The sequence below is a fragment of the Leptidea sinapis genome, chromosome 8 (assembly GCF_905404315.1).
Source record: "Leptidea sinapis chromosome 8, ilLepSina1.1, whole genome shotgun sequence".
NCBI lineage: Eukaryota > Metazoa > Arthropoda > Insecta > Lepidoptera > Pieridae > Leptidea > Leptidea sinapis.
The window spans coordinates 13,951,279-14,095,457 of record NC_066272.1 but is presented as its reverse complement, the minus strand read 5'-3'; the positions used below and the strand labels follow the sequence as shown (position 1 = coordinate 14,095,457).

Genomic DNA, 144,179 nt, shown 5'->3' with positions numbered 1-144,179 from the left:
ATAAATGTTAATAAACTTATGTTTTTGTAATTGGACGTAGTTTCTGTAATACGTTCCAAGCCACAAACATAACATTTAAAGGAACATGTGTTTAAAGTTTAATAAATATTAGTGTGTCCCATACATGTGGGTTAGGCTACTAAGTCATGATGTCATTTAAAGACTGACAGTAGGGCTGCCATTTCTTTTCAGTCCGTTAATATGACAATCACATGACCAGTTTTGTGTTATTAACTCAATTTCGACATGATTGCGGTTTGGAACGTTTTTCTCGAATTATGTCTAAATCAGACATTGATAAATGTTACGGTTCATAATTTTTAAATAATTGAAACTGATCAACTATAAGAACAACAGATAATTTCACGCAAGCACAAATGTCTAGCAATATAAGTATTTTATATGAACTAAAACCTTTTTAATAACTTATTTTACTTTTGTTATAGTACTTGTTATAGTATAGTAGATTAAAATAAAGAGGATAATGATCCTTGGTTCTTGTCTGGTTCTGCGAAGGCCACCTGAAATCGTATAATATTATATTAAGCAGGCTAAGTTGTTATATGAAGAATAAAAGGTGGGAAGGGATTTTCTTACGAGTTATTCCCCCCAAGTCAAAGCATTTTATGAACTGTCATAAAGGGGCATTGACAGTTGAGACACCATAACAATTGCCACATGAAGCTATATCAGTATTTAGCTTCCAGGGACGAGTAAAAAAAGAAGGACTCCGCCCCGTGATATTAGCAAGTGAAGCACCTTTATGCTAGTGTGTGTGCGGTTACGGGGGATACCATTTACACATTTTTTTATATCTTAAAAAGTCATACTCATCCGTCGTTGCTTCATGAAAATTGTAATGTTTTTGATAGTTGAACTTTGCGCGGTGCCGATCCAATGACCCTGAACGACAAGACGTTTTATGTGCAAGATGTCTTGTTTCGATACGTGTCTTAAAAGAAGAAGAAAGTCTGCACTAGTTCCTGGAGTATCGAAACGTTTGTGTGAAATTCAATCCACGATAGACGAAGCTTATATATATGCTTAGATGCCTAGCAATAAGCATAGACACGATCTGAATATTGTTTGAATTTTTATCTACGTCAAAGTCAAAATCAAAGTTTTTATTTGCATAAACATGTTAGATTGATATCTTATATCTTTAAATGAGCAATTCTTGTATATATATAATTGGAATCTCGGAATCGGCACCAACGATTTTCATAAAATTTAGTATACAGGGGATTTCGGGGGCGATAAATCGATCTAGCTAGGTTTCAATTTAAAAAAAATTTGTTTTATCCATGTTTTAATGAGAAACAGCTACAATAACATTAGAATACAAAGGTAAATTTCGTCACTATATACAAGACTATAATAGCTCAGATAGGACATTGGGTGATCCGGAAATGAGGAGCCCGGTTCGAATCCAGATGTCCTATTAGTTCTTTTTTTTTTGTTCAAGATTTGTACATTCTTAAAAATCCGAGCAAGGCTCGGTCGTCCGGATATTCTTATATATTTAAACGAGCAATTCTTGTATATAACTTGTATATATATTCTGAATCTCGGAAACGGCTCCAACGGTTTTTATAAAATTTGGTATACAGGAGATTTCGGGGACGATAAATCGATCTAAACGTTTCAATTTCAAAAAATTTAGTTTTATCCGTGTTTTAATGAGAAACAGCTACAGTAACATTAGAATACAAAGGTAAATTTCGCCACTATATAAAAGACAATAATACCTCAGATGGGACATTTGATGAGCCGGAAAACAGAAGACCCCGGTTCGAATCCAGATGTCCTATTAGTTTTATTTTGTTCAAGTTTTGTACATTCTTAAAAATCCGAGCAAGACAAGGTCGTCCGGATATTTACATAAATATTATAAAGTACCCGTTTGCCATATTTATAACGTGCAAATTTTACAAAATACATTATTCTATATTAATTTTATACTTATTACATACATACATACATATTATATTATAAGTAGCAGTATTATTTATTATTATATGATATTATAAAAAAAACTTTCTAGTGAATATAAGCAGTTTTTATTAAGGCGCTATAGTCCTAAAAAGTAACATTTTTAAAAATCTACTTAAAATACTTCTACAAATACTACGGTTCCAATTTTTTGACATGTTTATCTTCATTTCTTTATCTAAATTATCGCTGTTTCGAAAACACGATTACGAAAAAAAATCTCGATAGTATTTGTTGAAATATATAGGTAAATTTAAGTCGGAAAGTACTAAAAAAAATTTACGTAATATTATTTTGAATATTATGCCACGCGGGATTTTTGTATATATGTACTTTAGGGAAGTTAGATAAATCCAAGATGACCGCCGCACAAAATTATGATTTCAGCAATATGGATATCGTGTCCGAGGTTCTCGAGGGTGCAGATAACGATTTTGTGATCATGTTTGAAATCAAAGATGGCCGCCGCACAAAATTATGATTTCAGCAATATGGATATCGTGTCCGAGGTTCTCGAGGGTGCAGAGAACGATTGTGTGATCATCTTGCCATGTCATCTTGGATTTCAAAAATGATCCCAAATTAGTTCTCTGCACCTTCGAGAATCTCGGATACGATATCCATAATGTTGAAATCATATTTTTGCGCGTAATATAACATTTCTCTCATACGTCGATAAAAAGATTTACTTCAAAAATGCATAAAAAATATTATCACTGTAATTCCGTACTCTAGCACAACTGTAACTTTTAAAAAATATTACGCGGTCCTTCTGGGTCGGCGGTCGTTGACCCGCATCGCTCGGTTCGTTCTCAGCCATGCCCGACGCCCGTGTCCATGCGTACCTATCGAATCTAACGTTCGCGCAATTTTTACCTAAAGTGTTGGGAAAACCTCGCCTTAAAGTATATTTTCAATTTAGATGATAAATTACTATTTTCATTGGTATTGGTTTACTTAGTAGGTAAAGTGTTTGTTTGTTTTACAATCCTTAAATCAGCATTAAGGTCAAGAAAAATATTTGTTTTTTGTTTCTTTAGAGTAGTTCCTAGTATTACGTACGTAGTACTAGTGTTTTTATTCAAAACAGTATTCAAAATCACTTATTGAACGTCAAAAACTGTTACTTATTCAAAATAGACTCATCGCCCAATAAAAGACTTACTAACTCGACTTAACCGAGTAGTAGGCATAACAAGTTTATGTTTGTTGATCGTGTTAACATTATGATTGTCACAGTTTCTAGCAAATTCCTCAATGTGCTTAACATTATCAAGTATTCAGACTATGATTTAACAAGACTAATTAATTTATTTATTTGGAATAATACCAGATCTCTGCTTCACTCAGAAAATATTTGAGGAACTTGTATTTCAGGCTTTCTGATTTACTCTGTGTTCTAGTGGTTGTATTTTGGCTGACTTACGACTGATTTCTACATTAAATCGTAATAATAAATTGTGCGATCTAAAATTAAAATGTTAATCGATTTAACCGAAAAATGGATTTTTTTGGGATACTTATTACATTTTTCAATCTATCTGTAGATTGACTTCTTTGTATGAACGTGTCAGATGGGTTTTTCTATAGTTGATATATATCTAGATAGACTGTGACAGCTGTGAACACATCGAAAAAAAGCAAACGCATGCACAATAAAATAAAGTGTCTTACAAAACCTGGAGTGTCTTTTGTCATGTCTTTGTGGGTTTGTCAAGTTGATTTAGTTTAGTTTATTTTTGTCAAGGTTGATGCATCCAATATACGATAATTTATATTTATACAGTTTATTCTTTATTACATTTTATGAAATAATTTATATAATTTACTATTTATATACGGGATGAAGCATCTTACAAACTTATTGTAATGTACATATTACAGCCTTTGTAAAATACTCTATTGCCGTTGAGTTTCTGGTATGTTCGTCTCACGAGCTCAACTTAATGCGAACGTATGGTTATAATAATTTAGTAATAGAAAATAAAAATTTAAAGTAACAATTCAAAAGCAATTTAGACTAATTGAATAAAGTTAATATCACTTTGACTTTGAAAGGGGTATCAGTGAACGGTCTAGGTGAAGTATATAAACAAAAATTATTAATTAATTCAATAAAATAATATATTAGCGGAAAATCTTAAACTGAATTATTTAAAATGTAGTATATTTTGTATTCAACAGCGGACCGTTTTCAAATCGTTATTATATTTATATTTATATTTATAGCTCCCAGACAGCTATTAACATAATGAATAATAAAATAATAGCTCCACTGTGGACCCATAGCTACAATTGGCTATATAGACAATAATATTAAATGGAATTCATTATAATAAAACTGTAGTGCATTATTGTTCACTATAAAATTGCGAGACATTTTGTTGGTAATATCAGTATAATTTATCAAGAGTTTTATCCAAAAGTATTTTTTAAAAGAGAATTCTTCTGCACTGTGGAAACCATATTATTACATTTAAAACCATCGAAAACGATGCAGCTTAAGAAAAATTACTGCACCTTCTGAAAGTTTTTTTTTTTATAAAAATAAGGCGCGAGACGAGCAGGACGCTCAGCTGATGGTAATTGATACGCCCTACCCATTACAATGCAATGCCGATCAGGATTCTTGAGAAACCCAAAAATTCTGAGCGGTACTACAATTGCGCTCGTCACCTTGAGACATAAGATGTTAAGTCTCATTAGCCCAGTAATTTCACTAGCTACGGCGCCCTTCAGTTCGAAACACAGTAATTTTTATACAATACTTGCTTCACGGCAGAAATAGGCGCCGTTGTGGTACCGATAATCTAGCCGGCTTCCTGTGCAAGTGACCCAGGCAATTGGTTTAGGGATGTATTTGAAAGGGGTCAGACCGGGTACAAGAATAAGCTTACATGATAGGATTGATGCGAGTGGAAAGAGGTGGGGCAGTATGTCAGGGTCGTGGCAAATAAGGGTCCAAGTAGGGTTCTTAAGGCTGGGGACCGAGCCAATGGCCTTGAGGAATCAAGCGGTGCTAGGTTACCTCACCATAGATTTAATTCAGAACTTGAAGCATTTTTAATACATTTCAAACATAATTCAATTTTCTTTACAAAAATAACAAAACTATGTCATGTCAAATAGGAATATAGGCATATATTGGTGTACAATTATTAAATTTTCGAACAATCATTAACTAGATTAAATGTACATTAGTATGGCTCCGACTGTAAAAGTTAGGGGTATTTTGGTGATTTTTTGCTCTGTCTATAAAAAATTTAAATGTTAAGAAAAAATGAATTTTCTTCTCATATTCTGTAGATATATAATTATTTTTTGTAAATATATAAGCTTTATAAATTTATATTAAACTGCCAAGAAATGGTTTCAAACTATGCGCTATTTTTGCGTTTTCATGGGATAGCATTAATTAGCCTTAATCTCTACCTCGAACTCGAAGGTTCAGGCGTGACTTAATTATTTATGTAAAGGCACAGACACGTTTAGCTCGTCACATCGCAACTTTGATGAGGTAACTTAATCCCAAGTTTCTTGAAACGAAGGTGCAGAAGGAAATAGTGTGGATAAACAAATAGTTGTCAAGTTTGAGTGTGAAATGAGATAAAAACTTTTTAAGTTGTAACTTTTATTACGTCGCCTCTAATTTTTTCGTCCATACATCGTAAGTTGCATTACAACCGGCTGCGGAGTAGGGGTGAAGTTCAATAATTAATTTCGACTACTGCTTCCGAGTTAAGTTGTCTGAGTAGTCTAAGCCACCAGATTTAAGTTATGGTTTTCCGAGAGGGAGCGTGGGTTCGAACAAAAGTTTTTTTGAATATTAAGGATAGGGACCGAGCCAACGACCTTGAGGATTCGAGCGGAGCTAGGTGAACTCTCCCGTACAAGATCCCTATAGTTTTCATTCGGAATTACAATATTCTTAAAAAAACTAACAAAAAAATGTCATTTTAAATAGTATTGGTGTACAATTAATAAATTTTCGTACAATTTTTATATAGATTGAATGATTAGCATGGCTCCAACCAGTTACGGATTAAGCTTACGCGAGGCCCGTAGCAAATTATTTCAATGAGCCCTTGGTATATATACTGGAAATAGTCAGTTACCGAGTGTCTGACGTGGGTTGTCTTAGTAGGAAAAGTTGTAACGTTTTTGACACATCAAGAAATTCAATATTTTAATAAGTTTCTCTCAAAAAATTATGCTCAGACAGAGATGAGTCGGACATGCGGACCCCTTTTGCGCGGGGCCCGTAACAATTGCTACACTTGCTATATGGCTAATCCGGCACTGGCTCCAACTGTAAAAGTTAGGTGTATTTTGGTGACTTGTCTATAAATAATTATCTAAATCTAATTCTGTCTATAAAAATTAGAAATGTAATGAAAAAATGAATTTTTTTCTCATATTCTGTAGATATATATAATTATTTTTTGTAAATCTATAAGCATTATATAAACCGTGCGCTATTTTGGCGATTTCTTGGGATAGCAACCATAAGTATGATATTAATATGTTGTGAAAAAATTACACGCGTCATTGTTTCATAAAACCACAGAATTGCTTTTTTAGGTACAATTATCTAGCCTCATACTAACTTTACCCTGTACTATGGGTGTCAGGCAAGGATATATTTAATTATATCTATCTATATTAACAAATGGAGAGCTGGTTTTTTCCTTCGGTTATACTGCGAAAACTACTGAACAAACCGGAATAATACTTATACCATGAGGTGTAGAATCTTTCGGAGAAGGTTTTTTAATTTACGGTGATAACTTATCCAGAACCTTTATTTTTTTTATTTCCTCCTTAGTCGTTCAGTCTTGACAGAGTGGTCGTGGTTGCATGATGAGACTGTAGGTACACACAATACGTATCTGTGGTGGATGATGTAGCCCTAGCAATGCGCCTCCACTTGCCACGATCTTCAGCATTACGGGAACATTGGACTATGGTGGTTTGTGTAGCAGCCTTTATCAGGTGTGTCCAACGCGTAGATGACCGACCTCGTGACCGCTTGCCTTCCACTCGTCCTTGGACGATGAGTCGTTTCATGGAGTTTTGTTTTCGTGTGTTTTTTTATTTAGAAGTACCTACATGTTCGTAATTCAAATAATTCAGTTAATGTCATTAATATACAATGAGCAATGGCAAAACAATCATTTGCCGGTTTGCCACTTGTAATATATATACAGAGTGTCCCAAAGTTATGGGACATGAAGGGAAATTACCTTAAATATCGAAGATAGGCTATTTTACTGAATGAAGGCTTTATGTTATTTTGTAAAAGTTAGTAATTCTGCATTCAAAGATTTTCTAAAAATTACTTGCCTCGTTTGGGAATCGAACCGACTTAAATGTAAAAAAAAACACCCCTACTCTTATGATGTCAATCAAAAGAATGGCCAAAAACTAATAACTCTTCTTAAGTAACATAGTATTTTAAAAGAAAGCAACAACGTAAAATGAATATTTTTCTACTTGGATTTGTACGAATGGACCGATTAGATGGCCGGCCAGATCCCCGGACCTTACACCATTAGATTTCTTCTTTTGGGGATACGTGAAAGATATGCTATACAAAAAGCGATACGAGAACGTGGGCGAGTCGAGTAGATCTTCGATATTTATGGTACTTTCCCATCATCTCCCATAACTTTGGGACAGCCTGTATATATGTTAAGTATACATCTACTGGTATTTCGAACCCGGGACACGTAGCTCCATTGATGTATTCACTAAAGACAGAGTGCTGTTGATAGTGCATTATTAAAATCTCAGATCATCTTTATACCAGTGGGAGGCTCCTTTACACAGGATGTGGGATAGATTATGGGTACAACAAAGGCGCCTATTTCTGCCGTGAAGCAGTAATGTGTAAACACAACTGTGTTTCGGTCTGAAGGACGCCGTAGCTAGTGAAATTGGACAGCAGGACGTTCAGCTGATGGTAATTGATACGCCCTACTCATTACAATGCAGTGCCGCTCAAGATTCTTGGAAAACCCAAAAATTTCCGTGCGGCACTACTATTGCGTTCGTCACCTTGAGACATAAGATGTTCAGTCTCATTTACCCAGTAATTTCAATAGCTACGGTGCCCTTCAGACCGAAACACAGTAATGTTTAGACATTACTGCTTCACGGTAGAAATAGGCGCCGCTGTGGTACCCATAATCTAGCCGGCTTCCTGTACAAAGGACACTCCCAGTGGTAAGTAGTTTCTAAACCTTTTTGCACGAGGAGCCTTCTTTTCGCTACGTGACCAACTCAATTGCCACTACCAGCATGCTATACGTTTAACGCATCTACGTCTTGGTTTTTTATCTTCTCTATGTATTCGTATCTTGGTACATAGTGCTAATGAAATTACCATTCATGATTTCACTATTTATTTCTTATATACTAACTAAATTACTATGTCGTAGTCTTCCAACGCATACATTACTATCTGCAGCTAATGTAGGTTTGACAACGAAATAATATTTATTTTAAATTAGGAAAACATACCTATTTATATTATAGAAAAAACTGAGCTATTGAAAAAACTAAGGTAACTAGCTTATAAGATGTCCTTATGCTTGGTAGGTGCACTTTTAGGTAAAGAAGTCAACCCCAATGTCGTCAGAAGAGGTAAGAGTCATGCGATAGAAACAGAGGCAACTTCTAGGTGAATAAAAAAGAAGGTAAGTAGCGGTGTGCGATCTGAATTACACCTTATTGTATGACCACAAGCGTCTCTATTTCTTTAATTGATTTTGCGGAGTGAGACTTCCGTACTTGTACTATTACATATTCTGTGGTTTTAGTACGAAGTTTAAGTAAATTTGTACGAAGAATTATTCTTCCGTACACGCACATTTAAATTTCCAATTAAGATTACAATCAGGCACCCAACAAGAGAAAATATTTGCTCTTCCTTCGTCGCCCTAAATTGTTATTCTGTGCGGTACAAATTAACATACCTAATTCACGTCATCCATTTCGGTTTCAACAATGTTGAATAGGTACATTAATTAGGTACTTTATTTCGAAAGAATTATAAAAATGGTAACACGCATAGTTTTATAAGATAGTGTGTGTGACAGCTGTGAAAACATTTAAAAATATTGAGGTTGAGAGGTAACCACTAGGGGCACTTTCACTAGGGGCTTATCAACAATTAATGCGGGTACTAGACTCATTGAGCACATCTTTGACGCCTCGGAAGAGTCACATTGGGCATTTTTTGTGATTTGTCAAAAGCATTTGACTGCGTCCACCATGAAACTTTACTCCTAAAACTAAAGCATTATAGAGTGAAAAATAGAGCCCTAAATCTGTTAAAATCATATTTAAGCGAAAGAGTTCAGATAGTCGATGTAAATGGCAAACGGTCTTCGGGTAAACCTGTGGAAATAGGTGTTCCACAGGGTTCTATTCTCGGTCCTTTCTTGTTTCTTATATATATTACCAATCTACCGTTTGTGGTAGATAATAGCCATGAGATTGTATTGTTTGCTGATGATACTTCACTTATTTTTAAAGTGAAGCGACGACTCTCAAAGATAGTGCGTTGGTTTGAGACGAATAATCTGCACATAAACAGTAAAAAAACAAAGTGTTTACGGTTCATTACAACAAACACATCGGAGGTACAAACCAACGTACTTATAAATGACCAGAGATTGGAACTTGTGGACACTACGGTCTTCTTGGGTATTACGTTAGATAAAAAGCTTCAGTGGGGTCCACATATTACCCATCTAGCAGATAGACTCAGCTCTGCGGCATATGCAGTTAGAAAAATTAGAGAGTACACGAATGTTGCGACCGCTAGATTAGAGTACTTTAGTTATTTTCACAGCATCATGACGTACGGTATATTAATATGGGGTTATGCTGCTGACATTGATATAGTGTTTGCACTGCAAAAGGGAGCTGTTCGTGCTATATATCAGCTTGGTTATAGACAGTCTCTCAAAGAAAAATTTAAAGAAATAAATATTATGACTGTTCATTGTCAGTACATTTATGAAAATTTAATATATGTTCACAAAAATCGTCACCTTTTTGCTCTTAATAGTAATTTTCATTATTATAACACTAGAAATAAGGGATTGCTTGTAACTAATTCTAGTAGGCTTCATAAGATACATAATAGCTTTAAGGGTAAATGTATACACTGCTACAATATCTAGTAGTATAAGAAATGACATCAAAAAGAATTCTAAAGGAATCAATTTTGGGAAAATAAATGCCTTTTATGGCTTTATGCCTTTTAACCTCTGTTTAGAGAAATGCTGCGTGCATTAACTATTAATGCCCTAGCGACTAAGTATAAGACGTATAAGCGATCTAAGGTTTATGTTTAACAATTACAAAAACGGAATTTTGTAATTGTATTATATCAAATCATGTGACTATTTTTAAAAACTTTTTTTATTTGGATTCGTTCGAAAAAACTGAGCGGCACTGCATTGTAATTATGGTAATTACTCATCACGTCACTTTTCTCACAGATAAAAGGCTTTTTTGTGATATTTTAAATTAGTTGAACAATTAAATATCTGTAATATTTTTCACAAGTTTTTGTTTATGATTAAACAGGTCAAGTCGTTTGTTATGGCTATTATTTTGCGAGCGATAAAAAATTACTGATGTTAAAATATTTTGAAACACAATATTTCGCTGGCTGGTCACTTAATGACCCAGCTGAAAGCCAAATTTTGATTCTAGATCATTTGGAAGTGGGTTAGGGTTTACAAATCGATCATTAACGGCATTAATTTTCAATAACCTATCTATTCTTAGTTCAACTTACTAGAGGTAAGACAAATCTATCCTTTTACGATTACTTAGGTACATTTCAATAACCTATCGACATAGAGCATTGGACTAGGGGCCGTTTTCAATAAAGTATCCTAGTTGCGGATATATGCTATCACCGTTTAGTGACAAGATCCTATCTATCCATAGTTATGCCATGTTATATAGTTACCTATGTCATATTATAGTTATGTCGATCGGTTATTGAAATGTAAGTAACCGTAAAAGGATAGATTTGTCAGCCTCTAGTAAGTTAAACTAAGAATAGATAGGTTATTGAAAACGGCCGCATAACTGTACTGAACATAACTATGTATAGATAAGATCTTGTCATTAAACGGTGACAGCAATGTATCCGTAACTAGAGATACGTTATTGAATGCGGCCGTTAATATATCTAAATTTGTTTGAGTCGCTGTATTTATGAGAATTTGAACTCTGGGCAATTTTGGGATCTCAATGTTAATGAAACATTAACATCCCCAGATAAAAATAATTATGTTAACATTTTAGGCTGGTATGCATTAACTAACTTTAGCAAAAACAAACATGTTAAAGTACCGGTGTTGCACAGTATGACAAATTTTAGATGACGTCATAGCTTTAACTGTAAACCGTAACCGTCCAGTCTTCCCCGGTTAAAGCTATTGTTAATCTAACGATAATTTTGACAATTTGAAAAATACTTTTTATTTCCTAACAAATAATGATTTAAAAAAAATCCACAACAATTCGTAGTCTAGACTCTCTGGACGAACGGAGAGCTCTTGAGGGATCTCCAAAACCTCTTACTACACAAAGGGCACCCAAAATAAGCGACGAAAAACTTTCCGGCCGTACTTGACCTTGTTCTGCTTCGTGGAGCTCTGAGTGCCCTTGACGAAGGTTATCACATATCTATATATTATTAAATAAATAAATAAATAAAATAGCCTTTATTATTACTAGTGACTTAATTTTTTTTTTATAGCTTGCAGATTGCCAATTTCTTTTCTACTTACTTCACACTTCCTTTATACAGGGTGGCGCAATAGAACGTGCATATTGCATCATCTTTTTTCGCGGGGTAGAAAGTGCGCGGGCGGGGGGAGTCTGCATTGTTGGGTAGGCGGGCTCATGGAGTTTTAGTCACTATGAAACACTTCGACGGGAAGCGTCACGCATATTGCGTGCGCGCATTCATTTTACGAGAACTCTCGTTCATACATCGTTACTAGGCGTTTATATTGTTCTGAAAATGGACTACGGCAAATTAGTGAAGCTCCGAGTGCTAATTTAATTAAAATATGGGTACAGCGTTTTGAAGAGACTGGTTCAACGTTTAAACCACAAGCAAAAGGTCGTCCAAGAACATCTAGGATCGACGACAATATTGAGAGAGTTATGCAGTCTGTACGAGGAGATCCACAAATGTCTACTCGCAAGAGATCGTCTGTCTTACACTTATCGAGACAAAGTTTGCAACGAATTTTAAACTTGGATCTTAAACTGCATCCTTACAAGCTGCAGTTAACACAAGAATTGAAAGAGTCTGACTTCGGAGCAAGGCTCGCATTTGCTAATGAAATGCTTAATCGATCTTCCAATTTTGACAATATCCTTTTCTCAGATCAGGCCCACTTCCATATCAATGGGTTCGTAAACCGTCAAAATTGTCGTTACTGGAACAGTGAGAATCCCAAACTCAAGCACCAGAAACCACTGCATAGTCCTAAAGTGACAGTATGGGCAGCAATCTCTGGTAGAGGAATAATTGGACCGTTTTTCTTTGAAAATGCGCGGGGGCAAAACGTCACTGTTAATACCGAACGCTATGTTGCGATGTTGGAAGGTTTTTTGGCTCCTGACTTTTTTTTGTGGGGATACCTCAAGAACAAGGTCTACAGCAATAATCCGAAAAACATCGATCAGCTCAAGAAGAATATCCGTGGTGAAATGGCAGCAATTACACCAGCATTACTGAAGAAAGTTTTCAATAACTTCCGTTTGCAATTGGAGGAGTGTCTTTAGGATTTAGACGATGCTATTTAAAAAAAAATAAACTTCAGTTATTTCTTAATAATACCTCAGTTTTATATTAACTATACCTTTTCTATTTATTTCTTAATCAATATTTTAAATATGCACGTTCTATTGCGTCACCCTGTATTTTGTATAGTTCACACTGTAGTTTTATAAATTATAGCCCATGTGTTATTCTGGTGTGTAAGCTATATTATTGTAAAGTTTCATCAAAATCTATTCAGTCGTTTTTGCTTTTTTTTTTATGGAATAGGAGGACAAACGAGCGTACGGGTCACCTGGTGTTAAGTGATCACCGCCGCCCACATTCTCTTGCAACACCAGAGGAATCACAAGAGCGTTGCCGGCCTTTAAGGAAGGTGTACACGCTTTTTTTGAAGGTACCCATGTCGTATCGTCCCGGAAACACCGCACAAGGAAGGTCATTCCACAGCTTTATAGTACGAGGGAGAAAGCTTCTAGAAAACCGCACTGTGGAGGACCGCCACACATCCAGAAGGTGGGGATGATATCCTAACTTGTGGCGTGTCGTGCGATGGTGAAATTCGGCGGCAGGAATCAGGTTAAACAGCTCTTCGGAACACTCCCCGTGATAAATGCGGTAGAAGAGTCCCCGACAATTCGAGCTGCTCTACGTTGCACGCGGTCAAATGGATCGAGCAGATACTGGGGTGCACCAGACCAGAGATGACAGCAATACTCCATGTGTGGCCGGACCTGCGCTTTGTAGAGCGCTAGAATGTGGGCCTGCTTGAAGTATTGCCGTGCTCTATTGATGACGCCCAGCTTTGCTTTAAGGAAGTTGAAACATACATGCATACATCCATACATCCAGACATACAGACATTCATATTTACAATATTAGTAGGACTAGTAGGATTGTATTATGTTTGTAATAAATAAAAAATGCTTCTAATTTCGAATTAAAACTATGGCAATCTTGTACGGGAGAGGTAACCTAGCTCCGCTCGATTCATCAAGGTCATTGGCTCTGTCCCCGGCCTTAACTATATGATGCCTTAGATATCCTAAACCAATATTTCCCACACAATTTATTAGTTTAGTTACTTCGCATGAATAATAAATACCCTCATAAATGCTATAATAAAACGATCTATTAGATTCTTTTACAAAATGGGACGATGACACAGAAGTACTTCCAAAAATAGATTGAGAGACATGATCGAGTACCGTGATAAGCAATTACTGTATAAACGAAAAACGTTTAATGTCATAGTGACTTAGAAAAAATAGTCGTATGGATGATGAAAGCGTAAATTAAGATATTTTTAGAAGATTTTTAGTATTTCACTAAAATAAGAATAATAACGTAACAGACACACATTAATTAGATTGTTATTGAGGGTAAGCGAGATACACTTACTATAGGGATGCTCAAACGGTCGATTGCGATCGAGAAAAAAGTCCGATCTAATTCTTCATAGATTTTGTTTTAGCTGAATGAATAAAAGTAAATTTAACTAAAATCGGTAATTACGTACCATCTTATGAAAAGTATGCTCAGAACATGCAGTGTCATGCTGATTTTTTTTTAATATAAGAGGGGGCAAACGGGCAAGAGGCTTATGTGATGGAGAGAAGTGAGGCAACCACCCATGGACCTCCGCAACAACAGGTGTGTCAAGAAATGCGTTGCCGGCCTTTAAGGTGGGTATGCTTTTTTCTTGAAGGTCGTTACGGGTGACTACAAAATAGGATACACGTCGTGTAAAGAATTGGTCCGATTACGCCGCAAACAACGGTTTCACACGAAACGATATAACAATAAAAAGTTGCCCAACTAAAAATTTAATGCAAATTCGAAAGTTCAGACTTCAGTTGTAATTAATATTTTACAAGAAATTAAATAATAGTAGTAAGAGTTATATCTGGAAAAAAAACCGTTTATGAATTAATATAATTGGAATGTTTGGGCCTAATCAGAAGATTTTTCTAGATATAAAAAACACTTCCCGACCATATGATCTATTTGAAATACTGCAGTCCTATACATAGCATAGAGCTTAATATTCAAAAAGCTAGTCGAAGTAATAAACTTTAAAAGGTTTCAAACTTTTATTGAACACATCCCTTGTCACTATGATTTTGTTGAAAGTCAGACGTTTCAAATAGCAAGCTATTTTGCAGTTGATCAACTAAAATCGCTTCATGTCAACACGTCAAAGCGTCAATAGCTTCGCGTCACTAAGAGTCGCGCTCCGTCGCTCACTAAGGGAAACGGGTAAGTAGTAGAGTATTAAAATTCCTTACTTACATGAAACTTTTGTGTGACGGCAACTTTGTTCAAGAAAGGCTGTACGTTCGATGTCTTAATATTTTAACCGACTTCAAAAAAGGAGGAGGTTCTCAATTCGCCGGTATTTTTTTATGTTTGTTACCTCAAAACTTTCGACTGGGTGATTTTGATAATTCTTTTGTTATTTGAAAGCTGTTGCTTTCCGAGTGTAATTTTGTCCAGATCTGACAGTGGAATCCATGAGAAAAACATAGAAGTCTTAAATTTTGCTATAGATACGTATAGCAAAGTGGATGATAAATTTACGAATAACTCAATATCGTGCCAACCGACTTCGATGAATCTTTATTTATTGGAAAGCATATACTTTAAAATAGTTTGGTGAGAGTTTGCTTTGGTTCTGATTACGGAATCCATGACAAAGTAACGGAACACTGTCTGTAATCAAATTGCAAAGTACTTACGTTCATTGCTGCAATGAAAAATTTTGTATATTTACACATATTTAGACAAATTTTTAGTTAGTGTACTTCAAATTCACTAAAAATCATAAAATAAAAAAAAATTAACAAAAAAAAACCGCCTTCAAAAACACTATTCCAAAACAATAGTATTTTTATACAATCTAATTAATTAATCTTAATCTAGTTACGATTATTGAAATTTTTGGAGTCGCTTCACGGCAGAAATAGGCACTACAACGGTGCCTATTTCTGCCGTGAAGCAGTAATGAGTAAGCATTACTGTGTTTCGGTCCGAAGGGCGCCGCGGTCGTAGCTAGTGAAATTCAAATTCAAATATTTTTATTCAAAATAGGATTTAAAATCACTTATTGAACGTCAAAAACTACCACCCATTCAAAAGAGACTGCCTCAGACCTGAGAAGATTGGGCAAATGAGAGATCTTATGTCTAAAGGTGAGGAGCGCAATTGTAGTGCCGCTCAGAATATTTGGGCTTTTCAAGAATCCTGAACAGCACTGTATTGTAATGGGCGGGGCCTATCAATTACCATCATCTGAACGTCCTGCTCGACTCATCCCGTATTTTCATAAAAAAAAATTACGCCGGGTACTCCATAACCCATTTCTATCTAAGTAATTTGTTAATACATGATGTTAATATTTTTAATTAATTACAAGAAACATATATATAATATTAATGAACAAATATTTGGAATATACAAAACCACAAATCATTCTCGGATTATTATTTCAGTCTCGAACATACAATATGAAATTGAGACAATGTTGATGTGCAAATCTATTATATTTGATGGGGAATGGAGATAATGGCCTACGGAGATATTTTAACTTTTTTCATTACAAATAAACTCACATTGTGCAAGTCAACCACTGCAATTCTGTTATCTTTAACAGCCCATTCCAATTATTGTTACAAAGCACAAAGACGGTGTTGGAAAATTATTCCTCAGCAACCACAATAGGTACAGACCCCCATAATATATCGTTGGAATGTTCTTGAACGATGAGGAAAGCTTAATTTCTAGGAGGTCGTGATGAAAAGGTATTCAGGTTCAAGGTAGGCCGGCACATTCTAGGGCTCTACAAAGCGCAGGTCTGGCCACAGATGCAGCATTGCTGACATTTCTGGTCTGGCGCACCCCAGTATCAGCTCGATCCATTTGACCACATGCAACGCAGAGCAGCTCGGATTGTCGGGGACTCAGAGCTCTCTGAACGGCTCAATCACTTGGCGTTGCATAAAGACATCGCTTCATTGTGTGTCTTCTACCATATTTATCACGGGGAGTGTTCCGAAGAGCTGTTTCAATTGATTTCTGCCGCCGAATTCCACCTTCGCACGACACGCCACGAATTAAGATACCATCCCCACCATCTGGATGTGTGGCGTGCCTCCACAGTGCGGTTTTCAAGAAGCTTTCTTCCTAGTCGTACGATACGACATGGGTACCTTCAAAAAAAGCGCGTACACCTTCCTTAAAGGCCCGCAACGCTCCTGTGATTCATCTGGTGTTCTAAGAGAATGTGGGCGGCGGTGATTTATCCTCCTTTTCCATAAAAAAAGCTCCTTATTAAGCGATGCATGGCAATATATACATTTGGAAGCCTATTATTAGCTCGAACGAATTATGTTTGTTAATTATTTTAATGTATGTAAAACCAGCTGTTGGCTTTCTTAAAAATATTAAATAAATAAAAATAAAATAAATAAATATTTATCTAAATAAGTGCACAACAATAATTATGTTATTCTTCATTAAAAACACTTAATACTTTATTTAACTAATATTAAGGGAAATTATTGAAAGGAGTGTAATTCTATCTCGGTGTAGATACTCATTAAAAATTATTAAACTCTCAGATGTCTGAAACGGCACAAGTAGAAGTTTAATAATTATTAAAGTTCTTAGGTAACCACGTACACTTGAGCAGCTTGTAATATAACATAAGTTTTGTTTAGTTTGCTCTACTCCTATATCTTAATATAAATTACTTCGATTTCCTGATTGATATAACAATACTTAGTCATTGACCAAGATTACTATCCGGTTACTTAGGCTTAAATTAAGCACTTTTGAATCGCCACATATTTCTTTTAAAATTCTGAATTTACCATATGTTCGAAAAAAGTAGAGCTCGTGAAAAGAACATATAAGAAACTCCCCGTTTTCACTCCCGTTCTCAACAAATATATGAATCTTATTTCGAGGAAGATTGCTCTGGCACCTACTATTGGTATAGTTAAAGCTCATCGACGTGAATTTCAGTTTTACACAAATCCCGCGGGAATTATTGATTTTTCCGGGTTAAAATGTAGCCTATGTCCTTTCCCAAACTTTAGTCTATCGCTGTAATAAATTTCATCAAAATCGGTTCAGTAGCCCTGGCGTAAAACTGTAACAAATAAACTTACATTCACATTAATAATATTAGTAGGGATTTATAGGTGAAGTCAGATGAAATACAAAGTAACTCAAATTATATTACACAAATGTGTGTAACTTAACAAAACCTCTTGCAAGACACGCATACCGTTGAAACTCATACCCGTAGTATATATATTTTTTTATATTTAAATAAAGCAAGCACTAGACATTGTTGTATGATATCCATTGTTTTGTGACCTATTTCAGACTGGAGTGGTCCAATTAGGTGCTACTTCAACTTCGCTGTAGAGTAGAACAACAATGGACATAATATAAAGATAATGGAAATATTTCATTTATTATAATATAACATTAATTTAGAATGGTTGCGATAAAAACAGTGATGTTATTTATGTTCACATATTTATACATCGTGATACCCCAGGGAAGCACGTTATTAAACAGAAAAGCCTACGTACCTATTTTACCTAATAACTGTCTACTTTAATAGATTTTCTATTTTTCATTCATAAATGTTAGACAGAGTGTATTTCTCCAATTGCCCAACGGTTGCCGAGATGGAGCGGCGTGTTGGATTGGTTTCCGCTTTAATAACACCGACGATGTTGTGAAATGCCATTATCCATATCCCACACAAGCCATATCCCGACGAGCGAGCTTGAGTATTGAGCAAGGCGGAGAACACTTTGAGCCTTCTGTAAATTTGACATTTATTATGAAAAAGTAAGTGTTCGTTTAGGTTGTTTCGTTGGGTTAGGTCTTTTAAAATTTTTGTCGTTACGCGAATTTGGTGGAAATGTAGGTACATTCTGCGATGTTTATTCTTTAATTTTACTGAAATAGGGGTTGCACATCAGAGAAAAAAAAAATTTTTTGGGCTATGTTAAACAGCGTTACTTGTGAACGTTCTCGTTATAAGGTCCCATTAAACCTTCTTTCGGCTTCACGGGTACTTTTGTAACACTGTGTATATTTAAATATACTTCCCTAGTGCTTATTACTGTAGGTATTCTGATAAATACCTACCATAGGTTGACTATTTTCAATTTTAAAAAAATGAGCGAAGGTTTTCTAATAAAACAATTTTTAAAGGATTAAAACGCGTGTAATTGTTGCACATACACTGGTCTGCAAAAGTATCACACTTTTCAAAATATTTTTTTTTCTTCTATAGAAGGTAGAGATTTAAGATTAAAAACGTTTTGTTGCAAATTTTATTGGCTTTAATTCTTAGAAACTAAAATTATACATTAGTAACATTTTTAACTTAAAAAAGATAAAACAATGAAAATAGACATTTTTAGTTTAGTGTAAAAAAATTCAACTAAAATGTATTACATGTTACATTATTTAATTTTTAATAACTGGTATTGCCTCCTCGAGCTCTGATTACAGCTTCGAGCCGGTTTGGCATACTGAACACTAGGTTTCGGAGCCGATGTTGGGGAATATTCTCCCATTCTTCTACCAGGGCCTGCTTTAGTGCCCTGAGGGTAGTAGGTGGCGGTCTGCGATTTCTGACTAGCCTTCCAAGCTCATCCCAGGCGTGTTCAATCGGGTTGAGATCAGGACCTTTTGATGGCCAAGCCATCACGCTGATACCGACCTCTTGTACGATATGAGCCGTGTGTGGCCGGGCATTATCATGCATCAGCATCGATCCATCACCCATATTTGCTAAATACGACCCTGCATACTCATTGAGAATCTCTTGAGCATATCTTTGCCCAGTGAGGGTGCCATTTTCTATGGCTACTAGCTCTGTGCCACCTTCTTAAGATATGCCAGCGCATACATGTACACAGCCTCCACCGTATTGGACTCTTTCTGAGATGCAGGCTTGAAGGTATCGCTCACCAGGTTGCCTGTAAACACTTCGCCTTCCATCAGAAGTGTAAAGGGAGAATCGAGACTCATCTGCAAACTAAATTCTTAACCATTCTTCTTCATCCCACTGCATGTGTTCACGGGCGTATCGCAGTCTCGCTACTCGATGCTGTCTCTCGAGTTTTGGGCCACTCGCTGGTCTTCGGGGTTTCAAATTTGCTTCAGCAAGTCTTCTTCTCACTGTACTAATGTAGTCCCTCCGGGTCTGAAGTAGCTGTTGCTGGACTTCAACTGCATTTTGGTGGCGATTTCTTAACACAGTGGAAATAATATAAAGATCTTCTCAGGCACTGTTACACCTGGGTCTACCATTACAAGGTCTCCTCAGATGGTGTCCAGTCTCTTCGTACCTTCGCTTTACCTTCTAGACCGTTCGTACCGTCACACCCACCATTCTTGCAGTGCGACGCATACTGATGCTTAGTTCCAGAAAAGCCATGATCCTAGCACATTCTTCAACTGAAAGAGGCATGATAAATAAATGTTATGTGCTTTTTAGCATAAATTTTTAAAACAAGTCCCATCGATCTTGAAAAATATTTAAAACAGAAAGAAAAATGTGAATGGTATAATTGTAATTTGGAAACGTCCACTTTGAAAAAGGAATGGTTTTGTTTTTGAAGTTTTTTTTCAGCCAATTCTTAAAATAATGTTACCAACTATAAAGTTTTTATGTACAAAATTAAATTCTCTTTGGAGTCCTTTTTATTTCGAAAGTATATCTTGTGAACTTAAAACGTTATCCCAATTTTAAAAGTGTGGTACTTACTTTTGAAGGCCAGTGTAGTATAAAACGAAGGTGATATTATTTTTCACATATAAACCAATGAGTTTGGATTAAACTAAGATGCCTTTTGCAGATGCGAGACACGTGTTGAATTTGTTTAAGCAGAGTTTTATTAACCCGCTCTTTCGGTCGGTGGTTCAGCGTGGGCCGATTCTTCGCCGGCGGACGCGTATAACTTAACTTACTTTGATTGAGTTGGGATACCAAGATTAGCTGCCCATCACACCCTCCCACCACTTAAGCCGAAGGGTAAGCAGAAAACACGCAAACAAGGTGTTTTTAGACAAGTTTTATTGTGAAAATAGAGCATTTGGAACGATAAGCAATACTTAATACCCTTAAATCTTATTTGTAGGTTGCCAATGCCTGCTGTTACTTATAGTTAATCCAGAGTGATTTTAAACTACTATTTTTCTTAACAGTCTAACAAGTTTTTTCTCGGCTTGATGCATATGTTTAGTACGATACTGAGAAAAGTTATTCTTATACCTTGTACTTATTTTGTGTAGGTACATTTATGCAGATTAGTAATCAATATTATCCTTCTATATAAAAAGGGAGACAAAAACGACATCTGAAACTACCGCCCAATCAGCCTCATGTCTAATATATATAAGATATTTGCCAAGATTATTTTAAAACGGATAGAAGGAACACTAGATGAACATCAACGCATCGAACAGACGGGCTTTCGGAAAAGCTACAAGTATAAAGCCTATCAACGCGAGTACTACATTGCTTTCATCGACTATACCAAAGCTCCTAAAGGAATAAGGAATCGAACAAAATTATATCCGTTTAATAAAAAATGTATATAGTCATAGTACCGCAAGAATCCAGCTAGAAAAGAAAGGTGAACCGAAATTTCGGAGTACAAAAGGGAGTCAGACAAGGAGACCCTCTATCTGAAAAGCTATTCTCAGCGGTTCTCAAAACAATCTTTAGGGACCTTAAATGGGAAAATCTCGGAATCAATGTCGACGGAGCCTCCCTAACACACTTGAGGTTCGCGGACGATAGAGTGTTATTTGCTGAAACACCGGAAAACATACAACAAATGATACATAAATTAGCGGATGAAAGTGAGAAGATAAGCTTAAAGTTAAACCCAGAGAAAACGAAAGTTATATTAGTTATAGCTAAAGGAAAGAAATCAACTACATATACATCTAGGAAAGAGGTCAAGAGAAATGTAGCAAAATTGTGACACGATGATTCCCTAGAGAAGGGAAAAAGAAAAGGTGCAGACCACAGAAAAGGTGGGATGATGATATTAGACAAGCAGCAGGAGTTACATGGAATAGAGTTGCCCAAGATAGGCAGGAATGGAAAAGTTTGGAGGAGGCCGATTGGCAAACAGAACTACAAAAAATAGTTAAGTATTAGAATAGAATATATTAAGACTAGTTTAGCAACAAAAATAAATTTGTTATATTCATAGATTTTAGATCATAATACTTTGTAAATAGATACTAAGTTGGTTTGAATAAAGGGCTTCATTATTATTATTATTATTATTATTATTAGTAATCAATAACAAGGATTGTTAGCATCTAAACTGTTTGTGCCTTTTAAAATGTTACATTTTCCACGCAAGAATTTTTTGGAAATATGATAAGGCGCTTCATTATTCTTTGCAAATGTTGATGGACGAGCTGCGACGTTGCCAGAGCTTACACTTGCAATTACTACAGAGTGTCTGTCTCGCTTCGCACCTGTTATGCCCGCGTGCGGTATTATTAGTTTTCACATACCTATCTGATCCAGGTGTTGGCTATGTTACATAGATGACGGGCTGACGGTCGTTAAATGAACTCATATCTCTCCAGGTCGATGGCATTTAGTGTAACCTTAAAATAGCTCCACAGTAATCTTTAAGTAAAATGTGAGTTGCAGAAAATAGGCCGTAATTACGAAAAACCATATCCATACCTATGTGAATTAGAACAGTTATATAGAATATACTGAATCAAATACCTCACTTTGACAAAGGAATTTGTTATTTTTCGTCTTAGGCATAGATAGATGATGTTTTCCAATATATAGTAAAATATGCCATATAGTATAAATACGCGTGATTTAAAATGCAATATTATGTGAAAATATCACAAATAAAACACATAAATTAAGAAAATAATGGATTGAATTAGAATGCCCATTTACCAGTGGGAGACCCCTTTGCTCAGGATGTCGGCTAGATTATGGATACCACAACGGCGCCAATTTCTGCCGTGAAGCAGTAATGTGTAAGCATAACAGTGTTTCGGTTTGAAGGGCGCCGTAGCTAGTGATATTACTGGGCAAATGAGACGTAACATCTTATGTCTCAAGGTGACGAGCGCAGTTGTAGTGCCGCTCAGAATTGTTGGAGTTTTTCAAGAATCCTGAGCGGCACTGCATTGTGATGGGCAGGGCGTATAATTTCCATCAGCTGAACGTCCTGCTAGTTTCGTCCCTTATTTTCCTACCTACTCACGATATGTATTTTATTAATTTGGTGCCGAGTTCCGCCGAGACCACGATTCATGCAATTGGATCGAAATATCGGCACCAAATTGAAAAAAACTATATGTCGTGAGTACCCGTCATAATAATTACAATGTTAAAGTTCCGCGATGATAAAAATTTTACAACACATTTAATCAATTTGGCATGATTGGGCTGACTAGAGGCGTACACACTAACGGCCGTTCCCAATATTCATTTTATCTCTTACTTGAGATAAAAATCGTAAATATCGTTGACTTATCTGTCCCAATAAACTTATCGACGGTAACCCACCTTATCTGTACACGCGGTCTTTCAATGGGACGACATATAGCTTACCAGCGATAGAAGTTTGCATGGAAATTGCAATTCACGCGTCCCAATATAAGGCGATAAGAATGACTTATCGGGTATATTGTACACATATTGTATACAGTAGAAGGTAGTAATTTATCCCTATCACTAGATAGTATATTGGGAACGGCCGTAAGAGGTTTCTAGATCTATTCACTGAAACGTTCGGATCCCTATACCATAGATATGAATGTATAATTCATATCAAATTCAAAATTTTCACTTTAATAATCTTTAATTCGATCTCAGCAACCTCGACAACAATGTCCATTCTGTGGTATTATAGTATATTATGATACAAGTGAGCCAAGTTGTTAATTATACACAAGCTGTGAGTTGCAGCCCGAGCCAGATGGGAGCGTAAATTAGTCGAATGTCTTGTGAGGAAGTTGCTCACAAGTTTCATACACAATTGCAAGGAGAAAACACATATTTACTACACAGCAACACACAGTAAATTATGGGAAATGGCGCGCAATTTTTTTTTATTGCACGCCCAAAATGTAAGGTTGATTACTTATATAGCCATACATCCTACTTCAAAATTATATTTTACGTCATAAAATGCATATTTTTTATAAAAAATTATTATAAATAATTTAATTTAACTGTGTTCCCATCCGTGGGCCGCCGTAGCTAATGAAGTTACGTGGCAAATGAGACTTACAATCTTATGTCACAAGGTGACGAGCGGAATTGCAGTGCCGCTCAGAATTTTCGAGTTATTTAAGAATCCTCAGCAGCACTGCATTGTAATGGGCAAGGCGTGTCAATTACCATCAGCTGAACGTCTTGATCGTCTCGTCCCTTATTTTCATAAAAAAATATAATAATTAATGTATTTCGTCTTAATTATTTGACACATTTATTAATTCCAAAAAAGCAAATGTAAATTTTCAGCACCATTAAACCTCTTTGTTGTTACAATAAAAACTGTATAACCCGGTTAAATTAAAATGCTCTGTTTACTCTCATATAATTTGCAGTTAGGTACTCAAATTCAAATTCAAATATTTTTATTCAAAATAGGATTTATAATCACTTATTGAACGTCAAAATCTACCACCCATTCAAAAGAGACTGCCTCAGACCTGAGAAGAATGGGCGCAAGAAACTCAGCGGGCTTTTTTTTTTATATAAAATATGGATTACAATGTAATATCGTACAATAAACATTTATAATTAAAGAGCGTGAGGGTGTTCGCTTTAAACCCAGTCCGTGGTGTCATTAAGAAAATCACTTTGAATATAAGTGAAGTATCATCCGCAAACAATACCACCTTGTGTTTTTTTTCTACAAGGTTAGGTAGATCAATTATATAATATATATACTAACTTAACTTTATAGGGAAAATTCTATTATGCACTATCGCAATATTATTATGCACGCGTGAAGTATAGTTCAGTTTATTGCCCTAATAACCATGTAATAAGACTCACTTTACGAGCAAGTGTGTTGAAAATACTTTTATGTCGCCCCTATCTTGGGCTTAAACAGGAGCCCAATTTCATTATTTGCAATTCTGAGAACTTTAGAAATGATTGTCTTTTCTTACATAGTTTTCTCATTGTTCTCACATAGCGTGTATAGTTTCTCACTTTATATTTTAATATAGAAAACGAAAGGGGAATATCATCTGAAATTATCATCCAGTGTCCATCCTAATAGCTCTGGGAAACGTGTTGAAATCAATACACCACAAAACAAAAATGTTACCTTATCTACTTAAGTGTAACCACAGATGGATGGGATGAATACTTATGTGTTAACCTAACCTAAAACTATATAGTTACGTTAATTTGATTGTCATGCCCACCGTTTATAGGGAAGATCTTTTAGGTTTTGTTTTTTTTTAATGTAAGTATTGTGTTTGTCCCGATTAATGGCCCAAAGAAAAAAAAGGCTACAAGGCTAAAAAAACTCTAATGGAGGGAAAAAATGGCTCTCAAGGGTTGTGGGAATAACACAAGCTAACATAAATTATAGGAAGTTGGTTGTTCTTCCAAAAAATAATCATCTTTAAATAAAAAAAAATATATTGAAGAAGGCGTCACTTTGCGGAAATCCATAATTATCCAAATGATTTGAGTTTTCTTTAGTGTTAATTCCGCCAATATCTCGAGTCTCGTGCCAGATTTTGGCACCTCAACATGTCCTGAGGATGCCTCGTGTAGAGGCGAAACACGTGTCGAATTGTTTAAAAACAGATATTGGCGGAATTAACACTAAAGAAAACTCAAATCATTTGGATCTTTTAAATTTATTTAGTTACAGACTTCATTCAGATGCTTTGGTTTGTGCAAGAATTTTTCAATCTTTTATTTTCCACTTGGGTTACCATAAATCTTTGAAACTTATACTTATTTATATCTATTAAGCTTCATCATATTATATGTATAGTAAAGTCCTCGAATGGCGACCACTTATCGGGAGTCGCAGTGTTGGTAGGCCCCCCACAAGATGGACCGACGATCTGGTCAAGATCGCCGGATATCGCTGTATACGGATAGTTGGATGAGGGCAGCGCAGGACCGATCGTCATGGAAATCTTTGGGGGAGGCCTTTGTCCAGCAGTGGACGTCTTACGGCTGATGATGATAATGATGATGATTATATTATATTTGCAGCTATCAATTATAAGTTACGCAATCCTTGCTCTTTCTTGAATATTAACTAAATTATTTAGTACTAGCCATTTGAAACTAGAAACGTCAATAAACTTCAGGCACACACAAAGCTTCGTCGCGTCAAAGCTTTGGAAAGTTTAAATTAATCTGCTTTGCTAAATTTGACTACAAAGGTCACAAGATTCACACAAAATGATTAAACTTTATTATTAGATGTTTCGGGAATTTAAACACTGATAAGTGTTTGTTTTCAACCTATCTAAAAAATGGAGGGGGTTTTCAATTCGCGTGTTTGTTTTTTGTGTTTTGTTACCTCAGAATTTTGTATTGTTATTAAACATACAAGCCTTTAGGGGTTTCATTAATTTCCACTCGTTCCTGTCTCTTGCAATTGCAAGAGTAGCATATGTGGTTATAAATTTATAACACCATCATATATAAGTATATATGCAGCCCTATATAACCAGCCCAGCGTAGCTCGACAATCGATGGCATCTTTCAAATATATAATTATTACATACGCTTCGTGTTATTTTACATTGAAAGAATAAAATACTCACGTCAATTTCCACATCAAATTGGTCACCCAGACCCGCTGGTCTGAAAGTCAGCGTGCATCAAGGGTCAGCTCTCAGCCCATTACTCTTTAACTTAGTGATGAACCACATTACAGCAGACCTACAGAAAAAGCCCCCGTGGAACATCTTGTAGGAATATGAGATAGCCCTTATTAGTGAAGACGTGGAGGAGCTGCAGACCACATTAGAACAATAGCGCAGTGCTTTGGAAAATGCTGGACTGAGAGTCAGAAGACTTAAGACTGTGTATATGGACTGTAACTTCTCCAACTCAACACATGGCACCATACAAGTCCCCAATCAAAAGGGTAGAATTCTTTAAATACCTAGAATTCTTTAGATTATCAGTTTATGAATTGATTGATGTTATTTTTTGCCTTGATAAAGACCTATTGGTATAAGGAATGAGCAATTAACAGAAAGTGGATAATTTTCTCGTTGTTTTTTTAGCTCGAATTGGTATCTAATTTAATGACATAACTACTTTTTCTAAAAGTATCAATAAACCTCTTGTTTTTCTTCCATATTTAAATATAAAATCAATAAAGGGTTAGATTTCAGTATTAGATACATTATAAATTTCTTATAATAATGGAACCCATCCAAAAGTATACTCAATGTAATAAAATTTTGGTTTTTTTTAATTTTTGTGAATCAAAGGTTATGTGAAAATTTCTATATATTATATATTTTTATATTAGTTATGTAAAGTAACGAATGAAATCAATGAGATAAATTATTAATAATAATAATACAATGTAAGGATTATTGTAAAGACTTATTAAAATGATATGTAAGTATATATATAATTGTGAATTTATTGGAAAAATAAGGTAAAAAATATCAACAATATTATCGTAGTTTTGCTCCGAGAAATCATCACTTGCTGGTTAATGCTAGACTAATTATTGTGTTACACAGTAAATTAATAACAAATCAGTTGAAATATGTCTAAATAAGGTTGGTGATAGTATCCGATTGCTGGTCAGAACCGAACGTCTGAAGATTGAAATGACCGCTATTTATTACGAGAATTTTAGTCGGTTCACCATAATTTTCGTCAGAAAAACTTAAATTACCGAATTCAGGCAAAATACTGAACTTAAAAGAAAACTTACTAAAAATTAAATGAATTACTTTTTTAAGTGTAGCGTGACGCATACGTAGGTCATTCGATGCGCTTCGATTCTGATCATTTCTCTAGTTTTTATGGATAACATACACTTTTAAGCATAATGCAAAACCTCTGCAGAAAGCCTAAAATAAACAAAAAATTATTGAAATTGTTCTCTTTTCACTTTACCTTATTCTAAAAAACTTTACGTCGCGTTGCTAAAACCAAAAGTGTAAAACAATATTTTCAATGGAGCTATATTGAGTCCAGACAGGAAACCAATATCGTGTTTAGAGCCAAACATAGTTTATACATACCGCTATTGAGTCATTCAATAACTGAATGGTTGTTCTCTCGTATACATTGCATATCTGCACATTGTATTAAACTTTACAATGTACGTTCGGTGTATACTATATTTCAGTTAACTTTATTGTTGTACTTTGTCCTGTATGAAAGTTGTCTTAAACTAAGAAAAACCTGATTGATACTAAGCAAATATTTTTTTTAATGAGAGCATTTTATATGGAAGAATGCATGTTTATAATAACTGATTGGTTCAAAAGTATCATCGCATTTTAGTGTCATTTTATTCGATGACTTTTAGTCATCTTGTAGGAAAAAGTCACAATTTATTATACTATAGTCAAACTAAGCTCTTTTGAATCTTCATTATAAACATTTCATTCAAAGTACTGTATCTACCATATGTTCGAAATAAGTAGAGCTCGTGAGAAGAACATAGAAGAAACTCAACGGCCCCTATTAAATCAGTGAGTATTTTAAAATAGCTATGTAACCTGTAATAGCCTTTTTTTAAGAAAATAAGGGACGAGACGAGCAGGATACGAATCAATTACCATCAGCTGATTTCAGCTGTTACAATGCAGTGCCACTCAGGATTCTTGAAAAATCCAAATACTCTGAGCGGCACGACAATTGCGCTCGTCACCTTGAGACATAAGATGTTGAGTCTCCTTTGCCCAGTAATTTCACTAGCTACTGCACCCTTCAGACCGAAACGCAGATATGTTTACACATTACTGCTTCGAAAGCCTACATAGGAAATTAGTTCGTAAGGTATCGGAATCCAATATATGCATCGTGTTCAAAGTTATTAAGCATTTTTACTATCAATATTTCTTAAAAAAAAGTCACTGTATAAATATGAATTACTGTAATCATCAACCTTTAGAGCTTGAATTCATTGTTTGTTTAAGGATGCTTAGTGAACACGATGGTCGTGATTATTGTGATTTGGCAGTCCTCACTTCATGTTAATCATTGTCTGAAGAATTCTGAATAGCCCGAAACAGGTCTGAAGGTGAAAAAAAAAACAAATTGTGCCTATCAGCTCCGAAGCGTGTCTGGAGTTTACTCTTCAAAAATGATTATCTTAATATATATATAATAGGCAAATGATATAAATGAATTTATCTATTTAATTACATTAATTTGATAAAATATATTTACATAACATTACTTAATTCGGAAATAGTAATATCTTTGTTTAATACTGTGACAATAGGTTTATGATAGCTAAAATACGATACATGAACATCAGAAGTTATGTGAGTTATGAATAGTGAAAACATTGCATCAATGGTTGCACCGCATCTAGTTGTCCCCAGTGTTCTACCCGAAACTAGTTGAGTTCTTCTTTCAAAAATACTACTAACCGCAATCCGTCATTTTAATCAAAATGAACATTGAAATCGCCGGGTCTGAGGAGCGGGGAGCGCTATAAGATCAACTTTTAATAACGTTTGATTTTACTACCCATTTATTTTTCATCCCGTGCGCTACATATAAAACGGTTCTTAAGAAGTAAACTCCAACAAATGAAAAATAGCTGCTATTAAAGATTAAGAGCGCTTTCACACTACGTCTGATAGATCCGTACCTGTGAAAACACGGTCCGAAGTAGTCGTAAAACTATTTCTAACGGTAGACGGAAATAAATCGGATGACAGAAGTCGGATCTAGTGTGTAAACTACTATAGAAATAGTTCTACGACTACTTCGGACCGTGTTTTCACGGATACGGATCGGACTCTTATCGGACGTAGTAGAAAGCGCTCTTTATAATTTGATTCTTTTTGATATGTAACTTCTTTTTGAAATGTAACGCTTTTAATGTCATCAAAACAAGCTATATACAGAATATAGTAAAGCCATATACATTTTATTACAAGTTAGAACATACTGCGAAAAGACTGTTTCCCCAACCTATTATTTCATTAGCAACGCCAAATAGATACTCGTAACTTAAAGTATTGAAAAGAAAGTTATAAATGGCCAACCAACACGGAAATTTTGGAGCGCTTGGTTGTTTGTAGGTAGATACAACGTCGTCATAGTTCATAACAATTACATGAAAATATACTAGTTGTCATAATTTTACATCAGATTCGCGCCGACTAAACGCGTCGCTATATAAACATTTCAATTTACAAGATTTTTTGCTGTAAATAAATAATATGTAATTATTGCTCTAAAATTATTAACTTCTGAAATATAGTCATAATTCAAATTTTAAGTTATTTATTAGCTTTTAAGTCAATACCAAAAATATGAGAGAGCAACCTCAAAAAAAAAAAAAACCCGACCCATTCCTTTGAAAACTTTACAAAATCGTGGGGCAGGTATTATGATCCTGGGGTAGTCTGCAAAAGCTGAGGATGAAAACGTCTTGGAGACGATAAGCCAGTAAACGATATAAAAGGAATAGTTAATAAGGGCTTAACACCGAAGGAAGTAAGTACTTTAACTGACATTGTACACATAAATAATACAAGAATTTCTTAGTATTGGCTTAGTACTTAGTTTTTTCGACGGAATAATCCCTTGTACTTGACATAATAAGTGATGATCTTGTATTTATTGTACTTAGTTAAGTATATTTATATTGCTAACTATACTATACTTAAAAAAATAAATATAAGCTGTACTTATCACTATTTCTTTATAAGTGAAAAAAAAACAATTATATTTATTTATTTTGCCTTTATTTAATGGTTTTATTTTTTATTCAATTATATTCATAACTATAATTAAAAAAATGACTATAAGCTGCCTCTCCAGGAGTCAATAATGTTGGCTACTGAAAACCAGTGCTACATTGGCGCTACGCCAGTGTAGTTTATAAGTTAGGTCAGTGTGGTGACATTCACTGCCGCACAGTAGCCACTTTTTCGTTTTTAGTAATTATATTATTAATTATATTATTTGATTGGTTTTATTTGTAAGTTTGAAGAATTTACTACCCATATTGGTTTGTTATTTAATAATTGTGTGATTTGTTATGAAAAATGGATTCTTATGTATTCGTCATGTTTTTCTGTCTGTCTGTCCATCCATATGTCACAGCTACATTTTTCCGAAACTATAAAAACTATATTGTATTCTGTGAATCACATTAAAATTTCCACCCAAAAACAGAAAAAAATATCAATAAATTTTGGGGGTTACATACTTAGAACTTACAATCAAATTTTTTTTTTCATCAAACACAAACGTGTTATATATATATATAAATATATGATGTACCATGCAAATTTCCATCGAAAATTGGTTTGAACGAGATCTAGTAATATAGTAATTAGTTTTTTTTTTAATAATCGATCAAAGTTACTACAAAAACTTTTATTTTATGTTACTTGCTGCTACGGAACCCTTCATGGGCGATTCCGACTCGCACTTGGCCGCTTTTTTTTATTCAATTCAAGTCTATATTATTTCAATGAAATTGAGGTAGATCTATCAGATTAGTAAACAAAGTACAGATTCCTGTAAATCTTAGCTTAGTGCTTAATGGCTCAGACAGATAAGGAATCCGTTCCGTTCCCCGTTTCACGTTCGTAAACGACGTGATAATGCTATATGGTGGGCTGGGTTTATTCTGTAGCTGGTGTTAATTCGGGAAAAATCTACAGCTTTGAAATATCAAAATAGATTTAGCACATGCATGCAAATGACGTGATTGAATGTTATCGCTGCCACGTTCGCAAGTAGACCCTTAATTATTTATTGAACTTCCTGATTCTGAGTTTCCAAGGTATTATGACTTTGGTAGCTAAAAATTCTTGTCCAAATCTTCTTAAATGGCCAGCAACTTTGATATCTGCTTACCCCTTAACTGGTATCGTGGGAGCCGTCCGGCCAGTTAGCCCGTATGACGTTTTCTTGGTTTTTAAATAAACTAAGCACATTGAGCAACCGCCATTTTAAGTATTCTCATTACGTCTCTATTCGCGGCGAGTGCCGAGCGTTCGGCGCTGTATCATTTACCAGGACCCAGGTATGCACTTGTTGGGGTCTGCGCGGCCCCCTCTATACCAGTAACGTAAGTTTTTTTGCATTGCTTATTTTTAACCCTCTTGCTATGAGTGAAATTACAAGAGAAATTGCATGCACCCACATCGTACGGAGCTTGACATAATGAAGGAAGTTGTGGACGAAGTTTTCCTGAGAACTGCAACACATCGAGACGGTAGGGATTGCATGCACCCACATCATACGGAGCTTATCATAATGAAGGAAGTTATGGACGAAATTTTCTTTGAACTGCAACACAGAGACGGTAGGTATTGCATTTAATATTGTGGAGATTTTGCGAAGTCTAAACGCAACATCAAGATATCCAACCGTTCACAGAATACTTGATTATCGATTACTCAAGCAGCTCTGCGGTTCTTACAGACAAATGATTGGCGCTGGATACTCAGCTACTGGATAATACAAGAACATGGTCATAAGTTGCAAGATTAAACAACCTAGGATTACCCTTACGGCATCGATCTTCTGAGTGACAACAATGATGATCTCTAAATAATTTTCAACCTTAAATGTTTTGGAACATGGGTCAGGAAATAAGGAGGGGCAAGGAAATCGGGATAATGAAATAAATAGACGCAAACATTATATGCGGGTTGCCTACTCAATTCAGGATATTTGACCATTTATTTTACCGCTACTCACCTATAGAGTCCTGACGAAGGAGAGAAAGAAAGACAACATTGACAAATCAAAATAGGCCACTCATTATGTGGCTATCAGGTTATCTCTACGCTAGTATATTTTAAGTAAAAGATACTAACAGTGGGAGGCTCCTTTGCACAGGATGCTGGCTAGATTACGGGAACCACAACGGTGCCTATATCTGCAGTGAAGCAGAAATGTGCAAACGTTACTGTGTTTCGGTCTCAAGGGCGCCGTAGCTAGTGAAATTACTGGGCAAACGAGACTTAACATCTTACGTCTCAAGGTGACGAGCGCAATTGTAGTGCCGCTCAGAATATTTTGCAGAATCCTGAGCGGCACTGCATTGTAATGGGCAGGGCTTATCAATTACCACCATCTGAATGTCCTGCTCGTCTCGTCCCTTATTTTCATTCATAAAAATAATGGGCTGCACTAATCCAAATAATTTAAAGTAAGGTTTATGAGTATAACTTCACTTGATATTTTTTTACAACAATGTTTCGTAATAGGACTAACTTAGTTTAAATTTAACGTTCAAGTTTTTATGAGACAAATACATGGTTTTCTAACGGCCGTTCCCAATATACTATCTACAGATAGAGATAAAATACTACCTTCTACTGTCAGTAATTAACTGTCAAAAATCTGAAGCTGTCCCAATATACCCGATAAGTCATTCTTATCGCCTTATATTGGGACGCGTGAATTGCAATTTCCATACAACTTCTATCGCTGGTAAGCTATACGTCCTCCCATTGACAGACATCGTGTACGGATAAGGTGAGTTACCGTCGATAAGCTTATTGGGACAGAAAAGTCAACGATAGTTACGATTTTTATCTCGAGTAGGCCACAACCGGAGATAGACTGAATATTGGGAACGGCCCTAAAAAGCCCTGATACAACCCTTGATGCCAATAAACTGTCAAAATGAAAAAAACCTTCAACACATTTCTCCACTCATCCGCGCGCCAACACATCCAATATCACGGAGAATTAGCACAATATACAGTGAAAATGGTTGCGAAGATTTCACACGTAAAGTTTAGTCTTAAATCTTTGCTATTTTCTGTTCGGCGAAGGCTTTGTTCCGTACAGCCGGGGAATTCGGGTCACCAAACGAAGTACAGCTATCCATCCCAGTGCCCCGATATGAAACTAACAGCAGTGTATATTTGGCGCTTTCGTGGAACGCTCGTTTCAACGGGGGTTGAAGTCCGCGGTATAACTGCGTACTTTTTTCTAAGTCACATTTTGTTTTACTTTTGGATAATGTTCATTATTTTAAGTGTTAAGAACAATCTTCCGACTTAGTGTACTGAGTTGCTTGTCAAAATTCAAACACGTTAATATTGGTGAGTGAAAATTTTTATTTAATTTAATTTAGATTAACTCAATGATATTTTGGTGGTTTGATTAATATAATGCAATTAACTGTTACAGATAGTGGATATAATTATATAAATTAATAACGCTTGTTGTGTAAAATATGGTACCTTTGTTAAACCCTGTTTATCAGTCTCTAACAGAATTTCATATTGGTCAACCTCATACTTACACAAATAACTTTTTACAATTTCAAATATTTTTTTATTGTATCGTATAGTCGTTAGTATCCTGGACTTAAGGAATTTCTTAAAATTGGAAATACCATAGTTAATCTACGATCCCGTTGAAGTAAAATGAGGCATTCCATATTATTAGAGAAACTAAATAATATGGTGAATTTAAAAATAACAACATGTTTATATGGTCAACACTTTAAAAAATTTTTCAAGTCTTCTTAAAATTTACAGGTTTTTTACCTTGAACATTCAGAAAATGTTGTAATACATTACTCGTATTTAAGTTTTAGCACTGAATTTACTAATTCCTAAGCAACACTTGCAAATTTACTAAGTACAGATTAATTCTTGACAATTAATGAAGATGATTTTTATAACAGAATTTTAATGCTTGGTAAACGCAGTGAACTCATTTGCAAATAAAATACGGGCGGTTTAATTTTTTTCCTCCCTTTAGAAAATACAATACCAAAAGAGGTTTAAATCATTTGAGAATATTACTGGCACATTTATAAAGTGCATAAAAAAGTTTTTTCCAAATTCAAATTAAGGACATAGTCGGACTTTTATAAAAATTGCAGTTAATTCCGTATCGTCGCGGGAATCGTTGATAGTTCGAATTAACTCTAAATCATTTTTAGATATTGATTGTCGGATTGTCCTATTTCTATGTCTATAAAATGGTTGAAAGAACGATAACAGAGAGCAAAATTCGTCGGTGAGTACTGCGAAGGCAAGGGGAACGTATCACAGAAGTTTGGTTTGAAGGAAGTAACTTTTATGGTGGAGGCTCAGTTATGTTTTGGGCAGCTATTAATGTATTGAACCTTACGGAGTTCGTTTCCATAGGAAACGGTATGGTTGAATGAACACCGGTACATATCAGAGTGTCAAAAAAAAAACAAGTCTTAAATCCGTTCTGGCGATGTGGAAGCGTATATTCAAGAGGTAGGGATTCGTCGTTCCGACCTCAATTACATAGAGCACATTTTCGATGTTCTAAAACGAAGAGTAATAGCTAACAACGACTTACTTAGAAAACAACGGACGTTTAAGGGATATAATTGCTGCGCAGTGGGATCGTATTCTACAAGAAACAATTAAGAATAGCATCGATAGCATACCCGGACGAATACAAGCAGTGATTTTAGCAATTTTAGTGAGGGGGCCACACTCGATATTATACTTTTTATTTTTAAACAAACTTAAGTTTCTAGCCTGTTTTTCTATTTAATGAAGATACGCAAGGAGCTGCTTAGACTCTGGGATCATTTTTCATTAATTCCATCGAAATGTAATGACGAAATTGATACAAACTACTTGTTGTATTATGATGATAAAAGCTACTTAGAATTATGAAATAATCTGAAGATGCCAGTGAAATAGGCTACTTACCGAGATGCCTATTTTTTTTTAAATAAAAAAGGGACGATACGAGCAAGGCGTTCAGCTGATGGTAATTGACACACCCTGCCCATTACAATGCAGTGCAGATCAGGATTATTGAAAAACCCAAAAAGTCTGAGCGGCACTACAATTACACTCGTCATTTTGAGACGTAAGATGTTAAGTCTCATTTCCCCAGTAATTTCACTAGCTACGGCGCCCTTCACACCGAAACACAGTTATATTTACACATTACTGCTTCACGGCATAAATATGAGCCGTTGTGGTACCCATAATCTAGCCGGAATCCTGTGCATAAGCACCTCCCATTGGTAAAGCAAAAGAGTGTATATTATGGGTATAAAAGGTATAGGTATTTATAATGTATAAATGTGTATATATACAGTGGTTATTAGCCAATTGTCGTGAAGGGGTGGCAGCTCATTGTATAAATACATACAACGCTGATAACGTGGAGTTGTTTATTAATAAATTACTGTTTTATATTTACTTTGAAATAATCCATATATATGTTGTATAAAGGAACTTATAGAATAATAATTGGAATGATTTGTAAAACGATGAAGCTCTATTTAAAAGAGTGTCAATGAGTTTCTTGCCATTTCTTCTCATTAAAGGCTTAACCTTTTCCGAAGTGGTGATAAATGTAAAAAAAAGAAAACTTTTGACATTCATAAGTGTCATTTCCTTAACCAACATGATTGAAGTGATTTTGGTTTGATTTGAATATAATCAGTGATCGTATTTTGTCTATATCGAGTATTACCTAAATATTCTAAATCACGAAGACACTTTATAATTAATGTTGTAAAGACATTGTTATCTCTCAGAGATCTGTAACATTTTTTTTTAAATTGTTTTGTCTTTCAACGGTATAATATTACCAATTATAAACATAAAAGGAATTGGCTCTTGTAGTAGAGACTGCCGATGAAAGCTGCCAAGTGAAAAATTACAACTTTTAGTATTATTTTTTTTTTTTGTTTTTAAAACTGCTTTTCAATAATATATTAATCAAACAAAAATACTATTTATGCAATACACACATAATATACACATTGAACTTTTCACTAAATCCATTCAATTTCACTTTTAAGATACAATAATGTTGCACAATACGTCAGCTGTATAGCTACAGACATACTGCTATAAGATGCTTTGAGGTGACACGAACTCACCAGATTTCATCCATCCGAAAAGTGTCTAACTATATATATATTTTTAATTATTTTATTATCGCGTGCGTCAGTCATGAGCATGTCGGTGACGCGAATACATAAGATTTTCCGCTACCAAAAAGTGCCCAACGCGGCTAAAGATATTTTCACTTAAAAAAATGAAATTTTAACATGTGGCTAAATTGCCTCCGCGTAGCATGGAAAAAAATCTTACGATGGTAAACCATTAAAGTATGAATCTCCGTTGCCAATGGAGTGCCCCTAAGCTATTTCATTAAATCCACTATCAAAGCTACAATCTGAATACAAAAAAAGAAAGTTTCATTCGTCGCGTGATTTTTGAATCCAATATTGAATAATAACCCAGCCTAGCGAAACTCTCTTTTTTATGAAAATAAGGGACGACACGAGCAGGACGTTCAGCTGATGGTAATTGATGCCCTACCCATTACAATGCAGAACCGCTCAAGATTCCTGAAAAACCCAAAAATTCTGAGGGGCACTACAATTGCGCTCGTCAACTTGAGACATAAGATGTTGAGACGTATTTTCCCAGTAATTTCACTAGCTACGGCGCCCTTCAGACATTACTGCTTCACGGCAGAAATAGGCGCCGTTGTGGTACCCATAATTTATCCGGCTTCCCGTGCAAAGGAGCCTCCCACTCTCTTAGAAAAAAGCGATTGTATGAAACGTGCAGTCATTGATAGATTGACAGATGACGGCTATAGTCGGAGATTGCCGAAATCCACTACGTTTTTTAAACTTAACCGGATTATAATTCGTTGCCATAATATTGTAATTACTATTTCAAACATATGTCAAATAACTGCACGTTTCATACTAAAATAAATTTCAATTTTTACTCAGGCACTTCTTATATGTATTGACATCCTGTTTGAATAACCTTTTAATTTGGGTGCTCTAATTCTGTGGTGGTCAAAGTATTTGCTCACAAAATAAACATTTAGGCATTTTTCGTTCGAACCATTATGTTGTACTAGTAAATATATTAAAACAGTTATTTATTTTTATTAAAATAAAACATCTTAAAAAGGTAAATGGGCATCTTGTTCAGGCATAAAAGGCATTTATTTTCTCAAAATTGATTCCTGTAGAATTCTTTTTGATGTCATTTATACTACTACCGCTTCGGAAACAAATGGCGCTCTGAGAGAGAAGGAGCGGCGCAAGAAACTCTCGCAGCATTCTTTTTTTAGCGCTCTTTTCAATAAAAATATACAATATTGTACAGTCATTTCTATCGCTATAAAATAATCACAATCTAGTCCCAGGCTGTCCGATCAATTAGATATTCAGCAGTGGAGTAATAGGATTTACGACAGAGCCATTTTTTTTATAAAACATTTAAATTAATTTATAGATAATGCCTGAACAGTGGCTGGGACTTTATTGTAGAAGTGTATACATTTACCCTTAAAGCTTTTATGTATCTTATGAAGCCTATTAGAATTAGTTACAAGTAATCCCTTATTCAGACCCTCAAAATCCTTTAATTTGATACACATAGTTTTTTTTTTTAATATAAGAGGGGGCAAACGGAAAAGCGCTCACGTGATGGGGAGAGGTGAGGCAACCGCACATGGAGATTCGCAACAACAGGTGTGTCAAGAAATGCGTTGCCGGCCTTTAAGGTGGGAGTGTGCTTTTTTCTTGAAGGTCCCTAAATCGTATCTGTTCGAGAAAACGGCAGCCGGTAATTGATTCCACAAAGTGGCTGTGCGAGGCAAGAAATTTCTAAGAAAACGCGCGGTTGAGGAATGCTAGACGTCTACGTGGTGCGGGATATGTATGTATATTTCTTAAAAATGTGTTTGCTTTTAATTGTGGAGGAGTGCCATTACAAGCTCACCTTGAGTGCTACAGCCATGTCATGGCTATAACCAAAGATGGCTTCCACTGTTGACCGATAACGTATTTGTTTATGTGAAGCTTACCCTGGATATCAACTTAAGGTCATGCTTGTCATAAAGGTAATGTCATCGAAGCTGAGCCATCACTCAAACTTCAGCTTAACCGATTGACGTTAATAGAATCAAAACACAAATAATTTAGTAAAATTAATTGGCACACTTTCACACAAATTATCTAGCCCCAAATTAGGCATAACCTAGTGCTGACAGACAACGATATATTAAATATAATAAACATACATAAATATGTATAGATATTTGGAGAAAAACATTCATATTCATCATACAAACGTTAGCAATAACAGGATTTGAACTGAGTCGATGTGCATTGAAAAAAAGGTTTCATCAAAATGACTCATTCCTAGACCAAAAGTAACTATTACAAAAAAACTACGTTTAAAAAAACCGACTTCAAAAACTGAAAAGTATCAATTAACTAGAAATTTAATTTAATACACCCTTACCTTTAATATTAATAAAATACTATTATTTGTATGTACTACATATTGATAGCGTTGAAGTCGGTGCCAAGCCAAATGTAAGTACCTACACTCGACACAAATATTAATATTTTATTAATATTAAAGGTAAAGGTTTATTAAATTAATTTTTTAGTTATTTGACACTTTTCAGGTTTTGAAGTCGGTTTTTTTTATTTTTAGTGTAAGTTAATAGTATATAGTCAACCTGAATTAAAACTCGTAAAAAATCCGTACATCAAAAACAATTATATCATCAAGGCAAACATAAATTTTCATAAAATGAAACTTACTGGGCCAAACTATGTAAAATTTTTATGGGACCAAATGGCATCTATTCTGCATCGAACTAAAGAAAAATAAGAAAAAAAGAAAAAAATGTAAATCGGATCATAAATCTCAGAGTAATCGGTGTACATACTTAAAAAAAAATTTTGAAGTCGGCTAACAATTATTTTCACGGAAAAAAATCAAATGACGAAACAAAAATCCTGAGACAGTTTTTCTGTATCTCTACTGGATTTACCCCATACTATCAGTTCCAGTTAAACAAAACACACTGTACATGTGTGATAAAATTAACACATAAAATTGTTATACTCTCTGCAAATACTTTCACAGCCCGCGGTGGTAAATAATAGAAGATATTAAATTTGAAATATTAACCTTTTTGTTGAGAGGGGTGACATTGTTCAATATTCATTATTGACAAAAGCTTCAAGGAAAGTGGATTGAGTGAATTTCAAGTGGCTACACCTATCCAAATAATAAAGAATGAGTATCTCTACAATATTACATTTAAAATATATTTTTATGAAAAAAACATTAGCCCGTTGCGTTTCATGCGCCCGTTCTTCTCAGGTCTGAGGCATACTTTTTCAAATGGGTTTTTGACTTTCAATAAGTGATATCATATTATCCTATTTTGAATAAAAATATTTGAATTTCAAATACATTTAACACCAGATGAACCCAATGCTACAATCGAAAAAGCAAACAATATTTCGTTGAAAATCAATCTAAGTTTGAAATAATAATAAGTTGTTATAATCCTAGTTTTACCAGTAGGAGGCTCCTTTGCACAGGATGCCGGCTAGATTATGGGTAGCATAACGGTACCTATTTCTGCCGTGAAACAATAATATTGTGTAAACATTATGGTGTTTCGGTCTGAAGACCGTTGTTGCTAGTGAAATTACTGGGCAAATGAGACTTAACATCTTAAGGTGACGAGCGCAATTGTAGTGCCGCTCAGAATTTTCGTATCGTGCCTTATTGTCTTAAAAAAGAGATGACACCTTATTTGTGTTAAAATTAGGTCACCGGTCGATTTCAATGGCTTCCAAAAGCTTGCGAGACACAAAGTTCTTATCGCGGGCCAATACCACCTTATCGAACCTAATGTGATGTGAGGCGTTGGGGGTATTCTGTGCAGCTTCCGAGGTGTCAATTCTAACATTTCGGATGTACTCTGAACAAAATTTAATCGTGACCCACTGAATGTCCCTTTCCTACAGTCATAATAAACAAGTTAGTCGAAATTCGCTTGAACTTGAAGTAACCGTTATCATTTTATTAAGATACTGACAGTCCAACAATTGTCATACAATTTACAAGTGGGAGGCTCCTTTGCACAGGATGCCGGCTAGATTATGGGCACCACAACGGCGCTTATTTCTGCCGTGAAGCAGTAATGTGAAAGCGTTATTGTGTTTTGGATTGAAGGGTGCCGTAGCTAGTAAAATTACTGGGCAAATGAATCTAAACATCTTATGTGTCAAGGTGACGAGCGCAGTTGTAGTGCCGCTCAAAATTTTCGGGTTTTTCAAGAACCCTAAGCGGCACTGCATTGTAATGGGCAGGGTGTATCAATTACCATTAGCTGAACGTCCTGCTCGTCTCGTCCCTTATTTTCATAAAAAAAATACAATCTTTTTCATGCAAATAAAATCTGTTTTTATGATTTCAAAAGAATTATCAGTAAGCTGGGTTATAAACTTTGTCGATAGTACATGGTGAGTCTAGTAACTAGTTTTAACTGCCTCCTGTTTCAAAATGTCAATCTTTTGCCGCATTCACATAGAATTTTGTAGCCAGGGCTATCTAGAGGGTCCGATCCTTCAATCGTAGAAGATTAGCAATCTCCGTTAGCGCTCGGATTAGATGAAGGACTTCCAATTGGTCTGAAACTATGGTCTATCCATAGATTGAGACAAGACCTGACCGCGGACTGCGAACCTACTACACTCACCCTGGTGAAGTACTTCCGAATGGTCCGAAACACCGATGAACCATGAGTAAAACCAATTTAAATAAATTAAGTAAATCACATCTTACAAAAGTTTTAATAATTTAATGAACTTAAAAATAAAAATAATGGAATATCTATTAATATGTAACTCAAATTTAGCTTACTGAAGTAAATATCTTGAAGAATTTAATTACTACGAGATTAGCTCCTTGGCTATAAGTCAAGAATTTAACGAACTGAAAGGAGTTTCGTTCAAATAAGTTTTATAGGTCGCAATTATTTCCTTTATTTTAGTTCAAGTAAAACTTTCTTTGTTACACTTTCCGTTTAAAATTAGTAGCTGTGATATGTTCGTCAAGGGCAGTACTGGCACTAGATTTATTTTTAAGGAAAAGAAGGAAATGAGCTTTAATAAGGGTCAACTGATGGTATTTATAGTTGTAACACCAGGAATCACAAGAGCCGATCTTATGATGCGTCAAATTAATGTTCATATAAATTGGAAAATTTATGTGCTACGGGAACAACGGCTGGTCAATGCGTCATTCGTGTACAAGTTGTGCTTGAGGCGCCTGGTTGCAATTACTAATTATTATAGTTATCATACACAATCATGTTTACGAAGCATCCATATCCGCATAACACAAACAGTGAATTCAAGTTCTAATTGACAATACATCCAATATATTATTCATATTTGACAAGGGAGGACAACTCTTGCAATATCATACAAAATAGGCAACATTCACCAAATATAAATGTTACTGCTATAGATAATCATAATATAAAGCTCATAAATATTGTTCACCAGAATATACAAGGTATCTCAAGTAAGGAATTAGAAATTGAACTGTTTTTGAGCTGCTGTAATATAGATATATTATGTATTACAGAACATTGGCGTAAGAGTCATCAGCTCCAGTTTAGTTTTAGAGAACATAAAGTAGTCAGTTCGTTTTGTATAAGTAGGGCAATACATGGAGGTTCCCTAATTATTATTAATAATAGATTAAAATGTAAAAATAGAAGAGATATTGTTAATCTCTCTATAGAACAACTAATTGAGATAGCTTGTATAGAACTAGAGCAATTTATTATTGTAAGTGTATACCGCCCCCCCCCCCCCCCCCCACTGCATCATATGAACAATTCCAACATAGAATGGAGGAGGTAATATCAAAATTTAGCAAAACTAGCAAGTCAATTATAGTGTGTGGAGATTTTAATATAAACTTGCTTGAACCTTCGGCCAATTGTTCTAGCCTTAAAAATTTATTCCAAAGTTTTAATTTGTTTAATGTATTTTGGGAACCTACTAGAATCACTTCTACAACAGCAACCTGTTTAGATAATATTTTTACAGATGTTACTATTACTAGTAAACTCATAATTAATAATCTTCAGTCCGACCATAGTGGGCAACTTATAAAAGTAAATACAAGATTGGACAATGTCAGACCAAAAAAGGTGACTATTATACCAGTTACGCGTAGCCGTCTTGAGAGGTTTAGAAATAATTTGGTAAATACAATACCATTTTCACACTGTGGCGAAACTGCTAATTTTCACTACAACTTAGTCTTCAATTCCTTCTGTGAGGAATTTGACAGGATTTTTACTCCAGTAACGGTGACAGTAAACAACAAACATAGTTTTAATGATTGGGCAACAATGGGTATCCACAAAAGTCGTAAACGCTTGTATGACCTTTATTATGAGAAACATTACAATAATAGTGAAGAATTTAAAATATATGTAAAAAAATACTCCAAGCTCTTTAAAATAGTTTGTCATGAAGCGAAAACACGTTTCATTGCAGATAAAATTAAAAACAGTAATAATAAAATAAAGTAAAAGTGACTTGGAGTGTAATTAACAATGAAACTGGTAGATCGAATTGCCGTAACACCTCTATCTGTTTAAATATTAATAATGGCGTTATAAATTCGGAAATAGAAATTGCAAATGAATTTGATAAATACTTCTCCGAAATCCCGATTGTCACTACCAAATATCTTAACTCTTCGTCAAAAGCACCATATGATATGCTTAAATTACACGTACCAGTATCTTCTACTACTTCTTCTACTTGAAATTTAAGTATGTTACAGGTAGCGATATAATAAAAATCTTCAAATTAATTAACCTAAAAAATACAAAAGACCTATGGGGCCATTCGACTAATATTGTTAAATACATACTTGACATTATGGCACCTGAATTAGCAATAATATTTAATGAATGCATAGATGAGGATGTGTTCCCTGACCTCATGAAATACAGCAAAGTTATACCTTTGTTTAAATCGGGCAGTTCTTTTGACCCTGCTAATTTCAGACCTATTTCAGTGCTGCCTGTTTTTAGTAAAATTTTTGAAAAACTTTTGCTTCAACAGCTACAAATGCATTTTTGTAAATTAATGAACAAAAATCAGTTTGGTTTCACTAGGGGCTTATCAACAATTAATGCGGGTACTAGACTCATTGAGCACATCTTTGACGCCTGGGAAGAGTCACAGGATGCATTGGGCATTTTTTGTGATTTGTCAAAAGCATTTGACTGCGTCCACCATGAAACTTTACTCCTAAAACTAAAGCATTATGGAGTGAAAAATAGAGCCCTAAATCTGTTAAAATCATATTTAAGCGAAAGAGTTCAGATAGTCGATGTAAATGGCAAACGGTCTTCGGGTAAACCTGTGGGAATAGGTGTTCCACAGGGTTCTATTCTCGGTCCTTTCTTGTTTCTTATATATATTAACGATCTACCGTTTGTGGTAGATGATAGCCATGAGGTTGTATTGTTTGCTGATGATACTTCACTTATTTTTAAAGTGAAGCGACGTGCGGATATTGATGACGAGGTAAGCAATGCACTCTCAAAGATAGTGCGTTGGTTTGAGACGAATAATCTGCACTTAAACAGTAAAAAAACAAAGTGTTTACGGTTCATTACACCAAACACAGCGGAGGTACAAACCAACGTACTTATAAATGACCAGAGATTGGAACTTGTGGACACTACGGTCTTCTTGGGTATCACGTTAGATAAGAAGCTTCAGTGGGGTCCACATATTACCCATCTAGCAGATAGACTCAGCTCAGCGGCATATGCAGTTAAAAATTAGAGAGTACACGAATGTTGCGACCGCTAGATTAGTGTACTTTAGTTATTTTCACAGCATCATGACGTACGGTATATTACTATGGGGTCATGCTGCTGACATTGATATAGTGTTTGCACTGCAAAAGAGAGCTGTTCGTGCTATATATCAGCTTGGTTATAGACAGTCTCTCAAAGAAAAATTTAAAGAAATAAATATTATGACTGTTTATTGTCAGTACATTTATGAAAATTTAATATATGTTCACAAAAATCGTCATCTTTTTGCTCTTAATAGTGATTTTCATTATTATAACACTAGAAATAAGGGATTGCTTGTAACTAATTCTAGTAGGCTTCATAAGATACATAATAGCTTTAAGGGTAAATGTATACACTTCTACAATAAAGTCCCAGCCACTGTTCAGGCACTATCTATAAATAAATTTAAATGTTTTATAAAAAAATGGCTCTGTCGTAAATCCTATTACTCCACTGCTGAATATCTAAATGATCGGACAGCCTGGGACTAGATTGTGATTATTTTATAGCGACTGTACAATATTGTATATTTTTATAGAAAAGAGCGCAAAAAAAAGAATGCTGGGAGAGTTTCTTGCGCCGCTTCTTCTCTCTCAGAGCGCCATTTGTTTCCGAAGCGGTAGTAGTATCTAGTTGTATAAGAAATGACATCAAAAAGAATTCTAAAGGAATCAATTTTGAGAAAATAAATGCCTTTCATGCCTTTTCATACACTTATAGACTTTATGAAATATTTAATACGACTTTGAACATAATTCATATTATATTGCACGCAGCACCTTATAAACTAGCTTAGCAAACTTAAAGCAAATGTAAACTTAACTTTTCGACTTTGATTTGATTGATTAATTGATAAGAGAAGCCGTTATGTTTTTTGTATGCTCTTCATGAGCTCTACTTGATCCGAACATATTAGAACATAATAGGTTTATAGGAACCTGGAACATATACGATTTAAAAGCGCCTATTTGAAAAAAGTTTATTTGTCTTTGAAAAAAACCACAAATACATTGATAAGCGCCAGTCTCGGACCACTCGGGAGTACCATTATCACTTATTAAATGCAGCAGTTGACAGTACATGAAACACCTTATCTTTAGGGCTATATTCACCGGGACACCATACAGACACCAGAGTCACGCTGCGTCCGAGATGGTCGCGCCACCACGCGCGTGCGTTTGGTTGAGCCACCAAACGGACACCAGCGGGCCTAGCATGAACTGTTGTTGTAATTCAATTGACGACCTAATATGAACTGCTATGCTATTTCATACCACGACGTCATTAGAGTGATCCAATTTAGGTTGACGTCAAATCAAGTAGGAAATTGAATCGCAAACTGTTTTAGTTCGTTCATTCATTCGTACCATGAGGTAATATTTGCATCTAAACTGCATCGTTTATGTGTCAAAGTTGCTACTTTCTTAGCGGAAAGTGAATCGTTTTGTTAATAACTTTTAAAAATTAGTGAAAACATACATAAAATATAGTGAAAATGAAAAAACGAATTAAGAAAAATGTACTCTCAGGTGCTCCTGTCAAATCAAATATGAATGGACGTGCGTTCATAACTCGTTTTAATCAGTTTAAAACCGTTAAAATCATATCATTATAGGTTTCGAAACGCAACGCACATGGTTCGAATAAGAGAGGCAGACTTATGCAACGACTGTACAGCGCAATCTCTTTCTCACACCACGGACAACAGATAAAGTTCATTTTTCCATAAGCGATTCAGACGCCATTCAGTTATAGGCACTTCATGGAACGAATCTTAGCGATTCAGTTTAGTTACGTAAACTGAACTGCATCGAAATTGAATCGCTGATTAAAAGGTGATGGTAGGCCTTTAGGCGAGTATCTCCCTATATATCTGTATAAATTTTCTTGGTAGTGGCGAGTGGTTGCACCACCATGGTGTCTCAGTGAAATGTAGCCCTTAATCTTCATTTTAATAAAATTTTGTTACAATAACGTTCGCTCCATTCCCACGGTCAGGTATCATTTAAAAAGTCATTTATGTTATTTATGTGGCGAGCGTTTACCACATTAACATCTTTTAACAATTCGTTTGAATTTCGTAACACTTTTATTGAGCTTTTTTTGGGATCACGTTGGAAAAGAAAATACATCGAACTACCCACAAGAAAATACAGCTTAACATGTTTGTTGGCGCCATCTATGTCGTGGAGGTGTGACTTAACCGAACACGGCGTAGCCGCTACCATCTTCGGACTGCACTACGCAACGATTAACGATTAAAATTGCAAGTTATATTTCACTGAGCTTTTGTAGAACCAACTCGCCATTTTTATTGCGCGTTTTAATTAACTATCATTTGTAAATGAGAAATAAACGTAATTTCTGTAAATATTTTAGATATCTTATTCATTGAAGACAACCCCCTAAATATGTGTATATAAGTTATTAATTAGTATATATCTGTATATATGAGGATATGTAGGAAATGAATACTAGTTGATCAAAGAAGCGAACATAACGCTAATGAAGGAATGATCAGGAATAAATAAACATCATACTACATCACAACTAATATTATATATGTGAATGGAAGTTAGTTTGTTGCGCTTTCTACCCCTAAAACACGGAACCGATTTTGATGATATTTAGTATAGAGCTTGGAAAATGACATAGGCTACTATTTTATTGCGAAAAACTAAATTTAGGGGTTGAAATATGGGATCGAAGTTAGCAAGGAAGTTCCTTACTAGCGAAGATGATACCTTAAAACTTTGTATTGAGGCATTTGATAAGAAGTAATTTATAAGTATTTGATCTAGTATTTTCGCAACTTTGACCTACATGGGGATGAAATAGTAGATTAAAGTTCGCAGAAAGTACTATTAAAGAGACTGTCCACAATGACAAGCGATATAATAGAAATTTAAACAAATCAAAAATTCCCCAAACAAGTATGTCATTAGTGTCATCGAACCCTCACCACATGGCAATAAAAATTTATAATCACATTCCAAACGATATTAAAAATAAAGACAAACGTTCCCTATTTAAAAGACATCTTAAAAATTTCTTAGTTTCTAAATGCTTCTACGATTTACCTGAATTTTTTAATTACACTAAGTGTAAGAATTAGTTATAATATGGTCTGTATTTTTAATATCATATGAATGTATAAGACTTATTTATTTTATGTATAACGTTGCTGTGCCCTTGCAGGGCGTCACATATTGTCTACCCATTAATATACCTACCACCCTATTGTAAAATGTGACATGCAATAAAATATTTTGGTTTGATTTGATTTGATTTGATATCCGCTGTATCATAGAAGAGCGCCACTAGCAGCGGAAAGAGCAGTTGTTATGTGTATTATTTGCAAAGTATCCCAAAAAATAAAAAAATCTGCCCAAAGTATTCCACGCGGACAAATTCGCGAGTAAAAGCAAGTTATCTATAATTATACTAATATAATATGGAGAACCGTTTATTTGTTCGGTTATACTGCGAAAACTACTGAACCAATAGGAATAATAATTATAGCTTAAGTTGCAGCGTGTTTTTGAGAAGGTTTTTGTATATGTTATGTTTATGAATACTTTTCCGAAACTTATATTTTTTCGACTTATAAATACTTATATATTCGCAATTCAAATAATTCAGTCAATGACATTTCATTACATATGACAATTCATACAGTGGGAGGCTCCTTTGGACAGGAAGCCGGCTAGATTGATAGATAGACGGCGCCTGTTTCTGCCGCGAGGCAGTAATGTGTAAGCATTACTGTGTTTCGGTCTGGAGAGCGCCGTAGCTAGTGAATTTACTGGTCAAATGAGGCTTAACATCTTATGTCTCAAGGTGACGAGCGCGATTGTAGTGCCGCTCAGAATTTTTGGGTTTATTGAGAATCCTGAGCGGCACTGCATTGTAATGGGCATGGCGTATCAATTACCATCAGCTGAACGTCCTGCTCGTCTCGTACCTTATTATCATGAAAAAAAAAATACAATGAGCGGGCGCGGAGTGCTTAATGTATATGGCAAAACAAAGCAAAGCCAGCTCAGCACTTGTCAAAAATTTTTTGGGAGGTAACTGCTTAAATGTTAATTTCTTCCATAATTTATACGTCTAGATATATATCCTCTTGCTGCTAAACAACCAATGAAGACAGGCCAGATTTATTACTTCAGTGTGGGTGACAAGCTACGTCTCACGTATTACCAGTGGGAGGCTCCTTTGCACAGGATGCTGGCTAGATTATCGCCATATTATTACAACGGCGCCTATTTCTACCGTGAAGCAGTAACATGTAAGTATTATTGTGTGTCGGTCTGAAGGGCACCGTAGCTAATAAAATTACTGGTCAAATGAGGCTTAACATCTTATGTCTCAATGTGACGAGCGCAGTTATAGTGCCGCTCAGAATTTTTTGGGATTTTCGTGAATCCTGAGCGGCACTACATTGTAATGCAGGCATGCAAGGCAGGGCGTATTAAGCACCATCAGCTGAACGTCCTGCTTGTCTCGTCCGTTATTGTCATAAAAAACACTCGCGATTTTCATAAGTGTGGTCACTTTGTGTAAGTGTACGTGCATTGCTCAAAATAGAGGATAACTGTCAACCTCAAGTTTTCACAGTATGTCTAGACGTATAAATGATCAATGGTTAATATTTTTAATAGTCCTCTTAATAATTAAATGATTATTTTAATTGCCACCAATCTGTCAATACGTACAAATTCAAATCAATTAATAATTTTATTGTAAAATTACACAGAGTTAAAATTTGATTTTATAAAGTTTAATACGCTTGTATTTTTTGTTTGCAGAGGTTGCAAAGTTTGTAACAAAAACATACGTTAATACGCAGACGGGATCTGAGTTATATGGGAACGGGATGAAACGGGCAGTTGAAATAATAATGATGGCTCTCTAACAATGTGGAAGGCTTAATGAGGGTAGGGACGGTGGAACCGTTTTAATACATGCCTTGTTATATATTATAAAGATAATACTCACATTAAGCTGAACGGGAGTTTTGATAGAACAATAGGCATGATGGCAATTAAAAATATCATCAACTTGTGGCAGTGACGTGGGGCGGGTCGTTCCATTCCCTATAATATGGAAGCGTTGGTTGGATGTGTCATGCTCATGAACGGGTGCTACTTGTGGCTGGATGATGCTGCTATGTCATGTTTTAAAATTAAAGCTTTTTAATATATTTATAGTTTTATATACCTAGTATTGCCATAAATACTGAAACAATAAAAATCTATTGCAAATAACATTTATGACTTTTACGGTGTTTTACTTTAATACATAAATATAATACAATTAAAAAAATAAAAAAACTTATTCGAAGTGCTCTCCATTGGATTGTATTGCATACAGTCCTTTAAACGTTTAGGCCAGTTATCAATAGAAGCAAGCGCTCTTTCTATGGGAAAATTCATCACTGCCACTCGTACGGATTGTTTTAGGGACTCCAAATTATCATGGCGTTTAGAGCAAGCCATATTCTCTAAAACTGATAAATCATAATCCAGCGGATTAAGATTGGGACTAGACGACGGCCAGTCTTCAGCTCTGATGAAGTCCGAAACGTTCGTTTCCAATCAAGACTGCGTAGACCGAGCATTATGACCCGGCGCTGAGTCTTACTGGAAGGACCATTCTTGGTTATTGAACATGGTGTTGTTAAGGGGCTTCACTACTTTCTCAAGAATGGTATCTTGATACACTTGTGCCGATGTTTTCATACCTTTTTCACAAAAGTATGGCTCAGTCACTCCTTCATAGCTTATATCCCACCAAACCATTACTAAAGTCGGATAGAGCCCACGTTGCACTCTGTCGACTAATTAGGAAACTTCCTTAGAGTTTTGAGCATAAATATGGTCATTTTGTTTGTTAAAATGTTGCTCAGTTGTAAATCCGTATACATTTTTTTCCTGTGTCCTCCCTTTGCGTACCGCTTCAGTACTTGATTTAGTAGTAATTGCATTTGGCTCCATACCTACTTTGTGTAATGCAATCACAGCGATTCGGATCTCTTTATCACCCCACTCCATTTTAATATAGCAAAATATTATACAATGTATTGGCGCCTAAATGAGAAAACTCAATGAACAATCATATAAAAATGACAAATTCCACATTCAAATGTAATATTTTATTTATTTTTGAAACTAGAACTTTCTGATGAGGAGATTTGTTTGATAAAAGTTTTAGAGAGATCTGGCTCCTAAGAATAATTACTTGTGGTGCCTGGATGATCCTATGATGCCCTGCTAGTGTAAATTAAAAGCTATATTAGATCTTAGTTAATTTATACGTCTATACTCTAGATAGAACTTCTTGTTAGGCAACGCATGACACGACGCTAGGTTCTATTCTATTATATTCTTCCAATTGTGGCTTCTTTTGGGGGGCACTATAATTTAGCCAATGTTACATCAGTAGACCACCAAACTTAGATTATATTATTTGATCAGTATTAACGAATTTATAAGAGTAATGATTGGTGCCAAGATTTAATAGTTTCATTTTCTTATCAAACCTACCTGAAAATATATATTCTGTTAGATTATTCCTTCCTTATACAATTTAAACTTGGACATTCTGCAGGAAGTAAATGAGATTAAAGATCTAGGTACTAGTTTGTTGGTAAAGTAATGGAAAAAGTTAACTTGATCATGTCCAAAGAGATGTCGTCAACGCCGTAACCTTGATTTAACGATTGCAATACCTTTCTTTATCTACACCCTTGCTTTAAATCCTCTATTAAAGATTCTGAAACAGTTGGCTTATTACCAACATTAAAACACCCAATGTCGTAATAACCATTACATCATCCAAACGAGTGTTGTAATGTTGTACTGAATTTCATAACAACACTCCTTGGTTTTTTTTCAATCCCTTCATGCACAAAGCGTTTCAACAAACAGCCACATTCTTATTGCTCCAAGCTCGGTACCTGTTTGAATTTCAAAAAAAGAACATTTTCGTTAACGCGCGTTCCACATAACCAGAACATGGCGCGCCGTAAAAAAAAAGTAGGTTATTCGAAACCCCGCCATTTTTCTTGAAAAATGAGCGATTCAAGTTTTGACAGCACACCACCGGATATTTTAATCGCTGCAAAATAACATAATATCCAAGTGAATTTTAATAATTGCACTATACAAAATGTAAATTACTACTAAAATTAATAATTATTTCATTAATACTTAGTTTATTTGTATATAATCAGTAAGGGATGATATTAGGTTACTACTAGGGCTGGCTGTTTTAATGTTAGCAGTAATAATAGTAATAATAATAATTTATTTCTCTTAAAATCATAGTTTACAGCAGCCAGTGGCCGGAGTCACCTTTTAAGCAAATAATGCCTGTACCAGGTGTCTCCGCTCTTCCAATTCAGCAATGTGTTATATTTAACAAAAGTTTTATTGACATGGTGGTGAAATAATAATAAAGTTATGAAATGAATATAAATTTAAAAAGGTTATGAAATGAATATAAATTAACAATTTAAATATTTGGAAAGTTACTTTTGAACACCTTAACAATTACAGCGACAAAGATTTACAATTACGATTTTTAATTCTTATCGAACATGTAAGTCACTTTTTATTATTATAAACATAAATGATAAATATGTGTAACTATGTGTGAGTGTGTGTGTGCGTGCGATACTGTGTGTTTTTGTGAGTGTTGTGTGCGTGTATATATGTTAAGTGCGTGTGGAATATTTTCTGTCTGATCTATGTAAACATTGGATAAGTTATTATACTCTGTACATTATTTAAGTTGTTTAAGTAAAATATCCGTTGCCCCATAGTCGAGAGACTTTAACCACTTCTCTACGATTTTTTTACAATCGTTATATTGTTTTGAGTGGATATGTAGTTTTTTATTTATTTTATTGTAAATTTGAGCTGAGAGACTATTGTATTGTGCGCTAGCAAACTTTGTTTTTGTTCGAGGGACTTTAGTTACGTTAGGTTGCCTCCTACTTTGTTTATTATTTACGAGATATGGACTTCTTTATGTTTTTTGATTAAAACATGTTTCAGAAACAGTTTCCTCACAGAGAGTAAACCGCACTCAAGGTAAAGTTGTTCTGTAGAATATCTGTAACGTTTGAAATACATGGCCTTAATCAATGCTCGTTGCGAGCGCTCAATGTCTAAAAACTTTATTTTTGCAGCACCTCCCCACACTGGAATGCAGTAGGTTAAGATGGATTCAACTAGTGCAGTATATATTCTCTTTAGCAGAGTGTTAGAGGAATCACTATCGTTCTCAGATTTGTCATTCTTTGGGACCACGTACCTCAGCGAGCGAAAAACCCATATTAATTTTCTGACTCTTTCAGCCAGTTGCTCAAAGTGAGGGTACCAGGAGAGCCTCTGATCAAGTATGACTCCTAGATATTTGAAATTATCTACTTTATTGATTTGGGGACAGTTACAGTTATTATGTTTGCTAAGTTTACAGTTATGAACTTTCAGATTAAAGTTGCCATCGGGCTGATTATTATTATAAATACTGAAGCATATATAATTTGTTTTAGAAGTATTTAATGATAGTAAATTAGACTACAGCCAAGCAGATATTTGAGCCATTCCTTTTTCAGCGCTATTTTTTACATCTGCCCAGGTACTTCCAGAAAAGACAACGGCTGTATCATCAGCGTACGAAAAAATTTTAGCATTATCGATTGTAAGATTGCACAGTTCGTTTATATATATTAGGAATAAAGTAGGGCCTAATATGCTGCCCTGAGGTACACCATATGTTACCTCTGTAGCTTCGCTGGAATACTGTTCTAATTTTACTTTTTGTTTTCTTTGAGAAAGATAATCTTTAAAAAGAGTTAAAGGCATACCTCTGATTCCAATATTTTCCAGCTTGTTCACAAGAATAGGGACAGAAACCGTGTCAAAGGCTTTTTTTAAGTCTAGAAATACTGTTATACACTTTGAATTTTGATCAAGATGTTCGGTTACTAATGAAGATAGCGCAGTTACAGCGTCTTCTGTGGATATACCTTTTCTGAATCCAAATTGCGAGGGAGATATTATATTAAATCTGTTAAGAAAGTTAAGAAGGCGAGAATTTATTAGCTTTTCTAAAATTTTAGAAATGCAAGGCAAGATAGATATAGGTCTGTAATTATTAACGTCATTTCTGTCCCCATTCTTGTATACTGGGGTAATAATTGACTGTTTTAAGGAGGAAGGGAAGATTCCCTTACTAAAGCAAAGATTTGCAAGATGGGTTATAATTGGTACAATATCATTCTTTACATACTTTAAATACTTAGTTGGGATCCCATCCCACCCAGGAGCACTGTTCGTTTTAAGACTCTTTAACACAATATCTAAGGTCTAAGTCACAATAGTTAAAGTCTGTTTCAAGAAGTAAGAAAGAGTTTAATTGAGTGACTGTATTATTAATTAGATTATTGAAAATGTGCAATGGCGTAGGATCTATATGTTCTGCAAGTTGCTTACCAATGTCAGCAAAGAACTTGTTTACGAAATTTGCTGATTCATAAGGTGAAGATTTGGTGTTTAGTAACTCTGTGCTCTTAGATTTAGTTTTACTTGAGTATGTGATGTTTTTTATATTTCTCCAGAGTAATTTATAGTTAGCGACAGATTTTGCAATGAGATCTCTTTCGTATTGCCTTTTTAGTTTTTTTATTAAGTTATTTACATAGTTTCTGTATCTACTATATGTTATTTTTAATATTTCGTTATGAGGATCATGTTTTGACTGCATTTGTAATTTATTTCTGTTATTTATACATCTAAGAATACCGGGAGTAATCCACGGCTTAATAATTCGTTTGCTCTTTGGTATTTTTAGTATTACAATATTATTTTTTATAGAATCTGATAATTTTTGCAGTAGCTGCTCACTCAACACATTCGGATCAGTGCAGTTAAATAATTCAAGTAATTAATAATAATAAGTCTTGTAAATAATTTCGAGCCTTTTCATAGTCTATTGTACTTTTTATCTTTTTGGCTCTCATAAAATGTTTAATTTTAGACAGGCATAAAAATGTAGTGTAGTGGTCCGTTGTAGTTGTATGTAATATGGCGATAAAAGCCGAGTTGTTTATTTATTTTTAACATAATATGATCCAAGCATGAATTTTCCCTAGTTCCCAGCGTGTGACCTGGAAGTATCCCATAATCTGAGAGTGTGTTGAGATAATTTACTCTATTCCTGTATTCTTGAGAGAGATCGTTTTTTGGTATAAGATTTATATTCAAGTCTCCGGTAATAACTATGTTGTTTTTTGTTTTAATTTTACTAAGCTGACAGCATAACGAATTTAAAAACGGTTCAATGTTCGATATTGATGGGGAACGATAGATACATAGTAATGAGTTATTTAAAATATCAATTTGTATACAAGACGCATGTGTCAATCTAATCTCCTTTACTTTAGCTTTTATGGATGACTTTATAAAGACGGTAACCCCATCATTTTGATTCAGTTGTTGAGTAGTGAAGTAAGAGTCGTAATTAGGAAGTTGAGGTATGGGCTTGTTAGTACTCAGTCTGCATTCTGTTAAAACAAGTATATCTGGATCAAAATTGAAGTGAGACACAGTTAATAAGAAGTCGTCAAAGTTAGAGTAGATACTTCGTATATTTTGAGAAACAATAGTCAGATCACTCTGCTTCACATTTATGTAGTTACTAAGTTTAATGGGATCACACTCAACAGACCACGCTAGTTCTAAAGTGTCTATTTCTTTTATAGTTTTTAAGGACTCAACCATTATTAAAGGTCATATAAATAATACGTCCTAGAAGCGCGTCTCTATTTTCAAGGGTTACATGCATATAAAATGTACATGTATATAGAAAAATAATATTCATTTTAGAACCTTCCATAAATTCCATAGCAAAGTTGCAGTAGTGCGAGAAAGCTATGAGTGCCTCCAGACAGTACCGATTTACATTGTTGAGTAAAAATAATAAGGCATTTAACTATACAATATGCTAAATAAAAAGCCCGTGTATAAAGACTATCAGTATTTAGTGTAATATAGTATTGAGTGTTAGTTAAGTTGTGTGTAAGTATTAAGGGTGTGTATGTAATGTGGATTGAAAGTAACAAAAGTAACGTATTATAATTTAAGTAAAGTCGAAATAGGTAGCTTAAAAATATTTTAGTAAACTCTATATATAGTCATGTATTACGTAATTGTTGTACTTGAGACTCACATTAATTTAGTTTAGTTCCTTCGCCGGGATAATAATCATAATTATCATCCCGGCGAAGGAATACTTTTCCGAAGTTTGTCCAGCAATATTTATATTTATGTGACAATTTTAAATCTCTAGCTAGAAAATACAGCCTGGCTCCTTTCGGTGTGAGGTTTTCCGATATGAAAATCGGTATATCTGTGTTTGTTTGAAGACCTAGATGTTTTGCACATAGTTTATTGCTTTTGTTTCTGTTGTTATATAATTTAGCCGATTTAATGAGTTCAGTTTTTGTGAAAGTATTAGTAAATTCAACAATCATAGTACTGTTATTTGCCTTTTTATTTTTAATATTTATAATGTCCTTTATTTCGGCTTGTGTAATACTCATATCTAAATTATTAGCCAAATTTTTTACCATCTTTATGAGATGCTGTTTATTTTCAGCCCCTTTGAGAGGCACGTTTTTTATTTCAATATTATTCTTCCTTTCAGTTCTTTGACTCTCTTCAAGCTTGTTTTCTAGAAGAGTGATGTATTCCATGTCCCTTTTGACTTGAGTTTCGAGAGACGCTATGTTTTTTTGGAAGTCTGAATTTTGGTAGCTTAGGAATGTAATACTTTTTTGAATACCTTCGTTTACTTGTTGTATATCCTTCAATGCAGTAAAAAAGGATTTTATTTGTTCATTATTATTTTTTTGTGAGTCGAGAAACAGCTCTTTCATTTCTTTCATCTCATTTTTAATATCCTTCCTTAGATCTAATAGCTCGACATTTAACTCTTCATTTTGATAGTTTTCTCGCTTTCTCTTACTCCAGTTACCCCTGGCACTGACATATGCGAGTGAGGTGGTATCGCTAGCTGCGGAAGCTTGATTCAATTCCGGCACAGAGCTAGACCTTTCAGGCGATCTATGTAGTAGCATGTTTAACTTTTTGTTATAATATAATGATAAGTAATTAAGCAATGAAATATGATTTTCCGAATAAGTAACATATAAATTATGATTATTTTCTTCTTAAAATTATTTAAGTACTATTTTACTCAAATTGGATACGGAATAACTAAGTGATTATTGATAATACAAATTATAATAATATAAACTAACAGAATATCTTCCCAGGAAATGAACCTTTTATCAATATTTTACGATTACGTCTCTTTGCCACAGAATATTTATTAATAAGCTCGAAGTACCTGTATAGATTATGAATAATCCTAACGATGGCACATCGGTACAAAGTTATTTATAGTTTACACTTTTAAAAGTACCCTCCACTGAATACGGCTCACTAGAGTTTTTGTACACAAAACTGAGAAAGTATTTTACAGTAACGTATTATGCACTGTGACTATTGTAACAAAATAACTTCCAAGTGTGTATTCGAATGTATCTCTTTACAAAGTTCAAGTCTTCTTCTTTAATCTTTAATAGTGAGGTATTATTTTGATTGTGCTTTGTGCTAGATCCAATGGAAAATCTGGGTCAACATCAATGAATGTTGAAACAAGGACACCAATCAACGTTTTGAAAACTGAGGTAACATTAATGTAACAATAGTTATAATTTTAAATTTAAATTTTAGCGGAGGCTCACTTTCACATCAATAATGGCGGTAAGGAAGGGGCTAAAAAAGCAGTAAGCTAACTGTTTCAGAATATTTTAGAGGATTCATATTCTGGGTGTAGATAAAGTTTTGTATGCAACTGTTGATAATTAGGTATTAAAACACTCATGTGATACTATTATTATCACCAAACTCGTGTTTTAATACCCCTTATTACACAACAGTTGCATAAATAACTATTAACGTTAACTTCACTGTCACTTACATGACTAAATTCGAAATGATTGACTATCATATGTGATTGATTAAAAAAAAACTACACGTAGAAGAGGGAACTGAGCATCCCCTGTTGTATTCAAAAAATTTGCATTTATAAAATTTGGGTTTTTAAGGTTTGGTAGTAAGAAAGAGTCCCTATGGGCTTAATATTTACGTGTTCTTGCCAAAGAATCCTAAAACGCACGTGGACCCAAATGTTTAACAGGCCACGAGGATGCTGAGATTCCTTAAAAGAAATGCTAAAGGTTTTTTGTCACCTAGGACCAGGATATTATTGTTCAACTCACTGGTAGGTAATAAAATAGAAAATTTCATCAGTAGTTTGAAGTTCCCAATACTCTTGTCATTCTCAGCGTATCGAAAAACTACAGGGGTCATTTATAAGATACTTAGCTTTTAAATCTACCGGCATATCTTATAGGGCAACATTTATTTATTTTATTTATTTAATTAATATGGTTTACACAAATTAATAAAAGAAAATTTTTGATTAACTCAGACATTCATCTCGCTCACAGTACTTCAGGCATTCTTATATAACATATAACCTTCGTTTAAAACACTTTGGTATGACTTCACTTTCCAATCGCCAAAATTATATTCCGCTTTTCAATATATTCTTGATAATGTTCTATGTTCATAAGCACATAGGAATTTGCTAAAAACTGTGACAATCATAATGTTAACACGAGAAATAAACATAAACTTGTTATGCCTACTACTCGGTTAAGTCGAGCTAGTAAATCTTTTATTTGGCGATGTATATGCTTCTACAATATGATCCCAGAAAATGTACAAAACAAATGTGCTACAAATTTGTATGTTTATTAAAGAACATGGTGAACTTTTTAAACCAGCAAAGGACTATTCTATATTAGGATTAAGAGATCCAACTCGCTGTTAAAAATGTTATGTGTATTAGGGTCTTATATATAGGGTCTATAAAAGCTTATTATTATCTATTATGGCTAATAGATAATAATAAGCTTTTATAGTTAGCCAAAAATAATAGTGTTTAAATGTTATTTTGAGAGGTACCTACAAACTAATGTTAATTTTATATTATATTTTTGAAGTAAAGCGAAGTAATGTGTATTAATGACGTATAAATATAAAAATTCCAATATTGACAATCAAATATTTGTATGCCGATATATTGGCGAATTGTTCTGTACATCTATCATTTGTAATTCAAATTCAAATTCAAATATTTTTATTCAAAATAGGATTTATAATCACTTATTGAACGTCAAAATCTACCACCCGTTCAAAAGAGACTGCCTCAGACCTGAGAAGAATGGGCGCAAGAAACTCAGCGGGATTTTTTTTTATATAAAATATGGATTACAATGTAATATCGTACAATAAACATTAATAATTAAAGAGCCTGAGGGTGTTCGCTTTAATCCCAGTCCGTGGTGTCATTAAGAAAATCGTTTATGCTATAATAACCTTTCCCACACAAACGTTATTTAACAATTCTTTTAAATTTCGTAACACATTTGTTTTGTACATTTTCTGGGATCATATTGTAGAAGCATATACATCGCCCAACAAAAGACTTACTAACTCGACCCAACCGAGTAGTAGGCATAACAAGTTTATGTTTGTTCCTCGTGTTAACATTATGAATGTCACAGTTTCTAGAAAATTCCTCAATGTGCTTATGAACATACAAAACATTATCAAAAATGTATTGAGAAGCAACAGTCAAAATGTTTATTTCTTTAAATTTTTCTCTTAATGATTCTTTAGGACCTAGGTTATAAATCGCGCGAATAGCCCTCTGCTGCAGCACAAAGATAGTATTAATATCGGCCGCACTGCCCCATAACAATATACCATAGGACATAATACTATGAAAAAAACTAAAGTATACTAATCTCGCCGTATCTATGTCAGTTAACCGTCTGATTTTCTTAACAGCATATGCTGCAGAACTAAGCCTATTCGCCAATCCTTCAATATGGGGGCCCCACTGCAATTTGGAATCAAGAGTAATGCCAAGAAATATAGCAGATTCCACTGGTTTTACCACCTCTCCATTTAATAAAATATTCGCATCTACATTTTTGACATTTGGCGCGGTGAATTTAATATATTTGGTTTTATGATTATTTAACAATAAGTTATTTAACCATACCGAGAGGAGTCCCAGGAGATCTCCTGCCATTCACCTCGACCCTCTGAATCCTATTATTTAAATATGAGATCAGAAGATCGAGTGCAGATCCTCTTATACCATAGTGGCATAGCTTCCTGACCAGCGTTGAATGTTGAACACAATCAAAAGCCTTAGATAAATCACAGAACATACCAAGTGCATTCTGTGATTCCTCCCAGGCCTCAAAAATATTCCTGATGAGTTCAACACCTGCATCCGAGTCGAGCGTCCCCTAGTAAAGCCAAATTGTTTTATATGAAGTAACTTATAAGTGTTAAAGTGAGTAAGCATTTGGCTTAAAATAATTTTTTCAAAAATTTTACTAAGGGTCGGCAACACCGAAACAGGGCGATAGTTATTCGGGTCAGAAGTGAGTCCCGATTTAAATATTGGTGTAATTTTACTATACTTCAGAAGGTCAGTAAACACGCCATGTTCAATACAGCTATTAAAAACTAGTGCTAGATATGGTGCTATGACGTCAATAACAGAACTTATTATTTTTACAGATATGCCCCATATATCAGCACTTTTTCATTTCTAAGGATCTGAGTTTTAATTATTTCTGCTGGGCTAACAACACTTAATTTGAAATTTTGTTTACATTCCTTAACATTTTCCAAAAGAAGTGACTCGGCAACACTGGTGGAGGAGACAAGGGTCCTTGAGATGGAAACTGGAATGTCAGAAAAAAATTTCTCAAAAGCAGAAGCTACTTCCTGCTCAGAGTGGATTTTTGTATATATGTAATAACTATGTTACCACGAATCATACAAATAAATCATTTCTTTTGCTTACGAAATTTAAAAGAATTCTTAAAAAACGTCAACGGAATGAAGCGAACACCCTCAGGCTCTTTAATTATAAATGTTTATTGTACGATATTACATTGTAATCCATATTTTTATTAAAAAAAAGCCCTCTGAGTTTCTTGCGCTCATTCGTCTCAGGTCTGAGGCAGTCTATTTTGAATGGGTGGTAGTTGTAGTTCAATAAGTGATTTTGAATCCTATTTTGACTAAAAATATTTTAATTTGAATTTGAATACTCGATATTCCATTCTTCAAGCAGCTCATGTCTGGAGATATGCAGCGAACTTCTGAGTGAAATAAACTTCAACAAAACAGGTATCCACGGAATCCCATTTCAAAAATTCTTCATGCACCTCGCAGTAGAACGAATGCCCTGAAATTCTCTCCATTACATAGAATATGTTCCGAGTACAATCGATTCTGTGCGTCTGTTAAAGAAATGAATATCTTTTTCGACTCAAGTTTTAAACTAAAAAACAAACTAACCGCACATCTCTATAATTATTGATAAGTTTGTCTTTATTAGCACTATCAAAAATTTAAATGTATCGTAAAATATAAATTAACATCTAAGGCCAATTATAATGTGAAAGATTATTTGAATGATAAAGATAGTTGACATTAATGTTCTAAATTTTATTAATGAATATTGTTATACTCATTTGAATGCTATTGTAACTTTTGTACTTCATCCTGATTTGCACTAAATAACTTATAAAGTTTTACAGTGAATAAAGATTTTTTGACTTTGACTTTGACTTATCTTGTATTTATACTTATACTAGCCGTTCCCACCCGCTTAGCTGGGCGAAGTTTAAAAGGAAATAAATTAAATTTTGTTCATCTTATTACAAATACAATAAAAAAATAAGTAGCCATAAACCATCTAGGATAAATTTCGCATCGACTGGTGGTAGTCTCATGTCGATACGACCAGTGGTTTAGGCGTGAAAAAGCCTCAAACAACGACCATTTTCATTAAATATATAGAAGATTATCTACCTTTTTTTGTACAAAATAAAAATGGATATATAATATTGTATTAGAATTGATACCGTCTTATAGCAAGATGTACACACCTGCAATTGGCTTGCATACTTTAATTTTTTTTTATTATATAGAATGATTACACTGATTTTTATTGTATGTTAACCTGTTGGCGGGTCAATAAACAAAAAAATTATAATGGACAAACACAGATATTATGTCTTATATAAAATATTGACAAATGGAGTGAAATCTAGAGAGAGGAGGCTTTTCATGGAGGTGGGACGGGATTTCAGGAGGTATAAAATTGTACACGGAAGACTTTATTAAAGGACATAGGTTTATTACTTTAGTGTGTATGACAACTACGTTTTACACTTACGATACGACAGTTACTTGGATTTAGTGTGCGTGTAGTGCTGAAAATATTAATTTCTTTTTCGACAATTTCACAGATTTTAAAATCTTCTAGACGTATAAATTATTTAACTAATTGACTTATAGTTTATATATTATCCCACTGCTGGGCAAAGGGTTTATAACTTATTATTTTTTGTAATTCATTAGCTCGTCTCTCCATCTCGTACTAGGTTCTTTCTCATTTTCTTTTGGCATCTAATGGGTACCAGTTTTTGGTTATACTGTTCCATCTTTCGTTACTCCACATTATTCATTTCTTATTAACAGTGCCTTTGAATCTATGTGGCCGCTGTTATCAATATAACTCTTGTGGTTAATGTATATTTCTGTTTTTAACCTACTTCAAAGAATAGGAGGCTTTCAATTCGATTGGTATTTTTTTACGATCCAATTTACATGATTCTTCAATAGTTTGATGCGTGATGCGGAATTTTTGCCGCGCTCGTCACCCTGAGACATAAGATGACCTTCAGACCGAAACGGAATAATGCTTACACATTACTACTTCACGGCAGAAATAGGCGCCGTTGTGGTACCCATAATCTAGCCGGCATTCTTTGCAAAAGTGCCTCCCACTGGTAAACTTGTAAAGGTTGTCAAAATCAAGCATTGGTATATTTAAGATACATGGGTCCTATCTATTTTTATAAGGTAAAGGTAAAATATCTAACGAACTGGCTCGAATCCTCACTATGGAGATTGTAATTTCTAGTAATGGTAATAATTTGGGTCTTGAAGGAAAGAAAACTAGGCAATTTTCCAAGCTTAGAGCTTTTCGACTTATCGAGGCGAGATAAAGAGATTTTACTTTATAAGGATATAGATATGTATTGGTAGCTTTATTACTATCTGAATAAATCCATAAATTATTATGATAGTCCTTTAATGCAATTTTTTTGTCAAATAATTTGATAAAATAATTCCAGTTCAGTGTGAGTTGTCGAAGTAATTTGTATAATATCAAAATTCTATAAATTAAATGGGTGTGTAACTCGAGGGTAGATAGAAATAACTTGATTGTTAATGTGCCTTCAATATACAGTCTTTATCTTTTGTTCGATTATATTTGTACACAGACCGTTCTATAGAAACATGATTCTACCAAAAATTAAACAATACAGTAGGACATCTTTTTTATGGCAGAAAGAACACACCAGATCACCAGGTGTTAATTCATCACCGCCGCCCACATTCTCTTCAGAGGATTCACCAGAGCGTTGCCGACCCGACCGTATTTTTTTTTATAACTTGATATACTAACAATGTTATTTGGCTCAACAGTAACAAAAATAAACTTCACACCAAAATGTGACGTAAAGGACGAATAAAAGAAACAACCCATTTTGTATAATGAAGAGATGGTGATATCCTTTTACGCGAATTTTATTTCCACATTTGCAAATTTGTTCTCTATTCAAAACCTTTCAATTTACGTCGCTACAAACGATGCTCTTTAAAGATATCGGCTTTCAAATCAAATCAAATCAAAACGTCCATTGAACTCAAAACATTTATTAACAATGGCTTAAGTTCAGTCATACACTTAACTTCATAACAATAAGTAAATAATATCCAAGATAAAATCAAAAAAAAAAAATTTTCTTTTGATTAGACACTTGAAATTTGGTAGGAATATTCCTTTCGCCGAGCAGAGGTCAGCTAAGACGGGGCAGTCTCAGGTCAGTCAGCAAGTTATACGAAATTCCACCTGCAAAAGTTTTTTTATGAACAGAACTACGTTTGTCGGGTCAACTTATATATTTGAAGGATTCCTTTGTAGAATCGTCAGAATTTGTCTCAACGCAATTTGTCCACGCACTCAGGTAAGCCTTCTCTAGAGTATCTCTCTCTTTCTCTCGATGATAGCACGTTGAAACTAACATCAAGTATTAGAAAGATTCGAATGACGAGACGTTCAAGCAAAAATCAAGAAAATCAGCCCACGCCGTTGTTCCCTAGAGTTCCACTGATAAACAAACGTTTACTCGCGCAGTCGAGTTAAACTTTATCACAGTGTAAGTTATAGAGCAGTAGCTAATTTAACTCAGACAGCGATCAGTCTTGGAGTTTTACAGCGTGGCACTCAATTGTTTTGTCTTCCCAAGATTGCTTAGCACCAGTGTAAATTAAAGTTATTTATAAAATTCAAAAATATCTAAGTACAGAACTTCGAATGACATTAGTTGAAGCACTTGTACTATCAAAGCTCAATTACGCAGACGTGGTGTATGGTCCAAGGTTACTGTACAAAACAAAAAAATCCTCCAACGAATGCAAAATCCGTGCGCCCGATTCTGTTGGAATATTCCACCCAGGAAACACATTACTCCATACTTAAAAGACGCCTATATACCTAATATGGAAGGTCGGAAGTGTCTGCATTTAGCAACGTTACTTTTCGGTATCATACATAATAAAACACCTCTTTACTTGTATAGTCAGATCTGCCTAGCAGATATTAGCGGGGTACTGGTAATATCTGCGAGACAGATCTGATTAAAGGCATCATTGCTAGAATAATTTACCGCCACCAATTCGACAATTGTAAAATATACAAAATTTGAGATTCAAATATAAAAAAGTCTATTTTTGATTCATTATTGCAATTATTACTAAATCACTCCTTGCTGGTAGTCAATAACATCAAAATTAGCGTGCCCTCGATTGTCTTATTGCAAAAATATTTCATATTTTAATTTGGAAATATATATATTCCAAATTAAAATATGAAAGCCGATATCTTTAAAGAGCTAACACATCGTTTGTAGCGACGTAAATAGAAAGGTTTTGAATACAGCACAAATTTACAAATGTGGAAATAAAATCCGAATAAAACGATGTCACCATCCTTTGATTATACAAAATGGATTGTTTCTTTTAATTCGTTCTGCGCATCACATTTTGTTTATATATATATATATATAGGTACATATACAGGTGTCCCAAAGTTATGGGACATGAAGGCAAAGTACCTTAAATATCGAAGATAAGCTATTTTAGGCATCTAATCGGTCCATTCGTACCAATCCAAGTAGGAAAACATTAATTTAACGTTGTTCCTTTCTTTTAAAATACTATTTTACTTAAGAAAAGTTATTAGTTTTTGGCCATTCTTCCGATTGGCATCATAAAAGTAGGGGTGTTTTTTTTTACATTTAAGTCGGTTCGATTCCCAGACGAGGCAAGTAATTTTTTGAAAATCTTTGAATGCAGAAGTACTAACTTTTAAAAATAACATAAAGTCTACTTTCAGTAAAATAGCCTATCTTCGATATTTAACGTACTTTCCCTTCATGTCCCATAACTTTGGGACACCCTGTATATATATATATTAAGTATCGATTGTGATTCAGGACTATTTGGCTTTTAGTATGAGAAAACAGCATAGTTGCATATAGCACCGTTCGGGAAGCTCCGTAAAATCTTCTCGTCCCAAATATCACAGTGTCCGAAGAAATAGTATTCAGCCAGTGTGTATTGCCAGTGATGACTTACAGTAGTCAGACGTTGTCGCTAACTATGGGCCTGATGTGAGAGCTCATGGTCGCACAGAGAGCAATGGAGAGAGCTATGCTCGGAGTTTCCCTGCGAGATCGAATCAGAAATGAAGAGATCCGTAGGAGAACCAAAGTCACTGACACAGCCCAAATGATTGCTAACTGAAGTGGCAGTAGGCAGGGTACATAGTTTGACGGACAGATGGCCGGTGGGGCAGAAAAGTCCTGGAATGGCGACCACTTACCGAAGACAGTGTTGGTAGCCCTCCACAAGATAGACCAACGATCTGGTCAAGATAGCCGGAATACGTTGGATGAGTGCAGCGCAAGACCGATCATCATGGAGATCTTTGGGGCAGTGGCCCTTGCAGCAGTGGACGTCTTCCGGTTGATGATGATGAGAAAACATTTGATTGAATTTGACTAACTTCTACTGCTCAGATGTTTTCTCCGATACAATGAAATGATTATCACATAAAACTGAGTCGATATGCATTAAAATGAAGTTTCGTCAAAATAAATCACTTTTATAGCCAACTCGCGCTTGACCAAAAGCCAATAAGTTAAAAACTAGAATACTATGTATATAAAAGTAGAATTCTATAATAAATTTTATACAGCTTAATGAGAAATTAAATGCATAACTTATAAAAAAACCAAGTCTTACAACTTAGTTATTCTACCGTAAAAATTGTGAGATCCATGTCATGTCATGCCAAGTCAGTCAATTTATTTAGTCGAACTTGAGAAGGACACCTTCTGTATTAAGTTATTAGGTGATTAGCTTACCTAACAAAGTCTTATTGTGAAATGAAATGAAATGATTTATTTGTATGAATCGTGGTAACATAGTTGTTAACAATTAATTGGTGTACAGCACAATTCGCCAATATATCGGCATACAAATATTTGATTGTCAATATTGTAATTTTTATATTTATACGTCATTAATACACATTACATGACTCTAATTCAATAATATAATATAAAATAAACATTAGTTTGTATTTACCTCTCAAAAAATTACATTTAATATTATTTTTGGCTAAATAATTCTTTTAAACTATTAAAGCATTTATCTATTAGCCATAATTTTCATTTTTTACGCATTAATGTGACCATATCAATATTAAAAATATTTTATGTTTTAAATTCGCACTAAATGCTAATTCTATTCTAAATTTAAAGCTTTTAAGTCTGCTATAAGTGCCTTAGAATTTTGATTATCGGTCAGTCAGTCAGTGACAAAATCAAGAAACTTAGACTAGTTATAATTCTTAAAGTACTGGTTCAAATTGAATGAAATTTGTTTTACCAACAACGAAGTAATAGAGGATCGAAAATGGCCTGAACTCACAGAACAATTTAAAGAGATACCTATTCTGTGCCTGAACTGCTTCGAGAAAAGGATGGTACGGCCGTGATGCATGTTACGCGTTAAAACTAATCTTAAGATAAACTAAAGATAATCAATATAAAACTAAACCTCACTTGTAGAAATACATGCTGTCGTCTTCGGGAAAGGTTTAGTTCTGAATATCCGGGAAATTCGGGACACTAAACGAAGTGCACCTCCCTCCCCGGTCTGGGATTACAGCCAGTATCCTGTACAGAATTGGCGTTTTGGAATGCTTGTTTCCTGGAGTGCCGAATGCTGTCTTATTTCACTGGTAATACGTTTAATATGGTACCTAAAAATTAATTAAATTAATAAAATATCCCTTGTGTACGTTTATACCGACACTGGCAATCTTAAGGAGACATAGTGAAGAAGGTTGCTTATTGTTTTTAATGTCATATACTTTTATTAAAATAGGATATTAAATCACTTATAGAAAGTCAATAACTGGTAGTTATTACCCATTCGGAAAAATTATGTCTCAGACCTGCGACGAATGGGCGCAACAAACTCAGCGGGCTTCTTTTTTTTTTCATAAAAATATCGTTACTATGTTGTTTTTTTATATTTTTTATTATTTAGTCCACAACCTGACTACACTTGTATGCATTGCAAGGTAGTTAGTATACAAAAATACTGTTTGTCAATTGAGACAGCGTGGATGTGGACGTGGCATGCATGAATAAGTGATACAATAACTACAGCGCAATAAACACGCTTAACAAACAAGCTTGATAAAAACAGTACTTATACTAACAGCCACTAACAAGAATTAAAAAAAAGGTTAGCAAATACTTGCCAACTTATCTACGTACTTAATTTATTTTTTACTCTGGCTATATTGTCACTGAAGATATCTATAGCATCTCTGTAATAATTTGCAAAAAAGTGCATTCTATACAGCGGACTATGATCCCCAAGCTTGGTTCTGGTTGGAGTTTAGGCAAATAGAAAGTCTTGCGATTGTGTAAGCGGCTACAGTAAAAAAATAACGACTCCATGTCATCTTACATAACAGTGTAGCACCAAAACAAGCCGATTAACGTGTAAATTCATAGCCCCACGCACACAACTACAGGCCGATAGGCGGCTATTATGAGAATTGTCATCGTCTGTGACAGAACAGTTTGCGTCTCAATAAAATATTTTAAAAATGCCGTCGTGCGTTGTGAGAATGTATAAAAACAATACTATATAAGTATTTGTGGCCATATATGATTATTTAAGGGAGAAAAAAATTGTGTAACTAGTATCCCCCGTAACCACACACACACTAGCATAACGGTGCTTCTCTTGCTAATATCACGGCGCGGTGTCCTTCTTTTATTACTCGTCCGTGCTACAGTCACGGGGCACAACGAACTTTAAGCGTTCGAGTAGTTTAGGCGCATCAATGTGTCCCTTTATTAGCTTTGCCAGGAAAATAATATCTGCAATCTTTCTGCGGTCTTTAAGTGATAGTTAATACTACAATATAATTTATTATTTAATAGCCTGAGGTCGGTCACTCCATCCCCAATCTGTGGTATAATATAGTAAATATACACTCTCAAAAATATCCAAACTACTGAATTCAGTATACCTTACGTATACAGTTACCTATTGGTAACCTTGTATTATGTATCACTTTAATGATAGAGTAGATATGGATACTTCATCATCATCAGCCGGAAGACGTCCACTGCTGGCAAAGGCCTCTTCCAAAGATTTCCAAGACGAGCGGTCCTGCGCTGCCCTCATCCAAAGTATTCCGGCGATCTTGACCAGATCGTCAGTCCATCTTGTGGGTTGCCTACCAACACTGCGTCTTCCGGTACGTGATCGCCATTCGAGGACTTTACTGCCCCAACGCCCATCTGTCCGTCGTACTATGTGCCCTGCCCACTGCCACTTCAGTTTCGCAATCACTTGGACTATGTCGGCTTTGGTTCTCCTACGGATCTCCTCATTTCTGATCCGATCTCGCAGGGAAACTCCGAGCCCTCTCCATTGCCCTCTGAGCGACCATGAGCTTTCTTATAAGGCCCATAGTCAGTATTCACGTCTGCGTACAGTAAGTCATCACTGGCAATATACTTAATATATACTTACGTATCCATAATACAAGTAGGTCAGTAGGTATAGTAACGTAGAATGGGTTCAGTGAGCCCCTTCTGTGGAACAGATAATGCAGCTTCCCTGTTTCAATTTAAAACGAAAGTATCAAAGGGCTAAGAGAAGGAAAAGGTAATATGAATGTAATATTTATAAACGATCAAAACGTGATTTGTAATATCTGATATTGAACGATTCGATAGATTAGTATTCACGGGCAACATAATCGAATAAAATCGTATACGAAGAATTCCGAGCAATTTTACTTTTAAATTATTTTTTGTATTAACTGTCTCTGTTTTGGCTAAGGAAACACACCTTCACAGCTAATAACTAGAGTCAATTCAGCGGCTGTTTGTAAAAGTTCTTTGTACCGGGGTACAAAGCCAAAAACACCCATGTTTGACGTAAAATTCCCGAATACTCTGAGAACTTACGTAAATAATATTAACTTACATTATCTTGATACGCAAAGATGGGTATATGATATGTGCATCTTACGGCCGTTCCCAATATACTATCTACAGATAGAGACAAATTACTACCTTCTACTGTCAGTCTATATATTGACAATTACCTGCCAATAATCTGAAGCTGTCCCAATATACCCGATAAGTCATTCTTATCGCCTTATATTGGGACGCGTAAATTTGCAATTCATACAAACTTCTATCGCTGGTAAGCTATACGTCGTCTCATTGACAGACAGCGTGTACGGATAAGGGGAGTTACCGTCGATAAGTTTATTGTTACAGTAAAGTCAACGAATATTACGATTTTTATCTCAAGTAAGAGATAGACTGAATATTGGGAACGGCCGTTACATAACATTGTGAATGTTGATATAGATAGTGACCTATTGAGCTTACGGCCGTTCCCAATATTCAGTCTATCTCCGGTTGTGGCCTACTTGAGATAATAATCGTTACTATCGTTGACTTTTCTGTCTCAAAATTTATCGACGGTAACTCACCTTATCAGTACACGCTGTCTTATAATAATGACGATAAGAATGACTTATCGGGTATATTGGGACAGCTTCAGATTATTGACAGCTAATAACTGATAGTAAAAGTACATATGGTACATATGTCTACTGTGGTAGAAGGTAGTAATTTATCTCTATCCGTAGATACTATATTGGGAACGGCCTTAATAAACTTTAATGTGGGAATGAACGATCTGTGCGTATTCCATGCCTATTTTCGATCGATTCCTTAAATAATAATGTATCGCATAAAACCCTATGTAGAGAATTAAATAATGTGTGCTTTTCATATTTTCCCTACAAATACACATTTGTTTAAGAATAAAAGTTAAATGTCATTACAATATATATATTTTTATGGAATAGGAGGACAAACGAGCGTACGGGTCACCTGTTGTTAAGTGATCACCGCCGCCCACAATCTCTTGCAACACCAGGAGCGTTGCCGGCCTTTAAGGAAGGTGTACGCGCTTTTTTTGAAGGTACCCATGTCAAATCGTCCCGGAAACACCGCACAAAGAAGTTCATTCCACAGCTTTGTAGTACGTGGAAGAAAGCTCCTTGTAAACCGCACTGTGGAGGACCGCCACACATCCAGATGGTGAGGATGATATCCTAACTTGTGGCGTGTCGTGTGAAGGTGGAATTTCTGTTGTGTCTTTGCTGTGTTTTTGCTGTATTTGATGAATGCTGTGTACAATTTAAATTGGATCTTAGGAACTACCTAATTGTAAATAAATAAATCAATAAATTATATCATAGAAAATGAATTTCAGTTAACTATCCTTAGTAAAAAGTTGGGCTTTTTGCCACATAAATTAAATTAAATCAGAATTAGCTGTCCATACAACAGGATAAGGTGGGCTAGGTGGACCTTAGATAATTTATACGTATATATAGAGCCTCTTGCTGCTAGATAACCGATAAAAAAAGGCCAGGTTTATTACTTGAGTGTGCGTGACAAGCTACGTCTTACACTCGCAATTTGTATGTCACTTTGTGTTAGTGTGCGTGCATTGCTCAAAATAGAGGATGAGTTTGACAAAACTGAGATTATTTCCACGTTTCAACAGCTGTCGCAGTCTATCAATGCGTTTAAAGATCTAAAATTGGCTCATATTTCAATTAACACAGCTAAATTTCAAATAGCCGCTTACTTCAATAATATGGACATACTTTTACAAAAATTATCTTACCCCAAACTATGCAATGCCTGTACTATGGGTACAAGACAACGATATATTAATATTATATATAAATCTTTTTATTTTGGGGGTGGGGGTGCAGTTTAGTCAAATTTGAGAGACAGGATAGCTTTTATTACTATTTGGGACCCATAATAACTTTTAATTCCAAAATTTGTTTTGTATGGACATAATATTTTCTATGAGAGAAAATAGCAACGCACGGTTCGACAGTTCTGCTGTGAAACAATTTCATTATAACAACAGGGAGCATATTATACGAAATAATTCTTGATGTTATGAAATTGTTGACAAATTCATAAAAAAACAGTATTTTATTTATTATGTACGAACAACGTCTGTCGTATCGCCTAGTATTTAATACAATATATTTATAAACATCCATGACTCGGAAACAAACATGTATATTCATCATATAAATGTTTGCATGTAATAATATAAGTAAGGATTTTCCAAATTCATACGTAAATTATATTCTTCCAGGTAAATTAACATGTCTACATCCGCAGTCACAAATTCAATAAACGAGCTGCGTCGCCTCAGCAACAATACAACTACAAACCCGACTGCCGGGGGCCATGTTCTCGGTGTTGCCAAATCAACGCACAACAATAAACGCCCGCCAATCATCATTTACCCCACCGGTAAGTACGCGTCCCGTATTTGAAAGCCAGATAGATTAAGCCAAGTGGATTAATTACCCTCTAGCTCTATTTGTGAGTGTAGTAAAGAAAATAAACTAGTTCTTCATTGGAACCGCAACGGAGACACGAAATTTTTAAAGTGAAAACGTCTTTAGCCGCGTTGGGCACTTTTATTGGGGGAAAATTTTGGAGTGAAAATGTAGCACGGGAAAATTTTATGGTTATGGTTTGTGGCATCGCCATGATCATGACTGGTGCGCACGACAAATAAGTAATGATAAAAATATAAATATATATTGTTAGACACTTGGATGTAAATTATTAATTATTTTCGAATTGTAGTCTATTTCTCTTGTCCTCCATTGAAGTGAATGTCAGTTCACACAGGTATGAAGAAATTGCGATATTCTTGTTTTTTAATTAAATTATAAATTTTCATCTGACTTTCAAGGAAATCGCCAGAATATTTCAATTTGTAAAAGCTGTGATCGCGAAATAAATAAGATTGAAAAATACTGGTTTAGAAATCTGCAGAACTCGTGCATATTTGTAGGTCATTTGTGTATAATAATCAACCATCAAATATTCAAACGTTTGTGTTTTTTTTACCATATAACTATTTAGTTTTAATACCAAATATTACCATTAAGTATGATTACAATACACAACCCTAGTCGCAATAAAAACTACTGTTTTTAATTAAAATAGAAAAAAAAAATATTTACCATAGGGAGGGACAATTGGTTAACGTCATGCAACTAAATCAGTTGGTAAAGAGCCTTTGACATGGGGAGAAGAACTGACAAGAAACTCCCAGCCCATTTTTAAAATAATAAAATAACAACCTAGCCTACTCAATAAAATATTATACAATAATGTTGCCTGCGCAGAATCAGACAAGAACCATCCATCATTATCCTCTTTATACTATCGTCTTGGTAATAAAATAATGAAGTATAAACTGCATTAATGTGATGGATTTCTATGTAAGCTTGGACAAGTATTGAAATACAATAAATCCCAAACATTACGAAACGATCATTACAGTTATAAACATCACAGACGAGTTATAAAGTTCAATAAAAGTCACATTATGTCTATTTATTTGCTGGAAACAGCAAATACTCTAACTCTAACTATTTCTTTACAAGACTATTCAAACAAAGAGTTTCAAAGACTTTCCACATGAATAAATTCTTTAGATTTGCAACAGTAGAATGATGCAATACAAAAAGTGACGATAGCACAATCAGGGCAGTTTGGTTATGTAACTACATAATATCTATCATCCACATCCAATGATTAATTGTACCCCTCGATAGATAAAGAATTAAGATTTTATGGTGCCTGGTCTTTATGAAGACTTGAAGTAACTCTCGTCGAGATCTATTGATTGTGTATTACGAGGTTGGTAGCTTGTACACGAGAACCGCTGCAATTCATGGAGGGTCATTCATTTTACTGAAGAAAAAATTAAAGTATAAGAATCAAAATGATATTGTCTGCCTGTCTATTGAGCGGATAATTGAGCTGGCCTCAATTCGAGTAATTCATTGTTGTGTCTGTTTATAGACCACCCTGCGCTAACTTTGAACTTTTTAAGAAAGTTATTAGTGAATTTTTATTCAAAACCACAAAATTAAATAAAAAACTGCTTGTTTGTGGAGACTTTAATATAAATATTTTAGAAAATAGTACTTTAAGTATTAAATATATTTAACTCATACAACTTATCCAATATGTTCACGGAACCCACAAGAATAACTTCTACTAGTGCCACATGTATTGATAATATTTTTACAAATGTGAGGGCTACTAGTAAAACATAATTAGTAAATTAGATTCGGACCACTGTGGTCAGTTAATTCAGTTTGAATTTTTAAAACCCAATATAACTAAACACAAAATAACTTTTGTGCCTGTTACATCAGACCGCATAGAAAGAGTGAAGGCCACCCTTGTTAGAGACTTCCCATTTTTTACATAATACATTAAAACCAAATGAAACCAAAACCAAACGGTACGGGCCTTGCTTAACTTAATACTTTTTAGTGTTTTGGAATAGTGTTTTTGAAGTCGGTTGTGTTTTTGTTAAAATTTTTTTTGCTTTAGTATTTTTTTTTTATGGAATAGGAGGACAAACGAGCGTACGGGTCACCTGGTGTTAAGTGATCACCGCCGCCCACACTCTCCTGCAACACCAGAGGAATCACAAGAGCGTTGCCGGCCTTTAAGGAAGGTGTACGCGCTTTTTTTGAAGGTACCCATGTCGTATCGTCCCGGAAACACCGCACAAGGAAGCTCATTCCACAGCTTCGTGGTACGAGGAAGAAAGCTCCTTGAAAACCGCACTGTGGAGGACCGCCACACATCCAGATGGTGGGGATGATATCGTAACTTGTGGCGTGTCATGCGAAGGTGAAATTCGGCGGCAGGAATCAGGTTGAACAGCTCTTCGGAACACTCCCCGTGATAAATGCGGTAGAATACACACAATGAAACGACGTCTCTACGCAACGCCAAGTGATCCAGCCGTTCACAGAGTCCCCGACAATTCGAGCAGCTCTGCGTTGAACGCGGTCAAATGGATCGAGCTGATACTGGGGTGCGCCAGACCAGAGATGACAGCAATACTCCATGTGAGGCCGGACCTGCGCTTTGTAGAGCGCTAGAATGTGGGCCGGCTTGAAGTATTGCCGTGCTCTATTTATGACTTGTTTGGCTTTGCCCTCCAGATGGCCACGGAATTGGCAATAAGATTAAGCTAATATTTGTTTTCAGAAACTTATTTTGTTTGAATGTGTGCTAGAGTTTTTTATCCATACTAAATATATTTTTCATTTCCTCTTATAGATGGAATGAAAAAAAGATCAGTTAAACGTACATAGCCTATTAAAATGCCGAAAACAACGCTCAGGTCGCTTTTAGGATCACATTTGACTTTAGAGGTGGACTGTTAGTCGCTATCAACAAATTAAAATCCAATGTCTAATGTTGTGTAATGTTATATAATCAAACTCCACAACTTATTAATTTAATTAATTAAGATGATAATTTATGAAAGTTTTGTTACAATCAGGGCCAATATACAGGGTTTAACGAGACAACCTCCGAACTCGGAATGATTCCGTAGAGCTATAACTGATTTATAGTTATTGGCATAAGTGCAAGAAAGTTCTGTATTTTCAGAAAAAAAATTGTAGACTTTTTTATAAATAAATAAATAAAATAAATAAATCCTTTATTTTGCTAGAAAACATGTAAGAATGCGTGTAAATAGTTTTAATGTATCAATGTTATCGGCCATTTCTGGCATGCAAAATTATTATTAAATATTAATTCATTTTTCGTTTAATTACAAAATTCTAGTTATTATTATAATTGATTTAACATTAATAAACTCTATATTTTAAGCACGGATTGGTTCTTCTCGACTGAATGAGCGCTGAGGATAAATTTTTACACTGTTGACTTCCTATAATGTAAATTTTTCTTCCAGCAGTTTTTTCTTTTCAGTAATTTTTCTTTCCTTCTCTTATAGTAAGCAATGCATTGTGTTAAACGATAAAGCGGCGAGAAAAATTGTTTTTTTTTTATAATTTTAGGGACTATTAATAAAGATAATTGGATAGCTTTGATTATAAAATGGATTGCTTTGTTTATTAATTCTAAAAAAAACAATTGTGTAGTTTTATGAAACTATTGCGGCAAGTGTAACTTTTTTCACAAAATTACAAACACATATCAGCAGAATATAAAACAAATAAATATTATGTTTTACATATTCATTAAATAAAAATATAATGTAATAAAAAAATTGCCAGGTGTGGGGTTCGCATCTACTCTCCCTCTCGGGACCTTGAGCTTAAATCTAGCGCCTTAGACCGCGCGACCAAACTGACTCGAAAGCAGTATGTTAAATTAATGATACAACATCACACCTACTACAATCGGTGAAGTACCGCGGCCGATTGTAATGCGACATGCAATAGTTTGGCGAAAAAATTTGATGCGGTGTAATAAAAGTTTCACTTTAATAAAAATAATCCGCATCACATTTTTTTTATTTTGGATTTTTTCAGCGCCCATGTATTCAGAAATATGGTCCAATTACAACCTCCCACTTAAGGATGTAATTGTTTTACACCCTGCTTACACATTATATATCTAATCTAATGATATATATAAAAATGAATTGCTGTTCGTTAGTCTCGCTAAAACTCGAGAACGGCTGGACCGATTTGGCTATTTTTGGTCTTGAATTATTTGTGGAAGTCCAGAGAAGGTTTAAAAGGTGAATAAATAGGAAAATGCTGTTTAATTAAATAAAAACAAAAAATTTGTTTTTCCTTTGATGTGTCCATACATAATTTTTATGAGAGAATTTATTGACGCACGGTTTGACAGTTCTGCTGTGAAATAATTTCATTACGACAGCAGGGTCCATATTTTACGAAGTAATTGATGATGTTATGATATATTATTGACAAATTCATATAAAACATTATTTTATTTATTATATACAGAACAACTTCTGTCGGGTCAACTAGTATCTAATATTTATTTATTTCTTTGTTTCAGTTACACCGGAATCAATAGTAATACCTATTGTGTCCTGCATTTTTGGGTTTCCATTATTGGCTCTCACCGTGATATGCTGTTTAAGACGTAGAGCCAAGCTGGCCAGGTTTGTAAATTATTAACTCTGCAATTAAGGTAACATTAGCTGAAGCCTTTGTCTAATATAAAAATCATAAATCTATATTTCATTAAACATCAGTGCAATAAGGATGACCGCAGCTGCAAATAAAAATTGAAGGTTTCATCCTCCATTCGGTTCCATCCTTTGCACCGGATGCCGGCTAGATTATGGGTACCACAACGGCGCCATTTTCTGCCGTGAAGCAGTAATGTGTAAACTTTACTGTGTTTCGGTCTGAAGGGCGCCGTAGCTAGTGGAATTACTGGGCAAATGAGACGTAACATCTTATGTCTCAAGATGACGAGCGCAATTGCAGTGCCGCTCAGAATTTTTGGGCTTTTCAAGAATCCTGAGCGGCACTGCATTGTAATGGGCAGGGCGTATCAATTACCATCGGCTGAACGTCCTGCTCGTCTCGTCCCGTATTTTCATAAATAAAAAAAACATAACCAATTGTAACTAAGCTTTGGATACAAAATCGGGAGTTATTTTCGATCTGTTTAAATTATTCTGCTTATTGTTGTCGGATTTTTATAAGAGGACAGAATTGTCGAGAATGTTTATATAGAAAAATTTGATAATATTTCCTCTTAATTAACAGCGTAAACTATATTTTTTTAAAGTTTTTGTTACACGTAGACTATACGGACCTGTCGGCGCTTGCGCTCAACTACCGAGAGTCTTGCAGTGCGGTGATGCATCCACCCTGCAATATGATAATTTTATTACTTAATTATACCGAAAATCAAGTATCGAGTACTCTATGTTTTTAAACTTTTCTCATCGCGGAACTTTAACATAGTTATTATTATGACGGGTACTCACGATATGTATTTTATAAATGGGCGATTATTTTATATAGGTACAAACGCATTTCTTGTATTTTGAAAACGTCTAACGATTTGGAGTATATTTCTATTTAAACAAAACAAATCTTAAAACTATATTTATATTTTTTTTTATTTATATAATAGTTTCTCGCCGCCTCCGCAGTTTCGCCGTGACCAGGATTCACGCAACTGGACCGAAATATCGGCTTCAAATAAGTAAAATATATTATTGTACCCGTCATAATAATATACCGAGTACTCTTAAATATCGTGACTGTTAAAGATATTACATTGCTAATCACGTAGGTAAAACTTGAGTTGAATAAAACAGAACAGTTCCTAACAACAATACTGGATTGAATACTAAAATTATTGATTGAATAGCAAACAAGATACCTGTGTAGTTATTACGTATTCCTCATTCAAAATACGCCACATAGTTTCAATACCTTTGCCAGTATTCAAATACGGCTCTTGTTTCACAAACATGATTAAATGAAGCGCTGAAAATCTATATATTATTTTGATGTACCTGTTAAAAAAAAGATTTGGCATAATGAAAGTTTACAAGAAGAAGTTAAGAATAATTATTAAATTTTCGTTGTTTTTAGGGTTCCGTTGCCAATTGGCAAAAAACGGAACCCTTATAGATTCGTCATGTCTGTCTGTCTGTCCGTGTATGTCACAGCCGCTTTTTTCGAAATCTATAAAAACTATACTGTTGAAATTTGGTAAGCAGATGTATTCTGTGAACCGCATTAATATTTTCAGACAAAAATAGAAAAAAAAAAAACAATAAATTTTATTAGGTCTTCAAAAATTATTTAAGGTGAAGGCTTTTTTTGAAGGTACGGTATGTCGTATCGTCCCGGAAACACCGCACAAGGAAGCGTTGTAGTACGTGGAAGCAAGTTCCTCGAAAGCCACACTGTGGAGGACACAGTGTGTGTACGTCCAGGTGGTGGGGATGATATTCTAATTTGTGGCGTGTCGGGTGAAGGTGGAATTTGGCGGCAGTAACCAGTTGAAATAGCTCTTTGGAATACTCCCCGTGATAAATGCGGTAAAAGACACACAATGAAGCGACGTCTCTACGAAACGTCAAGCGATCCAGTCGTTCACAGAGCACTGGGTCCCCGACAATATGAGCTGGTCTGCGTTGCACGCGGTCAAACGGATCGAACTGATACTGGGGTGCGCCAGACCAGAGATTACAGTGATATTCCATTTGTGGCCGGACCTACGCTTTGTAGAGCGCTAGAATGTGGGCCGGTTTAAAGTATTGCCGTGTTCGATTTGTAACGCCCAGCTTCTTCGAAGCCAATTTGGCTTTGTCCTCCAGTTGATCGCGGGATTGGCAATCGCTCGAAATTTCGAGACCCAGTATTCCGATACTAGGCGAGGCTTTAATGGAAGTGTTATCTAATAGCGAAGATACGACAGCGACGAAATATGTCTCCTGGGGTTTAAATAATAACTCGATAGAAGACACAAGATGGACCGACGATATGGTCAAGATCGCCGGAACACGTTGAATGAGGGCAGCGCAGGACCGATCATGGCGATCTTTAGGAGAGTCCTGTATCCAGCAGTGGACGTCTTCCGACTGAAATGAAAAAAAACTGACAGAGTAACGCCCTAACTCGTCAATGGTTGAAGCGCAAATGAGGGCAACGCCAGCGATATATTGCGTTTTATAGACATCTTACCAATCTTCTTTTTTTTTTCATTTTCCAGAGTTTACAGAAGGACATACAGACACACACACTCTTTTAAAATAACTGTTTTTTCTCCCATATGTTCCTAGAGAGCGAGCACGTCGACGCAACTGCGAATTGGATCGAGGTGAGCTGTCCGTGGTGAGGTTGTCTCCAGGGAGAAGCAGGCAGCGAGCGGTCAGTCTGGTGCGCTCTCCCAGACCTCCCCCCACTCTAGAACTGGATACAGTACTTGAAGAAAGATCAGATCCTGAACAAACTACGCTTTCACAAGTAATTAAAATTTCTGTTTCTAGCAACAAATGTATTTTGTGTATGTACTCTTGAAAAAGTCAAATAGCAAAGTTCTATGTAGTAATAAAAAGATCTACAACTTTTATTTTCACATAACCACAAAATTTATGTAAAAAATTTATAAGTCCAAGTTTTTTATTTTTTATTTTTATCTTTTACAAAAAAAAATACGAAATTTGGTGAAAAGCTCCCTTTTTATGTCCCAAATACATTGTAATTTATTTGAATTGAAATATTGATTTCTTTCGCCTTATTTTTGACTCTAATATAGAAATAGAACTCATATTTTCAATCGAAAATTCACCCGTCAATATTGCTCGTACAACCACAAAAGTCTTATTAAATTTACTTTAACGTTTAACTTCTAAGCTTCACAAAGGAAGATTGGGTGGGTTGCATCACATTAGCTGTTATAGTTAAGGGTTAAGTAAATGTTAGCAGTAACGCTGACTTTAACAAAGACTACAGACTGTGTTGCATCATCGTATTCCTTGGCATAGTTAAAGTTAAAAAATACATGTACAAGATGCCACTGCTCTATTCTGTATGTGTTTTTTTAAATCAAAATAATTTTAAATGAACGATGAAGGAGAATGCAATATATTAGCGATTCCTATAAAAAAATGGCCGTAAGTACCTGTACTTAATTTTAGTATAATTAATTTTGTGATATAAATTGCATCTGTTTTTAATCAATTATACGTCATTTTAAAAGAAATTATGTCAGTCACCAGCAATAGTAATTTGCCAGGTGTAAACAGGTACATTATTGTTGATTATTTAGAGTCACTTGTTTTTTATTTAATACAAAATTGATGTTTTATATTTACTATTTACGATATACCATGGTATCCAGTTAAAAAATGGCCATTTAAAATTAGTTTTATCAAAAAAACACATACCTGCAGAATCGAGTAGAGGAATGTCGCTATTTAATATTAAAAATATCTTTTACCGGCGAAGAATGGACGGCTACGGTTAACAGTTAAAGTTATGACGTCATCTAAAAATTTAACACATGATGCAACATACATTTTGCTTAAGCGGTACATTAACATGTTTGTTATTGCTAAAGTCAGTAACCTAGCCTAATGTTCTTGTTAGTGTCATTAGGAAAATTATTTTTAAAGATAATGCCACTACAAAATTGCCGGCAACACCCACAAAGCTATAAATGATGGATATTATCAGTATGATTTGAGTATATTATAATAGGTATTAATTAACTTAAATTACTTATTTAATTCAACTTGCGTTAATTTTACGTTAAAAAATGTAGTTTTTGCGTAATATAACAAAAACGCTGCGTTCTTATGACATAGATACGACAGAAGTGAAAAAATTATCAAGACAAGAAATTTTCCAACTATTTTTTTTTCTATTATAAAGTTTATTATAATATTTACAATATAATATAATTATTAATATTTAGTACTCTGGTTGATTATGTTCTGAATGATAGCGCTTCGCAGTTAGCAGACGTGGTCGCTAACTATGGGCCTTATGATAAAACCCCATGGTCGCTCAGAGGGCAATGGAGAGGGCTATGCTAGGAATTTCCCGGCGAGATCGAATCAAAATTGTGGAGATCCGCAGAACAAACAAAGCCACCGACATAGCGTAAATGATTGAGATACTGAAGTAGCAGTGGGCAGGGCACAAAGTTCGATGGACCGATCGCCGTTGGGGCAATAGAGTCCTCGAATGGCGACCACGTACCGGAAGATGCAGTGTTGGTAGGCCCCCCACAAGATGGACCGACGATCTAGTCAAGATCGCCGTAATACGTTGAATGAGGGCAGCGAAGGACTGTTCACCGTGGAAATCTTTGGGGGAGGCCTTTGTCCAGCAGTGGTCGTCAGCTGATGATGATGATGATAGCGCTTTTTTAATCAACTCGAACCGGCTTTGCCCGAACGAGTGAGATAACGCGATGAATTAAAATTTCAAAGATCTCCCGTAAGAGTTTCACTTCAGAACACGTTTTTTCGTCGCGGATCACGGATACGCTTCACGCAATTTATTTGTGATATCGAAGTGAGATATGAGAAATAAGATAATTTGTTTTTGAGAAGAAATACATTTCCTTTGACACTTATCAGCCATCGCCAACTTCCAAGCTATCACAACCGTATAGAGTAGCCGTTACATTTTATGTAGTTCCTTATGTGTCCAGAACGTTAGTATTTTCTGAGTTTATACTTCTTATAACGCATTATAATAACAATAATCAGAGAATTTTTTTTTAAACTTTAAAACCGCATTTGTAATGGAGTGTTCCAAATGGCTTTTAATCCCGATTCCTTTTGTTGAATTCCACCTACGTCCGACATGCCACAAGGCAAGAATGTCTTGCGTTACTCTACGGTGCGGTTTTTACGAAATTTTCTTGGACGTACAACCAAACTATGGAAAGAGCTTCATGCGCAGTGTTTCCGGGACGACAGAGGTTTTGTGTTCAATTATTGTTAAATCTCATTCGTATTGAAAAATATGAAAGGTTTTTTAAACCATATCTCAAATTATTACAAACTGGCCAAGAAATCCCCGTCTCCTTTGTTGATTTAATTACCTCTTATAATTATAACCAATTACTTTTCCAACCGTTAAATCCCTATCACGCTCTATCAGGAACACTTGAAAAACCTTTTTATGTACTCCAGCCAACATTTATAATCAGTTGGAAGAGCACTCGTACGGAACGCGAGAGGTCGTGGGTTCGAGTTTTATTTTTGTATTAATCCTAGAAGTGAGGGTTATCTTTAAAAACAACAAATTGTTTCGATTTGCAAGAGCGACATTCAAGTCAATTTCCTAATATGCAATTATCGGGGTTGAGCAGATTATCAACTGTAAAGTAGATGCTGTGGATGAAGCCGAAGCATACAAGAACAACGTCACTCGAACGGTTAGCTCAGTTGAAAGAGCACTTGCACGGAAGCTGTCGTGGGTTTGAGTCCCACATCGTTCATAAAATTTTGTTTTCAAATTTTATTTGTGTATCAATCCTAGAAGTGGGGGTTATCACTTTAAAAACATAACAAATTATTATAAATTAGTAGTGTTACCATGTGCTCTGTATTCTAGGTTGATATAACACCAGATCGTGAAGTGGGTAGTATACTGTTCAGCGCGATGGGTGCCGTAGGCACCGCTGCCATGACTGCAGCGGCTTGCGCACAGGACAGCTAGCGGCGTGGCTCGGCGCAACTCGGAGCCCGTTCACCGCTCTGGGCTGCGCTGACTAGCCAACCCCTCGATGATGATGATGATGCTGAAGTGCTCAGCTAGCACGACGACCGCTCCATCACCGATATAGGGGAGCGCATGAAAATGTTCTTGGACATTCCGTTGAGAATTTAAGTGTACTTTTATATTGAAAAACTTACGCCCGCAACATCGTTTGCGTGGATTTCAAAACTAGATAAAAATTATCCTTTGCGTTTTTTCCGGACGAGACTCGTAGCTGTTAAGTGTGTGCCGATTTTACTAATTCTTGTGCTTGAAACGTGTGATGTGATGCCGAAGTGCTTAACTAACGTGTCGACCGCATCATCGTCAACATACGTATATGAACTTGTTCTTGGACATTGCGTTCACACTTATTTGTTGATACATATCGGCTACATCAGCGTAGTGTTCAAACAAATTCAATCATGATAAAATTATCTAATATTATATCAGGTTAGGTTAGGCTAATAAGTGCTACTAAGATGCTCTGCAGCTGTGTGAGACAGCTAAATGCGCTTGTGACAATATGGTGTATAAAGAGCAGGTCGTGCCCTTCTTTTAAATGCCCAGCCTAAGTTGAACTCTATTTTAATGTATTTGACCATATCGATCGAGCTCAAGAGCATTGACGATAATAACTATATACTAAGATAACACGCTTGGTCACAATATGCCGGATTCATCACGGCATATTGTGACCAAGTGCATGAACATGTTCTTGTACATTCCGTTGTATTAAATGACAATAATGATGATTGGCAACATAATAATGTATATAATAATCTTTTAATGTTCTTGTGGCAACCAAGCGTTTAAATGCATATTTAAGAACTTATTTAGTATTACATATCTATAGAGCTGGTTTATGTCCAAGATGCCAAACCCACATATTTTTAATTACGATGGGGATAGTTTAAGGTTCATTGATAGCTTTCTCAACCTTGCCTATCTCTTTCTCAAAATGTTCTTTGGCGATGAGCTCTTCTTTGACACGGTGTATTTGCGATAAGTTTTTTTTGTAATTTTCTTCATTTTAGTGCCGTGATTCTTACCTGTTTGAAAACATATAATAATATACTTATCTATTACTTTGAATTTTTGTATACCTATTAATTCGAGATACACTGGAATAAACTACTTTTCAGATTAAAACGCGTGTCAGCATACACAATAAATGTAAATTCTCCAAAATAAATAATATTAAAATTATATATTATGTTTCTATATTATTTTTTTTTATATATCTCAAATATTATAAAGTTAAATTTTATTATCATTTTCATAGCTTCTATGTTTCACGTGAATTTTTTTCCCTATTTTTCTCTATATTATGTCCAATTATTTATCAAAACATGTTTCTGACTCACAATAAAAGTATCTTAGATAATTTAAACGTGTAGATAGAGCTTCTTGCTGCTAGACAATCGATTAAAACAGGCCAGCTTTATAACTTTGGTGTACGTGACAAGCTACGTCTTACTCTCGCGATTATTATGTCACTTTGTGTTAGTGTGCGTGCATTACTCAAAATAGAAGCAAACGTTTAACCTCATTTTTTCGATATTTTCACAGCTGCCACGGTCTATCTAGACCAGTGGTTCCTAACCAGTGGTCAGGACCACCAGTCCGCAGGAGTCAGAATTTAAGTTCAATACGTGCACGCTGCACATTGTGAAGAATTTTTTCACGAGAACTGAAAACAATTTCAAAAGGTATCGACATCATGAACACGATATCGAAATATTTTCAGAAACATAACATTAGCTGGGAGAAACTTGTTGGTTTTTGTACGGATGGCGCTCTGGCCAGCAATGTTGGGATCACAATCAAAAGGTTGGGAACCACTGATCTAGACGTATAAATGGTCTAGGAAATTATAAATCAAATATTTCGGCACAAATAAGAATTATAAGAAAACGAACAATTTTAATTATATAGTTAGTAATAGGTTGGGGGAAAAGTTTTAACGCATTTTATATGAAAACCCTAGACTATTTTGCCAAAGTTTATTTACATTATAGAGTATATGTGTGTACGCCATCTTGTAAATAATTATCCTGTTGCTGTAGAAATTTTGGTACTTCTGATGAAGAAAACTTTAACTTAACCAGACACTACCTAAAGAATCCTGAAAAGACCGAAACAAGTGGAAATCTGAAGGTGCAAGGTCTGATATACATTATGGCAGAGACACCTCAAAACCAAACTCGGCTTGCGTTCAATTTATTTTCTTTGTTGTATCAAAATTTCGACAAAAAGATTGAACTCACTCACTCAGTCACACTCATTTTGATAGAAAGATTTGTTTTAGAACAAGATTTTGCTAATTTGTTTCTTTTTTTATATGTAACCTTTTTAATGTCATCGAACCCAGGCAGATACAAATAGTGACAGCCAAAGATGAGCAAAATTAAAAAAAGAATTTGTGCTCGATCTATTTTTAACTTTTTCAACATGTATTTTATTGTCATAATATTATTTATAGTTTTAAGGACAATTTTGATGTGATAATTAATATGATAATTTTTAATTAAATATGTTACTAAATACCTTCTTTGTAAGAAGTAAACTAAAGGATAGTTGTTAGATTTTTCATCATTGATCATCGAGTCAAAACAGTCTATGTTTTTTAGTATTGAGAATAAAACAGTAGCGTAAAAAATCTAGGGACATTGAATATTAAAATTCTCTATTAAAAAATATAATTGAATAATAAAAAAAGACCGACATAATAAGACCTTTAGTGATAAATACCATTTAGCGTTCCTTTATATGATTAATTTTTCTTTTATATTAGATGCTTTACTAGGATGAAGCAACAACTGGATTTGCTCTGTGCATTATTGTACACCCGAAAGGAACAAACAATCCTGTAACCCGGATAAATTAAAAAGCAGTGAACACGGTCGAAAAACTAAGCCATTGTTCTGAGAACTATAATAATTCATTTCTAATGTTGTGGATTACTTTATCATTTAGTAATGCATTAATTTATTTACAAATCAAGGAACATTTTAAATATAAATAACACTTACGTATGGCTATGTTTTATGATTTCCGTTCTGTACGGCTTTTGCAGCCCAGTGTATAGCATATCACCATATTTCACTTTACCATTTAGATTACTGTCAAACACTCGAAGATAAATTACAATACAGCTTAAGATACATTAAAGATAACTGTTGCTTGTATTAGATATTGGTTGAAGTGATGTTTGCGACCAACAAATAAAAAAGAAACACACAATATTGTTTTTATTCCTAACAGTTTTTATTATTTGCTTATCACATCCAGGTATATACTTCATCCAAGATACTTTATGCTTGTAATATACAATATGTTTAGTCAAGGAATAAAATGTCAATTAAATAAAATCTGGTCTTTTCATTACTAAAATAAAACGTGTAGTTTTTTTGTATGCGACACTTAATAATTTCTGGTGTACATTAATAATAAACAACAAACAGGTTAGCATCTTACAGTTTATGCAGACGACACATGTCTGTTTTTTTTTAAAACACCATAGAAGAAAAAAGGAAATGCACAAGATGACCTAAATATTCTGCATAAGTGGTAACGATTTTATATTCTTTTAAATACAATTACAAACAAAATAATGAACTTTAATTAAAGTTTTATTGCGTATTCTTGCTAAGTATGTGCTTATGAAGGATGCATGTAATTAATTTATTTTAGATAATTATATTATTTAAACTTTTATGTATTCATTTAAGATAACATAGATAAGAAAAAATTGGTTAATTAATAGTAGATCTTTTTCAATAATCAACGTTATTTTTTTCACTTAATGATGCCAAAATATTTTTCAAATTTTTAGATAAACATTATTAAAAAAAATATTCAAGGCACACTGTCTTTAGCGGTAATGCGCCAATAGCAGCCTAGCGAAACTCTCTAAGAAAAAAGTGATTCACTCGATTGTATGAAACGTGCAGTCATTGATAGATTGACAGGTGGCGGCTATAATCTTGTAAAATGCGGAGATAGCCGAAATTCTCTACGTTTAAAGCAACTGTTCGCTTTCAAACTTAGCCGGATTATTACAAATATAAGTTGTATGCAATGTTTTCAAAATACAAAAACATAATACATGTCGTAGACAATATTTGTATGAAACTTGTCTGATTAAATTGTTTGTCACCTATTAGTTGTCTACATGTTTATTATGCTCCCATGTTTTATACTTGTTGTAGGCTTGTAGCTAAACTTGTTTAAGACATGTCAGTGCAGAAATTAATGAATATGACAACACAATAATTGACTACTGGTACAGACAATAGAAAGTGAAGGTACTACGGAATTTTGCTTCATGAGTGCAGCATACTTGTATATCATACAGATTGAAGGAAATTAAAAAAAAAACACGCAAGTACTGGTCGCGATCATTTTTGAAGAGACGACAGCAAGAAGGGGCCTATCGTTCGTTATTGAATGATTTAAAAATAGAACACAGAAGTGGATTCAAAAATTTTGTTAGAATGAGACCAGTAAATTTGGAGAATTCGCTTCAAAAAGTTGTACTATACTTTTCTAAAAGGAGGACAAACGAGCGTAAGCACGGATCACCTAGGGATACGTGATCACCGCCGCACACATTCTCTTGCAACACCAGAGGAATCACAGGAGCGTTGCCGGTCTTGAAGGAAGGCATACGCGCTTTTTTTTTTGTTAGCTGTTTATTTGAGATTTCTAGCTACTGGTGACTCATATTCTTCTTTGTATTTGCATCGGATATCAAAAGCAAAATGTAGTTAATGCATTACTCATGCTTGCGAGACGATTATAAAAGTATCGAACGAATATCTTAATATAAATATTGCTAATAAAGCTTATGTCTTTGACCACTCCATTAATTATCTTCTTCTTTCCCACAAAAAAAAAGCAGTCCGGCCGGTAAATGCTTAAAACTTTATCCTCCAAGCGTGGATAGAGTATAAAACTTGTTTTATATAAGTATTATACATAAATTTCATTAAAATTAACGATACTTGCTAAAAACATGTATGTTTTATGTTGACGTGAACGCTGTCCTTGTATCAGACTGTATCAAACATGTTTCAGATCTATATGTGAACGCAAATGTGTTTTATACTTGAATAAAAACTTGTTGACAACACAGTGTGAACGCAAGAATGTTTCAGACAATTGCAATACATGTAAAAAACAAATACTTATGTTTTGACAAGTATTCTAAAGTTTTGTATAAAACAAGTTTTTGACCTGTTTCTTGGTGTATACGAGGGGTTATGACGGACGTAGTAGTTACATCCTCTTTGGCCAATAGCGTAAAGACCGCGGAGACCTATATTCGGCGTTAAATTAAAATTATTAATAATACAGATAGATTTTCGAAATTTGGAACTTTTGATTAATTATTTCCTACTTACTAGGACTTTTATCAAGAATTAACACGTTTTTAACTCGTTAACTAAACTAACTCCCCACGCCATTTTAATAACAAAGATTGGCGCGAAAAAATAACACCATGTATTATTCCACAGATTCTAAATTCAAATGTTATATTACAAGTTTTTTTTTAAAGATATTTATGGCCAGATGGCCTATGTATATTCATATTCAAATCATTGTTTAAAAGTTTACGTTAATTTAAGCAGACATTATCATGAAAATATTATTATAATTTCTTTGGCTTAAGCCATAATTCAGACAGTAATTAATGTTATAAAGGCAACTGTATTTTATCGAGGCCATCCTTAATTGATACAGCTGCTAATGACCATAAAAATTTTTTCATAAACTTAATACAGAGTCAAATTAATATTATCCTTTAATTTAATTAAATAATTTAAGTTAATGTAGACATTTGATATAGTAATATGATACAAGTGTGTTTGTTATACATTGACGTACAATAAATAACTAGACTCCCAATCGCCTATAAAAAGGTCGTCAAAATATGTTCGAGCGGCGTTGTAAATACGTATACATTAATTACTTTTCCAGATAACATTAAAAGATTCCTTCAAATTAACACACCATTTTGTGGCCTTAATGTTCAAAGTCTATTGTATAGGTAAATAAATAAAATAAAATGGGTACGCTCATTTGAAGCTCGGACACGAATACGAGGCAAGAACATTTTATTTTAGCAATTGAAAAGTAATTATTTAGCAAAATGATTGAGCGAAGCGAAGCGATGCTGAGCGGAGTTCCCACCGGGTGACTCCAATTGATTTCTGTGTTAAAATCTTTCTCGGCCATTTCTGGACCGATTTTATAATATGTTTGAACTCATAGAAGAAGAAAAGAAGGCTTTTCGAGGTTATTGTCGAGACAGAATTTTGAATTTCGACTTGATTCAATTATTATAATTAAAAACAAACATGATTTACAAATTATTCTAAACTAGCACGCGCTATTTATATATATTTAAAAATTAAGTCGATACAGAGGGACTTAGGAGTAGAGAGCCTGGACGCTTTCCTTAGGCGCCTCGCCGTCGGCATGTTCACGCGAGCCGATGCGTCGGGTTTCGCACACCTGCGGAACCTGGCCCGGGCGGCCACCTGACGGCCGCCTCTTCCAGCGGGACCTTCTGCCACGGGTAAGAGGAGACGTTGAAGAGGAGGAGTGACGATGTGCTTAATCCGCTGATCCCGGCTGATCACCCCGTCACGAGGCTCGATCGCAAGGGCCGCTAGAGGCGACGATCTCTCACCGGAATCGACTTCGCGCCCAAATAATATCTTGGATGCTCCTCGGCTTTACCTTCTTAAATTTTAATTTTAATCTATCTTCGTCTTGCGAAGTCCTTTGGAAAGTCGAATGACTCACATTTGGCCTCTGGGACACATAACATTGACTACACCCTTCCTCAAGTAGCGCTATAATTTTGCTCGCTGTTATCATTCTATCAACCATTTTAGAGACCGCTAAATAAAGGAATCAAGACTTAAAAATATCAAGGAAATAAGACAATCCGACAATAATTATCTAAAAATGTTTTAGAGATAATACGAAGTAACGCCCGCCATACGCAATTCACTGCAATTTTATTTCAAGTCCAGGTATGTTTTAAATTTGAATTTGGAATAAACTTTTTTATACACCACATCACTTCATAAATGTGCCAGTAATATTCTCAAATGATTAGAACCTCTTTTAGTATTGTATTTTCTAAAGGAACGGATAAAATTAAAACCGCACTGTTTTTTGCAAATGTGTTTATTCACACCGAATGACGCAATTTTGAAATGAATCAACAAAGGGCCGATACGAAAAATAAGATAAAGCGAATGTTTTCGTGTATATAAAGCAACTTATCATGAAATATGAATAATGCGATGAAATTTATTTCTATTTCTCAAAACAATTTATTTTTAAGAATGTGTATACATTTTCATTGAATATAAACGCACGTGTCATATGGAAAAAAAACTCAAATTAGCTTTGAAGAAGCTGGGTGTCATAAATAACGGCAATACTCCAAGCCGACCTACATTCTATCTCTCTACAACGCCACCTTATGTATATGAAATGACAATTACATTGTAATTGTCATCTCTGTTTTGGCGTGCAACGCAGAGCTGCTCGACTTGTTGGAGATCCAGTGCACTGTGAACGGCTAAATCACTTGGCGTTGCGTTATTACGGGGAGTGTTCCAAATAGATGTTGGACACGCCACTAATAACGATATCGTCCCCACCATATGGTAGTGTGGCGTTCCATCACATTGCGGTTTTCAAGGTGTGGAATGAGCTTGTGTGATGTTTCCGAGACGATACGACATGGGTACCTTCAACACGTACACCTTCCAAAAGGCCGGCAACGCTCCTGTGATGCCTTAGGCGTTGCAAGAGAATGTGGGCGGCGGTGATCACCTAACATCAAGTAACAAGTATACTCCTTTGTAATCTTCCATAAAAAGGCAGTAATGTAAAGTATCACTTGTTATAAATTTTTTCTCAAAAAAAATAAAAATAAATTACGATTGATTTTACTATAAGAGCTATTTCCCAATAACTTTCATAAAACAACAAAGTAGATTTTGCAACAGTCATTCCAGTACTTGTAAGAAGTTCTTGTAACAACAATCATTAGGAAGACATTTGAGTATCTTTCGCTCTCTTTGAAACTTTTCCAAGTTTAGTTTTAAAGTGTGATTTATCTTTAGCATTAGCCGTTTAGCAATAATATTTTTAAAATTCAAATTGTACAAATGTTAATCCAGGAAAATTAATCAAATGAGTATCACCGAATGATATATCGGATATATTAAATAACAATAAAGTTGTTTAAACTTTATTTTGGCACCCTAAAACTTAACAAATCGCTATTTTTTTTTCCAAAGGTAACCCTGGGATTAATTACACAAATTAAATTTAAAAACAAAATTTATGCACGCAGTGGGACTCGAACCCGCGACCTCTCGCGTTCCGTGCGAGCGCTCATCCACTGAGCCAACCGTTTGAGTGACGTAATGTTCATAAATATTGATATCTATTTATTCAACTCGCAGTTTGTTGTTTCATCTCACTCAAACGGTTACAGATACTTGTAGTGATGATGTAGAGATAATATTTCATTAACCGGGAATCAACAAAATGGACATGGGAGAAATCAGAACAGGCGTTTCAAATGGTAACACAAGTATTAAAGGTTAAGGTTATGTCAGTAAGGTTGCAAGCAACTTGGAATAGAATGTAGAGCAAAGTGCAAAGCTTTTGACATAAACACTCAGGGCAGGATTTAAACTTAATGCCGCCCCTGGGCACCGGAAAAAATCCGCCCCAATACTGGAATTTTACTTTAACTTATAGGTTTATATATTTTATTTTTCAAAACTAGAATAACTAATTTATTGCAGAAATTTTATTATATGTTATATATTCTAACAATTTTAAATTTGGCACTAAGGGTGACTCATAATTATATTACATCAATTTTATCACAGGCAAACACGTCTGTTTTTTTGAATTGCTAATAGGGTGATTAAATCTTCGCAATCTAAACGTTGAGCAATCTTGATAAGACTTTAGAAAAAAAAAATTTCACTTACAAAATTTTGTCGCCCTAAAAATTTCGCCGCCCTGGGCACTTGCCAACTGCCCCTAGTGTAAATCCACCGCTGTATACACTTGCAGAGCTATTCCACAAAAAAACTGCACTTTGACAAATCGGTATTCCACTAAGCAGGCCTGTTGCAGTTATTTTTCAGGAACTCTATGCCGGATTAGCTATTCCACTTATAATAATAACAGCAGTGCAGTAGCAGAGCAGTAAAGAGAAGTGGAATACGTACTAGGAATAAGAACTACTAGATAAGAATGCTAAGCATAGAATACATAAGTAAAATAATCTAAGCATATAAGTTGTTTCATAATTTAGTACATATTTGAAGGTAGTTTTATATTTGCGTGGCTCGCACCTAAACTTGTAAACAATATACATAATACAACTTTAGCATCTGTTATTGTCTCAAGAATTGCGACCTGTGAACCTATGAACTAAGGTAATTGATAGTTTTTCGAACAATTTATCTAACAGGAAACCAGTCAATGTACGAAATAAACTTTTTTTTGTTCCAAAAACAAATAACAGCAAGCGAAATTAAATTATATTTACATTTACGCTACTATAATAACTACAAAAAATTATTTTATAATTATTATTTTTTTTTATTGTTCAAACTCAACATTTACACAATTATAATGAATTTATTTTCTAATCACAGAATTAATTGGCCTCAAATTAGTATATATTCCCCAATATCTGAGAGTGCGGCCTCTACAGTGCGGTTTTCAAGGAATTTTCTTACACGTACAACCAATCTGTGGAATGAGCTTCCTTGTGCAGTGTTTCCTGGACGACGCGGCATGGGTACCTTCAAAAAAAGCGCGTACACCTCTGTGATTCCTCTGATGCTGCTAGATAATGTGAGCGGCGGTGATCATTTACAGGTGACCCGTACGATCCTTGGCCACCTCCACCATAAGAATAATACACATTTTGTGTTAGTTTTTTATGGAAAAGGAGGACAAACGAGCGTACGGATCACCTGGTGTTAAGTGATCATAGGCGACCACATTCTCTTGCAACACCAGAGGATTCACATGAGCGTTGCCGGCCTTTAAGGAAGGTGTATGCACTTTTTGTTACATGTCATATCGTGACACTGTACAAGGAAGCTCATTCCACAGCTTTGTTGAATAAAGCTCCTTGAAAACTGCACTGTGGAGGACTACCACACATCCAGATGGTGGGGATAATATACTAATTTGTGACATATTGTGCGAAGGTGTGTGTTTATTTTTAGTACTAATAGAGATTGGAATGGGAATAGGAACGGAGCGACCGCCCTCAGGCTATTAAATAATAAGTTTTATTGTACGATATTACATTATAACCATATTTTTATGAAAAAAAAAAGAAGAAGCCCGCTGAGAATGTTACTATAACATAAATGACTTTCTTAATGATACCACAGATTGGGAATGGAGTGACCGCTCTCAGGCTATAAAATAATAAGTTTAATTGTACAATATTACTTTGTAAACATATTTATTCCATGAAAAAAAACGCCCGCTGTGTTTGTTGCGCCCCTTCTTCTCAAGTCTGAGGCACACTTTTTCGAATGAATGGTACTTTTTGACTAATAATCTTTCATTGAATAAAATATTTTAATTTGAATTGAAGTGACTACGTAAGTATTTACAATATTTAAACAGATACAAATTCAAATTCAAATATTTTTATTCAAAATAGGATGTTACATCACTTATTTTTTTTTATGGAATAGGAGGACAAACGAGCGTACGGGTCACCTGGTGTTAAGTGATCACCGCCGCCTACATTCTCTTGCAACACCAGAGGAATCACAAGAGCTTTGCCGGCCTTTAAGGAAGGTGTACGCGCTTTTTTTGAAGGTACCCATGTCGTATCGTACCGGAAACACCGCACAAGGAAGCTCATTCCACAGCTTTGTAGTACGAGGGAGAAAGCTTCTTGAAAACCGCACTGTAGAAGACCGCCACATATCCAGATGGTGGGGATGATATCCTAACTTGTGGCGTGTCGTGCGAAAGTGAAATTCGGCGGCAGGAATCAGGTTAAACAGCTCTTCGGAACACTCCCCGTGATAAATGCGGTAGAAGACACACAATGAAGCGACGTCTCTACGCAACGCCAAGTGATCCAGCCGTTCACAGAGCACTGATACTGGGGTGCACCAGACCAGAGATGACAGCAATACTCCATGTGTGGCCGGACTTTGCTCTATTGATGACGCCCAGCTTCTTCGAAGCCAATTTGGCTTTGCCTCCAGATGGCCACGGAATTGGCAATCGCTCGAGATTTCGAGACCCAGTATTCCGATACTAGGCGCGGCTTTAAGAGAAGTGTTCTCGAAGAGCGGTGATACGACAAATGGGGTTTTTTTAGTGGTAAACGCGCAAACTTGAGTCTTCTGGGGGTTAAATTGGACAAGGTTCAATTTACCCCATTCCGCGACCATCTCGAGAGAGGACTCGATAGAAGAGACAAGTTTCTCCCGGCACTGGTCGACGATTTCCCGAAAGAGACCTGCATGGCCCGTGTATACGGCATCACCAGTGCTGTCATCTGCATAGCAATGCATGTTGGAGGTGTCCAACATATCATTGATATGCAGAAAAAACAGCGTAGGAGATAGCACACACCCTTGGGGCACTCCAGCATTCACGGGCTTCGGGTTCGAGCAATATCCGTCGACAACGACCTGTATGCTACGCCCAGTGAGGAAGCTGGAGGTCCACTTGCACAAGCTCTCGGGAAGCCCAAATGATGGACGTTTTGAGAGGAGCGCTTTGTGCCATACACGATCAAAGGCCTTCGCTATATCCAGGCTAACTGCCAGGCCTTCCCCCATGCTTTCAATAGCCGCCGCCCATCTATGTGTTAGGTATACCAGAAGATCACCTGCCGACCGTCCATGGCGAAAGCCGTACTGTCAGTCGTTGATCAACTGGTGACCCTCTAGGTATACTAAAAGCTGGCGGCTAATTATGCTCTCCATGATTTTGGAGAGCAGAAAGGTGATAGCAATAGGCCTGTAGTTCGCCGGATCCGAACTGTCTCCTTTTCTTTGGATCGGATGGACAAGGGCTGACTTCCATGAGTCACGTTAGCACCGGCGTCAACTCAGGGGCACACGTTCTAAGCACGATTGGAGAAATGCCATCCGGCCCGCCTTCCTGACGTCCAACGAAAACAGAGCTCGCCTAACAGTTTTCATAGCCGGAGAATCCCTCCCCGAGCACTCTCGCTCGGGCTGCCCTTCGTGTTCTGGGGTGGGCACAGAACCGCGCATGACCGAGGACAAACACCACGGCAACCCGCTCCACGCTCAACGTGGACTTTTGCAATATCAGGGAATTCACTCCAATTTAAACGCCGTCCACCACCACCTTGAGACGACGCAGCCGGCCTTGTGTTTCCTTACGGAGACGCAGATATCTCGACCTAGCGATACTTCATATTTAACGTACCCCGGGTACAAAATTGAGCACAACTTTTTGCCTCATGCCGGGGTATGTGTGTACGTTAGGGAAGATATCTGCTGTCGCCGTCTCGGCAATTTTGGGGGTAGGGACCTGTCTACTCTCTGGCTCCACGTAGATTTAGACGACCGCGTCCGTATCTTTTTTTTTATGGAATAGAAGGACAAACGAGCGTACGGGTCACCTGTTGTTAAGTGATCATCGGAAACATCACACAAGCTCATTCCACACCTTGAAAACCGCAATGTGATGGAACGCCACACTACCAGATGGTGGGGACGATATCGTTATTAGTGGCGTATCATCTGTCCGTCTCGTTTGTCCTTGGTCATGCGCGCTTCTGTGCCCACCCCAGAATACGAAGGGCAGCCCGAGCGAGAGTGCTCGGGGAGGGATTCTCCGGCTCTGGTAGAGCCGGTACCCTCCTGGGGTAATATCTTTTTACGGACCGCTCTCATATTTTGTTGGGGGGAGAAGGGATGGCCTCCGGTCCTCGACACTAACCAATGCGAAACAAAGCGGCACTAGGACGCTACTTCACACCGGTATTCTGTGCGAGTGTGGTAATTAACCCGGACGAGTCTGGCCCGATTGTGCTGACGTCATAAGACGGCAGCGTGACTCTCCCACTTCTATTTTTAAAAGGGCTTTTGCCCTTAGCCGCCTCTTACGACACCCATGGGTCTAGGACTCCCCTATTCTTTTTACGCCCCGGGGAAAGTACAGGGCAACTTATTGAAAGTCAAAAACTACCACCCATTCCAAAAGGAATGCCTCAGACCTGAGAAGAACGGGCGCAACAAACTCAGCGGGCGTTTTCTTTTTTCATCGAAAAAATATGTTTACAAAGTGATATTGTACAATTAAACTTATTACTTAATAGCCTGAGGGCGGTCACTCCATTCCCAATCTGTGGTATCATTAAGAAAGTCATTTATGTTATAATAACCTTTACCACAACTTAAGTAATTAAGTAATAACTTAAATGTACCTTTGTTAATATTAGTTAAGTCCTGCCTTTTGTTATTATATAAAAGTTGATTAAAAATAATCTTTTATAGCTCCTATTCGTATTAAAGGCTTCTAAAGCACGTCTGCCAGTTAAGGCTTTAAAATATTGTTTGTTAAGCTTAACAGAGCATTTGTCAGCTTGGAGAAAATCTAATTAAAGTTAGTTGTTTATTGAACTACTTCAAAGTAACGCCTACGCGTTACTTTGCGGAAATCCATAATTATACAAATGATTTGAGTTTTCTTCAGTATTAATTCCGCCAATATTTATCTTTAAACAATTCGACACGTGTTTGGGGACCAGTCTCGTGCCAGGTTTGGCGAGACAACACGTCCTGAGGATGCCTCGTGTAGAGGCGAAACACGTGTCGAATTGTTTAAAGACAAATATTGGCGGAATTAACACTAAAGAAAACTCAAATCATTTGTAAAGTTAGTTGTAACTATTTGCTTGAATACACTGCCGATGTAATTTGTTTATTGAACATACTCTGAGATAGTTAACTTGAGCATCTATCTCCGTATTCAAATTATTTAGTATAACATCCCATAGTTCTTTTTATAGACACCCCATAAAGCAGAATGGCTAGTGACCCTGACTACTAAGCTAGAGGTCCCGGGATCGAATGTTTGTTTCCGAGTCATAGATGTTTATATGTATTTATGTATGTTTAAGTAAGTATATTGTATTAAATATATCGTTGTCTTGTACTCATAGTACAGGCTATGCCTAGTTTGGGGCAAGATAATTTGTGTGAAAGTGTGTCAATATTTTTATTATTATATGAACATATGAGACGCGACGAGCATGCCGTTCAGCTGATGGTAATTAATAAGCCCTGCCCATTACAGTGCGGTGCCGCTCAGGATTATTGAAAAACCCAAAAATTCTGAGCGGCACTACAACTGCCTTCGTTCACATTGAGACAAAACGTTAGGTCTCATTTGCCCAGTAATTTCACTAGCTACAGCGCCCTTCAGACCAAAACACAGTAATGCTTACTCATTTCTGCTTCACGGCAGAAATAGGCGCGGTTGTTGTACTCATAATCTAGACGGCGTCCTGTGCAAAGGAGCCTCCCACTGGTAAAATAGATATTTATAGTTATGCTACCAATAATGTGAAGAAAAGTATTTTATAATATTAAACAGTTTATGTTAAGAATTAAATATATATCATATTCGTTGTAATTTTAACATAACTCGTCAATTTTAAAATTAATTGGCAAAAAAAATTGTTTGTATTCTAATGTTGAGTATTTATAATATACATATTAACAAATGCTCATAATGACTGCATTATTATATTATTGTTCATTCTCGCTTAATACGAATTCATAAAATAATTGATCTCGCATATAAGTGGGCTTTTTAGATGAAGGAATTGGTATTCGACAAAAATATACATACTTCCATGGTATAATACCACTGGACAGGCTGTTGCATATTATGTTTGACAGCAAATTTTTTGTGCCTATTTGAAGCGCCACTCGCGAGTGTCCAGAGAACTAATTTTGACGTATCATACAAATGGCTGCGAAGGAACGCACAATAATACTCTGAAGTATTTCTGCATTTTGAATTAATTTCGTTCATTTTCCGTGTTATTTATACCTCAAGAATCAATGTAATAAAGTACACATTTTTTTTTTTGTAATTAGTTTCCCACCATCTATCTATTCATGTTTGCTGAGGTTGTCATCACTAGTTTTAATACCGTTGACTACATACACCAATAGCGCCAAAATGGCGAATATCAAACAGGCACAAAAGAACACTTTTTTTTCTTTTTTTTTATGGAATAGGAGGACAAACGAGCGTACTGGTCACATTCTCTTGCAACACCAGAGGAATCACAAGAGCGTTGCCGGCCTTTAATGAAGGCTTACGCGCTTTTTTTGAAGGTACCCATGTCGTATCGTCCCGGAAACACCGCACAAGGAAGCTCATTCCACAGCTTCGTAGTACGAGGAAGAAAGCTCCTTGAAAACCGCACTGTGGAGGACCGCCACACATCCAGATGGTGGGGATGATATACTAACTTGTGGCGTGTCGTGCGAAGGTGGAATTTTGACAGACCCCAGTCCAGTGCTATACATAGAGAGGTGGTGTATAGTAGAGGCACAGTAGACATATTATGTAGAGGTCAGTGTATAATAATATACTCAACATGGTATTCTATTCGCGTGACAGCTGGGTCACGTGATTGGTTTAAGAATACGTCATCAGTTGCGATGCTGTTCTCTTTCTGTTCTCAAACTATTTTTGAGTGAGACAAAACTATAGATGTGAGCGACATGACAATAGGGAGCTGTCAGTATGACACTACATTATATCATAACATAGATGGCCTACATCATGGGGAGAGACTACCAGGTGGAGTATATTATTATATCATGAATACTGGATTTATTATTATTTTTTGATGAAGGTTTTTTGATGACACACAATATTATGATTCCTTGAGAGTAGGGATAGATACATACGTATTAAATAGAACATAGATGAATAAAAAAGAAGAAAACGGATGCTTGACTCAAAAAAGTGAGGCAAAATATAGAAAGCCAGTAGATTGACAGTCTACAGCTGGTAAGCAAGAGGTTCTGAATGACAAAAAAAAGTCTAAAATTCATATGAATGTATATATATAACTACAATTCAATGTATATATTCAACTCGACTAGGGTTGGAAACTATTTTGCATTCTTTTGCCTCGGTTCGAGATAAAATAAATTAAAAAGGAAACAATATATGCTCGTTCGGCCCTGACAAGAATTCCACCTCGACTTTTATCGCTAGGCAACCCTTCTCTTTAATCATTTAAATAAATATTTAACCATCCAGTGCTAACGGTGCCAACTTTACGGACACAGTAAAAATAATTGTATGCGGCTTAAATGTGGCCATTAAAGTTCAGACTGTAAAAAGAAGGACTGAACTCCTGCCAAATGCGCATTCTAATCTTTTGGTAAACCACGGTTGTTTCCTAATTTAAAAATCAGGAAGTTCCATTTGGCACTAGATCTTCCATATATACAATTGAAAGTGCCGTTCGGCACACTACGCCCTGACCAAGTTCTGACTCTCATTTTTTTTATAAGATAGTTTATTTTGCATGCTCTTATATCTTGCTTCAATAGTTTTCTCATATATTCTCTAATATCATCATAGTTATAAGCAATCTATTAATACACATAAAATAAATGCGCTAAAATAAACGCTGCGCGCGCGCCAAAATGGCGCCGAACTATGGCATACCGCGGCGCGGGGGCACTTGCCGATCATGGAAGGTTAAATATTAAGAGTCAGGCTTGGAAGAAGAAAACAACGACTAGTCGGCTCCAAAATTGCACCACATCACCTTTTCTAATAATCTTATACCACTGGTAAAGCAAGGCCTCGAAACACTCCCACCATCTACTTGTGTCAAATACTTTGGAATCTACCGTTACCTACCTATGATATTACATGACATAAAGAAGACGTGGAATGAAATAAAATTTCGCTTTAAGAACTTACTCTAGCTCTTTTATTGTGTGAGTATTTTCTTCATTTGTTTTAAGAATTGGTGGCAAATTGAAAACTATCTGTGTCACGTCAGCATGAATTTAACGTGATTTAATTAAGTGCAATATTTTGAGCTGGTTTTACGGTTAAAAACAAAACGGTTAAAAACTTTGAAAACGGTCCTCTCAGTGGCTGTTTCGTATCGAGGAGTTGCAAACTAAAGTCAAAAGAGGTCGAATCGTAGGAATAAAAGCTGGTGGTCTAGTTCTTCTGAGAAAGGAACTTAAGAATTTAAGATTCATAAATCAATATTTCTGTTGCGTCAACAGGGGTGAGACCAGGTACGGTATGGAGCAAATGCTACTGGTAGCAATCACCAATTCAAATACCATTTCAGTCTTCAATAGCATAAAACTGGATACAAGGGATGCCGAGAACTGCATGGGGTGGAGAAACCTGTTTAAAACCGTGTCCCAGACCCTTGAGCAGAGTGGACGGGAAGAAGAAATATGAATTGATTACAATAATTATTGATCTAGTGTTTAATTTTCAAGCCAGGTTCTGAAATGGCTTTAGCACCATAGACCAGAAACATACGCTGCGGCAAGTTATACAGAAGACGGAGGAATATAAGCAGTCACTATACTTAGCGTTCGTGAACTTTGAGAATGCCTTTGATTCAATCGAGACCTGGCGGTACTTCAGTCTTTCCAGAGGTGCCACTTTGATATATCGAAGTGCTGAAGTGTTTGTATGGAAACGCCACCGTGTCAGTCCGTCTCTAAGATCAGATATCGAAGCCTATCGGACTGCAGCGGGTCAACCAAGGCGATGTCATATCACTGAAACTTTTCACTGCTCCGTTGGAAGATGCCGTTAGGCTTATAGACTGGAACGGACTGGGCATCAATATGAACGGCGAATACTTCACTCCCCTTCGCGCAACGCATACGTGGTCGCTAACTATGAGCCTTATTAGGAAGCTCATGGTTGCTCAGAGGGCAATGGACATATGCCATGAAGAGGCTATGCTTGGAGTTTCCCTGCGACATCGAATCAAAAAAGAGGAGATCCGTAGAAGAATCAATGTTACTGACATAGCATAGATGGTTGCGAAACTAAAATGGCAGTGGGCAGGGCACATAGCTCGACGGACTGATGGCGGTTGGGGCAGTAAAGTCGTCGAATGGCGACCACGTACCAAGAGACGTAGTGTGGGTAGGTACTCCACAAAACAGACCGGCGATCTGGTCAAGACCGCTGGAATAGGTTGGATGAGGGCAGCGCAGGACCGATCATCATGGCAATCTTTCTTTTGGTCTTTGTCCAGCAGTGGACGTCTAAGTAAAAAGAGAAAACAGTGGAAAAATAGCTGGTGCCGTTTCCTATGTATGCAATTTATTACCTTATACAATATACTAAGATTGTTCTTTATTTTCAATAATATTAAAATAAAATACTTTTTAAAGGATTAAAACGCGTGTAACTGTATTGTTCTGTATTTTTTACATAAGATATTTGCGTTACATTTTTCAGTCCCCCTGAAAACGTGCTCCGCAAAGGTCACGAAATATCGGGTTAAATAATTAAATTATAAAAAAAGTGTGTGTGTACTTCTGTGTGCACGCAAGAAGTTATTATAATTCTTTTGCCTAACAATGCAAAAATTCTTAAAATTATTTATTCTTCGTGCTATTCTACGTTTGTAGAAAGAACAATATTGTAAAATCTTGCAACGATGGCTTCGACAATTGATTATTAAATAACGAATACGGCTGTACGGGCTTGAACCATTTGCCTATACTAATAATTGACGAAGAAACCAAAAAAAAAATAACGAATGTCTCAAACTTCAGAAAATTTTAGGAACCAACTTCAATCTGTTACTTTAATGTTACAGTGATGCGCGCGCATCTTAAAATTTCCCTCTCATAATTTTTTGATAATACTCCTAAATAAGTATAACTTCAAAAATACATACATTTCCAGTTACACGCGTTTTATTCCTATAAAAAGTATTTTATTTAATATGTGTTACACTCGGGTAAATCAAAGAAAATACTATCTACATTTTTTTTTATGAAAATAAGGGACGAGACGAGCAGGACGTTCAGTTGATGGTAACTGATACGCCTTGCCCATTACAATGCAGTGCCACTCAGGATTCTTGAAAAACCCAAATATTCTGAGCGGCATTACAATTGCGCTTGTCACGTTGAGACATAAGATGTTAAGTCTTATTTGCCCAGTAAATTCACTAGCTATGGCGCCCTTCAGACCGAAACAGAGTAATAAAAACACATTACCGCTTCACGGCAGAAATAGGCATCGTTTTGGCACCCATAATCTAGCCGGCATCCTACACAAAGGAGCCTCCCACATAATACTTTATTTTACTAACCGACTTCAAAAAAGGAAGAGGTTCTCAATTCGCCGGTTTTTTCTTATGTTTGTTACCTCAAAACTTTCGACTGGGTGAACCGATTTTGACAATTCTTTTTTTATTTGAAAGCTGGTACTTCCCGAGTGGTCCCATTGTAATTTGGTCCAGATCGATTGGATGATAAATTTACCAATAACTCAATATCGCGCCAACCGATTTCGATGAATCTTTTATTATTGGAAAGCATATACTTCAAAGATAGTTTGGTGAGAGTTGGTTAGGTTCTGATTACGGAATCCATGACAAAGTAACGGAACACTGTCTGTAATCAAATTGCAAAGTACTTACGTTCATTGCTGCATTGAAAAATTTAGTATATTTACACATATTTAGACAAATTGTTAGTAAGTGTACTTTAAATTCAGTAAAAATCATAAAATAAAAAAAAATTAACAAAAGACAACCGCCTTCAAAATACTATTCCAAAAGAATAGATATAATGTGCACTAAAAAGTATAAAAATAATTGCGTACTTTTATACAATCTAATTGTTTTGGAATAGTGTTTTTGAAGGCGGTTGTTTTTTTTGTTAAACATTATTTTTTAATAACAATGTTTGATTCGTAAATAATATTTCATTTCATGGATAGTTATATACATTGCATACAATTAACATAGGTATAAGTATAATATTTACATACAATAATTGTATTAATGAGAATTGCGGTTTAAAAAAAACAAAACCACTTACCATATACATACCAGAGACATTCCGTAGACATGTGTCATAGTTATCCTTAGGTATTATTTGTTCCACGACCCAAGTGCAATTGTTAATTTTCCTCTTACGAGTGACGACGTACATACGCCATAAATTACTTACAGGTTTTGATGCACGGTTACAGTATGAACTATTTTAAATAACAAATTGTAAGTAGAGATTTTGTAAGAGAAATTGTCAAACTGTAAGTAGAGGTAATTGGTGAGTATGGCACAATATGTAGATTAAGGTTCTTTTATTGTCGTTTGCTTGAGTTCTCGTAACAGGCTTCGTCATGCTCGCTTAAATGTCACTGCTTTTGGCGGCGACATGGGACGGGTCGTCCCCTTTCCTGAAATATGGTCGAGGGAGGCGATGGCTAGCTTATGCGTCATGCTCGTGAACGGGCGCTGCTTGTGGTGGCAGGATGATCCTGTTGCCGTAGGCTCGCCTTCAGATTCTGAAAAGTTATTATGAATACAGGGTGTCCCAAAGTTATGGGACATGAAGGGAAAGTACCTTAAATATCGTAGATAGGGTGTTTTACTGAAAGAAGACTTTATGTTATTTTTAAAAGTTAGTAATTCTGCATTCAAAGATTTTCTAAAAATTACTTGCCTCGTCTGGGAATCGAACAGACTTGAATGTAAAAAGAAAACACCACTACTTTTATGATGCTAATCGAAAGAATGACCAAAAACTTATAACTCTTCTTAAGTAACATAGTATTTTAAAAGAAAGGAACAACGTAAAATGTTTGAGTCAACTTTCAAGAAAGTTATTTATTGCCGACAACGACGTTCAAAAAGTAGCAATATTATCCTTCCATAGATAACATTGATTAGTCATAAATAGGTACCCACTTTATAGCTTTTTCCTTATTGTAAGTGGACGTGTAGATAAAATGATAAAACTTAGTATTTCAATAAGTCCTCTGTATGCTAAGACAAGAGGGATCACATTTTGAGCATTTAATTAATTAATTTACAAAAGAATTCCCACTTAATGGACTACTTTCCTTTAAAATACTATGTTACTTAAGAAGAGTTATAAGTTTTATACCATTGTATCTATTAGCATCATAAAAGTAGGGGTGTTTTTTTTTTACAATCAAGTCGGTTCGATTCTCAGACGAGGCAAGTAATTTTACACAATCTTTGAATACAGAATTACTAACTTTTAAAAATAACATAAAGTCTTCTTTCAGTAAAATACCCTATCTACGATATTTAAGGTACATTCCCTTCATGTCCCATAACTTTGGGACGGCCCTGTATATATATATTATTTATAATCGCTTATAAAATGCTCACAGAATAAGTTTATTTATTTACTGTGTGTGTGGATGATGCAGCTACCGTACTCAATAACTTATGTTTTAAATTACATTTCCTTTTTTGGCTTACTCTTTTAAGGCATTGACTATTTGACGTTTGAGTATGTTTGTTGCATCACTTTACATATTATATTATATTGTAATTGAAATGATTTGTAAATCGAATAAAATGTAAATCATGATAAAAGAGTGACAATGAGTTTTTTGCTACTTCTTCTCCTTAGCTTTACGAAATAGCGGTAGATTCAATAAGAAAAAATATTTTTTGACATTCATGAGTGTCATTTCCGTGACGTTTTACCCACAGGTAATAATTATTATAAAAACGGCCAAGTGCGAGTCGGACTCGCACATGCAGGGTTCCGTAGTAGCAAGCTACATAACATAAAAGTTCTTCTAGTTCGTTGCAACGATTTATGAAGTATTAAAAAAAAAATTAGATCTCGTTCAAACCAATTTTAAGTGACTGTTTTCGTGGTAATGTACATCATATATTTTTTTTAGGTTTATCATTCTCTTATTTTAGAAGTTATGGGGGGGGGGGACATAAGTTTTAACACTTTGGAAATGTCTCTCGCGGAAAACTATTCAGTTTAAGAAAAAAATAACATTAGAAACCTCAATATCATTTTTGAAGACGTATCCATCCACACGTATTTATTTGATGATTTTTTTTTTCACAGTTCCAAGGACCCCCCAAAATTCACTGATTCTTTCTATTTTTGTGTAAACATCTTGATACGGTTCACAAAATACATCTTCTTACCAAGTTTCAACAGTATAGTTCTTATAGTTTCGGAAAAAAGTGGCTGTGACATACGGACGCACAGACAGAAAGACAGACATGGCGAATCTATAGGGGTTCCGTTTTTTGCCATTTGGCTACGGAACCCTAAAAAGCAGAATCGTGTTTGAACAATCCGCCCGTTCTTCTCAGTCAGTTATATCTTTTTTTTTTATGGAATAAGAGGACAAACGAGCGTACGGGTCACCTGGTGTTAAGTGATCACCGCCGCCCACAATCTCTTGCAACACCGGAGGAATCACAAGAGCGTTGCCGGCCTTTAAGGAAGGTGTACGCGCTTTTCTTGAAGGTACCCATGTCGTATCGTCCCGGAAACACCGCACAAGGAAGCTCATTCCACAGCTTCGTGGTACGAGGAAGAAAGCTCCTTGAAAACCGCACTGTGGAGGACCGCCACACATCCAGATGGTGGGATGATATCGGCAGGAATCAGGTTGAACAGCTCTTCGGAACACTCCCCGTGATAAATGCGGTAGAAGACACACAATGAAGCGACGTCTCTACGCAACGCCAAGTGATCCAGCCGTTCACAGAGTACTGGGTCCCCGACAATTCGAGCTGCTCTGCGTTGCACGCGGTCAAATGGATCGAGCTGATACTGGGGTGCGCCAGACCAGAGATAACAGCAATACTCCATGTGAGGCCGGACCTGCGCTTTGTAGAGCACTAGAATGTGGGCCGGCTTGAAGTATTGCCGTGCCCTATTTATGACGCCCAGTTTCTTCGAAGCCAGTTTGGCTTTGCCCTCCAGATGGCCACGGAATTGGCAATTGCTCGAGATTTCGAGACCCAGTATTCCGATACTAGGCGAGGCTTTAAGGGAAGTGTTCTCGAAGAGCGGTGATACGGCAAATGGGGTTTTTTTAGTGGTAAACGCGCAAACTTGAGTCTTCTGGGGGTTAAATTGGACAAGGTTCAAATTACCCCATTCCGCGACCTTCTCGAGAGAGGACTCGATAGAAGACACAAGTTTCTCCCGGCACTGGTCGACGTTTTCCCGAGAGAGACCTGCATGGCCCGTGTATACGGCATCACCAGTGCTGTCGTCTGCATAGCAATGCATGTTGGTGGTGTCCAACATATCATTGATATGCAGAAGAAACAGCGTGGGAGATAGCACACAGCCTTGGGGCACTCCAGCGTTCACGGGCTTGGGATTCGAGCAATAACTGCGCCCAGTGAGGAAGCTGGAGGTCCACTTGCATAAGCTCTCGGGAAGCCCAAATGATGGAAGTTTTGCGAGGAGCGCCTTGTGCCATACACGATCAAAGGCCTTCGCTATATCCAGACCAACTGCCAGGCCTTCCCCCTTGCTTTCAATAGCCGCCGCCCATCTATGTGTTAGGTATACCAGAAGATCGCCAGTCGACCGACCATGGCGAAAGCCGTACTGCCGGTCGTTGATCAACTGGTGACCCTCAAGGTATACCAAGAGCTGGCGGTTAATTATGCTCTCCATGATTTTGGAGAGTAGGGAGGTAATAGCAATAGGCCTGTAGTTTGCCGGATCCGAACTGTCTCCTTTTTTGGGATCGGATGGACAAGGGCTGACTTCCATGAATCAGGGACTACGCCTTTTGAATAAGAGTGCCAGAATAAACGCGTTAGCACCGGCGTCAACTCAGGGGCACACGTTCTAAGCACTATTGGAGAAATGCCATCCGGCCCGCTCGACTTCCTGACGTCCAACGAAAACAGAGCTCGCCTAACAGTTTTCTGTCGGAACTGTACTTCAGGCATGGCTCTGACACCGCGGAATGGTCGGCGGTGTTTTTCCGTTGTCGTCAAGAGTCGAGTTGGAGGCAAAAAGAGTGCACAGGAGATCGGCTTTCTCTTTTGCCGTGTGGGCCAGGGTGTCATTCCTCATGTGCAACGGCGGCATGGACGGCTGGTTGAAGTTACGCCGGTATTCGGTGCGAGTGTGGTAAGTAACCCGGACGAGTCTGGCCCGATTGTGCTGACGTCATAAGACAGCAGCGTGACTCTCCCACTTTCAAAAAGCCCGTAGTCACCTCTTACGACACCCTTGGACCTGGGACTACCCTATTCTTTTTACGCCCCGGGGCAGCACAGGGCACTTCGAATAAGTGCTATTTTTGACGTGCAACAATCCTATTTCGAATAAAAAATTATTTGAGTTTAATAATAAAAACGTAAAATTTTTTTTTTATCATAAGCTGACTCTGACGTTTAAGAGTAATAAATAGTGCACAAATCTGGGATTTCTAAAGCTTTTCTTCAAATAATTATGCTTATCGCTTAGATTAAGGTTTGGTCTCCGCTGCGCTCCAACTAGATACCGCACTACCTAAGAACAATAGCTTTTTTATTACGGCAACTGTTAGATGCTTGTGTACGTGGCATCTTGACACTCAATCTTTCAAATTTTGTGACTCTTCGTGTTATTTTACATTGAAATAAATAAATACAAAATACTAACTGATGATGTGTGATCCCAGTGTCTTTCTTATTTATTAATTTTTCCTATTATCGTGCGCAAAGTTCGGTTTTGCGCATGCATTTGCAGGATTCTTGAAATACCTAAAAATTCTGGGCGTCTACAACTGCGCTTGTCACCTTGAGACATAAGATGTCAAGTCTCAATTGCCCAATAATTTCAATAGCTACGGCGCCCTTCGGACAGAAACACAATAATGCAATTACTGCTTCACGGCAGAAATAGGCGCCGTTGTGGTACCCATAATCTAGCCGGCATCCTGTGCAAAAGGAGCCTCCCACTGATAAAAACTAAACTTTTGTATGATTGGGTCAATGTTATAAAAGAGGAATTATTCTTAAAATGTACATTATATAATCATTATCGCAGTATAATCGCTCATTTTGTCTGTTCTTTAGAAAACACTTGATAATAATTGAAGATTGCTCGTCATTTGTTGCGTCACATCGAAGAGATAATACACACAAATCGCATTTTAATAATAGTTTTCTTGTTTAATATTTTATACGGAAATACATATATTTAAGTATCAAATATTAAAGTCTTAGACAATTTATGCTTATAGATAGAGCCTCTTGCTGTTAGACAACCAAATGAAAACAGGCCAGGTTTGTTACTTAACTATCCATGATAATACACTCGCGATATGTATGTAACTTTGTGTTAGTGTGCGCGCATTGCTCGAAATAGAGGTGAACAGTAAACCGCTATTTTTTTCGACGTTTTCACAGCTGTCGCTGACGTTTATATGATCTCAGATTAAAGTATGATTTAGTTGGGATTCCGAAGGACTCAGCAAGGTTTTAACGTTTCTTACATTTTTAGTTCAAAATAGGAGAAAATCAGTAGATATTTATTTATTTATTAGGCACTTCCACAGAATACTTTTACAAATACAAACATAACATTATTTAAAATTCTAATATGAACACCTGTAAGAGAAATGCACAGCATTGTCTTTTTTTTATAACAATACGGGACGAGACGGACAGCTGATGGTAATCGATACCCCCTACCATTACAATGCATTGCCGCTCAAAATTTTTGAAAAACCCCAAAAATTCTGAGCGGCACTACAACTGCACTCGTCACCTTGAGACATAAGATGCTAAGTCTCATTTGCCCAGTAATTTCACTAGCTCGGCGCCCTTCAGACCGAATAACAGTAATGCTTACACATTACTGCTTCACGGTAGAAATAGGCGCCGTTGTGGTACCCATAATCTAGCAAAGTGTGCAAAGGAGCCTCCCACTGGTCCACTCCCACAACTACCTACACATAATAAATAATGACATTTGAAAATAAATTTAACGGTAATTGTCTTACCCATACACTTTAAATATAATACGCGTACACCTTCCTTAAAAGCTGGCAACGCTCCTGTGATTTCTCTGGTGTTGCAAGAGCATGTCGGCAGTGGTGATCACCTAAGACCAAATGACTCTTACGCTCGTTTGTCCTCCTTCTTTTTGATTTGTCAATATGTGTGTTAACTAGTTTAGTACTCAAAATAAAAAAGGTAATTCCAACCGTGGCCCATTGTTAACGACTTACTTTCTTCCTCCAATAGAACTCTAAAATCCAGATATTATGTTATCTTTCAACTGATACTGAATCTACATTTCAATATGTAAATCTTAATTTTCGAATCCTCTGTACTATAGAAAATAGTTATCTGACACATGTCAAAGTCAAAGTCAAAAATACTTTATTGACAAAAAATCAACAGATTGCTCCTTAGCGTCAATCACTAAAAATACACTACAATTTAAATACATGCTAATTTCAGAAAAGTTATGTATAAACTTTTTTTTAATTGTTTTTTTTATAACATGATCCCAGAAAAAAGAATTTACTATAACGTAAATGACTTCCTTAATAATACAACAGATTTGGAATGGAGCGAACGCCCTCATGTTATTTAAATAATAAATTTTATAAAAAAAAAATAAGATGAACTCCGCTCAGCCTAGCGAAACTCTCTAAAAAAAAAGCGATACATGCGATTGTATGAAACATGCAATTATTGATAAATTGACAGATGACGGCTATAATCTTGTAAAAATTCAATTACTTTTTATGCAACTGTTTGCTTTCAAACTTAGCCGGATTATACTTCGTCGCAATTACTACTAATTTAAACTTATGTCAAATGACTGTACGTTTCATACTAAACTAAATTTCAATTTTAACTTAGGCAGTCCCGATTCTAATTACATAGTATATACATTATCTTTGTCGCTGAGTTTCTTACACCCGTTCTTCTCAGGTCTGAGTCATATATTTTCGAAAAGGTGGTAATTTTTATATATTGGAAGATATTTTTATTTGAACTTGAATTGAAACAAATACTAATACAGCATCCTGTACTGTTTCTCGGATCCAGGAACCGGCCGATAGCCGAACGATTAACATTTAGAAATTTAGCTTGGTTCCAAGCCGTAAAGTATATATAAATTTCGCGGCTGTTATATTATACTCCAGAATACATTATAGAACATACAACTAGGGTTCATTGTCGCGCCATTATATAAATTCGTTAACAACTAACAAGATAGATAATATGTAAAATAGTAATTAAACTTATATCTTTCATTTAAATAAAATTGTTTAACATAAAAACGACATTTTCCCAATTACCTATTTGCTTATCTTTCCGTGAAAACACTATCCTGTTTTCGATTCTATCAAATTCATCAGTATTTCTCATGGAACGGATCGTTCTTTCAAATTCCGTATAAAATATCGAGGACTGTGCATTTGATATTAATTTAAAACAGATTTGCTTCAAATACTTTAAATGTTTTATAAAGTTCGCATTATATCTTTTTATGTATACAGTATCTTTGTATGTTACTAACTCTTGAGATTTTGTATGATTTTACAACTTCAATAATAAAGAAGACAGTTTCCAGTATTTTTGCGGTTTCATTGCTCATAGATTGTATTTTAAAAAAATTGTGCAATGATGAAGCCATATTTTATATTTTTTTAGACACCAGGACAACATAGATATGTTAGCGGTGATAGTAATGTCTTTCATAGCGGTTGAAATCATGTATTATACTAGCAACATGTACCAGGACTTCATAAGCAGTTTAGAGGTTCATGCACAATGCAGGTTTTACTTCTGACATGTGTACTTTGTATGCACGCAATTTTTTTATCAGATGTCCGAAAATATCTAGAACAATGGGATCATGTCAATACTTATAAGACGGCAAAAAGTCATCGAACAATATGGCATATATACTGCCATTAAATGTCATTAAACTTTGAACAAAATTATCTTGAGCTTTCAAATTAATGCGAAGAAACTTCTTCCCTAACCTATTATTTGAGCGAGCTCTAGCGCGTCCATATTGGCTACGGTTCAGCCACATGTAAATTTATGCCCTTATTTCTCAAAGTCAAAGTCAAATAAACTTTATTCAATTAGGCATAAATTGAGCGCTTTTGAATCGTCACTATAAATATTTCTTTTAAAATACTGAATCTACTATATGTTCGGAAAAAGTTGAGCTCGTGAGAAGAAAATACAAGAAACTCACAGCTACTATTTTCAATCAAATAGAGTATTTTACAATGGCTGTAATATATAAAAGAAATTAGTTTGTAAGGTGCTGCATCCAATATTTGATTCATGTTTGAATAATTTAAATTATTTTATAAAAAGTAATAAAGAGTTAAGTGTATAAATATAAATTATCGTATATTGGATGCATCAACCTTTGTAGTGGATTTCGGCTATCACTGTATTTTACAAGATTATAACCGTCATCTGTCAATCTCTCAATGACTGAACGATTCATACAATCGAGTGAATCACTTTTTTCTTAGAGAGTTTCGCTAGGCTGGATATATTAGCGTGTAGACTAACAAAGCTACGAGAGAGAAGAACATCTCTGACGGAGATACAGCGAGATAGGAAAGGGAAGCGAATCTTTTGTGACTGTAACCTATTTTGACTGACATGTCGTAAACAGTCAGCCACACTTGACATAAGCTCCTCTGTATTGTAAATCATAAGCCACTAGTTAACGCACACATTGACAAATCAGTGTTCATGCATTATCGGGCTGTCAAATCATCTATACTTATACATATCTTATAAATAAATTAAGTGTGTATGCATCACCGCACTCCTTTTAATAAAAATGAGGGACGAGACGAGCCGGACGTTCAGCTGATGGTAATTGATACTCCGTGCCTACTACAATGCAATGCCGCTCAGGAATCTTGAAAAACCCCAAAAATTCTGAGGGGCACTACAACTGCGCTCGTCACCTTGAGTCATAAGATGTTAAGTCTCATTTGCCCAGTAATTTCACTAACTACGGCGCCCTTCAAACTGAAATACAGTAATGCTTACACATTACTGCACTGCACGGAATTATCTTTCCGTAAGTTAACAAATTAGAATATTTATTTTTAATGTTTTTTTTTCTTCAATTAATATATATTTATTTGCAATCCAAATATCACATCGTCAAAAATCTATGTTATTAGTCAAATACTTACCATGTATTTATAATTCACAAACAATACTATATTACAACACCCTGTATAATGATGATCTACGAGTATGAAAAATAAAATGCTTGAACTTAACCTGATAATGTCTTAATCTTGTTTACTATATAACTTAGTCATTTACTGAATATAATTCGTATAAGCAATACGTGCGTCTGGACAACAGGAAAACATATTAAATCAATATGGCGTGGTTTCTAGTGCAGTGGTTTTCTTTAAGTGTACTTTTATTTCTTACTTTATTTTACCTATATATGCTTATAGTTTTTCAATACTGGAAAAACCGCGGAGTCGTGTACGAAGTGCCCACATTTCCACTGGGAAACATAGGTTTTATGATGCGGAAAAGTTTCTGGGACTATTTTTATGAATTATGGCAGAGACATCCAAGGGATTACGTGGGTATTTTTATGGGATGGAAACCGGTATTTATTGTGCAATCACCCGAGCTGGCTAAACAGATCTTGGTGAAGGACCACGAATACTTCCAAAACAGATATTTATACTCGGGCTATTCGGACCCACTGGGATCACTGAATATATTTACAGTTAAGGTAAATGAAATTTATTCTTATTATTTTTATAAATTTTTAGACGTGATCGCATGTTTTGAAGCTGCTGTAATTGCCTTTACAAGTCTAGGACTGCAATTTCTATCTTGTTTTTATAATAATAAGGGAGGAGACGAGCAGGACGTTCAGGTGATAATAATTGCCGTGCCCATTACAATTCAGTGCCGCTCAAGATTCTTGAAAACCTCAATAACTCTGAACGGCACTACAAATGCGCTTATCGCCTTGAGACATAAGATGTTAAGTGTCATTTGCCCAGTAATTTTACTAGCTACGGAACCCGTTACTATGATCTAGTCGGCATCCTGTGCAAAGGAGCCTCCTACTGGTCTACTTCAAAAAAAGTCAACGTCAAATAAACTTTATTCAAAAAGGCTTAGGTTTAAAAATAGTTGAATTAGGGCAATTATCATAACTTTATCCTGTTCAAAATCGTTATCATTTTACCAATTTTACAGCTATATTAACATTTTAAATAGTAATAAAAAATGAAAAAGAAAACTCTTAGAATGATACTCTTAGATAATAGCAATATTTAATTAGATATTGGAATTAACTGTTCCGTAAAACAAATTATATGTAAATTTTATTATATTTTGAAATTAGATATCGCTAAGTTTGTAAAATTGACTGTGATATTGTATTTAAAGAGGAAACATCTATTGTAATTTTGAACGTATGCATTTTTGTTTGTAATCTATATCCCGAAAACTAATTTCACGAGCAGAATTTGATCAGAGCAGAAACTTGGAACCGTACTCATTTAATATTATTTTACTAACAAAAACGTTAGAAATACAAATGTAGATTTTTTAATTTTAATTTTTTATGGAAAAGGAGGAAAACTAGCGTACGCATTTCCGGCCTTTAAGGTATACGCGCTTTTTTTGAAGGTAACCATGTCGTATCGTCCCGGAAACACCGCACAAGGAAGCTCATTCCATAGCTTTATAGTACGTGGAAGAGAGCTCCTTGAAAACCGCACTGTGGAGGACCGCCACACATTCAGATGGTGGGTTTGATATCCTAACTTGTGGCGTGTCGTGCGAAGTTGGGATTCGGCGGCAGGAATCAGGTGAAACAGCTCTTCAGAACACTCCCCGTGATAAACGCGGTAGAAGACACACAATGAAGCAATGTCTCTACGCAACGCCAAGTGATCCAGCCGTTCACAGAGCACTGGATCTCCGGAAAGTTCAGGCTTTACTGCGTTGCACGTGGTCAAATGGATCGAGCTGATATTGGGGTGCGCCAGACCAGAGATGACAGCAATACTCCATATGTGGCCGGCTTGAAGTATTGCCGTGCTATATTTATGACGCCCAGCCTGTGCAACTGTTGATTTGCAAAACTTTGCTCTCTAAACAAGCAAGGCGTTATATTTTTAATTATTAAGCCTTGTCCACATACAGCCTTCTTTCGTCTTTATGTCTTGACCTGACTTTGTTGATAAGTAAAGTTAAAGTCTTAAATAAAATGGCTTTAAATAATAAATGACCGCTTCGGAGAGGTTTAACATTATAGATATTTAATAGGATTTACTGAATCTACTATATTATGTTTGGAAAAAGTAGACCTCGTGAGGAGAATGAATTTTACGAATTACAAAACAAATTTTTTTTTATATATTTTATATATCTCATATACAATACAGGCACACGAGATATTGCATCTCTAGGGTTTCTAGTGTTCCAGAAACTGTCTCAATACAATATAATCGTTGACAAAATGTATTTTGCATAAATTTTTTTCAATCAACCAACTCGCGATATATTTAAAACATAATTATTAAATATGAATTTTGTAAAATGCTTTTCATTCATTACTCGGATGTATCGCTTTCTATTCGGATCTATAACAAAAATTATATTTCCCAATTTAAAAGAATACTTCTACTATAAACACATATATATACTTCTAGTCATTGAAGTTAAACCTTTTCGAAGAGGTCATTAATTATTTAACGCCATTAAATTTAAGAATTTATCAACAAAGGCGGATCCAGATATAAAGACGAAAGAAACTTAAGAATCGAAACAGAAAGAGTGTATTTGGCAAGGCGAGTAAAATAGTGTCGTTAGCTTTCGTAACAAAGCTTAATAGTTAATAGTATAACGCCATCCTTTTTTTAAGAGCAAAATTTTGCAAATCGAAGTTTGCACAGGTTGATTTGTTTATAAAATTTTAATCTACATTAATATTTCTAATGTTTTTGATAAAATAATATAAAATAACTATAGCATCTGTGAAAACCAAGTGATATAATCATAGTATCGGAATACTGAGTCTCGGAATCTCGAGCGATAGCAAATTCCGCGGTCATCTGGAGGGCAAAGCCAAATTGTCTTCGAAGAAGCTGGGCGTCATAAATAGAGCACGGCAATACTTCAAGCCGGCCCACATTCTAGCGCTACAATGCATGCTGCCGGCTTGGGTGTTGCTGTCATCTCGTCTGGCGAACCCTAGTATCAGCTCGATTCATTTTAAGAGCAGCTCGGAATTGTCGCGGACCCTCTGTGAACGGCTGGATCAAGTGAGCGTTGCGTAGAGAGGTCGTTCCATAGTGTGTCTTCTACCACATTTATCACGGGGAGTGTTCCAAAGAGCAATTTCATCTGATTCTGCCGCCGAATTCCACCTTGACACGACATGCCACTAATTAGGATATCATCCCCACCATCTGGATTGTGTCGATCCTTCACTGTGCGGTTTTCAATGAACTTTCTTCCACGTGCTTGAACGCTGTGGAATGAGCTTCCTTGTGAGGTGCTTCGTGGTGTGGTGTGTATGTTCAAAAAAAGCGCGTACACTTCCTTAAAAGCCGGCAACACTCCTGTAATTCCCGTGGTGTTGCAAGAGAATATGGGTGGCGGTGATCACACAACACCTGGTGACACGTACGATCGTTTGTCCTCCTTTTCCATAAAAAAAAAAACATTTTACTCGTGAAAGAAATTTTACAATTTGTCATGTAGCTTTCGGGTTAATTCCTGACAAAATAAAAATGCATACGTACAAAATTACAATAACTATTTCCTCTTTAAATACAAAATCACAATCAAATATAAAAACTGAATGAAATCGAGTTTAAAAGAAAATTAAATTCGTATTTCATTTGCTAGTATTGATTCCAATTTGTAAGTAAATGTTGCTATCATCGTTAGCACCCCCTTTTGAAAGTTTTCTATTTTTTTACATTTTTATTTACATCTAAAATTTTGTTATATCTGTACAAAAATCTGTAATGGTAACGTTCTGTTAAACAGTATAAAGTTCTGATTTCTGCCATAATTCAACTTTTTATCTTTAAATAAACATTACAAATGTATATTTTAACATAAGCAGACTATCATTAGCCTGTCCAAATATTTTTATCATTCGTTTTTTGTAATATCCTTTTTTCATAATATTTTTTGTAACAATATAGGGACGAGATGACCAGGACGTTCATCTGATGCTAATTGATATGACCTGCCCATTACAATGCAGTGCCACTCAGAATTCTTGAAAAACCAAAAAATTCTATGTGGCACTACTATTGCGCTCGTCACCTTGGCACATACCTTCTGTTAAATCTCATTTGACTAGTACCTTCACTAGCTACGAGTTTTCCATACACCGGCATTATTTTGTACCTAAGTCGCAGATTGAGTTAAAATCAATATTGCGATCCAAAATAATTACTTTAATCTTTCTAAAGACGCTGAAACAATCTAACTTAAAGTGATTATTATTATAATTAAAATTACCATTCATGATAGCTACCTATTTATTTCCTAAGTACTGAGTAGGTTTGACAATGTCGTGGTCTTCCAACGCATGCATTTCTAACTGCAACTAATGTAAGTTTGACAACGAAACATTATTGATTTTAAATTACGATTACATACCTATGTATTTTAAAGAAAAACTAAGCTATTTTAAAAGTTGACCTAGTACCTACTAGGTAGGTACAGTTGTAGGCAAAAAAGACAACCCTAATGTCGTCAGAAGAGGTCAGTCACGCGATAGAAAGAGGGGTAACTTCTAGGTGAATAAAAATATAGATTATTAGCGATGTGCGATCTGAATTACACCTTATTGTATGGCCGCAAGAGTCCCTATTTCTTTAATTGATTTTGCGGAGTATGACTTCTATATTAATTGTACTATTACATATTTTTTGATGCTGTGCAAAGATGCGTCCGACTGTAATGTAAACAGAATAGTGTTTGCACATTACTATTTTTCGACAGAAAATAGCACGGCTGTATTACGCATATAACCGTGTTCCGGGGCATATCAATAAATTTGTGTTTTTTATAACAAAACAGAAATATTATAGGAATAGGGTATTTGTGTGTGTGTGTGTGTGTGATTCTTACTTTTTTTGAGGTCATACCTTATGACGGTATAAAAACATGTAATTTTGCGATATGCAATCTATAACTATGAAAATGTATTTTCCAGAACCCAATATGGTCGAGCATGAGACACGAGTTATCGCCAATGTTTACGTCACTACGCCTCAAGACGATAACGGAACTAATGAATATAAATGCGCAACAACTTGTTGCTAAGATCAAGAGAGATTATATAGACGGCAACAAAATTGTTGATTTGAAGGTAAGACTGGAAAATTAACTCAAAATGTGAAGTTAAGAAATGCTAAGTTAAGAATTTTTTGGAAGCCAGATTTATACAGGATGATTTTTTGAAAAGGACGATGATAGCCACGTGGGAAACTACGATACTTACACCCGGTTCTTGAATTGAGAAAAGTAGCAGTTCTCAAATGGTTCTCAACTAAGTATTCTCAAATCGTTTGAGAAATACTTAAGAATTATGCGTATCATAAATAAAAATTTGCTTTTCTCAAATGTCGATTAGCTAAGTTTGTACTTAAGTACACTAGGGAACATTTAACTTGTTCGGTTACACGTAATAAAAAACGAAGAAAATCGGTTTTTTGTATTATGTAACATTTGAGCATATTTCACCAGCTTTTGATTAAATAATTTCATCGTTTGTTTCTTGTACTATATAAAACTCATATAAAGACAAATACAAGAAAAATCGATATATTTCATAAGAATTTTGTTTCTAGTCAGAACACAGTGGACTGAACATACGATGAAATGGAACTTGTTGAAAGTATAAACTAATATCGTCAAATGACAAATGACATTGATCGTCTTTCGTTATTCACGTCTATTCATATTTATCTTATCAAAGTAAAGCCATAATAAAACTAGAGAAAAAACTTAGTCAAAAGTCGTGAAAGGAGGCAAGCTCTCGATTTATAAGAAACAAATAACTGCATATTTAGTTTTTTCAAATTTCTTGTACTTTTGACGGAAGTCGACCCTTTTACGGCCGCTCCCAATATACAGTCTATCTCTTACTTGAGATAAAAATCGTAACTATCGTTAACTTTTCTGTCTCAATAAACTTTTCGACTTTTTGTTAACTCACCTTATCCGTTCACGCTGTCTGACAATGGGACGACGTATAGCTTACCAGCGATAGAAGTTTGTATGGAAATTTCAATTCACGCGTCCCAATAAAATGTAAGAGGTGTTAAGAATGACTTATTATAATTAGAAGGTAGTTATTTATCTCTATCTGTAGATATTATATTGGGAACGGCCGTTAGACGACGATCGACGACTTTTCTCTAAGTATCATAGTTTCTGACTTGGCCATCACCGCGCTTCTCAAAAAACCACTCAGTATATCTGTCAATCGATTCTGAATCCGGATTTCAATGTGCAAATCATAATTACCAAATCCAAATAGTAACGTATTCTGTCACATTCAATCAAAGAACCTCAGGTAATTTATACGTCTAGATAGAGCCTCTTGGTGGTAGACAACCGATGAAAACAGGTCAGGTTTATTAATTTAGCGTGCGTCACAAGCTACGACTTACACTCTTTGTATTTCTTTTATTTTCTCTTTTTTTAATTATTATATATTTTTATATATAATAAGCTAATAAAATGCTCGCATAATGCCTTTATTTTATTTACGGTATCTGTGGATTGATGCATTTACTGTATTGTACTATATTATGTAGGTAGTCAATAACTACTATTACTATGTTTTCACTTATAAATTTACATTTTTTAAAGTTCCGTTCCGCTAGATGGCAAAAAACGGAACCCTTATAAATTCGTCATGTCTGTCTGTCTGTCCGTGTACGTCACAGCCAATTTTTTCCAAAACTATAAGAACTGTTCAAACTTGGTAAGTAGATGTATTCGAACCGCATTAACATTTTCACACAAAAATAGAAAAAAAAAACAATAAATTTTGGGGGTTCCCCCATACTTAGAACTGAAACTTATTGATTACCTAATTAAATTATTTTTTTAACTTGTTTTATATTATCAGGATTTATTCACGATGTACACTTCGGACACGGTTGCCTACAGCGTGTTTGGTATACGTGCAAGTGCCCTAAACGGCCAGAAATCCCCACTGTGGACTATTACGAGCCACATGGTGAAGTTCACCCTCTGGAGAGGACTTGAATTTACGATGATATTCGTGATGCCGGCTGTTGCTGCTTTTCTCCGGTAAATATACCAATAGGGGTTAAAGTATCAAATTGCCGATTTGTATTGAATAATTCAATTCTTTTTGTTTTTATTTCACATATTTATTTAATCAAAATAATTAACTTTTTTATCTATACATTGCTGCCATCTAATAGGAAGGTCATTTATGCCTTTGTGATAGAACTGTGGTCATCTAGATTCGAAAAACTGTGTGAAAGCATTTTGTACTGCCTCCTGGGAAGAAAATATTTTATCATGTACAAAAGTTTCACTCAAAAATCTATCTCTGGTTTATTCCAGATCCGTATGTATTTTCTGTTTCTTGTTCCGTTGGTAAGAATCAGATAAAGATTTACCCCCTTATTCATAATGGTCCGCTAACTTTAAACAGCCACTTAGGAGTGTTTTTTCTCATTCTGACGTAGGTTAATAGAAGAAGACAGAGTGAAAATTAGCAATGCTTTAAGTTAGCAGACTATTATGAATAAGGGGGATAGATTAAAATACACAGAACTAGTATTTTCTTTGATTGACGCGAGTGTAACACATTTATATAAAACACTTTTAGAGGATTAAAACGCGTGAAAATGTAACTGTGTTCTTACATTCATTTTGCGTATAAGTTACATTTTTATTATTATTTAAGTTAAATGCACAGTTGCAAATACACGCGTTTTAATACTTTAAAAACTGTTTTATTTAAATACTAAGAACTATGTTGAATAGAATCTTTAAGTCATTGTCGTCTCTTTCAGTATTCAGTAAAATATTCGTCCTTTCATTTATGTCCTTTATACATATTGTTTTAAATCTAAAAATGATTGGAATAAATATTCCAGATTAAAACTCTTCTCAGCTGAAGCGAACGAATACATCAAAGAAATATTTTGGAACGTTGTTAATGAACGAAAAACGACAGGAAAAACGACCGACAAAGATCTCGTAAACCATTTGCTTAAATTGAAAGAAAATCTGAAACTCCCTGTTGACACTGATACGGGTATGTAAATCACTGCGTCAGGTATGAGAACAATAAATATTAAAATAAGTATTACACGTCTAAAGTATCAATGGACTTTTATGGAATGCGCGATTTCCACCTGCACGTCTCAACTCGCCCCGAGCGCATTTTTACTTTCGTACTGTCACAATATGTTATGTCGAAGGCTTATTACAGTTTTGAAGATTACGTAAACGATATTACAATATGGAATTGAATACTATTATAGTTGTTTTTTTTTTATGGATTTTATGATTCAGCATTGTATTTTTTAACTGGATTGCTTTAATTTAAAAATATGTATATGTTTAAACTTTTGTGTAATTAATATGTATCTATCTGAATTGTATTTTTAGTGATTGACGTTGACAAGCAATCTTTTGATTGTATGTCAATAAAATATTTTTGACTTTGACTTTAATACAAGTAATATAACAGTAGCGTAAACCAGCAGCCATGAAATTTATACCTACGTCGGGGTGTAGCCCTAGGGTTGGTACTAGGCTTGTCAATCATACTATATAATATAGTTTCCTACTATTTAATGTGTCTACCTGCTATTATTTTAAAAATATATAAATAGTGGGTGAAAATACTATATTTTATCAACATACAGAGGGCATTTTTCTGTGATGAACAAAGTGGAAAGATGAGCGCAATAGAGTCAGACAGTACTAGTCTGATAAAAAAAGAGTTAATAGTGTGTAACTTAAAATTTGGTTGTAATGATAGTTAAAAGGCATAAAAGGCATTTATTTTCTCAAAATTGATTCCTTTAGAATTATTTTTGATACATCTACCGCTTCGGAAACAAATGGCGCTCTGAGAGAGAAGAAGCAGCGCAAGAAACTCTTAGTTAAACTCTAAGCTAAACGAAAGTTCTCAAAGTACTTAGACATATTCATAGAAATGATTTTAAAAATTTCTTTTTTTATCAATTGCCGGCCCATAATATTTTTTGGGTACTGAATCCAAAAATACTTTATTCAGTCAAAAAAAGTTGGCATTCCTAGTTGGTACATACAAAAAGATTGACGATGGGGACGGCCCGGTGCAGCTAATTTAACTCAGACAGCGACCAGTCTCGGCGGCGTATACAGCGTGGCGTTTTGTCTTTCCAAGATTGCTTAGCGACCATGTAAATCGTGTGTATGTGTGCGTGCGTCGTATCGGGCGCTCTAGTATGAAGTTAAAGTAATGTTCTATTACTATAGTGTGGTGCTGTCAAAACGTGTGATAATGTAAATAAATAGTCCTGATATCAAATAATTATTATTATGCTAGCAAAATTATATATACATCGCATTACAAATAATTCATACAATGAGCGGGCGCGGGGTATATAATTTATATGGGAAAAAAAATGCAACGATCTTATGTAACTTGTTATATTTCCAGAATTAGCTGATAACTTAATGATAGCTCAGGCAGCTGTGTTCATATTGGGTTCCGTGGAGACTTCATCGACAACACTCTCTTACTGTCTTCATGAACTCGCATATCATCCTGAGGCTCAGGTAAGCACTATTCAATGTTAATCTCTATGTTGTATAGCCCATTGAAATGTTACATTTTTAGGCCTTATCTTGCGTTTTTTAGAGGACGCAATTTTATTTTTTTGATGTGTAGGGGGGGTCAGTGTAAAGATAAAACCAAGTTTGTGGGATCGCCACCCTTGTCAAGTTTAAGAACTGTTTACTTATTTATTTATTATGAAAAATAGAATTACAATTGATTAATAATATCCAGACGACCGAGCCTTGCTCGGATTTTTAAGAATATATAAACCTTGAACAAAAAAAAAATTAACACGACATCTGGATACGAACCGGGGTCTTCTGCTTTCCGGATCACCCAATGTCCCCTTTGAGCTATAACAGTCTTGTATATAGTGGCAAAATTTACCTTTGTATTCTAATGTTATTGTAGCTGTTTCTCAATAAAAGTCGGTTAAAACTATATTTTTTATAAATTGAAACCTAGCTAGCTTAGCTTTATCGCCCCCGAAATCCCCTGTATACTAAATTTTATGAAAATCCTTGGAGCCGTTTCCGAGATTCAGAGAAATATACAATACTCGTTTAAAGATATATGATATAACAGCACAAAAACCATAGAGGTTTGTCCGGCATGTTAGAATAATTATATTATCGTCTACAATTAATATTAACTTATAAATACACAGTTTAATTATATACTATAATAATGATAAACTTATGTAAAACAGATAGATAATAAGAGTACTTATATATATATATATATATATATTATGAGTGACCGTCTGTTTAGATATATTTATTGTTGGTCATATATTATATTATATATTTGTTATTTTATCATATATTTTGTTCTATTACTGTATTGTGCCTTTGTCGCGCAGAAGATTATTTATTTCTTAGGGCAACTAACAAATTACTCTCTTTAAATTCTTTACATACAAATTATATATATAGCAATAATATAGATAGGAGTTACTCAATTACAAGTTACACTGTATTCATAATTTGAAACTACATTTTAGGACATTATTGAAAATTGTAGGATTACAAAACTTTAATCTACAATATATAATTAATTCACAAAAAAAATTGGAAAAACAAATTTTTATGAACAATGCGGGATTCGAAACCACGACCTCCGGCGCTCCATGCCGGTGCTCTAACCAACTGAGCTAACCGTTCGAGTGACGTATCGTCATAAAATCTTGTATGTTTTGTTCAACTCTCAGGTTGTGGCTTCATCTACAGGATCCCCTTTACAGCTGATAACATACATATAATAATATTATATATACACACATATTATAATATTAGATAGAAAAATAAAATATAATGTGAAAACAAGGTAAACCACTTGTTTTAATTTAGCATTGTTCTCTTATATTAACTAATCGGCTAGTATAGATCAATATCCTAAGATTATTTCAATGAGTTATATGACCTATAAAGCATGGAAATACTCAGGGCAATTATTAGGTTAAAATGTCATTATCATCAACATCATCATATATCACTGCTTGTGGCGGCGACATGGAACGGGTCGTTCCTTCCCTAAAATATGGTCGAGGGAGGCGATAGCTGGCCTAAAACGCTCGCAAAAAAAACTTTATTTATTTACGGTGTGTATTTTTTGACTTTCTCGTTTATGGCATTGAAATTATTTTAATAACGATGTAGGTATAAATTTTGATTTAAAAGAGTGGCAATAAGTTTCTTGCCACTACTTCTCATTAAAGCTCAACCTATTCCGAGGCGGTGGTAAATGTAAAAACAAAAGAAAACTTTTTACATTCTTAAGTGTTATTTCGTTGACCTACATGAATAAAATTTTGATTTGATTTGATATCAGCCTAAAGATGTCAACTGCTGGACAATGGCTAAAATTTAAAATGTATTTCCTTTAAATTCCACAGGAGAAGCTGTATTCAGATATCGACAACGCTTTAAATGAAAGTGGCAAGAATGTGTTGGAATACGATGATTTAATAAATCTGAAGTATTTGTCGGCATGTATCTATGGTGAGTATTTCTTTTATATAAATATATTATTAATATAGAACGTCATTTCTATTAATAGATAAAGAATACGCTACACATACATCAAAACTATTTTTGAGTTCCGAACGCTCGAATCAACGACGAATGGTCGACAATTATTCACGTCAATTTTTAAAGTCCATACTATTGATACTGACGAAAATTTGCAAGAACATTCAACAACTGATCTTTAAAATACAATATAATATATTAATAATTTTAATACACATGGTATTTATCTATAACAATAAAATAAAATAATGTAATTGATAAGAAGACGACACTAGTGATTTATAAACAATTATAAATATATATTTTACAAATTTTGCATGCCCTCTAACGGTAGTGCGGACATGATCATAGAAAGCAGTTTTCTCGAAACTGAAATTGATTATATCGCACTTATTGATATAAGTGCACTTATATTTTACTTGTAAGTTAATATGAGTGCACGTTATCTCAAGTCGAATAATCTGAGAGGTAAATATAATATTTTTCAATAACAATTATTCAAATAGCAATAATTATATAAAAAATAATTGAAAAGATCTGTGCGGGGAGTGATTCCCTGCTAAAAGGAGCTTACTCAGTACATTGTTGTGTTAGTGCAGAACATACTTTTTCATTCCATTAGGATACCGGGGAGAAATCCTAAAGATAGCTTAGAAACAATTGCAGAATGATAAAAAGTTTGAACCTGGTGGAATTTTAAAGGCATTTATTTTCTCAAAATTGATCCCTTTAGAATTCTTTTTGATGTCACTTCAAATACTACCACCGCTTCGGCGCTCTGACAAAGAAGAAACTGGGCAAGAAACTCTCCCAGCATTCTTTTTTGCGCTCTTTTTAATAAAACATATAATATTGTACTGTCATTGTAATTGCTATAAAATAGTCATAATCTAGTCCCAGGCTGTCCGATCACTCAGATATTCAGCAGTGGAGTTGTAGGATTTACAACTGAGCCATTTTTTAATAACACATTTAAATTTGTGTATAGGTAATGCATGAACAGTGGCTGGAGCTTTACTTTAAAAGTGTATACGTTTTGGAAAGCTAGGCTAAGCTAGGCTAGGCTAACCTGGAAGCTATTATGTATCTTATGAAGCCTACTAGAATTAGTTACAAGCAATCCCTTATTTCTAGTATTATAATAATGAAAATCACTATAAAGAGCAAAAAAGTGCCGATCAGAATATCAATTATTCATTTTAATATACAATCTCTATCTTCTATCATTATAAATATATATTATTAATGTTTTTGACATTCATTATTAAATTATGTACAAAATTACTTAGAATCTAGTTATTATCTAATTCTATGTCTAACCACTTATATCTAATTACTTATAATCAATTTACAATTAATAATATGTACGTCTCAGAATCTTAATCCTATAACCCTATTGGTCTAAGAGCCCGTGAACCCCAACCATACGTTATTTTATAAAAGCTGAAAGTTTGTCAGCGCATGCTCCCATCACAGGTAAGAACGTTGGACCATTATGGAGTTTGGGTTACAGTGGCTTTGGCAGCTAAACGGTACTAAAGGTGTGTAAAATACCGATCTACGAACATCAAATAATAAAGTGCGATTTTTCTGTATTACCTTCAGAATATTATTAAAAATCACGTTATTCGTTGCTAGACGCTTAACATCGTGGCAACCCCATGCCAGACACCCTTAATGTTCATGAAATTATAATTTTACTTACGTCATAGTAAAAAAGCTGTTTTTTATATATAAAACTTGAGAATAAGTAGTTTACCTGCCAAAGCCACTGTAACCCAAACTCCATAATGGTCCATCGTTCTTACCTTGTGTTGGAAGCATGCGCTGACAAACTTTCAGCTTTTATAAAATATCGTAGGTCTGGGGTTCACCGGCTCTTGCTCTATATCTACGTATTGGGGGATAAAACTCTATTTTGCTTATAACTAACACATATGGTTTGCGGGGAAACTGGGAAAAACTGGCTATTTGCTATTTCTTATCCTAACTTAAAACTAATGACTGGACGAGCTTAAAACTATTGAAAATAAATCCATAGTTTTGTTCAAATTTTAATTATATATTAATTACAGAAACACTACGCAAATATCCGCCAGTTACGTACTTAGATAGAGTTTGTAATAAAACGTACAAGTTGAACGACGAGGTGACAATTGAAAAGGGGATTCCTGTGCTTGTGAATGTGGTCGGGATCCATCATAATGAGAAACTCTACCCGCAGCCGGAGGTGTGGAATCCAGAGAGAAATGAATCTCCAACATCTGACAATGACAATATACAATACACTTTCCTACCTTTCGGAGATGGACCCCGGTTTTGCATCGGTATGATTTTTTTTATAAAAATAAGGGACGAGATGAGCAGGACGTTCAGCTGATGGTAACTGATACGGCTTGCCCATTACAATGCAGTGCCGCTCAGGATTCTTGAAAAACCCCAAAAATTCTGAGCGGTACTACAACTGCGCTCGTCACCTTGAGACATAAGATGTTAAGTCTCATTTTCCCAGTAATTTCACTAGCTACGGCGCCCGACCGAAACACAGTAATGCTTACACATTACTGCTTCACGGCAGAAATAGGCACCGTTGTGGTTAACATAATCTAGCCGGCAGCCTGAACAAAGGAGCTCCCACTGGTGATGATTACTGTGTTTGTTTTTCTTTAGTGTACTTTATGGCATATATTGGAAACTAATCGAGCGTACGGGTACCAAATCGTTTGTAATTACCGCCTCGAATACCCACTTGCAAGACCAGAGGTATAACAGAACCAATGGACTTAGTATCCCACGTAGCATGAATTAGAAGGTAAAAAATGTTATAGTTGATATAGCTTTAGCAGCATTATAATCGAAGAGATTATAATGCTACCCCTCTTATTACTAGGTAATGCACCGTTTTGAATAAAATAATGAAAAAAAAATCTTTTCTTAAAACGGGTAAAACTGCTGAACACGAATCAGAACACAGGAACATTCACGCAACTACGATAGAAACGGAATAAACAATATAGGAAACTTAGATTAAGAATTGGTCTCCGCTGCGTTCCAACTAGATACCGCAGACGTAGTCGCAAATTGCGGCAACTTAAACTACCAACTAAAGGGAATTGAGGCAAGTCTCGAACAATGTGTGACGTTGACTTGCCGCATATTCTGTTAAACTTTGCTAATAATTGAAAATAAAATGCCGGGTTGCGTAGTTAAACTTGGTAAAAATTATACTACAAGAAATAAGAAAGACACTGGGATCACATATGATCAATAACCACATATCTGATATCAGCATGAATAAATCAATGTAATTAATTTCAAATAACATGAAGCGTATGTTACAAAATTTGAAAGATGCCACGCACACAAGTATCTAACAGTTGCCGTAATAAAAAAGCTATTGTTCTTAGATAGTGCGGTATCTAGTTGGAGCGCAGCGGAGACCAATCCTTATTCATATTCATTTATTTGCTATCAAATAGGGTGGTGCAAATTTGCTCTTACAATAGCTTAAAGTATCTCCTATTTAGCCATTACCAATAATGCTATTGGTCTCGGGCAAAAATTTTATTACAATATAAATTAATTTATTTTATGTAACACAAAATTATAATTTTATACAATACAATACAAAAAAATATTAAAATATCTCAGATAGGAAATAAACGTAAAATAATTATTGTTTTTTAACTGGCTTCACAACTCTGAGTTTTAGCCTTTTTTAGTCCAAAAAATATTATTGCTGAAGCCGTCTAGCTCAGACTATTTTTTACGTTTCATTTCAATATTTTTCATTTACAATAGACAGTTTTTAGCCTCCCGTGGCCATGCCAGAGCTCATGTTGCGTTTTATTTACGTGATCTACCCGTTTTAGGTTAGATTTTTGTTTTCGTTATTTTCTTGAAATAGGTAATGCAACCTTGTAATAAGAGTGAAAGCATTATAATCTTGGACTAAAGCTCTATCAACTATAATTTATAAAAAATGGTTAGGTTAGGTTATGCTGGAACAGTGTCCACAGCCAGAACCGAATTGATGGCGTTTGACTTTCTTTCCTCCCCATTTACAAATTAGGAGGAGGGGGTCTTCACGAATTATCAGGCTGTGAGGTCGTCCATATTATGTTAGTATATGCTAAGTCTTTGATTTTTTTACATCTTGTGCTATATAGTGACTTATGACTACACTTACGTACATTTAATCCAACTTTTCAATAGACCAATTTTTGCTTATATATAATTTTATATTTATTTTTAGGAAAACGCTATGGTTTGATGCAGATAAGAACGGCTCTAGCACAGATCGTCCATAAATACAAACTGGAACCAACTTTTCCACACAAGGTCGCGGTAGACCCGTACGCTATGATACTGTCTCCAGAAGATGGATTAAGTGTCAAATTTGTGCCGCGCACGAACTGAGGGTGGTGAATCGTATTTAAGCCTGTTCCTTTACAATACACGTCTCAATTCCAAATCCGTGATCAATTGTGTTTTGTCACTCTCTTCATGACTGTGTATAAAAGAGATAAAATATACCTACTTGATGGATTACGTATTGAGACGCTTGGAAAATGGACTTAAGCTACGAAATGACAATTAAGAAGGATTCCTGTGATTCTGAATTTTGGTAGGAATTCTCGTGAAATAAAAGATATTTTGTATCGTATTTTTATTGTATACTAGCTGACCCGACAGACGTTGTTCTCTATATAATAAATAAAATAAAGTTTCTTTATGAATTTGTCAATATCCTCACATCAAGAATTGCTAGGTAAAAATGCACCCTGTTGATGTAATGAAATTGTTTCACACCATAACTGTCAAACCGTTGCGTCAATAAATTCCCCCGTCGAAACGCATCAAACAAAAAAAACAAATTTGTTGTTTTTGTTTAATTCCAAGCATTTTCCTATTTATTCACATTTTAAACCTTCCCTGCACTTCCACAAATAATTCAAAACCAAAATTAGCCAAATCGGTAGTGAGAAAATAAACGGACTTACGGGTCAAGTAATAATAAGCTATGTCTTTACTCTCTGAGAACACTAGAAGAATAATAACAAGAATTAAGATATTTTCGAGTCGGTGTCAGCCAAGGTAGGTTTGTATCTACATACATAGTTATAGGTGAGATGTGCTTGTGTCGCACGCGCGACGTTACGAGGCGAGAGGCGAGAGCGTGGCGGCGGCGGGAGGGCACTGAATCCAAAACAAACAATAATCGCCTAATAGACTAATAAATTATATTTCATAAAAATACGCAATGATTTTTATGATTTTTAGTATAAGTCGGTTGTTTTTTGTTAATTTTTTTTATAATCTAATAAAGTGGAGTCATCAATATAATCTGAGTGCTTTTCTTGCCTGTTTTATATAAGCGTTCTCTCAGGAGCTCTTATCATATGAACGCCAGAAGAAAGGGTTCGCGTGACTTATTGGCCAATGATAGCGCGATCGTTTTCAGTTCTCAACATTTCTCGTATTGTCAGTGCTGTCGTATCATCAGATATGTCGTGATATGATTACGTATAATGAGTTAATTTGGTCACGGTTAGCCTTTATCGTAATAGACAGATGAAATCGTGATGCAGTGCATTATTCTTTACGATTGCCGCGATACCAAGTAATAATTCAAAAATATTAGATAGCTAATTAATCAACATATTCAAATCCAAATATTTTTATTCAAAATAGGATATATTTTTTTTTCGAGAGGAGTAAAATACATTTACGTATTGAAAACCCCGAAACGGAGCCCACATGTCGGGCTCGGGTGTAAACACCCCCTACTGACTAAAAACCTCCTCTGTGCTGATAGCCCTGAAGGCTTTTACAGCGAAGCCGGGCGGGGCCTTGGAGGCTGAAAATGTAGCTCACAGAAGCGGGGCGTCTCGGAAGGAGACTCGAACCTCGGACTGCCTGCTCACTAGGCTGGATGGAGAGAAGATCACTAACGATCTAATATATCTGTTAGTCCAGTGGACTCTAGGTTTGAAGAGACTTCGTACTCACCGGCGAGTGCGGTGATATATGTATGTAAGTATGTGTGAGTGTATGTAAGTGTGTGACTATTTGTGTGTAGTGTTATTGTAGGTGTGTGATTTGTGATGTGAGTGTGAGTGGTGTTTAACGATTACAGGACGAGGACTATCTCGTCGGGCTTCTATCAAAGTGTGTGAATCGTATTATATTAGGTTGTGGCCGCTGGAAATCGTCAAAGTGATGAGTGGCAGCAGTTTGATGTACACGGCCGCGCCTACGTCTTCAAGGGCGGTGTGGTTGGTTTGGTGTCGGTGTCGGTGATGGTGTTGGTGTCGCGTTCGCGATCGTAATATAGTCGTCCAGGTCGACTAGTACGTGTCGAGGTCGCATCTGTTTGTTCAGACTGTGGTCTAGAGGAGTGTAAGCACATGCCTCCCTCACCAAGATATTAGGGTGCTCGGCCACCTTATCAAAGTAGCGTCGCGATACCTTGAAATGTTGAGCGATGGTCGGCAGCTCAAGATCGCGATGGAGATCTACGTTACGAACGAACCACGGTGCTCCGGTGGCCGTGCGCGTGAATCTATTCTGAACCACTTGCAAACGCCGCAAGTGGCTCGACGGTGCGTGGGCAAACACGATGCTTGCGTACGACATAATGGGACGTACGATGGTCTTGTACAATGTCACCTTGTGTCTGAGCGGTAGTTTGCTTCGCTTGCACACAAGCGGGTACAGGCGGCTAAGGACAAACCGGGCTCTATTGCAAACCGTGCTGATATGTTTTGCGAAGTTCATGTTACTGTTGAACGTAACACCTAAATATTTATAATGTTGGGGCCACGGAATAGGGGTCCCATATAATTTAACAATAGGTATAGGGGCCAAAGATTTTATTTTATTAGTATTACCAAAGAGTACCGCTGCACTCTTTGAGGGATTGACTTTAATCCGCCATTTTCTGAACCAGTCTCCTAGTTCATAAACGGCGGCCTGAAGCACTCTTATATGAGACGCGTGGCGCCCCCGAACAAAAAAAAATATATAGGATATAATATCACTTATTTAAAGTCAAAAACTACCACGCATTCCAAAAAGTACTCCTCAGGCCTGAGTAGAACAAGAAAAGCTTCTTTTTTTAATAAAAGTATGGTTATAACGTAAAATCGTACAATAAAATCTATTATTAAATAGCCCAATCCATTTCCAATCTGTGGTCACTAACAGAAAGTCATTTATGTTATAGTAACCTTTACCACACAAACGTTTTTTAACAAATTTCGTAATACATTTGTTTTAAACATTTCTGGGATTTTGTTGTAAAAGCATATACATCGCCCCACAAAAAGCTTACTAACTCGACTGAGCCGAGTAGTAGGTATTATAAGTTTATGTCTGTTCCTGGTGTTAACGTTTGTTAGGACAGTTTTAAGCACATTCACTTATGTGCCTATGTACTTAATTACATTATCAAGAATATATTGAGAGGCAACAGTCAAGAAGTTTATTTATTTAAATTTTGCTCTCAATGATTCTTTCTTTCATCATCATCAGCCGGAAAACGTCCGCTGGACAATGGCCTCCCCCAAAGATCTCCACGACGATCGGTCTTGCGCTGCCCTCATCCAACGTATTCCGGCAATCTTGACCAGATCGTCGGTCCATCTTGTGGGGGCCCACCAACACTGCGTTTTTCAACTAGTGTTAATAACATTAATAGTCTTGTCAAAAGCCACGAAACTTTTCGTGTGCGAATCATGCTCGTCCACCGATTTTTGATGATGAGGCTATAAGCCAGTTATAATAGTGTTCAAAGAATTTCGCCCGAATATTCAAGCACATTGATACATCAAGGACAAAATGTATTGCGTCCATCGAGAAATAATGAATATAACCAACCAGTTTTAGTTCATGAAGGTTATTATTTTGAAAGATATATAAACAAGAATATTGTTAACCTTAAACGACATCTTGCGTCGGGCCTTTACTACCGTCAACGTGCCGGCTATCCTAGAGCCGAATGGAATTTCACGTGATGATGGTAAGAGGCCTATTGGCATGACGTTGATTCCTTGGAGTCGTGGCAAGCCACTGGTGTGGACACGCTAGCCCCCTCTCATATTGAACATTCATCGAGAGCGGGAGGTGCAGCGGCGGAATCTGCCAAAAACCTAAAGCGGAGGAAATATGCATCACTCGGTGATGGATACATATTTGTAAATATTTATTCATCACATATTTGTAAAAGGGCAATCCAGGCGTCTAACCGATTTAACAGGTGACCCAAGATCTGGTACGTATCTCTGTCAAGGGATACGTTTGGCTATACAAAGAGGTAACGTTGCCAGCTTCATGGGCACCTTACCTGCCGATAGCGATCTTAATGATATTTTCTATTTGTAATTTATTAATTTTGTTAGATTATTTAAGTTTTATTTTATTATTATTTATATAAATAGCGTTATTAATTATTAAGGAAATAATTTGAAATGAAAAAGATAAAGTCAAGATACAAATAAGAACATTTTTAGTCAGATTTACGAAATACAATGATGCAGTTGTAATTGGATTTATTTAAGAATCACGAAGAAAAAATCTAAGTATGCACGCCTAACATTACACTTATTATGTCATGAACTAAAACTAAAATCTGATAACATTAATTAACAGTTAGGGAATTATTCTTATGCAGCACTGTATATACGATATTAGACGATAATTGTCACAAAGTATTCCCTTAACCATATTGTAGTAAATGTTACGACCCGCCCCTTTTCTGCACAACTCTATTGTCAAGGTGTATCACACAAAACCAAGAAATTGTGACTTGATTGGTATTAGCATTGGTTGTATATAATATATATATTAATATATATAAATTAGATGACACGTTGTTTGTCCGCGATGGACTCCTAAACTAATGAACTAATTTTAATGGGGATTACTTCATGGAGTGTAGTTTAGTCCAACTTGAGAGATAGAATAGTTTTTATTTCGATTTCGGACCCATAATTATTTTTATTTCCGATATTTGTTTTGTACGGACATATTTTCTGTGAGAGAATTTATGACGCACCGTTTGACACTTCTGCTGTAAATCAATTTCATTTTATAACAACAAGGAGCATATGTTACGAAATAATTCTTGATGTTATGAAATATTATTGACAAATTCATAAAAAAAAAAAAACAACATTTTATTTATTATGTACAGCACAACGTCTGTTGGGTCAGCCAGTCTTATATATAAAATTCTCGAGTCACAATGTTAGTTACCTTACTCCGAAACGGCTTTAGTGATTTTTACCAAATTTTATATGCATATTCAGTAGTTCTAAGAATCGGCTACTATCTATTTTTCATCCCCCTAAATGTTATGGGTAGTCCACCCCATTTTTTTTTTAATTTTTTAATTTTTTTTTATTATGATTCAGCATTCAAAAATACATAAAAATTTAAATTTTCGCCCTTCTACGATCTACAACTATTTTTGTATCACGATTTTAATATTATTCTGTTCCATCCACCAAACCGATAAAGGGTTGCAGGATGGCAATCGAATACAATAATTGTAGTACGATATATTTGGTAGGTCTGAGAATCGGTTGCATCAAAATTTTAATAAATGATTTTTTTTAATATGTTATATGGCAATACGACGTTTGCTGGGTCTGCTGGTAGTGATATATAAGTATATAACACAATATAATATATAACCACTTTGCGTGCAATGTTGGCCAGTCACTCCAACCAGCCCAGCTTTTTCCAGAAAATCAGAACACACCTGGGGTGTTCGTATACTTCTTGGAACGACCTCGTACTTACTATTATTTTTGCCCATTGTTTGGCCACTCCTGCACATTCCAGGATTACATGAGAGACCGCTTCGTTGTCAGTCATACATTCTCTGCACTACTGTCTGTTATGCTGTCTGTGAAAAGGTGCTTATTTGGCGATGTGTAAGGTTGCCCACCATGATTCAGATATCGTGTCTGTTTAGGCTGATAAGTCGACGTGTCAGTTTGAGAGATAGTGCGGATATCGCTTATTTCAACTATCTACAGCTTGAGACGTTTATCCATCGGGTGTTGTGTAGGAAGTTGATGAGAAAGTGTATCCATGAACGCATTTGACAAGATAAGAGACCGATCCAGTTGCTAATTGGCTGTAATAGGAGTCCACCTAGATAAAACTCTTCGCGATAATCAGTATATCCAACATGAGCTTACAGTGATCCTACTCACTAGCAACTTTATGACTCTATCGGTCACCTGGAGAATTCATTTTGGTAGTATTAGTCATAAAGTAAAAGACCTACCGAAATCTTATTTCAAGCGAATAATGTTCTGCAGCGGTTTTTATAGAAAATTGGTACCATGAGTAACTTATTTGTAAGATGCTCTCGAGAAATACTGTTTCAAAATAATATCGGGCAGAAGTTATTTAGCTTGGAATATATTAACGGTGAAATCAAATGAAGACGAAAAGCGTGAGCAAGGAAGGTTTCAACGTTAGAACAAAACGGCTACTTTAGACGTGAAGGTCGTGAAGGTATTAATTAATACCAACATGACGACAAGAAAACTACACCTGTTCACGAGTTCACGCTAGCAAGTGTTTGTACCTAACAAGGTTAAATTTCACCTACAACTTTTCGATTCACGTTTACTTGTTATCGACTGCAGTAAGTGAACGCAAGAGTCGATTGCTGACTCATGGTAGAGCTAGAGGATTTAATAGAAATAAGACGAGAAGTAAAACATAGGATGGACGAGCGAGTAAAAAGAGATAAAGTAACTCATCCTTTGCGGTAGGCAACTTAGTTTTAGTACAAAGTTATCCTCGCATCAATAATAAATATGGTTTTTTTTATTGATAATTTTGTAGCATTGGAGATTGTCATATTAGGATTGAAAGCTTCTACGCTTTGTCATATCAGGATTGAAAGCCTGTCGCTTTGTCCAAGTTTACTTCTAAGAGTGCCACGCTTGTGGTGGGGTGTGGATTGAAAGCCTTATCGCTTTGTCCTGATGTCAAGCTGAAAGCCATCACGCTTTGCAGTAAGGTTGGGCTCATCTGTCTTGACCCAAGGTTGATGCTGAAAGCTGCAACGCTTTGCAGCGTGTTTTAAGTGCTGCCTCTGAGCAATGCTAAAAGCCTCAACGCTTTGCTATACGCCAGAGCTGTGACGTGCTGAAAGCTTTAACGCTTTGCTTTGTGGGAGGTTGAAAGCTGTTTGTAAACGCTTTACTTGAGTGCTATGCGCTGTGGCGTCTAGGCTGGACTTGACGTCGATAAATCAACGCGAGAGCGCGTTGGATTGCAGAATGGCCGTGTCGGAGAATTAGAATATAAAAGTAATGTGTATGTATGATTATATTCTACTCTGTGTATTGGGCTGAACTGATGGCGAACGTCATCTTTCAAAGTGTGTTTGAAGTTGTCAGTGTGTACGTCACTGTCGGTGACGTGATAGAAGTTAGTTTTTATTGTCCATCAGTAGAGCGCTCATTGAGAAGTTGCAGTCGTCTTCAAGCTAGCGCCCGCGCCGGTTGTGCGCACTGATCGACTTAAAACAACATGGTGGATACCAACACCGTGACGCTCGATTTTAAATCCAAATAAATCTCCGAGATGTATAATATTAACTATTGAAAAATTGTGTAAATTAAATCACTCATTGAATGAATTCTTTTGAAATTTCATTGCACACGCAATGTTGTTATTACCCAATCCCTTTACAAATAAAGATAATAATTTTATATTCAATTTGGAACATGTCATATTATACAATTGAATATTCATGAGATTTTCGCTCATTATCCACATTTTGGCGCCGTGCCGTTCGTTATTACAATCGCTAGGGCATCAGCCGACCACGACCTCATACTGTCACAGAGAATATAAATCATCGCAGTTATTGGTAATTAAAAAAAGGCATAAAAAGGCATTTCTTTTTTTCAAAATTGTTTCCTTTAGAATTCTTTTTGATGTCATATATATACTAGATACTACTACCACTTCGGAAACAAATGGTGCTCTGTGAGAGAGAAGAAAGCGACGCACGAAACTCTCCCAGCATTATTTTTTTTGAATAAAAAAATACAACATTGTACAGTCATTTCTATCGCTATAAAAAATCTAGTCCCAGGCTGTCCCATCACCTAGATATTCAGCTGTGGAGTAGTAGGATTTACGACAGAGCCATTTTTTAATTAAACATTTAAATTTATTTATAGATAATGTATTATATAAGCCTGAACAGTGGCTGGGACTTTATTATAAAAGTGTATACATTTACCCTTAAAGCTATTATGTATCTTATGAAGCCTACTAGAATTAGTTACAAGCAATCCCTTATTTCTAGTGTAATAAGATGAATAACAAAGTTATTGAAGGATGAAGAGGTGAAGATTTCCAAAAAATATTATAAATTAAATTAGTTTGCATGGAATGATATTATGCTGACAAAAAATCATGTTCACCCTTGCTCGGTGAAAAACAAGAACAAATCTTTCCCAAGGGAACAGTACATTTTTCCAAGATCATAAGTTTCTTACGTTCTATTTCAATACAATGTACCAAATTTAACTGAGATCGCTTCTGCCATTCTGGCGTGATCGAGTAATAAGGATTCAAACATAGAACTTTCACAATTATTATATTATCTAGTAATTTTATAATAATATAACAATCAGATAAAGCAAAATAAAGACTTGTGTCTGCTTTTTCTGTAATTTTAATAGCAATACCTATTAGATTTATCAGTTTAAGGGCTATTTTTCACCGCTATCGCGACCGTGGTGTCCCGTTAAGCCGTAGTAGTAGGTCACTATAGAATATATGGTAGATCGAAGTTAAATATAATATTATTTGCTCGTGGCGGCATCGTGGTTAGGGTCGTTACCTTCCCTAGAGAGGCAATGGCTGGTCCATGCGTCAGGCTCGTGAACTGCTGCTCGTGGTACCTTCTTCATATAATCGGCTATTTTTATTTTTATATTGATTACTATACTGCTTTAAGTTATAAGATACATAATAGCTTTAAGGGTAAATGTATACACTTCTACAATAAAGTCCCAGCCACTGTTCAGGCATTATCTATAAATAAAATTAAATGTTTTATAAAAAAATGGCTCTGTCGTAAATCCTACTACTCCACTGCTGAATATCTAAATGATCGGACAGCCTGGGACTAGATTGTGATTATTTTATAGCGACTGTACAATATTGTATATTTTTATTGAAAAGAGCGCATAAAAAAAGAATGCTGGGAGAGCATATAATAATTCTTGCGCTGCTTCTTCTCTCTCAGAGCGCCATTTGTTTCCGAAGCGGTAGTAGTATCTAGTAGTATAAGAAATGACATCAAAAAGAATTCTAAAGGAATCAATTTTGAGAAAATAAATGCCTTTATGCCTTTTATAAACACAACTTTTACTTATTTACAGTGTGTGCGGAGTAATATGTGTGTATGTCAAAACGATTGAGTAATTTTGGTACATCACTTAACATACATTGTATAAAATATAGTGTCAAATGCTGAAACTGTAATTATAGATTTAAAAGAATGGCAATGAGTTTCTCGCCACTTCTTCTCATTAAAGCTCTAATTTTCCGACTTTTGTCAATAAATTATTATCTTTCTTTCTTTGTATACTTACAATGTGTTAAAGTTTAACAAACAAACAACAATTTACATATATATTTATATTAAGTATATTAATTTAATATACTGAAACATGATTATTTATTATTACTCCAAATCCAAATAAAAATAAAAGGCTTTAAAACAAATCTTCACTGTGAATAACGGCAACCAACAACCCTCCATCCCAGTAAAAGGAACCTTTATTTCGAATAAAATTACCTTAATATATTGCAAGGAACAATAGCCTGCGAATTACAGATGAAAATCATAAGTTTTGGAGTCAAGAATACTTCGTAGACACTTGGAAATATCTCAAGCGGGAAAATGTAACGGATTTTTTTTATAAGGAGTAAAACAAACTTTTTTAATTTTCTGTTTCTTGACAATGCGGAAGTTGGTGATTCAATAATAATTAATTTTTACGCCTGATATTATTAGCAAACTAAAAATTTTCGCAATTAATCTGAACTCACTTAAGTCCCGTAGAACTTTGCTCGAGAGTATGTTCCTCTTTAAATTACTACATAATATTATTGGTTCTCCTCAACTTATATCGAAACTAAACCTTGCTGTTCCAAAAACTCAACCGAGAGCGTGTAAGAAATATAATCCATTTCTCTGTAATTATGCAGGATATAATTATTTATTTTTTTCGAGAGGATTAAATTCCATTTACGTATTGAAGACCCCGAAACGGGGCCCATATGTCGAGCTCGGGTGTAAACACCCCCTACCGACTAAAAACCTCCTCTGTGCTGATAGCCCTGAAGGGTTTTACAGCGAAGCCGGGCGGGGGCCTTGGAGGCCGAAAATGTAGCTCACAGGCGCGGGGCGTCTCGGAAGGAGACTCGAACCTCGGACCGCCTGCTCACTAGGCTGGATGGAGAGAAGATCACTAACGATCTAATATATCTGTTAGTCCAGTGGACTCTAGGTTTGAAGAGACTTCGCACTCGCTGGCGAGTGCGGTGATATATGTATGTAAGTATGTGTGAGTGTATGTAAGTGTGTGACTATTTGTGTGTAGTGTTATTGTAGGTTTGTGATTTGTGATGTGAGTGTGAGTGGTGTTTAACGATTACAGGACGAGGACTATCTCGTCGGGCTTCTATTAAAGTGTGTGAATCGTATTATATTAGGTTGTGGCCGCTGGAAATCGTCAAAGTGAGGAGTGGCAGCAGTTTGATGTACACGGCCGCGCCTACGTCTTCAAGGGCGGTGTGGTTGGTTTGGTGTCGGTGTCGGTGATGGTGTTGGTGTTGGTGTCGCGTTCGCGATCGTAATATAGTCGTCCGGCTCGACTAGTACGTGTCGAGGTCGCCTCTGTTTGTTCAGACTGTGGTCTAGAGGAGTGTAAGCACATGCCTCCCTCACCAAGATATTAGGGTGCTCGGCCACCTTATCAAAGTAGCGTTGCGATATCTCCTTGAAATGTTGAGCGATGGTCGGCAGCTCAAGATCGCGATGGAGATCTACGTTACAAACGAACCACGGCGCTCCGGTGGCCGTGCGCGTGAATCTATTCTGGATCTAATTTAGGCTATTTCTCTCGCTTGAATAGAATTACCAGGGAATATAACAGTCATCACGATGAAGTGGACATATTTGATCACAGCTTACACAAATTTACAAATATATTAAAACGGTTCTTTCAAGGGAGGGATCACCTCAATCGTTATTTCTGGATAATATTTTGTGTAAATTTATATTAAGATTGTTATCGTAGATATATAATATATTATAGTTCTTATTTTATTTTATGGCTTAATTTAATTGAATAACATGTCATTTTCGCCTATAATTGAAGCATCACTTACCATAATATAAATGTTATTGTTTTTGTATTATACTCTGTTTATATTAGTGTATAGCTTGTTGGCGGAATTTATTATGAGAAGAATAATTTCATAACTTTGAATATGTAAAGATTCTTTAAAGTTATTGTTTAATCTAATTATAATAAATCTTAAATGTCATTTACATATTATATATTATCTAGATTAATAACTTTACTTATTTATGGTGTATGTGGATGATGCAGCTACTGTACTCAATAACTTTTTTATTAATTTACATTTACTTTTTTTGACTTACTCGTGTAAATCATTCACTATTTGACGTTTGAGTGTGTCTGTTGCATCATTTTACAAATTACTAGCTGACCCGACAGACGTTGTACTGTACATAAACTACAGTTTTTTAATAATTTGTGAATTTTTTTTTCATAACATGAAGAACTATTTCGTTATTATTTATGCTCCCTGTTGTTATAATGAAATTGTTTCACAGTGGAACTGTCAAACCGTGCGTCACTAAATTCTCTCATAGAAAATATGTCCATACAAAAGAAATATTGAAAATAAAAATAATTATGGGTCCCAAATCGAAATAAAAACTATCCTATCTCTCAAGTCGGACCAAACTGCACTCCATGAAATAATCCCCATTACAATCCGTTCATTAGTTTAGGAGTCCATCGCGGACAGACAACGTGACACGTAATTTATATATATTAAGAAGATTGTAATTTGAAATGATTTGTAAATCGATGTACTTAAATGAAAATCTTGATATAAAAGAGTGACAATGAGTTTCTTGCTACTTCTTCTCATTAGCTCAACCGTTTACGAAGTAGCGGTAGATTCAATAAGAAAAATATATTTTTTTGTTGACATTCATAAGTGTCATTTCCGTGACCTACGTGAATAAACTGATTTTGATTTTGAAAGTCATAGTTAGTTGTTAATGTTAAACATTGATGATAACTGATATACTAAACATTTTTATTGATATAACTATATTCTTATATTATACCATGTTTACAGTTTTGCATTTTGGTGCATAAAGTAATAAATTTTCTTTGTCTCACACATGAAAAAGCTACAAAGTGTTGACCATGTGAAAAACAGGATTCTTTTTTAAAATTAACTCCATAAAGTGGGAACGTCTGACCTTGCGCGTTATTGATAGTCATTGCAGGAATTTCTAGAAAATTCTATATTGATCAGAAAATTGGCATACAATCCAGAAATTTGAAGAATATTCTTGATTATTCAGAAATAATTCTAGAAATCTCTAGATCACTCTGGAATTTTCTAAAACAATCCAAATCATTTTAGATTAATGATCATTGCACATTTTTAGAAATCACATGTTTCAAGCCCCGTATCTTCTACACCCTCATAGGTATCAACTTGCAACCACCATAGTGCATGCTAGGAGCCTTGTCGATAGTACGACAGGTCGTAAAAGGCAAACACTATGCGTCTGCGACGTTTTAGCTGCAAAGTGAAACATAGGGACACACACCTCCATATATACAGGGTCTGTCGTAAACAATGGATAATCCGATAAGTGGAGGTAGACCCCATGTCAGGCTACAATAAAATCTAGTTTTTACGTCAGTTTCACCAACAGTGTAAAAATGATGCATACTTTTAGTATTTTTCTAAATTTTTGCTGCTTTGATCATTCAATCGGTTGCCATTTCTTTAAAATTAGGTATTTTTGTGTACTTTTTTACATTTACACATTTATAGCCGTTGTTATCGTAAAATATTATTAAAACTAACATTTTAATTTCCGTTTTTTTGTAATTACTTGTAGTTTTGACCCTTGATTGTGAAAAAAAAAGTATGGTGCTATAGCTGCCCATTATCTTAAAAACATGGCTAGTATGTGTAGATTCTAAAAAGGTATGATAGTGGGTACCTTAGCAAATAATATTAGCTCCAGGAGCAAAAGATCTAAGCTAGGTCGGGGTTTAAATTTCTCAAGTAATATCATAATTTTCGTGATTTAAGCTATAACACACCAAGACATGATTTTATTCCATTAAGAATGCAATTTTAATCTAAATAGTATCTAATCATCTGTTAATTTGCACTCGTAAAAAATACATGCGACTATGTGTAACCAGTTACTACAAGTTTATTCCAAATTCAAAGGGATCTATAAATATATAGATTTATTTATTTAATGAAAAGACCAACAGCATAATTGTTATAAAAAAGTCTTAAAAACTAGTGTTGAAATAATCAATTTGTTATTTTTTTAAAGTGATAACCCTCAGTTCAAGGATTAATAGACATATTTTTTACAGTTGATAACCTAACGGAAAGTAGATCCTGTAGGTGAAGGTACAACCTGAGAGTTGAACAAAGCATACAATATTTTATGTCGATACGTCACTTGAACGGTTAGCTCAGTTGGCAGAACACTGGCACGAAACGCCAGAGGTTGTGGATTCGAGTACCGCATCGTTCATAAAATATTGTTTTCGAATTTTATTTGTATTGTGTAGATATAACAGCCGATTACTCTCTATACATATAAATAAAAAAAAAATATTTAACTTAACTTACTTTAACATAACATCTTTAGTTATATAAACGTTATAAAAGTTATAGAAACATTATAAGAACCATATTATGCGTATCAATGCGAATGTAAAATATATCTATTATTATATTATCATCGGTTATTTTGTTTATGTTTGGATGTGTATGTGTGAGTAGTCTATATATGCGTGTGTATGTGTCTATTCATTTTACACTGCTTAAGTAATACATTTAGTATCTACTGTTTTATTATTATAATATTTACTTTATTGACTAGGCTAATATCCCACGTCGTCAGCCTATAATTATAAATACAATACACAGTGGCGACCTTTGGGAGCCGCGAACATGACAACTGTTAGCACCTGAGGCCTCGCTCAACAATTCAAGCAGAAAAAATCACATAATTTCTGAATGGCTAGTTCGTTTAACACACAATTTTTTTGTAAATAAATTCTTTAATTTCCGATAAACAAGTTTAGAACAAGTTCAAAAAAGACATGCCTCTCAAAGAATACCGACCTGGGGCATAAAATGGCGAAGCCTCCATTTTCCAAGATTTGGCATTTAGACCAAGGTCGACAATTTTTGAAACCAAAAATCTAATAGTAGGATGAAAACCATTGGAAAAGTACGAGAATATAACATAAATGAAAGGAAAAATAAATTACGGGCGATCTGAGGTCGGGAAGTGGAAAAGGAGAGAGAATAATGCGACATGGTTCTAGGTGCTATCTTCATCTCCCGAGGTAAAACTTTTTTTAGATTGTTTAAAAGATGAAGCGGATTGTTGGAAAATATCTGAACCGGTTTTTATTCGTTTTTGTTTGTAAGTACTTACATTATATATAGTAATAATATAATGCACAACTAAATTATCTATATATATCAAGGTCAAAATAAATTACAAAACGCAAATATGTTACTGAATATGTTCGCTGTCCAACCAGTTTTAGTGTGGGTCAGGGTCACAACAAAGTATTTATTAAAATATAAATTTAATTACACATTGTTTAGAAAATATGTCAAGTTGAACAAATTTTGCAATCATGCGCACATTATAAAATTATGAACAAATCCTATACAAAAAATAATCATTTATTTATTTACCTAAGTATTTAAATAAGTCCATCTGCACTGTATACATGTTGCTAAAAATGTTGCTTAACTTAGTTATAAATTTTTGTTAGTTACATTTTGAAGTAGTCAAAATAATAAAACAAAAAAAAATATAGAAAAGAAAAGATCCTAAAGCATAAAATACAGCACCAGCAACATTTATTATTCAAACAAAACAAATCTTATAACTATATTTACAATACTACGACTATATAAAATTAAAACTATCATTACGTGGAAGCGTACCAAGAATACTGGCAGCATTACCGCGTTGGATAGCAAGGCTGATCCGTTGACCGAAATAGCTGCCAGCGCTTGGGTTTCCAGTAGCCTTATTGAGGCGCGAAGATAGTATTTTGAACATTCTCCGCGCCTCTGGGCCCCACGGGCCAAGTGTCTCGACACCAAACGGCACAAAGATGTATGACTCACTGAGACCAACATACCAGCAATAATTTAAACATTCAATAAGACTAATACACATAGTGTTAGAATGTGAAGACTTATGGCAGTTTTCAATATCCTATCTATACTTAGTTTAAGTAACGTCTACGTAGACAAATCTATCCTTTTACGCTTACTTACATTTCAATAACCTATTGACAGATAGCATTGCACTTAACTATATTGGACATAACTATGGATAGATAAGATTTTGTCATGAAACGGTGACAGCAATGTATCCGTAAGTTAAACTAAGGGTAGATAGGTTATTGAAAACGGCTGTTAATAAACTGTCCAAACCTGAAACTTACGGCCTTACAGATAAACTTGACATAAAGTTTTACCTGAGACTAAACAAAAAAAATGCAAAATGTTGACTTTATCGCTGACAACACTGTCAATACAATGATGATAATTCTGAAGTTTTCCAAATGTCAAGCTGCCTTAAAAATAAACGCGGGAAACGTTATACGTCCGAATAAACCAATCATAATGAAAATGTCTATTTGTAAATGTTAGAATATACTAGCCTATGGTTTACTGACAAAGCTCGATAGTGCGTGATCAATTTTGATTTGTTAACATTCTCTTTGGATGAGTGCTGGTGGATACAAGGGTTTAATTCTCTTTGGGTGGATAGCTAGTAAATAAGGAGCTAAAGTGTTTAAATTCTCTTTGGAGTCAATCAAATCGGTTACAGTAACAAGAGATTCGCTTTCGCTTTCTATCTTGCCGCACATTGTTTTATAAGAGAGGGCAAGAGGGTCACGTGATGAGGAGTGGTCAGGCAACAGCCCATGGACAATCGCAACACCAGGAGTCAAGAGATGCGTTGTCGGCCTTTAAGTTCGTAGTATATATACTCTATGCTT

General features: G+C 35.4%; 2 protein-coding genes across 2 annotated transcripts; both read left to right on the top strand.

The window, feature by feature from the left end:
• Positions 1-33,988: 33,988 nt before the first annotated feature.
• Positions 33,989-86,170, top strand: LOC126965752 (uncharacterized). The gene is made up of 5 exons (XM_050809510.1): positions 33,989-34,135; positions 71,861-72,021; positions 76,603-76,708; positions 79,361-79,544; positions 82,653-86,170. Exons 2-5 carry the CDS (start codon positions 71,871-71,873, stop codon positions 82,755-82,757), a joined length of 546 nt encoding a protein of 181 aa, XP_050665467.1. The 5' UTR covers positions 33,989-34,135; positions 71,861-71,870; the 3' UTR covers positions 82,758-86,170.
• Positions 86,171-112,244: 26,074 nt separating this feature from the next.
• LOC126965694 (cytochrome P450 6k1-like) lies at positions 112,245-128,648 on the top strand. The gene is made up of 8 exons (XM_050809430.1): positions 112,245-112,663; positions 117,131-117,286; positions 119,057-119,241; positions 120,063-120,223; positions 121,622-121,740; positions 123,636-123,741; positions 125,847-126,098; positions 128,027-128,648. The coding sequence occupies exons 1-8, from the start codon at positions 112,295-112,297 to the stop codon at positions 128,188-128,190; spliced, it is 1,512 nt and encodes a 503-aa protein (XP_050665387.1). The 5' UTR covers positions 112,245-112,294; the 3' UTR covers positions 128,191-128,648.
• Positions 128,649-144,179: the final 15,531 nt, after the last annotated feature.

Excerpts from the sequence above, each read along its gene's own strand:
- LOC126965752 (XM_050809510.1), top strand. The coding sequence starts at position 71,871 with ATGTCTACATCCGCAGTCACAAATTCAATAAACGAGCTGCGTCGCCTC. Across the intron at positions 72,022-76,602 it reads AATCATCATTTACCCCACCG|TTACACCGGAATCAATAGTA; the intron begins GTAAGTACGCGT and ends TCTTTGTTTCAG. Across the intron at positions 76,709-79,360 it reads CGTAGAGCCAAGCTGGCCAG|AGAGCGAGCACGTCGACGCA; the intron begins GTTTGTAAATTA and ends ATATGTTCCTAG.
- LOC126965694 (XM_050809430.1), top strand. The coding sequence starts at position 112,295 with ATGGCGTGGTTTCTAGTGCAGTGGTTTTCTTTAAGTGTACTTTTATTT. Across the intron at positions 117,287-119,056 it reads ACAAAATTGTTGATTTGAAG|GATTTATTCACGATGTACAC; the intron begins GTAAGACTGGAA and ends TTATATTATCAG. Across the intron at positions 126,099-128,026 it reads TGGACCCCGGTTTTGCATCG|GAAAACGCTATGGTTTGATG; the intron begins GTATGATTTTTT and ends ATTTATTTTTAG.